This window comes from Fringilla coelebs (assembly GCF_963513975.1).
Source record: "Fringilla coelebs genome assembly, chromosome: Z".
Lineage (NCBI taxonomy): Eukaryota > Metazoa > Chordata > Aves > Passeriformes > Fringillidae > Fringilla > Fringilla coelebs.
In genome coordinates, this window is record NC_140031.1 from 43,715,698 (window position 1) to 43,859,027 (window position 143,330).

Here is a 143,330-nt window from a genome sequence, read left to right on the forward strand (position 1 = left end):
CCCTCTGGCCACACACCCCGAGCCCATTTACTGCCCCAGCGCCCCCAGGCCCTCAGCCTTCCCCCCGGGAAGCCACGCGGGTGGTTGTGTCACTTCACTGGGGGCGCGGACCCTCCCGTGCAGCAGGAGCCGGTGCGTGTTATATCCGTCAGTTCGGCTCCCTCGACCACCACCTATTTTGCAGCCGAGAGGTTATGTGTTCGCCGGACACTGTGGATACCCCGGAGTTTACTCATCCCAAACGCTGGCAAGGGGAGCGAATGTTTTCGCGGCTCGCCGAGGGTGGCTGAGAGCGGGGTTACTGCCGGTCACTGCCGCAGGGCGTGCGCCGCCTGCGCCGCTCACTTTCCGCTCCGGCAGAGCGCCTCCGATCCTTTAAAACCATACTTCTGCATTTCCTTTAAACGCTGCAAGCAAAATCGTAACGCAAGCCGTCCTCCACCACAATTACCTTGCAAAGAAATGTTCAGTAGTCCCAGTGGTAACGCTGCCTGAATGAGTCTTCTGTTGGGCGCAAAGCTTGCAGCAATACTGGATGGATTTTAGCATGAAAGGATTACTTCTACTGAGAATTTTGATCTTGGATCAACCAAAAGTGTTCAAAAGAGACTTACAAAACCTTCAGACCGACACCAAACCATTCTTTTCTGAGCTTGCATTATAAGATGGAGAAAACAGTAAAAAGAATACTTTTCTGAGGTCTTTTCTAGGGGCAAACTGGCATGTTTGCTCGCTCCGTAAGAGCTGGATATCTCTACAGTGTTAAAACCACAATGATGAGGCATGCACTGCAATTTTTAAAAGAGCTAAAAAAAGTACACTGTAATGTGTTTACTGAGACCAGACGTGAATCCTGCAGCTGGATAGAATTTTGTGCTTGAGGAGGTTTAAATACATGCTTACTCTAGGTAAAACTTACTCAGTCTCAATTTGGCTTTTTTGTATTATTTCCATAAATTTACCCTGTACTCATTAACCAGGAAAATCAGGCGAGGAGTTTGTTCTTTTGTATTATATGTAGTTACAACACACAGCCTATGTTCCTACCTATGTTTCAAGGACAATGCTATAAAGAATGGTAAAGATAATCCTAAATGGCCGGTGAACTGAAGATACAAATTATCCATGGGGAGTTCTAGATCAGTTTCAGGAGTGCTTGTAGATATTTCTGACATTGTCAGAAATATTTTTTTAACTGTCTTAATAGAAGGATAAGCTCTCAAAGAACAACACAACAATCCTCCTTTGGTCTTGAAGAGAAAAATTGAAGGAAATTTAATGCAAGCATTTTTAACATAATACACAGTCATGGTTTTTGTATACCACTCCATAAAGGAAATATAAGTACAGTTTGTCATTTACAAAAGAAATTAGGGAATATTTTATTCTTTCATGAGGTACAGATTGCTCCTATTCAGCTATTTAAGCTGTGGCATACACTTTCAGAAACTATGATATTTGGACAGAAATGTAAAGTGAAGCAGTAAAGAGGAAGAATGTCTCCTCAATCTTAGAGGCAGCTTTACAATTTGCTATAAATGCTTATGAAGTTTTCCCTCACTCTGGGTTTTTTTTTTGGTGTGTTTTTTACTGGAATCCCACCACTTGTCCCCTTACAGACTTTCTTCTCTCCACTTGTAAAGCACTGATTGGTTTCTCTTTGCCTTTCTCTCTCTCTCTCTCTCTCTATACTCTCTTCTACCAGGTTTCTGGATGAAGATGTTTACTGGTCATCCCTATGCTGCAAAAAAGTATACAAATACAATGAGGAGAAATATTTTGACTTGCTATAGGAAATGAAGGGAGGTGATAGGAATGTAACCATTATATCAGCTTTACAGTCTTTTATGTTGTTTTCTCCTCCCCTTTCCCTTGCCCACAGCTGTTGATGTAGATTTTCCACCTGCATTTGTTTTCTTTCACTTCAGGGATATTTAAGGGAAACTGCACAATTGCTGTTTATGAAGTACTGAACCGTCTGGGGGGCCATTAAACATAAAAGTGAATCTTCTGACTTCCTTATGAATAAAAAGTTTACCAAAGCTGTAATTTTTATGTCCCTACCAGGATAATGAGATTATCTGATTGACAACTATTCATACTATTTTATTTATCTGATTGATAACTATTCATACTATTTTATTGTCTCCTGAATTTTGTAGTAGCTGTGTACTTGCATGCATACCAGTGAAGAAACAGTTTTCATACTTTAAAAGAAGTGTCAGCATACTTGGGAGGACAGAATTACAAGCTAAAATAGTTGTAGATAAAATAATCTTTTGAAGAGGAGTATACCAGAGCTGGAATTGCAGTCTCTTTCAAAAGACCCTGCCTGTCAGGTATTGTCTTCTGGGTCTGTGCTTATGAGTGTTTGTAATTTTTGTGCTTCCTTTTCATCTGCCCTTACTCCTCAACCCTCCAGGTCTTTGTCCCTCCTTGTGTCACTTCAGTGTTGACTCAGACTTGTAGCTAGAAATCCCACACTGCAGCAGCGGAAAATGTTGCGCTTCAGGCAAGTGCATCTCCTAATCTGTCTCACAGTGTTGTGCTGAAAATCAGGTAGACACGCAGCACTTTCAAACATCATTCCTTTCCTACTGTATTTTAAGATGGTTTTATATTTCTAATTTGGACAGCTTAAAATGTAAGAGGGCTATTCTTGAGAAGGATATCTTATACTGGGTGATAGAAAGCTCATGCCCTTATGATGTGTCTGACCAGATTGGACATGTCTCAACAGCTTGGAAACTAAGCCAGTTGAGCTGGAATTTTATTGTAAATGGCATTGTCTTTAAAAATAGCACAGATTTCCAATTCAGTTTCCTTGCAAGCATAATTGGAACCCTGTTTAATGGAATATTCATTATCTGGCTTACAAAGGCAAGAACTCCAATTAGACCTCATGTAGAAGTCCTGTGCAGTAAACACAGCAGTTAGGATCTTTAAGTCTTCATTTTCAGCTTCCCTTTGAGAATTAGGAGTTAAGCATTAGGAATTAGAATGACAGTCTTATCTCAAATGTGGGATTTTTTTGGTCAGATTTTTTTCCCCATTAGCAGGAATATTCCCATTAGCCTCTCCAGGCTGAAATTAAGACTTTAGTCATGTAACTGAGATCTTATAAATAGATTTCTAAAATGATTTAATGAAATATATGAGACTGGGTATGGAGTTTGTGATATGTAATATAAAGTAATTCATGCTTAAGGGGGAAAATGTATAAAATAAAAATTCTAAAATGGATTTAACATCCAACAAGCCTCTGGCCACGGACAACCTGGAGACAGATTATCACACTGGAATTACAAAACTCGTGGTGGCAGCAGGAAAAGAATGCCTCATTAATTAATAAAAGAACATGGCTGGTGAGGAGATGGGCTTCCCCTGGAGCCATCAGGGAACACCCAAGGGTGATCATCACTTGGTAGATACCATCAATCAAGATAACCAAAGTCCTCCAGAAACAGAGGAACATACATCGGAATACAGGACTTCCCCTGACATGATCAGTGCCTGCCGCTACTCAGGAAACAGCAATTGTCCAGCCCTGCACAGTGAAAGAAACTTCATGCATATGTGGGGTGACAAAAGAAATCGGGGCACCTCTGCCTCAGGCAGTAAAAACTGTATAAAACAGCCCCGCCGGAGACGGCATTTGTGAACAGAGGGGATCAGGTGCGATAGAGGTTGGATCGAGGTTCACCCAGAGCCGATCCCGGGCTCAACGCTGTCTCTTTCGCTGTGGATTTCTGAGGACCATATTTTGGTCGCGAAAATAAAATTTTTCGCATTTATTAATTTGGCTTTCTCACAGATCATTTATAACAGAGCTAAAGCGATTTAATTTTTTATAAATTCACAGTCTGCAAACACAGTGCTTCAGGTATGCTTATATGCTGCAATAACTGTCTTTATATTTGGTGCTTAAACAGTACATGACTACTAACTGGAAGTCTTATGCATTACTATAGTACAAACATATAAATGTGTTGTGGCAATTATCGCATGTAATAAATGAAATTATAATAAATGCTTTTGCCTTGGTATGGAGGTAAAATAATAAAACAAAATATCATGAAGAATGTGAAGTCAAAAAGAAGATAAGTAGAAGTTGATTGTTGTAACATAAGTTTCCTCAGAAAAATTGAGTTGTCTTGTTTCTTTGTTTTCAAATGGATGTCCAACATATTGTTATGAGTAAAAAAAAAGGGTTACGCATTTTTTTTAAAAGGTTGTAGAATTACAAGTTTAACCAGCTCTGGCAGAGAAGAGTTCTTTGTTAGCTTCGTGTTGTAATCACCTGTTAAGATTTGGTCCTTAATTCCCTGTTGTTGAGAATTCCCCTTTTTGTCAGTACCACCATGCCTGCTGTCAGGAGGATGTCTCCTGACGGTGAAAGGAGGGGACATCGGAAGACATGCAAATAACTTGGGAGCCAGGAAGACCGCGTAAACCCCCCACTAAACTCAGCAAATAAACCCCCAAAAACAATGAGCCAACCCAGAATTAAGAGGTCAAAGTGATGTCTGGACGTGAGGAACAAAGTCCAGAGCCTGCAGAGACCCTTTTTTTTGCCCCTCACCATAACTTAAAAGATGTTGGCCAGACAGAGGACCTCAAATGTCAGACTGGGAAATTGCGAATTCCTGGTTGCTCTCTTGAGGACAGAACTCCCACCACTGCCCACAGACTAGTGGACAGAGCTGCACTTATCCTCCTCCTCTGTGCCATTCCTGGGAGCAGTGGTGGTGTAAGCGCAACCTGTCAGTTCTCCCCCACCTGAGCTGATCATTTTAAATAAAGGCATTAAAAAAGGAGAAAGATCTCCTGCTCTATTTATTTCACACGTGATTAAACTAAGTGATGAACATTTCTCTGTACATGCAAGAAATCTGGGTACTTTTCTCAACTGAGTTCCCTTTAAATGCTCAGACTGTCCTGCAGTGTGCACACAGATGCTACAGAATGAGAGCCTGCAAGAACACGTGCGTGCACTTGCATTTGATTTCAAGAGCAGAGCATTCAAAGAATGTCTTTTGGTCATGCCCAGCTACTGTTTGGGGGTTTTTGGCACAATCATTGGCCCTGTCTGAAATAACAGTGAACTGCAGAGGATTGGCTATGGATGTGTCTTACCTCTTAAATAATTCTTCTACTAATACTATGCAACTTTTGTTTTTTCATACACTGATGAGTACAAGAACAAGCTACAAAGAACTGTTCCTTACAGCTTACAGATCTACACTGTCTAAATAGTGGTCTTGTGGTCTGAACAACAGCCCTCCTATTGGAGAAGTAACTCTTTTTGACTTGTGCTGAACTCAATAATTTCTTCCCGTTCTGTGGCTGAGGAATTAAGAGGTTTAATACTAAAATAAAATAAAACAAAACAAACCTCTCCAGCATAGCAATTTAAAAACACATGGCTACTTCAGTAGCAAAATTAATGTGGAGACCGGCCCTGTGCCTAGGGAAGCAAGCGCATTAATTTTTATTACAGTAAGAGCAGGATTATTGCTTTCCCTTCTGAGCCTTTAGCATGCTCTGGGCACTATGTAAATAACAATTCTTTCTGTGTAAAAAATGCTGTTCTCTTATTTTTTTGTACGGCTACCAGTTAGCAGTAACTGAAAGCTGCTACCTGGGTTTGAGACCTAGCCTTACAACCACAGCTGTCTGAGAATTCTGGGTAGTAAACAGACAATATATGCATCTATCTAAGAGTTGGAAATGTGTGGGTAATTTTCTTTCTTCTGATTGCCATTAAAAAATATAAATTGGACATTTTAGAGTTGGCCTGAATAAAGTTTTGAATCATGTGGCTGAACCTCTGCTCTTCTAATTTATCCCACAGCCTACAATGCAATACAGACCTTACCAAGCATTCTCAAGCCTTCTCTTTGTTCCCCTGATTTCAGTCATCTGAAATAATTCACATAATTTTGGTGTGAAATCATCACAGCTCATCACACTTTACCAGGAATTGTATTAGTTCAGCTATTCCTAAAGGAAATATTGTGTTGACGAAATGAAGGTAGAGTGGCCATGCCACAGAAACATCATGTAGGTTTAATGTATGCTCTTCCTTTTTCTATTCAGTGGCCATTCAGGGGGGATACACATTATTCCTGCCTTTACTTTATCTCATTATATGAATCTTAAATGTGGTGCTTGATGTAGCTCAGATGCAGGACATGGGTCTTGGCTAGAATTATCCTATGTGCTGATGTCAGTGATATTAAAAGAAAGGTGAAGTATATACATTTTTATAAACCTGATATTAATACCAAATATATGAATGCAAATGGATGCAAGAAGTCTGGGGTTTGCTGCTGAACTGGATGCTGTTATCCTATTTAAAAAAAATGTAGAGGTTCTCTATTCATAAGTGATTTTTGACATTCTTCACTTGTTCCCAAAGTAGTTCTCTGAATTGGCCTCTAACATGCTAAGAAGAGTTATGGTAAAGTGCACAAGCAGCCTTTACAGCTGTGTCCCCCTTGGAGTCACATGGAACTTTGTGGAATGTAGGGCAAAATCCTCTTCCTGAAAAGAAGAGAATGGAAGGGTTTTGTGGAGATGTGCCTACTACTTGCCTCACCTGAACATGCCTGAAGGAAGAAACTGGTAAAACTTCGTGTGAGGTGAAGAGGAGAGGCAGACACTGATTTTGTGTCTCCGGTGCCCAGTGACAGGACCTGAGAGAATGGCCTGAAGTTGTGTCCAAGGAAGTTTAAGCTGGATATCAGCAAATGGTTCTTCACCCCATGGGTGCTTGGGCACTGGAACAGGCTCTCCATGGAAGTGATCACAGCACCAAGCCTGACAGATTTCCAGCAGTGTTAGGACAATGCTCTGGGGTATGAGGTGTGACTCTTGGGGATGGTTCTGTGCAGGGCCAGGAGTTGCAATGATCCTTGAGGATCTCTTCCAACTCTACTTACTCTGTTATTCTGTGAAGCTTTTTTCTCTGATTCCAGCATATAGGGAAGGATATTGACTTCTGGCTTGGAATTTGAATAATATTGATTACAAAGGTTGTCTTCAGGATGATTCTTCTCTGACAGAGGGCTATGATTTTGTTTCAGTAGTAGCCATACACTTTGTAAGAGAAGTTCTGTCCAGTTCTAGGTCATAGGGCTATCTTGAATTAAGTGATGCCCAAACCTTTGGTGACAGTGATGTTTTGCATTTAACAGCATGACATTTTTTGTTCCATACACACACCAAACAGGAAAAAATTAATTTGCTTTGCTTTGTGTGTCTTCACCCATTCTAGAAAGCATTCAACAGGCTTCTGCTCAGTCACCATGAGAATAACAACTAAAAAGGCTATTAAAAATAATCAAAAAGTCCCACCCAAGAACAGTAGCATTTTCAGCTTTGTCTGCTACAGTGGAGCCTTTGTTGCCCTCTGAGTTCTGTAGTGCATCAGTACATTAATTCTCTGTGAGAAGGGAAGAAAGACCTACAGTTTCAAACTCCACCTCTCCACCTGAACCTCCTCTGCCTTCAAAAATAGTGGTCTTGCCCAAGTGCATGAGCAGAAGGGACAAACATCCTTTCCTTTCTTCCTGTAAGTTATTTGGAACTTTCTCTGGGTGATTTTTGTTTGTTTGTTTTGTTTTGTTTTGTTTTATGTCAAGAGTATGGCTGTAGGGAACTGAGGGTCTTTGTAAAGAATAGACCTAAACCTTCTTCTTTAACACACTGTAAGGACATTGCACTATGGCTAGGGCTTACCTGTACCATGGCTTTCCCAGCAGAAGAAATCAGATTATGTTCATTGTAATTTATATCAGTTTCTTCTGTCTTTTTGCTTCTAAATGTTTATGCAGATCCCAGAATCACAGGGGCTCAGTGTGGGACTCTCCAAAAATTTGTACTAGCGACAGTTTAGTGCTGGCAAGAGAGCTCAAGCTTTATCTTTTATTACTTACAGCTCAAGCTTTATCTTTTATTACTTACAGATAACTCAGAAAGGCAGCCCCATGTGCAAAGTGTTTATGAAGTCTGAGTCTACATATTTTGAAGCTGTCAGACCATTGTCCTCATGATTCCAAACCTGTAACTATGAAGAGAGATATTTTCAGGCCATGCTTCCATGTCTTGAAATTATCCACTTTTCACTGAGTATACATCTTATTCTGTAATGTTTCAGGAAGGTTTAACTGCCTGCCTTAGTCAGTGTTAAGTCAGAAAGGATGGGAGATCAAATTGGATAGAAAAGAGAAGGGCTCATGGGTAGAACAGTTAAGCTGAATATAGAAGAGCCAGACCAGTCAGAAGAGTTTAGTTGACAAAGAAATCCTGATGTCAGGAAAGGGATTATAGAAGATGGATTTTGCAGTACAGCATGGAAAAGGAAATGAAGCACCAGGAAGGCTTCATTTTCCTTTTGAAAATGTAATGGTTCTGTTAACAGCTGCCTGACTAACAGCAGAATGCACTTCATGTGTGCCTGTGTGTCTGTGATATAGCAAGAGCCTTAGCCTAGGCTGCTTAGAAGTTAACTTCCAGGCAGTTAACCTGCTAGTTGTTTGGCAAGCTGCAAATTACTATGGATTACCATGGACTATTATAAACGTAACTTTGAGGGAATCCTATGGTTTTCTTCTAGCTTTTTCCATCAGTTTTGAAAAACTGGGTATTTCAGTGTTCAGCTGATTAGTCTTCACTAGATCTCTCACAAGTCTGATCCACATTGAACTGAATAGTCTTCAGGGGTTGAATCCTTAGCAAATATTCACTTAAAGCTTGAATGAACAGTAGTTTATTCCATGCACACTGCACGTGTCCACAGAAGAATAGTACTCAGCTGTAAATTAACTTTCTTCCTTACCAAGAAGTAGCTTCCTTGTGTTGACAAGCTCTAAGTCAGTTTGTGTTTAAACCAGCAGTATAATGGTCTATGGAAATGGAGGAATGTCTGGCAGTAATTAAGATATATCTGCAGCTTGTCCCAGCAATTTGCTGACTTCAAAAAAAGCAAGCTCCCCATGGGCATAAGCCAGACTTTCACACTGGCCTGGAATGATGTGATGTAGCTAAAAGCACCCTGGTTTGTCCTTTCACAGACTTCACCTTTGTGTGCTGCTGTTAACTTGTGAAGGATGTTTCAACAGGCTGGGCATAGGCAGAAATTAAATTCATTTTGTAGGGAAAAAGGTAGGAGGAAAGTGTAAGGGAGGGTGAGGGCTGAGCTGCCTTAAACAATGAATCCCATTAGTTATTCTCTCTCTGTTCACATGGAACCTAGTTGATATTTCCTTTGGCACTACATTTTTCCTCAAGATAAATATTGATTTGATGGCTTAAAAACCAGTTTTGTCAAAGAAAGAAGAGATAAAACAGGATGCTCCAGGTAATTTGAATAGTTGCAACAACAGCAACCAAAGATGAGGAGTCATCCATTTAAGGCTCATTAAACATGTGAATAATTAATTAAGCTTGTGAAAATTTTAAAAGCACAAACTTTACTATGAGAGATTAATTTCTAATCATAGCTAATATTGTCCTGCAGCTGTAGGCATGCAGGGCTTGGATTTTTATGTGACAGAAGGAAGCTTTTCACCTAGATTGGTTTGACAGAAAAATTTGAAAAGGTTTTCCCTTTAATACATGTATATGAGGCCCAGGTTTTCTAAGGCAAACCCATATAGTAGTGATGCAGTAGTGTTAGTTCCAATTAGAAGAAAATACTGTCATTATGATGAATGAATGTATGAAAGGCTGACATGAAGTTTACCAGTGGCTTAGCAACTGAACTTGAACTGCATTTTGTAGGAAAGATAAAGGCTGAATTTTGTCCTGTCAGTTATTTGTGTTTATACAGACCTGAGCAAAACTTGATTTTGTCTGTAGCTAGTTTCCACTGATATCACAGAATCACTTCTCTTATCCACAGCAGCAGGGAGGAACTTGACTCAGAGGTGAGTGACAGTGATTTGTCAAGTGTCTGAAGTTGGGTCACATTTGTGTTGCTTTGCAGCCTCCCTCTCCTATACTGGTTGCCCTCAGCCTCTGTTTCATGGCCAACCACAGCTCCAAGACGGTCAATGTATCTTAAAGAAGGGAGAAAAGCCTGCCATCTGCTCTGTACCACTGCTGCCAAAACTCCACAGAATACAAACAGCAAGTCAGAGCTGAGCTGCTGGCAGCTTCCATCCAGGCGCCAGGGACTGTAAGTGAAAAGATGCAAATACAAAAACTGGATGTCTGCAAATCAGTCCTAGGAACAAAAAGCTGGAAGAACCAAGGTTTTGAGATTCTCAGTAAAGTATAGGTAAAATAAGTGCTTGCAGGATTTTCACACAGTTGTGAAAACTCAGAATGTTTAAGGGAATATGTAGTTTAGTGCAATGTATGTTACTATTGATATTTGAAGGCACAGGTTACAAACTAGAGTTTGCTTCACAGAAGATTCTGAGCTGGAAGGGAAGGGACCCACAAGGATCATCAAGTCCAGCTCTTCTAAGTAAATGGCCCTTATGAGGATTGGACCCACAAATCTTTTTAATATTACCACAGCTCTAACCAAGTGAACTCAGGGTCAGTTGCTGTTTTTCATAAAAGCAGCCTTACTTTTTCTTCACCAGTTTTCCTCAGTGAACATTTTAGGCATCCAAGGTTACATGTTCTTAAATCTTAGACACATGCCAGAAAATTGGTCAGTGAGAATATTCTCTAGAATTGTTAGTAGCCAAGAACTGTGGAATTGAATTGACAAAGAGGTATGTTTAACTTTTATTACTTGCTAATACCAAATAGATTAATTCCATCCATCAAATTGGTTTTTTGTGCATGGCAGGTCAACTGCCAAAATAGAGAGGGCATCTATGTACAGCACTGGATCATTCAAGTCTCCAGAATCAGTTATAGTTGGTGGGGGAGCCTGTACTGCTGGAAAATTTTAACCTGAAACACAGTGGCTTGCATAAAGCTTTTATAACAGTGACAGTAAGCAGTAGATTTATTCTGACATTCCCAAGGTTATAGATACTGGGCAGAAGGAGGAGCTGACATAAAACTCCTGACTGCAGGTTCCCCTCCAAGCAGTTACAGCATAGTTGGATTTTTTGACTGTATATTTTCCTGTGAGAACAGGGCATCCAACCAAGATGCCATACTTGGTTTGACACCTCCTCCAGCTCCTTTGTAGCAGTGTGTGCAGCTGAGTGTGATTGTGATATAGCAGTGTGCAGGTGTATTTTATAGTTATACTCTCTTCCTTTGCAGGGATTGTAACATGGAAAGACAGGGTGGGAAGATACCTTAAGAAGTCATTTTATTCCACCTTGTTTTTCTAAAGTAGGATCAACTAAACATAAACTTTTTCTAATAGAATAGCCAAATTTCCTCAGAGCACAATGGTGAAAAATTGCCATGGGTTGACTGCAGGAATTAAAGGCACACCAAAATAAAGGTAATAGTGTAAGTCAAGAGGGATTCTTACATCTTACTGTCATTCTATGATAGGCTGCAGTCCATTTCTCACAGTGGCAGTCTGTAAGAAGGGCTATAATCCTGCTGCAACCTTTAGGGACACACCTGCACTGGGGCCAAAGCAGCTAAGCTGCCGATTGCATAGAGGATGCTCAGTTCTCCTTGAAAAATGACCCAAAGAACCCTTGGGGAAAAAAATGGGTTTTTTTCCCTCTGGAAGGAGATTTTTCTTGGGTAGGCAGGGTCACACTGCATTCACTTATCACTACTGTTTCTCCATGTCCACATACAACAAGCTCATGAAGAACAAGATAATTAGACAGAAAGGATAAAAAACATCAGCAACTATTCTCTGAAAGCTCTGAACTGCAGCTGATAAAAAATAAAGAATTTTGCTTCCTAATGTGTTTCCCATTTGCTGTCTCATGCTCCTTCTAGCTCTTCCTAGATTTTCTTGTTTGTTTTAAATTCCATTGAAACCATGGCAGCAAGGGCAGTGGAAGGAAAGAACAAAGAAGGTCGAGAAGATGGAGTCCTTTTATAGCAGAGTTTAGGGTAAGAACTTTTTTTTATTTTTCTGTAGACAGCAGATTTTCATTCTTCATTTTTTCTCACTCTTATTTTGCTGGAAAACCCATCCTCCATTTTTAGAGACTAGTTTGGGGGACAGCAAAACCTGTCCCCAGTTATTTCTACAACCTTTGTTCTTTCCATGCAGCCTGAGATTTCCCAGCCATAATACCCTACAAATCACATTGTATATAAGGTAATCATATCTGATCTTATATACAGGAGTCTATTCAGGGCACAGTATTATTGTGCAGTGTTACGAGCTTTTATGTCTAAACTGTAATTGCACAGGGAAGGATATTGCATAAACTTTCTGCTATCGCAGAGTTATTCATAATATATACTGGAACACAAATAAATGGATCATTAATATTACCTTTTAACAGCACCCTACTCATTGAGTACAGTGTGTAGAAGACAAAAGAAAGTGAGACATTGTGGCTCCAGAGCTGTAACTCTAGAGTGTCCCAAAGAAATTCTAGTGATTGTTGCTAGCTTCAAAGGTACTCATCTGTGAGAGGCTCATAAAATCTTTAATTGGAACTGAAAACAACCTAGGGAAATGAAACCCGAATGTCCAGACTCAAACGTTTCCAAAGTGATCTTGGAGATCAAAAGTGAAACTCTGAACCTGTAACTCTGAATAGATTTTTTGAAGTGGCAAAAATTTGGACAAGCACTTAATTGAGAACTAAAATCACTTGGCAGCATTTAAAATCCAGCCTTAGTTTCCTTCTCAGAGTCAATGAACTGCTTTACCTTTATGTGCTAAAGGGACTGCAAAACATGCAGGTGAACTGCATAGAATCTTTCTATCCCAAGAGAAACACATTTAACCCAATGAGTAGCAGGTTGAATCTCAAGAAGAGTCTAAATTTCTGTAGAAGAAATTTGTGGATGATAAACATTTATTGCAAATGAGAACCCTTCTGTATTTTAACAAGAATCCATATAGTTTCTTGTCTTTTATGACCACAAAAGTGGTAATGGAATGGGGAACAAAAATTAATGATAACCCCTTGGGCCTGATTGAACACGAAAGATGCTCTATGAAAAACATCTGTATCTGAAGTTAAACTACTGAAGTAACACCCATTTAATCAGAAGAGTGTATGATTAGAGGGAATAGAATCCTGCAGGAATGGAAGAGACATTAAGTCCAACTAACCACTTTCTAAAAGTGATTGCAACCATGTCTTAAATATGTGTGTGAACAATATATTTAAAGCTATACAAAGCTATATTAATTCCATATCTCACTAAGATTAGCACAACATATGACAGAAAGTTTTAAGGGCACTAATGAAAAAAGATGTTTTTGCAGAAATTAGATTGTATAGGTTTCATATACAGTTTCCTTGATCATAGATTCTTAGGAGGTAACAGTGTTAGTGGCACTTGGATTCCAAAAATTTGTCCTGATAATATGTAATTAATTTTAATAAAAAAAGTAAAATATGCCAAAACCTAGAATGCATGTTTATCTTATAACTAATCTTGGGAGAGCCTCAGATGATACCATACAAATAAAACCTGTATTGCATCTTTCTGTACAGTCTTCATCCCAGTTTTCTTATTCCTTCCATTCTTTTATATATCTCTTTTGAATACTAATAGTTTTGGGCTGATTGCTAGGAATCATTTTCACTTCAGATTTCTTCCTGGTGGGCTACACTGATTCAGTAGATTACCCACCACTAAAGAGAAGTCCTGGAAATCTTAGTCAAAAAAGGTTGTCCCTGATTATAAACACTTTTAGAAAGATATAAATGTCAATACTGCTGAACAGCTCAGGAAGCAGCCTGGACAGACATCACAGAATACAGCAATTGTAATAAAATTCTTCCCTGAATGCACAATAAGAAAGTGAACAAGTTTTACAGCTATCAAGAAAAACAGACAGGTATCTCATTGCTCTGTAATTCTGATGAGGATAATGCTGAAGACATTGCTTTTCTCAAGAAAAGAAAATATTTTAATGGCTGCCTGGGAGAGCCCTGATCTAGTAGATCCTGACTTGGGGGAAAAAAAGATCAGATTTTTTTTTTCCTTTTAAGGTAGTAGAGTCAGTAAAGATAGCTAAATCGTGTACAATTATGAGTGGTGCTCTGATACTTAAGGAATGGAGGAAACAGCTGATAGGAGAAATAAGAAACCCCAGAATTATTACTCTTTGTGGAAGGTCCATCTAGTATGCCCAGAAGCATGTGCAGCAGGAGAGAATGACTGTGTAAAGACATGAGGACAGGGAAATGGAGGTTGATTGCTTTGTCCTTCTCCAAACAGGGGCAGGTGAGAATATGCTGCAGCACAAGGACCAAAGTGAGAAGGAGGTCTTCTAAGATGGAGATAAACAGAAAGAACATCTTCCAAAGGAGAGGCAGGATCTGGATAATTAAGTCAGTGAGTTTGGATGCTGGACAATCACAAGGAAGTATTTAACTTGGGATATCATGGTACAAAGAGGGAAATTGACCAAGAATGTAAAGGACATAGCTTAGGCACTGGAGCCTCTGTGGAAAGCCATGATAGATGGTGAGTCCATTGAATCTCCTGGAAGTTTGTTAACTTGACTACTGGCTGCATAGACACTGGCCACAACACTGGCGGTAGGTTAAAGGCAGCAAGAGAATTAGTCTCTCCAGCTACCTCATGAGATGCCACAGCAATGGATGGGAGGGGTGAGGGTGCATTGGGGAAGATTAAATATGACTTTGTCCTTTTGCTGAAGACGCTAGAACGGTAGTTAACAGACACAGAGAGAGATACCTGTTCTTCATTTAATGACAAAATGACCAGAAGCAGGAACTGGCTCATCCTGAAGCCAAGAACAGGACTGTGTCTCCAGAGCAGGCTATCTATACCCAAGATCCAGCCCCAGATGCCTGCAAGGAGCTAAAAAATGTAGAGGTCAAACTGACTGCCTTAATAAAAGTGCTGAAAACATTCAGAAAGTGCAGATGCCAAAGGGTCAAAATGTAACAGCTGGCAGAATTCAAAAGCGGCCTAATTTTTTATGTACAACAACAGTGCCAAGCAAACTCCAATCTGGGCAATCAAATTGGAAAGGCAAGCAAGAGGAAAAGAAATTAGTCTCTACAGAGCAGACTGAAGGCCTCTAAGTGCGGAATTTGACTGGCTGTTCTAAGCAGCTCTGGAAAAAATTTGGTTTGAATAGAGACCCTTCATTCTGTGTTATGGGTTATTCTTGATGTTTGAGGAAACTCAAGATTTGAAGCAATACCCCTAAGGCTCTCTTTCTGACTGTGTTTCTCCAGGTGTATAAAGAGAACAGAGGCAAAACCTCAGTCCTTTCTCTGTAAAAAGAAAGTATAGAGAAGGCGTTTCTTGCCTCCTGGAAAGAAAATCCTTGCATGTAAGAATGGACTCAGAGAAGATCAATAATGCAGAGTACTCATGAGCTCAGTTAGAGGCAAGGACATGAGAGGAGAATATGGTTTTGCCAACAGCAAGAAAGGGTGACTCCTTCTTTGAAGGCACTGTAGTTTATGCTAGACAAGAGGCCTTTATCCTCCCTTCTTTTAAACACAGGTACAGGTAGTACAGAGAAGGTGCAGTGTCCTTTAGTTGAGGTATTCAGAAGTTATCTGCAGACATTTTTGAATGACAGGCTTGAGGGGACCCTGCTGGGGCAAGGAAGGTTGGACTAAATGACATCCAGTGGGGCCTTCCAACATGACTCATTCTGCAAATGTGTGATATGCTGTCAGAAGGTCTGAGGCACTCTTCCAGCCCCAAGAGCTATACAGTGTGAGCTGGGGAAGCTGCTGGAGAGCCTAAAAGACAGCTTTGCTTTTGTGGAGGTCGTCTGGCTCATTGGCCTGAGTATTGCAGCAAGACTAGGTAAAAACCTTTCAGGGCGTGAGGATGGCTTGCTCTGAGTGTAACTTTTAAGACCAGAGGTGAGGGACAGCACACTTTCTCTCATGGCCTCTGGTCATGCTGGTGCTGAAGCAAGCAATACACTTAGAGACTAGTTCCATCCTGTCTTTCCTTCTGGTTCACAGGCTGGTTTTGAACACATGATGGTGCATTTTCTTCCCTTCTGGAATGTTGTTATCTAGTGAAGGAGAAACATCACTTCCTAAAACTTATCCCCTTGCTGCTAAGATTTGCACTGAATGTTGTTGCCTGCTGCTCAAAAGCTGTGGGTGAAAGAAGTTTTGTTAATCAGGGACTAATTTCATCTCCATTTAAGTCTACAGCCAGCACATGCAGTCAAAATCTCAGGTGCATATCTCCACTGACTTAACTGGGCTACTCAAATCTATGTTATTTATATAATAGACTGAAACTTTTGTAGTAACAAACTCAGTGTGGGAGTCATTATCAGAAAAAAGTTGCATTGAGCCCCATAACAACTGATGGAGGATATTAAACAGGCAATTTTTGAGCTTTTTTTAAAAAAACAGGTTTAGGTTTAAGAAACTAAAGTAATGCAGCTGATGTGGCATTACATTTGGCTGACCTCAAGGAAGTTTTGGTAATTTACCATTTTATCTTACATCTTGGGGGCTTAATTTGATTATGTTTATATCCTGGTTGATCCATGAGGATTCACCCATCAGTACCTAAACTGAGGTTGGATAAAAACATATTACATCCTTTTATTTGCTTTCTTTTCATTTGATCAGGTTCTATATCTACTAGGCTTCATTTTTGTTTTGTTATGAATTTTTTCTTCCTTGTTACATGCACTGGTGATATTATTAGCATATAAATTTATAATGGCAGATGAAGTGCAGAATTTTTGAAGCATTTCACACTGAACTTTAACATTCTGCAAAGTTATCCAGTCCTATGGCTGGCATAGAAACCCAGGCTCACACAGGCCAGCATATCCTTGTATCCCTGTCTGGCAATGCATATGTAATGCACACTGAAATACTTCCACCGGAGTCCTATTTTGGGCTAATTTTTAGAAGATAGACATTGCACAGAGGAAGGGTGAAACATTAAAAATATTTTCATGCTTCATGCTGTTATGAAGTGTACACCTGGAGAATCTGAGAAGACCAGAAACTTCATATCGAATTAAAATTGCTACCTAATATAAACTTGCAGTATTTTAATTGGCAACTCTACATATTTTCCTTGCTCCTCAAATTATAGGCTAGGTCCACGATTGGGAAAATCAGTTTATTTCTGTCAAAGTCAAGGAATTTTTACCACCTAAGTATTTTGCTGTATGTATATTGCACATCTAAAAAGCAGTAATTTTGTTAACAGTGAGCTTCACAGCGCCCAACTTTATATAGCTAACTGCAGATGTAATTTTACTCCCATCAATGTTACGTGTTTGTGACAAATTACAAAGCAACGCTTGTGATGATGGTCTCTCTTCTTAAAACAATATCAGTCATCTGGAAACTAACCCACATGAGAAATTGCTTCTAAATCACCTTTCTTAAACACAAGACGACATTAAGAAATGTTTCTAGTAACTGCTTAAACTGTGGCTTGCTCATATCCAAGCTACAATATATTTATATTTTATTTAAAGGACTTAGAAACATCTTATTAATGAGTGCTGCCAGTTTGAAGCCTATGTTTACCTTGAAAGATGGAGAGGATGACCACTAGCTCTTTCATCCCTGTCAGCTCTTTCATGCCTGTCAGGCACTGGGACAGGCCTGCAATATTCTTTGATTGGGAGGCAGCAACTTCCCCGATTCACTTCTTCGCATGGCACAGATAAGCACTTCAAAGCTTCCCCACTGCAGGGCACAGCAAAGGATGTACTTAAACCTTCCGTTTCTTTGCAGGTGCAATAACTAAACAACAACTCTCTTACCTACTTTCTTCTGTAAATAGGAAGGAAAGAAAAGCGTATGTGGAAGGTTGCAGTAAACAGCATGTTGTAGCTGCTTGTACTCACTGGGCTGTAAACCAGGCTGGAGTGATTAACATTTCCATGCTAGGTAATATATAAATTGAAGCTAGGATGTTCAGACACAGCCTAGGTTGCTATAAAGTAATAACAATGCAATCCCTTCTTTCTAAAAGTTAGGAACCTCTTTCCAAGAAGACTTTACAAAAACTGTCACCATGCTATGACTCAGATATTTCAAATCAAGGGAAAGTAAACCAAGACAGAACAGATGCTTAAAATACAGAATAATCTTCAGTGTGTGTCCCAAGATAAGAGTGGGGAATCTTGAAGGTATGTTTCTGCAACAAGAATGGCAAGTAATAAAAAGAAGTGAGAAAAGTCCTTTGAAAATTATTTTTTTTAATGGAAGTATTGCTGATCTGCTGTCTTTTCTGCTTCTTTAATTTAGTCCAAAATAGATCATCTAGGGCTAAAAAGAACTTGGTTTTCCAGCCGAAATATCTTAAGAGCTGACAACTATTACACTGTGACTTTATTGCTGAAACCTATTATAGAAACCTTTGACGTTTCTTGCTGTGCTTGTCTAAGCCCACGGTCTTCTGTAGTATCCTGAAATTCACAAACATCAGGCTTTTAGAGTTAACAATATTGTGTTTCGCCTTGTAGAAGTTACAAGTACAAAGAAACAACTTCCTCCATACTTCCTCCTGTGAGAACACAGCATGTTTTCCTATTTTCACTTCCACCCCTTCATTCCACTACATAATGTCTTTTCCATGAACAGCAATTTACATGTCTTCTGACCTCTCAGTAACTGGTGCAGCTAACAGCCCCTTTGCCCATCTGCAGCCCTCCCTTCCACCCAGCCTTGGACCCTACTGAGGGCTGCTTGTTCGAAGCCAATGTAATGAGAGAATGGGTTGAAGGAGAGGACTAGCTTTTGGAAAAAGACTAAGGATCATGTCTGATCTGAAAGTGCATGTCATGTGAACTGCATATTGGGCATAACTGCAGGCCTTTAGTATTTGAAGCTGCAAGGGAAGAGGCCATGAACTCCTCTGTGCCAGTTACAGCAGCTGTCAGCCATTTTGAAAGGGATGAAAACAACCCATGGCATGCCAAAACCTCGTCTAGGTGAAAGCAGCACATGGCCCTTCTGCTCAAATATATTTTAAAAAAGAGTAGCCCCTAGGACAGGAGACACTGGAGAAAATGTGATGCGGATGCCATGGGAGAGAGAGAAAGAAACGGCAAGCATTTCTCACAGCAGCTTGTGAGAAGTTTCAGGGGGTTGGAAAGATGTGATAACTTGTTGAGTATAGACAATTTGCAGGTGATGTTTTTCTACTTTATTTTTCTGATCCTCTCAAGGACAGTGTGTGAGAAAGATGCTTCTGTTAGTTAGCCAATTTAATAGAACCTATCACACCACTTTATAAAAACCACGTGGTTATTTTGAATAAAGTCTTCTTTGCCTTTTCTACGATCCTGCCTCTCACCTGTTCCTGCCTCAATCTCGGCACAAGAGCAACAATGTGATATCTGTAAGATGGACTAAGTGGAAGACGCACACGGAAGGAAGAGACACAGTCTTGGACAGAGCCACACCATGCCAAAGAACGGACACCCTCTAGGGAACTGTGGCACACTGTGAAACACTGGAATAGTAAGGCAAGAAGCAGTGGAGGAAAATGAGTAAGAAGCAAACAACAGCAGAAAGAACCATTACACACTGACCCCAACTGTCCACATTGCCCAGTGCCTCACAGAAAGAACTGGGGCAAAGGGACTGATTGTAACACCTATTGAAAGCAAGGTGATGTTGAGACCAGAAAAGGGTAGGAGAGGTGCTTAACTTGAGCTTGGGAAGGAAGGAGAAAAGTCCTTCCCTAAGTGTTTGTTTATGTCTGTCTTTTTCCTCTCCGTATCTGAATCAGTTGAAATTTTGTGTTAGCCATCAATAAATTAAATTAAGCAGGAAGTCTTAAACATGAGACTACTTTATCTATAAGGGCCTATCATACCTTCCACAGGAGACAGAAGCCAGAATATTTGCTGTAGATGAAAAAGTTGGGACGTACAAATGTCTTCAAGAAATCTATAGGAGTCACATGTGCTCATCTGCCCTGAGATCTCAAACTACTCAAAGGTAAGAATAGTTATTCTTGGAAACTATTTACAGTGTAGCTATTGACTTTCTGCAGCCTATTCATTGGACCTAACTGTGCCTGTCATCCTTCCCCTGTCATCCTTCTTGTACCATTTGAGGTCAGTGGGGCCAATGCTTGCCCCCACTGACCTCACATCACTGCCATGCCACAAGGAGAAGCAAAACTGGGGAAATTGTATCCAGTGGTGCATAAGGATTTTCTACCATCCTATAGGTATTTTAACAGAACAAAATATATCAAATATTCTGTTCACTTTTCATAAACAGCTGTATATTAGCTGCTTACTGGAAAATGTTGTTCAACTGTTTTAACTGTTGGCACTAACTCCAGAATTTTGGGAATTCACATTTTGCCTAAAGGAACCTAGGCTTAAATAGACATCAGAAGCAGAGCAATTGTCAGCTCTTCAGTATTGACAGACTTGTTTCCACTGAAGTTAAATCACTAATTCTTTGAAAAATCCCATTAAATATAACCTCTCTTTCAAACTCCTTTTTATGTGGGATGAGGCATAATGCTTTGTTGATTGTAAACTAAATAAGCTCTTTCTCCCTGACTAACCATGAAGAAATTGTTTGTTTTAGAATTTAAAATTACAATCCAGCAATGTTTGGAAATGAGTAAAATGCAAAGCTCTAGCATATGGTAAAAAACACACAGCTGCATTTATACACTAAATAAAGTCCTTTATTTTATTTCAGTTTTATCACCAGATGAAGGTACAAACAGAATGAATCTATTGAAGTCAGTGACATTATGTAGTAGTTACACTGGGGAAACCATGGTCGGAATCGGGAACTTTTTTATTTTGTCCTGCCCTTAGCCAATTTGTGAGATGTTGACACACAGGTACTGGGGAAGGAGCTAGAGTCACAGTGAAAATAAATATGTCATCTTTTATTCAGGGTGGAAGCATTATTAATTTGAATATTCACTGGTATCTATGATACTCCAGTGCATTATGTCAGATTACAATCTGCCTGAGCTCTCTGGAATTTGCTTTCAGGTATTTCTGCGCCACTTGAAAAAAATACCATGGTGGTAGTGTGAGCATGGAAACAAAAGCCAGAAAACCTGAAGATACAGTTCCCTCAGTAACCATGTGTCATCCAGATTGCTCACAATAAGGCAAAGCATTAACAGCATGAACAAAAATATCAACCACTTCACTGCAGAAGAGAAATGGCAGTGCATTATGTCTGTAGAGGGAAACATAATTTAGAGTTGCCTGCCTTTTGTGCATTACTTGTTTTAATTCACAGAGCATTTTATGCCTTGAAAATGCACTGCTATACTTTCACAAATTGCACTGCATAATTTTACAGGGCTCCTGATATACAACAAGCAAAAATTTTGGAAGGGTTTGCATAATGGGTGGTTTCTATGGCAGGATTTCATGTCGGAGGACACGTTCAGCAACCAGACAATATTGCTAAGATCAGGCCATTTCTCTGGTAAACAAAACAAACAAGGATTTTGTATTTAGAGCAAGTCAGCTTGCTCACTGTGAACTGTTAAAAATAAATTGAGATTGGTTTTTTATAAAGTTCGTGAATTTCTCCATAAACTGACAGAACTAAATTCATCCTCATTTGTGCCTACCTATCCAAGTGTTACCTTTCACAGTTCCTTGCCTTTTTATTGCCATAAGTCAACTGGAGTACAGGGCGTCTGGTCCTGTTGAAGCTGTTTATCTTTGATTGATTCCTTTCAGGCCAACACTCTTGGTACACTGAGTACCTCCGCAGCTGTACAGCTGAGGACGGATCTGTGCCCAGTTTATACCGGCTCAGCTCAGGAGACGCGGGGAGCGGCGCAGGCCTGGAAACGTGGGCGGCTGGAGCACACTCACTTCACAGATAACCCCGTGCCCGGGTTTCTGCTCTTTCTTCCCACAGACCCCGGGAAGAGACGCCCGGGGGGCCGGCGCGGGAGGCAACGCGAGGGGCTGGGATGTTGGTCGACGCACCGGGGTGAGCGGAGTTTCATAAAAAGCAGCGAATGCGAGTAGCCACGGAGCGCCGTCCCGCTGTACGGCGCTGGGGTGCACATATCATCCTTGCAGTTTGTTTTTGGCTGCACTGTGCACGCCCATATGCAAATCGCCGCGCACTCCCCCACCCTCCTAACAGCAGCCACTGCCGAGGGAAAAGGAAAAAAAAAGGGTGGAGGGGGGCGTGGAGGACAGGAGAGGAGAAAAAGGAGAAAGGAAAGAGCAACCAGAAAAGAGAAAAGGCGACGGCGAGAAGACCCCGGAGGGAGGGGAAAAGCAGTGTGCTGGGCGGCCCCGGCCGTGGAAGGGGCGGGTTGGCCCGCCGGGGGCAGCTCCGCGCCGCCACTATAAAAGGCCCTGCGGGGTGGGGGAGCTGGGTAGCGGCAGCGGGGCTGGCGTCAGGGCCGGCAGCGGAGCCCGAGGGGGTTTACGGCGTGGAGCAGGAGGCGGCTCCCCTCGGGACCGACGGCGGCTGCCGGCTGGGGAGGTAGGCGGAGGGGGGGTGGACGGGAGGCATCCCACTTCTCCCTGCTCTGCCTGGAACTGGCGGCACAAAGCTAGAGGGAAAACGCAAATGGGGGGGGGGGGGGGCGTGCGCTTTGTTATTGTTTTGGGGGTTTGTCTGTTTATTTTCTTACTGCATTGGGGTTTTGTCTTCCGACGTGGTGCCACTCTCTGTGCCGAGCCTGTCGGCAGCGCGGCTCGGAGGATGGTTTACGGCGTAGCAGTGCATCGTAGAGGGGCTGATAGTGTTTGTGTGTGTGTTTGTGAGGGGCGTGGTTGTGTGTGCTTATTTTTTAAAAAAACAGTTATTTTATTTTGGCTTTTCCTGGGCGAGGTGACACTGACTTGGCAGCACTCACGGAAGGTGGCTCACCTTACCGCTGACTCTCCCGGCCCCGGTGGGTGCTGGAAGACAACGGGAGGGTTTTCATCCCCTTCACTCCTACGTGAATCCTCTAAAGTCGCGGGGGTGCGTTAAGGGGAGGGCCTTGGGATGGGGGGAGTGTAAAAATAAAAAATCGATGTGGCTGTGATGGGCAGGAGGCACAGTTGTATGCAACAAAATCGTGCTGCTGCGTGCCGGACTGTTGAGAAGTCTGGAGTGCTACAGTGCAACCTATCATCAGGCTGTTGTTACAAAAGACAAAAGACGAGCTTCACAGCAGCCCAGATGCTTAAAACATGTCTGGAAAGATACTCGGATTCTGAATTAAAAGTCCTTATTAAGCGCTACTTTTTCCTAGTTTTAACCAGAAGTGCCCCCTTTTCCCCAAGCTTTTGGCCTGGAAGATTTTAAAGGCTGTGCAAAAACATACTTAGAGGATCAAAGTTGATTTCAAGTGTGTTGGAATACACCTCGGCGAAGCCAGAGGGTGTAAACATATTCTAGATTAAAGCCTTAAATGAGTTGAATGTTTTTGAAAATTACCGCTATAGATTAATGCTTTAATATTTATTTTCACCTTTGCAGGGGAGTTGGTCCTTGTATTGCAGGGAAGAGCCATGTCTTGGGGATGTTCCATTAACAACAGATGGTCAAGCCTGCTGTCGAAAGGCTGTTGTAATGGAGCAGTCATCCTCAGTTTTGAAAGGGGGTCATGGTAGTAAACATTCAGTTCAACTCCTTTTTGTGCTTGGTGCTTGTGGCACAGCTGGATTCCCTTACAAGTGAGAATGGCAACATACGCTGACAACTTTCCTGTCACTCAAATCAGTGCTTGATTCTGTGATGACACAGTAGGATATTAAGCTACATGGGTAGTACCTGGGACTCTGCAGTGTTTTATTGATGTAACATAAAAATTATGTTGATGGGTCTTCATTGTGCACATTTGAATTTTAATTTATGCAAGAGTGAGTTGTATGACACAGTCTATATCTGGTATGGGTAGGAGCTTGATGCCTTTATTCATGATGTGAAGCACATTGTTTCTCATAATCATAATCTAGTAGGGCTGATTATGGTAAAAATTAGAAGTTAACAAAAAAGATGGGGCTAAAAGTTTGGCAGCATGGAACACAAGTGTTGCGCAGTAGAATTTAAGTTGAACCTGTTGAGAATATTTAGTGTTAAATAATAAATACCATGGTTTTTTAGCTCATTGTAGGTATTCTGAAGGGGTTACTGGCTGATCTCTGGGCTAGAAGAAATCACAATTTGCTGTAATTTGTCATTAGAGTGTGATAATCCAGCAGCTAGCCCAAAACTATTTACAGTAACTTTTCCCCAATAAGTTGTTGCTGAAGGACATGTTGCCATATGATAGTTATGCGACATAAATACCTTGGGTGCAGCTATATGTAAGATTTTAGTGTTTCTAGGAGTCATGGTAATCTTTTGGGTATTAGTTCCAAATTTCCTCTGAATAGAGCTGCATAGCCGTGCAAGCAAATATGTTGAAGGTTTCGTAGTGGTCTCTTCATGCGCAGAGGCTGAGGTACATTTATAAATCAGTGTGCCATAGGCAGCTGCTAGCGAACATTTTTTGGTAATGCTAAATTTTTTCCGCACTCAAACATCACTCAGTGCTGTATTGGTGTGATCAGAGACTTACTTGATATGGTACCAGATTTGGAATATATCATTCTGGAATAAGCCTTCATGTCTTAGACAAAGTAGCAGCAGATCTTCTATGCAGGTTCTCTGTTGAAGCATTCTCACCTGTTATGAAGTGTAATACACACATTTCAGGAAGGATGTCTTCCCTTGCTTACATTTCTCTGCAAGGCTGTTCTCTCACCATTGAGTTAATCTGGGAGAGTTAGAGTCACAAAGCAGGGCAGAAGGAGGATGGGTACTGAATTCATCCATCCAAATGCAATCAGCTCTGCTAGTGTTTATTATATGCATTGCACATTGCAGGCGCAGTATTTCTTAGGGTGTGGTTTCCCCAGAACTTTAATGCAGAGTAATTGAAGGTTGCTAGTGAGCTAGTAATGGACCTGGTTCATTTCCCCTGGTCTACCTATTCTTTTTTCTCTGGTCTACCTATTCTTTTCTCTGTCTGTTTCATCCTTTGTGCAGGCACTGGGGTTCACCAACACAGGGTGAGTAATTGAAAACAAACTCTCCTCTTTTTGCATGATGGTTTTTTTTTTTTTTTTTTCACCCCAGCATCCTGTATTCAGAGTCTTCTCATGGCTTTGTGACCAGTGGTGCCGGCACAAAGATGATGACAGAAGGGAGCAGAGAGGGACCCAAACTACCACTTTGTTTGAGTAACTTTGAAGCAGGCACCCTCAGTGTTCACATAGGTTCTCTAGGCTGGGCACCACACCAAATCCTGAAATAAGTCCAGAGGCCATGGCTGACCAAACATCATCATGCTTCTCTTTTGCTGGTTATTCTTGATGACTCCTGTGAGAGGAGCTAGAGTCAGGGTTTACTATGTTTAGTAAAACACATTTTATGTATAAGATCGATTTTCCTTGATTATCTGAGACTGCTAGGGACTCCACCTGTTTTCTTCAGGTCTGGCATGGAAGAAATTCACACTCTAAGGTTATTTCATATTTATGCCAGCTAAGGATTTGAATTCTGAATTCCAGAAACTTTTTTAGTGTAGTTGATGAGCATGCACATCTGCAGTTGCTGATACTAAGAATATAGATAAAAAATACCATGGTAAGACTCTGCTTCTAGTGTTTAAAATATGATCACCACAGAAAAACCCTAAAGTTAGTGTCTTATTCTGTAGCTGCATGTCTTGCTTGTGATTACACAAAAGTAATACAGATAATTCAGAAGAAATACCATGATTAAAACTACTGAATGGACTTCCCTTTCTTGAAAATACCTTGCAGCAAAGCTAGTCTTGGTTTTTTTTAGCATTTTTGATGGAGAGAGAAAGTATTTTTGCTTGCTTCAAGGACCAAGAGAGAGACAGAGTAGGATGGAAAACTCTTGATGCAGCTTTCCTGACACAACAGGCTAACACTGTAGGAAAAATGGGAGCATGCAGGTCTTTATTCATGGGCTACTAGCCAAAAAGCTTGATCATAGATAATAAAAATGCATGTCAGTCTGAATGCCATACAAGCTGACCTTTTTCCTCTTGTGTTATTTTTCTGGAGGGGTGTTGTTTAGCAGAGCTCTGCTTGATGCAATGGGATTAGTTTGCGTTATGCTCACTTTGTTAGAGAACAATTGGACTTGGACAGAAAAAGGAGAGCAAAGAGCTTTTCTAAGATTGTTCTGGCTTGGGCTAGCTAGCAAGGTTGTTCTTAGTGAAAGAACAAAGTTCGAGCCTTTTACCCCACAGTTCAGAGATCATTCTGGGTTTCTTTTTTAGCAAATAGCATGCAGGTTTGTGTGGAAGACAAGTGGCCAAAACCTGTTAGCACTCTACTCACTTGACTCTCTGAAACAACTTGCCGTTTAGGAGTCTGTTTCCAAATGGGTGGTTGTTCCTGGGAACAAGGAAGCCATGCAGCTAATATTCATTAGCATAGTACGTGTAAATTAATAAAGGTCAAAATTAAGCCGTGTGGAAGGTCTCAGAGCAGCAATTTTGGTGATGTATGTGACAAGAACAAGGTTAGGGACCAGGAAAACTTGAGTCCAAACACCTCTGCCCTTCTTGTGATGATTTGACTATTTTCTCTTACCTACTTTCACTATTGTTCTAGTAATGGCATGACCAAAGTTTATACTCTCTGTGGTAGATTCAAAGTGTGTTTTTAATCATATTCTGCAGGTAACACATCTTTTTTTGAAGACTTCAGGCTCTGTTGCTAGAGCCAGCAATGTTTTTAGAGATATATGCCTGTTTTACAGTTGAATTTTTGTGCCTTAAAAAGAAACAAGCAAGTTAGCTTGTTCTTTGAGAGCTGTATTAATGAGGAATGTATTGATATTCTGGGGATCTATTAGTGGCTTTTTTTCTCTTCCTGTTATTTTAATTATGTTCCTGCAGCAGGAGTTTGCCTATGACTGCTAATAAAAAGTTAGGACCAAACTTGAATAGTTAAAAAAACCCCAGAACTCTCCTCATCCAAACATTAAAGCTGCACTGGGCTTTTCTGAATGCAGGTCCATGGATATTTATTTGTGGTACTAGTACAGGAGCCAAAGTTCAAAATCTACTCTTCCTCTGAATGGGATTTTCTTATTAAATAAGCTTAATTGAATGGATCCTGCATTTGTATTTTTATTCTACCAATGGGAAAAATGCTTTTTATTAAATTTGTTTTAAAGTAATTTAGATATTTTAAGTTTTCTTTACCCTATTAAATCAGAGTAGCAGTTCTTACTGCTTTGCTTTCCATCTCTCTCAAACCTATATTTAAATATTCATGCTAAAGTAAGCAATAAGAATTTTTCTACTGTGTTTGGAGAGGTCCGGACTCTGGTCTTTCTTTTAGCAAACTAATACTATCACCTGTCCACCATCAGTTTTCATATTTCTACAGATTTTATTTTTCCCAGATAATTTTTGTCATTCTTCTGTGTGCCAGCCATGTCTCCCAGAGCTGCATTCTGTGTTCTTCTTACATACTCCTAATATTTGTCTCTACATCTATTCTCCCATATATATAAAACCAGATATAATTGCATAATGGGGTTGTCTGTTGCAGTGTGCTTCGGCTCCAGTGGAATTTTCTCAACACTATTAAAGATCTTCTAAACTTAATGTACAACATGTATGTTTTGAGTCCTATATCTGTAGAAAACTTGCAAAATTTATTTTTGCACACCTTGCTCTCTTGTAAGCTTATTGCTTTTTCCCCTTCATTCTACTTCTGCACTTACCTGCTGTTTGGAGTAATTTGGTTGAAATTTAGTCAACCAGCTCACAGCTCTTCAGCTCGCTGTTTAGTCCCTTGAAGGTTTAGGAGCAAACTAATGGAGCTCCTATAAATATTCCTGAATTGTGAGATGGAGCTTAGGACTTCCACAAATTTTGCCATCCTTTCTTCTGGATATGTCTTTGCATGATGTTGAATTAGGCATATATTAGCCTGCTTTGCATGGCTTTTACTGCCATGCTCACCTTAAAGATGGAAGCTTCAGTGGCGGGGGACACAGCTGGGGCTGAAGAATAGAAAGTGTGAGTAACAACTGTTTGCTCTGTGGATCAGGCAAATGGGAAGATTGTCACACGCTTTCTGGCTGTGCTCCGAGCTAACTGCCCTGTGCCACACCTGACTCAGCAGGTATGTGGGCTGCCTTATCATGTGTGCCAGCTATTTTCCTATTTTTCTATGAATAACTTTAGAGATAAAGGGTTATTGAAGTCTGTATGGGTTACCAAGGTTGATCATAAATTCATTCCTCTTCCTAGATTCTTCTGACACTCACTGATTTCAAAAGTACTTAGGCATCTCTTTACCACTTTAGTGGATGACCGTCTCCCATATCAGCACAGCTGGATGGTAGCTGTGTGGGAGCTGAGGTCTTCTTGTAGGCTTTACAGACTCCAACTCTGCTCAAGCTGACAATGGCTGCTAAATACTGACTTTGCTGGTTTATTGCTTTCTTTCATCAATGTCATTTCCTTTCATTGTGCTGGAGGCTTTTTCCTGGCTGATGTTTTTCTGCATATTTCAGGGGATATTTTTGTTTTGTTTGCTGTTACTTACAGCTGTGCCACAGATATCATTGCAGTTGTGTAAATATCAAGTTTAACAGACAGCTTATTCTTTTTGCCTCTGAATCTCAAAGGCACCACTGTGATGTTCTCTACACTATAAGCCGTGTTGTGTTCTGCTCTGTTGCTGAAAGCATGCACTGATTTATGGCATAATGTTCCCAAATGGCAAAGATGGAGAGGAAAATAACCCTACAGTTTCTTTTGATGTTACAGGGCAGGCATACACTCAAACTGCAGTTTAATCTTGTACTGAATACCATTGGTGTCCTTGTCTTGTCCCAAGATAAACAGCAAGTTCCAAAAGCAAGATGTAGGAGAAGTCACTCCTTTTCAGAAAAGTCATGTGATGACAAAGGCACAAGTCTTCATAACTTTGCTCAGCAGAAGACAGAAATATGCCAGATGCTTCAGTGACTCTGCAGTAGGATCATGGAGCACCTGTCAGTGTTGCACTTTCGAAAATCAGGTATCTGTCTGATACGCTGACCCCAGTGTAAGTGATTCAGTGACCAGAATGTTCTGTGGAAGGGGTGGCAGTTGAAAGTGTTTCTGTCCTAACATTGTCTGAGCATGTGGATTTCTTTTGAGAAAAGCAGCTTTCTTGGGGAGGCTGTGTCTTCCTTCTCCTTTTTGTGATTGCTGCCAAGCAGAAAGGTACCTTTTGCAATGCGGAATTCTTTACCCCTTTTTCCTAGTTGCAGTTATATTGTCCTTCAACAGGATAGGTCAAAAGCTGGAAAAAGTGTATGGGGCTGTGTAGCACAGCTTTTTGCAAACTGTGTGCTGATGATACTCACTCAGAGATCAAAGCTTAATGGCATGAATTGAGCTCAAATGTCGCAATTATTATTTTAGCAGGATGTTCTATTATTTCTACATTCCACTAGAAAAGAGCCATACTATGAGAGCCAAAAAAAAAAAAAATCTGCTAATATGGACTATGGAGTTTTGGACATTGGCCGTGATAAAGCAAATCACATTTTGTGTTTGTTTTTGCCAAAGAATGGACTAGAGTCTTGCCTTTTTTTCTTCCACTGGCAAAGTAGGGGACACTCAATGTAATGTTGGAAGTTGAAATGCTTCAAGTATTTCACAACCTTCTAGTGGAAGCTGGTTTTTTTTTTTTTTTTTTGTAAAATAGATGACTGCATTTCATCTTGCATATTATATTTGACACTTAAGCAATCCTCTTGCCTAAGTGCATACCACAGTCACTTGCGTGTGCATTCCTTAGGGTAAGTCCAGCTATGGTGCACGCTAACTTGACATCTTCCATTGCATTGGAATTGTGCTTGTTTTCATCAATGAGCCCTCTATAGCAGAACTAATGAGAACCAGTTGTTGTGGTCATTCTGGAAGGTAGATATTGCTGACCTGTGACAGGTTTTTCAAAACTACTTGGCATGTTGTGTCACAAGGGAAGGTTGTAAAGCAACAGCCATTTTTGAAAATGTGCATGTGTGTAAGTCTTTTAAGGAGGCACTGAGGACTCTGAAAAATGTAGTCCAGTCTTTATTATGGAGCAATGTGTAAGCTAGTGTTTTCCTCTGTGATGAAGTGTCCCATGTGATTTTTTTTTTTTTTTTTTTCTGATTGGTAAGGATAGGCCCACCATTATCTCAGAAATCTATCTGAGGAGTTTGGCTTTGACAGGAGAGGCAAGTTAGATACTCTGAACAGTTTGGGACCACGAATGTCAGTGTTCATTGTATTAATTTTGGGCCAGGTCTTTCAAAATTATCATCTGCTCATCTGTTCATAGTGGAGCATTCAGAAGAACTCAGCACATAATATGCTAACTTATGAAATACTGATTTGTTCAGTTCTTGTGCCAAGACTAAATAACTTTAGAAGCCCCTTGCAATTTTGGCTTAAGAGTTGGGAAGTCAGATTTCTGCTTGTGACATGACATTGTGTTGACCTTGAGTCATTTCAGAGCAAGATCCAGGCTTGCTTTTCTGTGTAGTATCTAGTGCAGCAAGTAGAACCTAATACTGGGCTTGGATTCTGTCACTAGTTGTTTTCTTAGCAGCAGTTCAAGCAAGTTGTGAATAAGTATTTTATTGTTGGCCTGAGCTGAAAGGAGTCCTTTTCCATTGATTGTCTCCAATATTCTGTGAGGTTGGAGTCCCCTTAAGTAACAACGTGAAATGATTTATTTGGTGTTTTGTGGCTGTGTGCATGCTGCCACAAGGTTCTGTAGATAAGTGGGGGGCTCTGTGTCTTTGACCAGAGGTGGAAGGTTGCTAGAGGTAGTCCATGAACCTGCTTCATCAGCTTTCTGATGTTTTGGCATTGCCTTTAAATGTTGGTTTTACCAAATTTAACATGCTTCTCAAGGAGGGAAAATGAATTCAACTGGATTACTGTGTTGAAAGTCATTTACCAGTTGCCTTCAGTATTAGTAAGCACTGGAGAACAAGACTGGAATCTGTTTACTACCTAACCCAAGGCCAGGTAGTCAATGTGGCAAGTAAACCAGTAGTGGATCTTGCCAAAAGCTGCCACTAAAATGCTGTTTTTTGTCACCCTAATCAAATTCTTGTCTGCTGACCCAGAAGCTCTCCAATCACATTGCTAGGAACAAGGAGTTGGTGTAAACTCTGATGTGACCTGGGTGATTTTGAAGAGGAAAACTCTTCTCACTGAAGAACTCTTTAGATGGAGTAGAAAACTTTGTGTCCCTTATGCATTTGGCAAAAGTGAGAGAAATGTCCTCTATGGGGAGATTATGAAAGACCAGCTTTTAGTGTCTGTGTGCCTCTAGTGATAACGATCCTGTGTCCCAGGCAAGAGCCTGTAGGTCCAAAGCTCACACCTCCACAGCGGATCCTGCACTGGTTGTGTCTGCTACAGACTCCAGCAGTGCTTAAGCCAGGAGACAGACGTGTGGGATCTGATGGTTTCATTCTAATCTCGGCTGTTGCTTGTTTGTGGCCTTAGGTGAGTTGATTGAACTCTGTACTGCTAATGCTTTTTATGGCACCTTTGTGCAACCTATTTCAGGCTCTTTGGGTTAAAAGAACACTTTAAAAGATTGGCACTGTTATTTGTATAAAATTGTCATTGTTCAGGTGGCAGTTTCCCCTCTTTCCTAGAGCTCCAGTAGATGTCATAAGTTTTTTGACTGCTTGGAAATTTTAGTGATGGGAATGCTAGCTTTGTTCCTTTGTTTTTTGTGAGCTTAGTGTGACTTTAGGTCACACAATGGACGTTACTTTTGGTTCTTTATTCAATGCCGGTTTCCACTGCCTGCTGAGGATTTAATGTCCAATTAGATCTCTAGCAGCAGGACAAAAATTGCTTGCACTTGTCCACAGCTGCTTTTTGTCTAGCCTAATCTTAACATAGTTGGGATCAATAGTGTTTTTCTCCTTCTAGTTATAGCGGCTGTGCTGGAAGAAGGGAAATCCTGGTGGTTGGCAGCGAGGTGGCCAAGGTGCTAGACCTTGATTTGGGAGATTTGGGGATTTAGTTCTGGACTCTAGACTTAATTGCACCTCTGCTACACTAATGCCCATCTGGGACACTAGTCCTCTGGTGGTTTGTCTAGTGTAGATCAGTGTAGTGGTTTTGGTTCACAAATTTAAGATTTCCTGGCCAATGTACCAGTTAATGTGGTGGGTTCAGTGCTGGCCAAATGTTAGTGCACTCACTAGAATATACTTACTAATTTCTTGCTGTGAGGTAGGATTAGGAGGGCAAAACAGGCTCAAAACTTTAAAGGGGTATAAAGAAAACTTTATGAGCAATAACTAAAAGAAAGAATAATAAGAATCAGAATAAAATCTTTAGAACATTTCTCCCCACGCCACCCCCACCCTTCCACACACCCTCTTTTCTTTCTCACTGACAATGTAAAGAGACAAAAGTTGGGACTTTTTAATTCAGTTCCGTTCTAGAACTACTTCTAGAATAGTCTTTCTTCAGTTCACTTAGGGAGAGGAGTTTCTCTTGACGTGCCATGGAATGGAGTGCCATGCCACTTCTCTACAAAAACAGTTCTCTTGTAGCTTTTAATTTCCACAAATATCAGCCACTCAGTAATCTGCACTTGTGAAATCCCTCCAGTCTTCCACAGCTTTCCCACAGCTACATTTATGGGTCATGCCAACTTATGGGGTACTATTTTAAAGATAAGCTGTTCAAGAGCCAAGGTTCTCTTTGTCTCTGAGATCATCATCATCATCTCTGTGAACAGAGGTCTTCTTTTTCCCTGGCAGCAGAGGGTCTTCATCACTCTTCTCTCTCTCTGTTCAAACTTCTCATGGGGTCACAGCTACTTCAACATCTGCTTGCGTTTGTATAGACGCCTTTGCTCATATCTTTGTACGTTTCATCTCCCCATGCTTTTCAATGAGTTATAGGGAAAAAGAGTCTGATGTATCAATTGCATTCTTCTCCATGGCCTTAAAAGAGGATTTCAGCCTGAACTTATGGCATCTCTTAATTCTCCTTCCATCTGGGACTTGACCCCTTCTTTACAGACCTTGGTGTCTTCATGTTGTTCCTCTACGTGTCTTGACTCTATCCTTTTCTCTCACTCGAGGGAGGATTGAAGGTTTGTAAGTCTCATTTATGCATTGAAAGAGTTAGTATCTCGCCCGGGGCCTGCTGATGGTCACGTAATCCCTGCAGGGCTGTGGCAGAAGCAGTCATGGTGATGGATTTTCAGGCCACACTGGGCTGTGTCAGAGTCGCCCGCATGGCTGGTCCCTGGCCCTTGCTGTGTTCAATTCCAGCCGCAGGGCCACTCCCTGCTCGGGCTGCGGGCTGCCTCTGGCCTCAGCCACATGATCTCGTGTGGCGGCCGCACTGGAGGACAGGGTGTTAACAGCAGCCACACTGGGGGACAGGATGTTAACAGCATGGCCCGGCCCTGCCTTGGCTGGGGTCCCACGGCCTCCCCTCCCCAACCCGGCCTGAGGGCTGGGAGGGGGGAAGCTCTTCTCTCTCCAGAAGCTGGAAGAGAGCTTTTTCCTGAGCTTTATTAGTCTTTGACATGTGTTCAAGGAGGCTGTTCAGCTTGCTAGTGCTTTAACAAAGTGTGAGTATTCAAAACTAGCGACTGATTGGTTTTGTTGGGCACAGGGGAAACTGTTAGCAGCTTCTCTTAGAAAACCACTCCCGTGACTGGCTTCTTCCCTCCTCACCAAATATCAATTAATGCAAAACCAGCACAATCAGAATGTCAGTTCATGAGTGAGGCCCTTCTGTCCTGCCTTCATATCCACAGTCCTGAGAGGGATCTGCTCTCCACTGATGGCATACAGATCACTGCGGGACTCTAGATCTAGGATTTGCAGAATTCATATGGCTCCTGATATTGTTTCCTTCACAAAATGCAGCTTGACACTACCTAAAAGAAATTAAATGTGAAGACATTTATCAGGGTTCAGAAAGAGGGTTGTATTTCTCCAGAAATCCAATGTTTGTTTTAGTTGCTTTTCTTCCAAAATGAGTCCCATTTGACTTGATACTTTTGTAGACAAGACCTGTTGGACTTAAGCAGATGTACAAATTTTTTGTCTGGGACAGGAAGCAGAAGTGCTAGATCATGTCTGCTTGTGAGAAAGAAAAATGCTGGCTCCTGTAGCTTATGAGGGCATCATGTGTAGCTGTTAGATTTGTACTCTCTATGGCCGCTTCATCTGTGGAAAGTTGCCGATGGTGGTAGCTTCTGTGATAAGGAAAATGTGACTTAAAGGATGAGGGCAGCTTGCTTATTTCATGGAGTCCACTGAAAAAGCTTTCATCAGCTGGTGAAAACTTTTTAGACTGGCTGACAAGGACTTAGTTTAAATAGTTTAAATTGTCTATAGTGTCTTGCCAGAGCCCTGAAATGTTCCTGTCTTATAAGGTTTTGTAAGTTCACTTTGTTCCCTCTTGAAATAGTGATTTTTTTTTTCTCTAGGGGAAAGGTTTTTTTTGCCTCCCTAAAGAAAGCAAACAGCTGCCTTGTTTGCAGAAAGCTGCTTTTGAAGGCTGTTTTATGTTTACTTAGTACAGATACCAGGCAAGGGGGTGGAGAAATGATTTTCTGCCACTTGAGCTTTTTACTTTCTAAATCTACAGCTGTAAAAATACATTTATTTAAGAGGGATTAGGTTTGGAGACTGTTGTTATACCAGCTAATGGACTTTTCAACAGCCATTCTACTTTGAAATAGCAGCTAGCACCCTTTCTGGAAGGAATGGCCTGACCAAAGGAGGTATTTCATTGTCATAATTTTCAGAGGTTGCCCTGTAACCTAACTTTCTCTTGAGTAATTTTCTGAATTGCAGAAAATGAGATGAAATTGCAGCTGTGTAGGTCTGGAGGCTGTTCAGGATTTCTGCAGCAGGGCAAAATGTCATGTGGAGGAAGCCTTCTGCAAAGGCAGACCATGGAACAAGTGCATGTAATCTGTGCTTTAATTGTGTGAGTGAGTATTGTGCTGTGGTACTTCATATCACAGGAAAACTAATGCTAAGGGGGTGGATCTCTGCAGCTTTTTATACTCTAGGCAGAAAGCAGTATTTCTGCTTCAGCGAATTCTGGGTATCAGGAGTGATCACTGAAAGCTGCTCTTGGCTCAAAATTTTACACAGGTGAGACATAAAAGCAATCATTGGAAACTAACAGAATTTTGGCACTGCAGCACTACTTGGCAAGTTGTATTTCCCAGCTGTGTTGAACTTACCAGACTGGTCGGAAGTGAAGATAAAGTGGGACTTCACTTTTAACCAAGTTGAAAGTATTGAGTTGACGAGTTCTCTGCATCTCTACAGTTCTTGCCTATTGTGAGCAGGAAGAACATCTGAAAGGATGCTCAGCCATTTTCCTCTGGTATTAGTTTGCTGAGTGCTTTCTGATGGATTAGTTATTCAAGTGAACCTTGTGTCAGTAGTGTACCAGGTATGTCAGCATCTCTGGATGAAAATCAGAGGTGACTACTAACATACCTGTTCCTTGGTGTGTAACAGATGACTGGGGCATACAGTGTCATTGCAGTTGTCACCTGGCATGGCTGGAAGAACTGGATATGCTTCAGGCTCAGGTGTTGTGCTCTTGGTGATTAATCCACTGTTAGGCTCCATGCCCTACTTTAATGCAGGGATTTAGCTGGTATGCCTACATCTGGACAGTCCTTAAAAGTCAATCTTTTTATGTAATTTAAAACTTTTGTCCAGGATGAATGGGCCAGATCATTTGCTTTGTTCCCAGTAAAGTTCCGCTTAGCTCCAGCGAGCCAAAGTTCAAGCAGGTGGCACGGCTGAGTTTTCCTGGCTGTGCAGACTTCTGGCTGGTCAGCTGAGATGAGGTAAATGATAAAATACATGCCCTTAGCTCACTACAGTTTGATAATGTGAAGGTGAATGTTACAGCCTCTATTAAGCAGTATTTCCATGTTCTGGATCCTGTGGACTGACTGCAGTTGCAAGGGATCAGTATCTGAATTTTCACTGATGTGCATTAAATCAGCTTCTCTTTGATTTGCTCATTCCACAGACTGGTTGAACTTCTGTTCTGCCTCTGTGTGAGATATTAAGGTGCAGGAGTAGGGTCTAATTGATGAGAACTCCAAAAGTCCCTTTGACTCTCCATGGGATACTTTTTGTACTCTTCCTGTGGCACTTCATTCTTTCGGGTTTTGGTGTTTCACTTTTATTTCTGGAAAACATTGGAAATTAGGTTTTTTTGCAAAGATTTAACAGTATTGGGGGCCTGAGAATGAAGTATAGAGTGGGTACTCTGAACACCCTTCTGAAGATAAAAAACAGCTGTCGCATAACTACCCATGACTGTTAAAAGGCTGTATAGTCCCTTCCAGTCCTCTACTTCTGTAAAAAGCCAAGCTTTTGCAGTGGCTTCAGGATTAGACTCGGGCAGCAAAGACTGTTTTGTGGCATGGTGGAGAGCGCAAAAAAATCAAATGGAGGTCTTTGACCCACAGACCAGTACTGGTATCCTTGTGGAAAAATGCATGAAAAGAGCAGTTATCTTAGTGTTCTTAGATTTTTGTACTACATTATTGGTCACTAACTCCCTGTGTACTATGTGAGAAGTAATCCAGGTTTCTCTATAGAGTGAATAAAAGTGTTGCCAAATCCACCAAATACTATTCAGAAACTTAAGAGTGGAGGTAGTACAATGGAGAGGTAACAATTTTCCTTACTTAGTTGGGTTGCTAGGTTGATTGCAGCTTTAGATACGTAATATTGACATCAAGAAGAGGCGCTTCAAAGACCCCTCTCCCCATCCAAGGCCATGAGCAGAGGGGTGGTTTTGGTCTATGAGTATGGATGTAGTCATCAGCTAGGATTTGTCCTCTGAGACTCCTCTCAAAGGGCAGGCTTTTTCCCTGCTGTGGATGTGCCAGTAGCCTGTGCCAAGTGCCTTTCTCTAAGTATGTGGGGGAATTCATGGTCTACCAACCAGATGTGCATGCATCTGCAATGTGTTAGTGTCAGGGTAATCCAGCCAGCAGGATGCACTGGGCAGGGGAGTATGGCTTCCCTGCCTGATGAGTTGGGCTCCTCTGTGGAGGAGCATCTGTGGAGATCCAGTCAGTGAGTTAGAGCAGCATCTGGCAGAGGTTCACAAGCCCACGCTCCACTGCTCGTGTGCTGGTATGAGGTTCAGTTTGTAAGGTTTTGTAGTCATCTCTTATTGCTCTTTGGTTCTCTGTACTTGTGTAAGAAGCACTGTTGATCTGTTGTGATACTACAGTGTAATCGTCTATGGAACTCAGTGTAACAGGTTTATTTTTGTTAGTCATGTTAGAGAATTTTTTTTTTGTAACACAGACCTACAATGATAGGTGACAAGTTTTTAATCTTCAAGTCATTGTAGTAATGGAATTTACTCTTGGATAAGATATGGATAAAGATGACAATTGTTCATCATCTCAAAGCTCACATCCTTAATTTTTCGTCTAATCTTACTCCAATGTAGGTCTGGCCAGAGAATTTCCTGAAGAGGTCTTATGTTCCTAGTACATTTATGGATTTTTTGGTAATCTTTTCAATGCAATTTGCAATCAGACATGCAACTCTGAATCTTAGGGCTAGGATACTGTTGTGTGGAACACCAGAATCAAAAGCGTGTGTGTTCCCTATTTAACAGGTGTTGGAAAGAGTGGTTCTCTTGGTGTGTGTTTGAAACAACTGCTAGTTGTTCTCTTAATTCTGATTCTGTCAACAGAGTGTATTTAGGTAGATAAATCAGAATTAATTTAATGTGGATTAACTAAGTTCCTGTGCAGACACTTGCTCAGGATTCAACTGCTCTTAATTTGAAATAGCCTTAAAATTCAGAAGTAAATTAAGATGTGCTGAATTAATTCCGGAAAAAAGGTGTAATGACATTTAACTAATATAGTGAAAGCTCACCTTAGAGCTTTAAGATTGAGCCTTGCTGGAAGGGTATGTGTACCAAGCCCTATACTGTGCTCTTATTAATTGCCACCATAGAGAATAATTTTTAAAAAATAATTAATATTTTTTAATCCTATGTGTTCTTGTACTGTAGCAAGACAGACACTTAATGCACAACAATTTTTCATTTACTTAATCTAAATTTTAACAACCCTAGCATCCTTTTTAGTCATTTATCTTCAAGGGAATCGGCATTTCTCCCTTGCCCGTTAAATGCACAACAGTTTTTTGCCTACAAGCAGTGTTGACTGGACTTCAAAACAAAGGTTTTCCTAATTTGGCAGACAGCTTTTCACCGTTTTAAAAGTGTATATGGAAAGCGGCTTTAAGGAAAAGTATTGAATTGGATGGTTCAGTGTTATTTGGAGGAACCTTTAAATAAGTAAGAGGCTTTTCAAAGCCTCTTACTTATTCTCATTCTGGGCTGTCCTAGCTCTTGGAATTTCTGGGGCAGAAAATAAGAGAATCATATTGCAAACCTCTTTTTGTGCTTTGGAGATCTGAGATAAGAAACAGTGAGTCTAAATCTGAACTTACTGAGACCCATGAGACTTGGCTGGAGAGCATGGGGTAAGAAAGAAGGCATTGGGGTGTTCCATGAAGGGGCTGCAAGGTCACAGAGTGCAGCCTCTTGTCTTTCCCTATCTTGTTGCCTTTTCTGTTTTGAGTGACAGAACTTTCCCCTTCCAATTTTTTTCCTGTTTTTCTTTTCTTTCACTAGTTAATGCCTGGCCACAATATCTGTACTGTGTACTGCTGCTGCTACACAAAGGGAACTTCTAGGCTTTGCTAAAGGAAGATGGCTTTCTGGACGCAGCTGGGATTGCTGCTATGGAAGAACTTCACCTACAGAAGAAGACAGACTGTAAGTATTAGCCCAAGGGTGTTTTGAGATCTTAACTTACAGTCTTGCAGCTTGCATGACTATACAGCTTTTCAAGAAAAACAGGGAAACATCCTGTATCTTAATGTTCATCCTCTAGTGATCCCTGGCTGAACAACTAGTCTGGCTTTGGAAAGATCCTATTCAAACTGGAGGGAGTGGTGGGTGGACAGAAACCAGAAGGCTTGAAGGTGCTCAAGACTTCTGTCCTGGATTCCAGTGTGAGAGAGTGTTGGAGTACTGAAACACTGGTGTCAGATCAGGCAAAGAGGATGCATGACTGCTGTGTGCAGCAAAATAGATGTGAAATGAAACCCGTGCTGAGACCTGCTCCGCTCTGTGGGTGAGGCATTGCCAGGCTGCAGGGATGTGCCTGTGAGTCTAAAACCTTTTGAATGCTGCAAGCTGCAACAATGGCAACAAAATCCTGCCACTTCCTAGTGGCAGGAGTGACAGAGGCAATAGCAGACATCTCCAGTCACTTGAATCATTGAGAATATCCCGAATCTGCTATGTAACTTTACAACAGAAGATATAGATTAGGTGGATGGCATGAAGCATGCTCTTGTATTGGCATGAGGATAAAGCCAGACAACTGATGTTCTTCTGCCAAGTTGTGTTCTGAGCGGCTGAAATGCTGTCCTCACCATCTGTTAGCGGTGTGGAAATGTATCTGTTAAGAATAGACAATACATAAGAATAATTTCTCCTTGTGATAAAAATGGCACAGGAGTGTGGATCCAGTATGGTGTTCTTAAAATTCTTTTGCCTTATAATTGAGACCTCATAGGATGCTATACCTCTTGCAGGCAGCTAAAAGTCTGAGAAAGCATGGGGGTTTACCTGTGTTGGACAAAGGGAATGATTAGTGCAACAGGCTTGTTCAGAGGATCTGGCCTGTTAGATCTGACCTTGAGGAGGTATCAGTAAGGAATGTGAAAGGAACATGAGTTACTGAAGTGGTGAGTGGAAAGTGGTCTCTGATAAGCTTTCTGAGCCCTTCAAATGTCAGGATGCTTGCCAGCTGGTTGGGTTGGATTGTTTTAGAAACTCCATGTCACAGGGGAGGAAAGGCTATCATATTTACCAGTGGTAATGGTCACAGTCTCTGAAGTCTTCACTCAGGTGTCTTAGGCTTGTTTTTACAGGACTTGGGTTCAGTGAATTCAGAGCTGGAATTGGTCCACTGTTAAATAAAACAGACAAAAAGAGCTCACTGTCTCTTTGTCTTTTCTTGTATATAAACAGAACAGCCAGAGATGACAAAGTTTTTGTTTTGTGTGTTTTTGCCTTTCATGGAGCTTGATCTCACAGGACAGCAGTGCCCACCAGAGAGGTCATGGACTGTGTCAACTACAAGGAGTGAACCTGTCAGCTCTCTGAATATGGGTCACATCCTGGCCTTGTGAACAGTCTCATAGTTTAGAAAAATGTTACAAATGAAGCTGGGGGAGTAGTCTCAAAACTGGCTGTGGCTCCTTAAGGTTGGCTTTTCTCAGCAATTGCCCATGTAACCTAGGCCCTAAGAGCTGAAAATACTCTTCCTATCTTGCTACTGGAGGTCTAAATTTTGCCTGTTACTAGACCGCCTTTAGAAAGTAGGGGAATTCTAGAATGTTGTGGGATTTTCTGGAGTGATGTTTAAACTAGGTAAACCAGGAGGCTATTTCAAAAGAGCTGAATTTTACAGTGGGAATAATGGCTTGGTATATTTTTGCCAGGATCTTCTGAAAATAATAGAATCATAGAGACATTACATTTCTTGGAGGAAAAGACCTCCAAGGTCATCAAATACAGCCTTTGTCTGAGGAAAAGCCCATTTAACAGGAAATGACAGAGAAGGAGCAGAACGTCTCCTCTTGCCATGCTGTTATCACAGCTGCACAGTTCTTTCTCTTTGCTTTCCTGTTAGGAGACCGTTGTCCTTGAGTTGTGTTGATGAAGGCTCTCTCCCATTTGTACTTACTGAAGGTGTAGCTTAGAAATAGTTTGACCCTTACCCTTCTCATGAAAAATGTGGGCTAGCCTTGGCTTCCCACTGAGCCCCCTTGTTGGCTGCTGTGAATTTGGGCTGTGTTGCGAAACCTGGGTTCAAAGCTCACCCTAATGTGTGCAGTTCAAGTGTTACTTTGTACTGGATAGCTTCCAACAACACTGAAGTGGGGGAAGGAACTCACACCAGAGAGAGAGGAAAGAAAAATCATGTTCAGGGGTCACTGTGTAAAAAACCTTTCTCTCCTTGCATTTTTGCAAATGGGGAGACACCTCAAACTTGCATGGAGAGACTGATCAACTTATGGTAGCTGCCTGCATTGAAACTGGAAAAAAGTGGAAAGGGGAGTTGACAGTGGGAGGGGGTGATAGTCTACTTAGTTCTTGCTCAACAAATTTCCTGTTGACACAATGTAGAGCTCAGTGTTTAATGGCATCCTGAATCTGGATATAAACTGGTATAAATTTGGCATGCTTTAGGATAAACATTGGTAAAATTAGGACAAATTTGTTCCTAGCTGAATTAACCTGCTGTGTGCAAGTGGGATGTTCCTTCTTCAACTCCAGATGGAGCCACGGTAGGTGAGGTGTTGGGTTCTTGAAGATTCATTTCATTATTTACCAGGCTGGTCATTGCAGCACAGAAGTGGCAGAGGAGACTTGATTTTTCGATATCTACTTAGAGTGAATCTCAGTGAGACATGTTCCCTTTTAGTATCTTTGTGTCCTTGTCTGGAAAGGCCAGAGTGGATGAAAAGTGCTGTTGCAGCAGGGTCAGGAAGCAGTAGGGGAGGGAACCTACTGACCTTTAAGAGCAAAGGAAGATAACTCGGTTTTTGTTGAGCAGCACAAGAGACTTGCTGAGAAGTCTCTACTGACACGCTCTTGACACTCTGATCTTGTACCTGTGTTAGCCTCTGGTGCAGCATTTGCTAGCTGTCTCTCACAATGTAGCATTTTGGTGCCTCCTGTGATGCTTTCCTTCAGCTGTAAAGGTGCAACTTGTTCAGTTTGAGCTGCTCCTTCCTCTATCCTCCTCAAGCCTGTTGATGTGCCAAGTGAGGTGTTTCACATGTGGTTTTCTTTGTGACTGTGTAACCAGATGTGCAGGAGAGGAGCTGTGTGTGCAGGTTCCCCCTGCACCTACAGGGCCTCTTGGGCGCTGCTGTCCACCCCAGTGTAGTGTGGCTGGGGCTGATATTCTCTGAGCAAGCCAGGGCTTGAGCTCAAGGGCAGCATTTCTCATTGGCTCTCTAGCAGTTGCAGGGCCGTGAGAGGCTATCTGTCCACACTGGTCACTGCAGGAGGTCTCCACAGCTGACACTGTTCTTACCCAAACAGTAGTTGCTGGGGCGCATGCTACTTGCCAACAGCCAGGATGGCAGAGGGCTGTGACATGTGCTAAAGCATGACCATTGATGCCGGAAGACAGAATGGAGTTGTCCTGGTTTCGTAGCCACTTTTCTCTCAAGTGGAGGAAAAGTCCGGCTGTGCCGTCATGGCAGCCACTATGAATATCTTGAAAACAGGAGTAGAGAAGTTGTCAGTGTCCTAAGTCTAAACATTGATTTCTGGAAGCCAGAGCAGTATTTGGAAGCAGGCTGTCAATGTTAATGGCTGACCGTGTGCTGCCACTACATCATTTTTTACAATGAGACCAGAGATACTGAGGGGTCTTTCTGGCACCTCTGTTAGTGTGATCTCAGTGGGGTTTCTTACCCAGTGGTTGTACAGTGTGTGCATGACAGTAATAGATGACAGAATATTCTGGGAAGGCACCCACAAGCATTATCAAGACCAGCTTCTAAATGAATGGCCCGTGTGGGGATTAAAACTCCAAGGTCAGCAACCTTGGAGTTTTAATCACCATGCTCTAACGAGTTGAACTAATCTCAGGATCCAATGGGTAACAGTATCCCAGAATTATCTTGCAGAGACTGGCACTGTTACCAGGATTGGCTGGAAGACTGATGCTCAATTTTTATACCTTTTAGATAGGGGTGCTATTTGCTGTTTGATGTCAGCTGTGAAGGGTATCTGTGAAAAGCCATCCTACATAATTTCCTCTGCTGGATCCAGTGACCTTTGTTTTAATGCCCTGTTTTTACAGTGTGTGCTTATTTTGGGGTACAGTAGTTTCCCAGAAGTCTCTCACCTCAAAGCTTGCATGAAGTGCCTCGTCCTGAGTGTTAAGAGTCCAGTTTTAGCTGTTAATGATGAACATGGAAAAATGTGTTTGTGGGTGGGGATACTGTCTCCCACTAGGTTGCAGGTCTTAACACTCTGGCTTTTAAGGAGAATGTTGTAGACCTCTTATTAGAAAAGACTTGAGTTTTTCAGGAAAAAAGTAATACATGAGGAACATACAGAATATTAACATAAAAAGCTTTCAGATTTTCCTTGTCTCATAGCTTACTGAAAATGCATGTTTATGCAGTCTTTCTGGAGTGGGAAGGTAGGGATGTGGCCACTGAAGCTCAAGTCTGGGAAACTTCAGCTTCCGTCTCAGAAGTTCTAGGCTGGAGGCTTGCTTTTGTCCACGTGCTTCTGGGATGTGATACATCTCAGTGAATTTTTCTGCACTTCAATGCTTTGTCTAAGAAATGTTATATATTTTATAGCAGGCTTTTTCTTCTTGTTGTCTTGTCCCTCTAAATAACTGAGTTCTTTATGTACCTGATATTCACTGCCTTTCTGTAGATTACCTGCACTAGTGGGTGCTGCATAAACTAAAACAAAACAGACTAGATATGAGCCTAATCTTAGTAGCTCTGCTTTCTAGATACCAATACATTTCTGCAGTACTGAAAGAGTTGGCGTAGCATTCATCAGCACAGCTTCCATGCCTGATCTGTTAGGGTAGAAGCTTAATGGTCTGCTGTGAGAATGGGATAGAAGTATCCCACTGCCTCAAAATATGGGATTAAAAATTCAGCTCATTTCTAGAAAGATTATTTGGGAGGTTTCTTTCAGTTAGTGGACAGAAAAATATAAAAATAAGCAAAAAATAACCCTTAGGCACATGAATTTTAGTTATTCAACTGGCACATATCAATGAGAAAAAAATTGTAATTCTTTGCAGATTATCCTCTGAAGCTGGAGGAACAAACTTCTTGATCCTGGCATGCATAGACAAAGCAAAGTGAGATGGTGCTTACAAAATTGTTTTGGCTTACAAGTGGATTGTGCTAGAACTTCTGCTCTGACCTTTTTTTTGAGTATGGTATCTTAATACTTTGCCTTTATTGTTTCCAGTTCCAGCTGCTGATTGAAGTTGCCTGGCCTCTGTTCATCTTCTTCATCCTGATCTCTGTAAGACTTTCATATCCGCCCTATGAGCAGCATGAATGTAAGTAACAAACACAGCAGCTGCCCCCAGAATGCTTGTTGTTTCATGGTTAGAATGCAGTAATGCAGCTGGCAAGATGGAAAGAGCACTGGTTCCTCACTTCAGTCAGAAATATGCAAGAGGGCTTAACTCCTTGGCTTCCACCTTGGAAACTGTAGTTAACTGATGATGTTGCTCCAGGACTCTAGGTTGCTGCTCTTTTTCTTGCTGTTTCTCATTTTGTATTTATATGACCTGAGAATTTGCTGTACAACTCTGCAATATCTGTAAAAACTGCACAGAACCTCAGTGTTATTTTTCTTTTTTCATCTGTGTGTGACTTAGCATAAAAGAATGCAGCATAAAAGAATGCAGTGTTTTGATCTCTAAGAAGGCAATCTTGTTTCTAGGTAGTAAAGTGCATTAACATATTACATTAAAGGGTGCAAGGGTGATTCCATTCCTTTGAACCATTACAGTGTCAGCTCTGCATTTAGTAGATTCAGCAGTCATACATTGATGACAAAATAACAATTCTACTTTTCTTTTTGCACCCTAAATGGGTGCACTACTGCTTTTCTGTCAAAGGAAGCTTGTTCTTTATAAAGGACTATCTATAGGCCTCTTTGGTTACCATTTGATTTAGGAAGCATGACTTGTTTATTAGGAACATGGTGTTGTTTTACTCTGTTTGGTGACAGGTTCATACTGCAATTAAGTGATTGTGGAATAGCTCTTTGTTTACCTTTCCTTAGCCTGATTACTGCATGGTAAGGTTTAAGGGTCAGCAAAACATGCTTCTGAAGTGCTCTCTGATGTGTTTCTTTCTTGAAATAAGGAAAGAACTCCCTTTTACAGCACTTATCCTGTCTAGGCAGTATCTGGGGCATTTTGTGCTGTTTGCTGAGTGTTCAAGCTGGTATCTTTTAAAGCTGAGGTGTTAGTGTTTGCAGTTTTCCATTACACTTTGGACTCTGCTGATCCCATGTACTGCCTAACTGGCTTTTTTCAGCCCTCAACAGCATAGTTAAAACTTCCCTAAGTTAAATCTCATATTTTACATGGAATTTGAACTGCTTTTTTCTGACTGAATGTTATGGTGACATTAGGAAAGATACCTGTAATACAGATATGAAGCTGAAGAGAAGCAATTAGCACTCTACTCAGCTTCTATAAATAACTAGCAACCTCAGTGGTAATTCATTTCAGGTATGGCAGGACTGTGTATAAAGTGAAACCTAGCAAGAGCTGTGATTTTGTAGAACTACTTGGCTTGGTCTTGCTAGTCAGTGGCCTTCATGTAGAACATTTGCTCTGGCACCATGGTGTTATAAGCATAGTTTTGAGCCTTTTACCTGCAATCCTTTTCCCTTCCCATTTATGTTGACCATTATTACTTCGTCTGTCTTCTTACATTGTTCTGAGCAGTTATAGAGTAATAGGCATCTGGTAACTTTGAATTCACTTCTGTGGTAATTTTTATTCATTTTTTGAAGAGCGTCTTTGAATAGGTTTCTAAATTGTGTTGTCTGGATTGGTTTCACTGAACATTCACTTACACTGACAGATGTGGATGTGTTGTGCTTTTGCTGGACTGTGAATAGATATAGAAAGAAAGAAGGCTTTTGGGTTGATGGCGAACTCGTTGGCAACCCTGTGGATGCCTTAAGGGAAGTAGGATTGTTATCTATAGTGGTAGTGTTGTATGCTGTTATGAAACTACTTATAGGGGATAGCAGTAACAGAGCCATATGCAAATGCTTTGTAGCCTCCACATAGCCTCAGTATTTTAATGGTAGTCTTTTTCAACTAACAAGTAAAACTTTCAGGTTTTTTTCCCTGGTTGAGAAGAATCAAGGATTGGACTGTTGTCAGGGTTTCTTGTTTCTAATGATCTGGCTTAGTGTGAGGAAGTTTTCTCTTAAAATGTGAAGGAACAATTAACTTTGGAGTGATAGCTATGTGGCTTTCACCAGACCAGTGAGACAAGACCTATTAGATTGCTATTGGGCCAGAGTGCTAGTGTTGTCTTGTGTCATGTAGAGCTTCATTTTCTGTTCCTGAAACCCATCAAAGTATTCAAAATGCACTTTTTTGGCAGTGGGAGGGAGAGAAGTGGGCAAGATGTGACTAGCCTCTTCTGAAAAGTTAGATGTTTGCAGCAATGTAATTGAAAATTATGTGCTGTTGCACTGTTTTCTCTGTATCTTATCTGATTTAAAACCAACAGATTCCTGCTACACTCTTGGAGAAACTGGTGTTACATGCATCCCTGTGTCTAAATTGTTACCATAAAATCTTGTGTGCCATTCTTTTTTCGACATTGCTCTGAAGATTTTCTTGGAGTTACTAACAGTGTGAAATGAAAGGCATGGAGGACAGAGAAGATGATTCTCTGGGAAGTTTTACAAGACAAATCTGAAAGTCTTAGCATTTTTCTTCTTTTTCCCTCCCCCTACTTCACCACAAGCCCCTCTGCCAAGAACAAAAAGGCAAAATGAAACAAAAGTCAGGTCAGGTAAATAGCTCTTCTATTTTAAACAGAGCTAGGAGTAAGGGTTCCCTGGGTACTGGAAACAACAAACTTCACTTTCTTAACCCTTCTCCTGTGCAGAGTCCTTTCTCCAGGGAGGGCTGATAAGATTCCCATCTTCCTTCTGCCACCCACATTAATCAGCCTTGCTGTAATTTAACGGCTTTGATACTACTTCTTTCTTAGGCTTTGATACTTCCATTGGGGCTGTGGAGGTAGGGAGCCTGTGTGATTGCAGGCATGCTGGGAGGATGAGGCACCAGAGAGATGTGGTGGGCATCTGATCCTCAAAGTCTTGAGCTTTGAGATACTGAGGAAGGGGCATAATCTTCGTCCAGGATCCTGTCCCTGGTGTGGAGGTGAGGAAGCAAGCTTGTTGCAAAAAGCAGCCCAACAGCTGAAGTAAGGTCCAGGATTATACAAGGGAGGCCTTTTTTCCCTACTCATTTGGGGGGGTATGGGATTCACAAGTATACAAGTGGCATACTGGTGGAGATCTGCCGTGAGTAGTTTGTTGCTGCTTTGTTCTTATATGGGATGTTAATGCTAGTCTATGACTGCACTAGTTCTTTAGTGGAAGGGTTTAGACTTCAGCAAGAAGATTTAAAAGAGCAGTGTGGAGAGTCTAATAGAAGCTCAGTCCTTCTTAGTGTTGGCTGGTGTGCTCTTTCATAAGCACTTTGGGGCAATAAGTAGTGCACTGCTCTTCGACTACAATGCCATGTAGTAGAGGATTGTATCATGTGTTTGTCTCCTAACTCCTGTCTTTCTATTCTAGGTCACTTTCCAAATAAAGCTATGCCTTCGGCAGGCACCTTGCCATGGATACAGGGGATCATCTGCAATGCCAACAACCCATGTTTCCGCTACCCAACTCCTGGGGAATCCCCTGGTATTGTTGGAAACTTCAATGCCTCCATGTGAGTCTGTCTGCTTTTGCCTCATCTCTGTTCTTGGGGAAACATAGGGGAAAGGGGTATTTGAAAGTCATCTGTCAGTTATGAAATGTTACACTGTGTGAGGGCTTTGCAGTTTCTACCACCTCTGAAGTACCGGATTCTTCAGTTACCAAGTTCATAGGGACTAGCAAACAGCTGGTAGGCATGCAGAATTCCCAAGTTCAAGTACCTGAAGCTCTTGGTGAATGAAAAACATTGCGTGGATAAGGACTGAGCCCATTCTCTTACCTGGGCTAAGAATTTGACCTCAAAAAAGTAAGGCTTTTTAAGATGCTCCTTTTTTCAGAGCTTTTTTTTTCCTGTTTAATGAACCTCTGAACAGTGTAGAGCGAGAGGTAGTTGAACAGCTTTAGGAAATACTCCCTGATATTTTTTACTTATTACTGGCCAACATGATGCAGGAAGCACATTTTATGGCCGGCTTTCTTATACCTCGCCTTACTTGCTACGTTCATGGTCTCTGGAAAGATAGACTTAATGTAGAGCATAATGCACCTAGAGAAGCATTTAAAAGGAGCAAGGATATTGTTAAATTATTGTGCTTCTAAGAAGCAGCAGGTTTTAGCCAGCAGGAACCCCTCCCCATCTCTGTCATAAAACTGCTTTCAAATGCATGATGTTCAGTGTAACTTAGATGGATCTTGCATTAGCAGACATCTTTTATTAGGCTCCTTGGATTGTCACAGGGTAGTCATTGAGGAAAGTTTTTTGTGCTGGAGTTACATAATTAGAGGGGATTAAAGTTTGGAATTGGTATGTAAAACTGTGTCTGTGGATGGTGGCTCATGGAACTGATGACTGCTGGTTGTTTTTCTGTTTTCCTGCAGTGTTTCCCGCCTGTTCTCAGATGCCAGGAGGTTACTGTTGTACAGCCAACAGGACACGAGTATAAAGGATGTCCAGAAAGTCCTGGGGAAACTACGCAAGTTGGGGAATTCTTCTGGCTTAGGTAACAGCCTGATAGAAAGAGTCAATATCTGATATTTCTGGCCTGATTAATTCTGTGTGCACGTCAATTTCAGGAATGTGCACTATTATAACTTACAGCTTATTGAACCTTTTCCAATCCTGCAGAAGTCCTTTAAGCCTCTCCTGTGTCAGAGCTTTGTGTGCTCTTTCATTTGTTTGGTGGAAGAAGAAAGGCTTGGTGTGTAATGCCAAGAACAGCAGCTGGTTTGGATGTGAAACTATTATCCTGGGTGCACTGAAGTTAGTCAAAGTGCTTGTTTTCTCAAAGGAGCTGAAGTAGTGTGTCTTTTTGGGAAAAGCACTAGTTATTTTGATATTTTGTGAAGCAGTGAACACAATGTAGCTACAATTTAGTGTTTTACCCTCTGAGCTCCAGAGGGAAGTGTGCTGGAAGAACACAGATGGGGAAAAATTGATATTGGCCTCCCAATTTACAAACTCAAAGCTGGTTATTATCTGACAATGAAATACGCATTTCCCTTCTTGTGTTTGGTTTTGGAGGGGGATTTTTTGTCCCTATATGACTTTGGTGTTGTATACTCTCTGATATTGTCTGGCAGGATTTTGAATGGCAGGGTACAAAAGAAAACTGTCTGGTTTCACTGCCCTATTTCCTATGAAAATTAGAATCCTCCCATTTTTAGCTTGTGTGTGGAGATGGTGTGCCTTCCTGTCCTGTGCAGATGAATGAGTGACTAGTGTGAGATCACATAGGAAGCTTGCAGCAGGGCTGGGATGTGAAAGAGCTCTGTCCAGTCTCAGGAAATGTGGTGGATCCTTGCTATTGCCAGGTCTCTCTGTTGTGGCGCCTAAAAGTTTTTCGGCATAGTCTTCCCTGAAAGATTATCTGTCTTGGCTGCTGTGTTAGTGTGGCATGTGGCTAGTGGAAGTGATGGAAAGTAACAGTTTAGAAAGACATACAATAGGGAAATAGAAAAGGGAGCACAGCCAGTCTTTATGCAGCATGTAGAGCTCTTTGAACATAGGTGTCCTTTGAACATAAGTTGTCCTTGGTTTCACAGCAATAGTTCATTTTAGCATTTTTAGCATTTTTAGCATTTTTAGCTCTTATCAGGGCAGGCTGCAGGGAGAAAAATATCTGACCTGGTATGGTATGAATAATGTCACATAGTCTGATGTATACTGAGCACACTTAAAGCAGAGATGGTGCTTTTTCATTCTTTTCTGTGTTGCTCAGTACATTGTAGGTCACCTTGGAATAACCTGTACTGTTAGTGACAGGTTGGGAGGTATGTGCTGAATGTATGTACAGACATGGACTGTGCAAGGTATTTGTCTTGGGTATTTAACCCCCTTCTTCTCTTCAGAGTTGTGCAAAATTCTGATGTAATCACATCTGCATATAATACTGTAGTCTACTGAGTACAGTACTGACTACTCTGATCATTAGCTGATACTGATGTATAAAGGACATGCCTCCTTACTAAGGACCTCAGTATCCATGCCACCAGACCTTCTCTTTTTTTACTCAGAGAACTGCTGAGGGGCATCCTCACACTCTTACCTAAATCTGGAGTAGCTTCAGAAGGGAGAGGATACAGAGTGAACCCTTTGGGCAGGGATGGACACATAATGAATACTGCCAAAATGAGTTAAGATGACTATTTCCCAAGGAGAAGTTTGTTGTTTTCATGGATATCTTCAATTGTTTGGTTTGGTTTGCTGGGAACAAGCGCTCCCCGTCAGAATGACAGGTATTGTTGTTACTGGTAAAATACTTCTAGCAGTAATATTTTACTCCTTAGCAGTACTATACACTTGCATTGACAAGTTAACTCTTCCAAAGAGAGTAGGTCCTGATGTGGTGTTTCCTATTGAGTCATGCAGTGAATGTCGGACGTGGATGTGTATACGAACACTATCAAAGCCATAACTGAAGCTCTTGCTGCTGGGAAAGTCTGAGGGGGGAGGAGTGATTCCAAGAAGAGTTTTGCTTATGGAGTGCTATACAAGTTTAAAGTCGAAGGCCCATGTTTCTCTCTACCGTAAAGACTAGTGGACTGACTGTAAAAACAAGCCTCAGACCCAGTCATCACAGACTATATTTCTAAAATAAAATATTTCAAATGTGTACTCAAAAAATCAAGTCTCTGTGTCATTAGAATGACAGAATGTCCATTGTTGGTAAGGCCTTTGGAGAGCAAAGCCTGTTTGTCTTTCTCATGCTAATTTACAAAGCTGTGCAGCTTAATGGATCCTGCTGTCCACTCCTTGGTTGTGTGATTCATTCTTTGACAGCAGGCATGAAACAGAATCCTCTAATCTGAGAAGCATTCATGTATTTATACTTAGCAGTGCTTAGATTCCTGTTCAAGGAAGGTCAGCTCTCAGTTGCTGTTGATGATGAGGTGTGAGAGATGCAAATCCTCTTCACTCTAGGGCATTTCTTCCAGTGACTCTGGGAACCTAAGGAGACAGTAGGAGTGGGTGTCAGATGTAAGTGCACCACCCAGCCTGAAAGCGCTGTCTCTATACATGTGTTTCCCTCAGTAGCAGGAGGGCTCATTATCAATAAGCTAATAATTGAAAATGTAATATCCTGTACGTTTTAACTCTGGCCTGGACCTAAAGCCGTGTGAATTGGTGGTACAGACAGGTAGAACTTTGCACCTTCCCCAGAGGGATGGATTGTGTGCTCCTTGGTGTGTGACATGGACTCTTGTTGGAGTTTCTGCAGTTCCTTTCTCCCCTCACACCCTCTTCCCACTACTGCCTGATGATTTTGGAACAGGCTTCCAGGAGTTGATCTCTCATTGCTCGCATGCAAATTGGAGCTAATGCTAGTCATGCAGAGCATTCATGTCTATATCTGGCTTCTGATGTCTGAATCTGTTCAGAGGGCATTTGCCTGAGTCCTTTCACTGGAACCTTCTTCAAAACAACCCACACAAACTAATGTTCAAGGTGTGACTCTTAGTCATCTGATCTGAAGTTAGGCATGAGCTAAACCTTGGGGATGAGAGACCTACTTAAGATGGCTCATGTTGCTTGCACAGGTATGAGCACGTTAGTGTCTTTGTTAAACACAAGGTAGGGCATGAAGGTTTTGTTCAGAACACACTATCCACTCGTTCCAACAGGCTTTGTATCTTAGGCACTTCTTGATAAGGTGGGAGATAATTCCTCATAACAGGGCTGTTTGTGCAGGAGTTGGAGGAGGAACAGCAGAGAAGATCTCTCTCTTGGAAAGGAAGATGTTATTAGTAGGGAACAGTCCAGTATTGCTTTATGTAGCACCTTTTTTGGCCAGGATGCCAGGATAAAGTGCTAAGTGGTGGCGTGAGGGAGTTCAGCACATGCGGCTGTCATGCTCTATGGGCACTGCTCTTGTGTGGCTGCCTCCAGCAAGCCCCGAGCAGTGAAATCTACGTGCAGGCACACACATACCATAACATAATCAATTTTGTGGGCAGGTGCCAGGTGCCCTCTCTGTTCCACTTGTTACATATCTGTCCAGCAATGTCACCAAGGTCTTTAACACTCCTGATAAGGCAGAGTGCAAATCAGTACAGAGAGTCAAAGACCTTGGTGGCAGCACTTTGAAAGAGCATGACAAGGCTGCTGGGATTGCCAACTGCAGTAGGTTTGGATTGCTGGTTGCAGGCACTGAATCTGCAGCTGGCCTCAGTGCCATTTTATCAGGTTAAGTTTTTGCAAGAAATAAGCTTTTCTTCTGTTTTGAAAGGTGGAGATACTGCTTGCTATTGACTCGGAGGCACACTTTATTTCTCCTTCTATCTACAAGACTCCAAAATACTTTGTTCTGCAGTGCCACAGGATAATAAATAAACACATATAATTAAGGCCATTTTCTTTGATTGCTGCTAAAAGTTGCAGATATAAGCCAGCCTGGCTAGTATTTACTGCATTGCTTTTAGTTTTCAGTGATCCCAAAGGGCATGTTTCTATTTTTCTTGAAGCCAACCCAACTAAACAAAAATGGAGCAATGAAATAGGCATAGGGAAACAAACATCGCCTAAGAAATTGCATCAGATCTCAGGCTATTATTCCACATGTGCCCTGCCTGTCCCAGTTGTTTGCTGGGTTAGTATTGCTTGTGGCAGAAGAGACAAACATCAGCTGGCTGGCATTCTTTGCTGATGTTGCACTCTGCTACACACAGAGATGTTGACACTGAAGGAGTTTGCAGCCTGTCTGGTCAATGCTTTTTTTATTTAACAGGTAAGGGATGGTAGAGGGGTTGTGCTGATGAAGAGCCTTTGGAGAGGCTTTCTGGTGGATTGTCTATTACTGCATGATTACAGGGTGCTCAGGGAAACAGGATGTCATACATTATCTGCTGGGTGACATTAAGGTGGTGGCTAACTCCCTCTGAAGTGTCTTGTCCCTAACAAAATTGAACCCACGCCCTCAAGCTAAACATTCAGATTGATTCTTATACCTGCCTATGCCTGTCTAATTAACTGGTTTCCTCCCTGACTTCCTTTGGGAAGAATCCTAGCAAAAACCAGCTAGGCTAGAATTTAGACTAGCAAACCATATGCCCAGGTGACCTTCATGCCCAGAAACACCTGCAAACACCAACTGTGGCAGGGTAGCATTCCTGTTGCTGCACATAAATAGACACCTGAGTTCTCTGATAGTGTGCTCCACAGTAACATTCAGGTCATTGCTTTTCCTTTAGGCCGAGGAAAAAGTGCTGCCAGAAATGCTGCCCTGTGGTTTCAGTAGAGAGGTCTTGATTTATTGGGGTAGGTAGGAAGGCTACTTTACCTTTGTGTATTCAGCAGCAGTTACCTTGCACTAGCCCTCAGCAGAACTCCCTAGGGCATTCCTGGCTGCTACTGCCTCCCAGCCCAAAGCATGCCTCCAGGAAGGGGAGTCTGGGACTGTGTGGGAACCGCTGCGATTTCTGCTGTGGTCAGATGCAGCCTGTCACAATGAGCAAGTGGAAGAAGCAGACAGTACTGGATGTTTGGGTTGTACAAAGATTGTAGTTGTTGATTGAGTAGGAAATTCAGGTACACGTGGCAGTTTTCCCACATTTGCTTAATTAATTTTTTCTTCAAATCTCTGTGCTGCTGAACAGACATAGAAATGAATGTTCTTAGAGTTTTCTTTAAGTAAATGGAAATTGTTTAGGCAACTGAAGATTTTCTGGAAAAACATTTCCAAAACATTATTGGAAAGGCACTTTAAGTTCCTTACTGTGGGCAAAGTCTCTCTGTGAATCCAATTCCTGTGTTATTTTTCCTGTCTTCAACTGAAACCGGGAGGTTGACAGTCAAGTGATAGGCAAAAGTGGCAAAGACTTCTTATGGCAGCATTGGTCCCAGGTTTTTTATTGGGCAGTTAAGTATATAGCTGTAATTAGTTAGGTGACATGATATTTGCATAATTCAGAAAATAGCATCCTGTAACTACAATATAACTAGATACAGAATTATCATTTTCAATAGAGTCTGCTTTCCTTATTATTTGGAAGGCAAGGATGTGATTAAACTAATAAAATTATCTTGATAGAGGTCAAGGTACAAAGGTCTACTGTACTTTAAAATCTGTTTCCGGGAGAATCATACTTGATTTCTGTGGGGTTGTTCATGAGCAGTTGTTACTATGTGACTTTGCTTAGAGGTTGAGGTGAGTAAACACATATAGCATAATGTGCTGTAGTCTGATTCTGTAGAACTGGGCTTTAATGCTTCCTTTTGGTCTGAACTTCCTTTGTACAGAGATACTTCTAAAGACAGAAGTTCAGAATTATGCCAGCTTGGATTCTAGGTAGATATGTATGGATGTGATAGAGCAAAACTGAAATCTCTTTGAACAGGGAATTGAAAAAACATATGCAGTGTTACTTTAAATCTGGCCTTCCTGTTGTGTCTGACCTATACTAGGTGACAGGAGCTTGCGAAAAATGTTTCTGAGAATCCTGTCACAGGAGATTGTGTGAAACCAGTTAAAATAACACAAGGAAAACTGCAAGCTTGCTGGCATAAGGCTGCGCTGGTGGTATGATTACTTTAGAACCAGCTAACCTGGTGCCAGTTAATAGTCTCACTGCGTGGAGGGCAGTCAACAGCACCCTTAGCAACAATTATCAACAGAGCTGTTCCAGTAGATACCAAATTGCAATGTCTTAATTTCATTCCTGTTTATCTTAACTTGTCTAGATAAAGATACAATGATAAGGAAAACAAGAATTGCTTACTGTGCTTATCAGTAATTAGTATTAGTATGTGCTGTGGAGGTAGGACCATCTTTAAAAGTTCTGGGTGTTTTCTTTAGTCTTTAGCCTTGTCTGTCAATGCTGACTTTTATTTTAAGCCAGCAAATAAAGTGGAAAATGTTAAGTGAACCGCTAAACTTCTCACACTTTGCTATTATTTCCCTCTTTGCATGTAGCCTTGTCAGTATAGCTTGTTAATGTCAAGACTATGTTGCCAAAACTTACGCTGTTTTAGCTTCAATTTGCATTTATTTTCTGTTTTCCACTCTGGCAAATTCTGTGTTTCTTTTCACTGACTTCTAATCTCAGAATCTTAAGAAATGCCTGATTTGTAGAAGATTGCATTGGGTTTATTTAAGCTGCATTCTGAGGTTGGTTGAGACAGCAGGACAGAGACATTGAGCTTAGTGTTAGTACTCCCCTAGGAAATATGTAACACTGTTATCTGATGAAAAGTTCAGCTTTCTCAGGGGATTTCCATGGGCCTGAGCTCTCATGAGAGTGGAGATTATGAAATTGCCCCATTTGGAAAAAGCCCTGTACGCTTCTGTGTTTGGTTGGTACTGAGGCCAGAGTGCCTAATTTGGGTCTGACCTCCCATGTCTCTCAAGTTAATATTCAGCTTTGGAGCAGTCTCTAGTAATTTTTTAAATTTATTTTATCTTCAGCATGTATTACAGACACTTACTACCTAATTTTTACAGCATTCCTGTGAGCTAAATAAATAAACAGCTGCCATCATTCTCAAACACAGTAGGATGTGGCAGTTTTCAATGCAGTCAGCATGCAGTAAAAGCTAATGGCTTTTAAAAAATGTTGATGGTAAATAGAGTTCTTTTTTATGCAGGCAAGAGGGCAGGGCACTGCTTGCCCGATTTTTTTGAAAATCCACAACAGTTCAATTTTTGGGTAGTCCTTCATGTTCTATTTAAATATTTTGGATCGTAAAATAAGTGATTTTTAATAGCAGGATCCTGACTAAAATGAAGCAAAATATTCTGCCTCCTGTTACTGAATATATTTGCAGCTTTATTAAAATGTGACATTCTCCACTTTCAACCCTAGAGATTTTTGCTGTTGCTGTGTTTTATTGAGTAGTAGTTGTGAATTCTTTGAAACACATTTTAAATTCATTTTATGGGTTTTATGTTTATATTTTCCTATGTTTTGTTTTCAAAATTCTGAAGAAATCCATTTAATTAAATGCAACAGCTGCAGAATTAAAAAGATAGGTATACTCTTATGTATTTACTGAGCGTCAATAATTAACAGAGCTTGTTAAAACCTGGTATTGCTTAGGCCTGTGTATCAGGAATATTCAGCTAATAAAAAATTGGTGTACCTTTGAAAATTTAGTGGAATGTCACTCATCTATTAGCTGAAGATCTTGCCCTAGGTTTTTTTTATGCTGACCTGGCAGCACTCTGTGTGCTGTATGTGGGCTGTTCTGTGACACACATCCTCTGTAAACAGCCAGTTTCCTTCCCTTTCCAATTTAGCTTTAGTTTTAAGAATGGTGCAATAAAAGACCCTTTAAAAGGATTTAAAATAAGACCCTTTCCTGTGAGTTTTGGTGTTTTGTGGTGTTTTTTCCTCCTTCTTGAACCTTCCTGTTCTTCTAAATATATTTTTAGAGGAACATACTACCTGAGATAGTATTTAGATGTGTTTTTTTGACATTGTCAGAAAGTTTATGCAACCACAGACGGTCAGAACTTAATAAGCATAAACTATTATGTCTTTGGAGGTCTTTTCCTTATAGTTCTCCATGTATTCTAACAAGTGCAGCTGAAACATAATTGGACCATATCTGAAGCTGACTGAGCATAGATATATGCCAGAAGGAGATTTGCTGATGCGGCAAAGACAGCTCACTGCAAAGATAGCAATATCTGAAGTCTGAGTGCTTGTTCTGGATTGTGCCAAACACCTCCTTAGGAAAGCAGCACTGCTGCCTATCCAGCAAAAAACTGCTTCAGAACAGTAGGGAGAAAAAAAAAAAGTGGATTTGATACTTGGGACCTGACATGGACTTGGAAGTCCACTGTCCCAACAATTTTCATTGTAGCAACATTATTATCATGTGACAACATGGTCAGCAGCCATCACCTGTGGTTTTACCCTGCTCTGTTCACATGCTTCCTCCTTAGGAGGTAGGGAAGTGTGCTGTAAAGCCAGAGAACACAAATCAAGACAATGAAGTAGCCCTTTAAGTCCACAAGTGTCTTCACCTACCTGGTCTTTATCCTTCTTTTTCGTGTTATCTCTGCTGCTACCTTAAAGTGCAAGGAATTTTAGTAGTGTATACATAGAAATAATGTGTAAGACCTCTCCAGCAGTACATAATCCATTTTCTTCAGGTAATTGCTGTGCTTTCTGACTCTGGTACACAGAATCAGGTTCCTAAAGTACCAAGAGGCACCGCTCCTGCCTGCACCTAGAAGTAATCCAGTCCTCTGTGCAAAGCAGAATGGTGCGAATACTCCATGGTGTATTTTCAGCCAGCAAGTTATATCAGTACCAAAGGGAAGGACTGGTTAGTGTATTGACAGGTCAATAGAAAACCAGCTGGAAGAATGAGCTCCTGAAACTACCAAGGCAGGGTCTGTTTGGGACCATCCTGATGTAATGTAATATAGTGTCACACTTATAAGGTGAGATAAATGATTTCCAGTTAAAACTTTGTGTGAATTTGGGCAGTCATTATTTACTAAGCATCTGTTTTTTAGTCTTTCACAAAGATCGAGAAAGTTTTTCAATTATTTTGAAATGCTGTTGTTCAATAGTCTGATTTCTAGTAGTGAAGGGCTTGAATAGCTGCAAAGGTTGCCCTAAACTAGGTGCAGAAAACATCTTTTCTTTAGTGCCGAAGTTTGAGGGTTTGATTCCTTTCCGTTGGACTTGAGACTCGAAAGCAAACCCAAACAACTATCTGTAAGGGTAACTTTGCAGTGACCAACTAAATTTAAATGTAGGGAGCAATCATGGCAAGCTGAAATAATTTAGATGTAGTTGTATTTTCAGTTGAAGTAGACAATGTTTATGGTTAAACTAAGTGCAGTGTCATGATTGGCTTATTGTTGTTAATCTTCAGCATTTTTTTATTGGTTTTACTCTTTGTTCTGAAGGTGGCTTATGCTGCAGTGTGCTGGATAAGGAGCATTAGGACTTGGCACTAAATTCAGAAGTGTCAGATCTTCCTTAACATAGAAAAAGTAAGAGCTATTATGATCTACTGATTGCAGACTTGGTATCTTGGTAAACTTTAGAATCAGTCAGATGTCAGTCAAGTTCCCCGCATTTGTGACAAGTAAGAGGAACAGATATCTGGCAGGATGAGCCTTCACACCCACTCTTCAGCCTTTCTGTTTAAGGAGGAACAAATACAAGTGCAGGACAGTCAGGGTGCTTTGATCCTGGAAAGCTCTGCCTGCTGTTTTGCTTAAGGTTCATCATTACACATGCCAGTTTAATGGGAGAAACTCTTCAAAATGGATAGGTGGTGCTGTGATAATTTTCAAGTAGGAAAATACTGCTGCTTACATTCTGCCTGCTTGTTTTGGGGAGAAAATGATTCTCATATAAATATCTTCTGATTGCCTTTGAACAAGCAGTCTCACTGATACAGGCTTACATAGCCAACTTTTGAAAACACTTCTGCTATTAGTAATGGTAATTTGATGTCTGGCCCTGCCCTTTCCTGTGATTTGAATTTCTACTAAATTTACAGTCACTTGCTCAAGTAGAAGGAATTCTGGACAGGGTCCTCCTTGGTCACAGCTTACTCTTTCAACTTCTCCTTAGCTCCATGCATTTTTAATATCATGGTGCTGTTGCCATTCCTTGTGTGCTTATGTTTGCCATTAGAATTGTGGTGGCATGTGTTGTGTGACTGGATGTGACCAAGACATTTGGTTTTCAGTCTCTCTATTGCTTGGGATTTTTTTAATAGATTTTACTTTATAAGTTGATATTTTGAAACATCTAAAACCTGTATATTATCCAGGGCAGAATAATCCCAGTGCAGTGAAAACCCAGTCTTAACATCAAAGAATTACTTCCTGTCTCTGTAGAAGAACCTATCTTGCTCTGAGCTGGATTTGACCTTTGGAGGGCCTTCTCTGTAGTTCATACCATCCCTGACTTTATTTGGTTTACCACTCCTGAAAATAATTCTGTTGTAAAAATGAAGTATTTTACATCATCACATCTGTGCTCCATCATCTCTGTGACTGACAAGCCAGTTCAGAGACTAAGAAATTTGCAGTTTGTCCTTATTTTTTGCACATTAGCAGGAGAATTTTCAACCAGTTATAATGCCATGCAATTTGAAGTTCTGGTCAGAATTTACTTCTTAAAGCAATACAATGACTATTCTTAGGGTGTTTCCTTTAAGCCTGCTTAATTTTTTGCACTGTTGGATGTGTGCATAATTTCTTTCTGCTTTCTTCATAGGCAAACTCTCTTTCATGGCTGTCTGTGCAGATAACAGAATTTGCCTTGCAACAGGGAAAGTCTCAAGAATATCTGTTCTGAGGCACAATGTGGAGCTTAGGGAGGTGGTTGGGTGTGCCCCTCCTTAGGCAGGAGCTCTGCAGGCTGTGTTTGCTGGCAGGGCTGTGGCAACCAGCCTGAGGATTTTGCCTCTGTGACTTGTGTCTTGGCTTTCTGATGCAGTCTTTCTTTTGTCATGTGTATCATACAGGAAGAGGGCCTGATGACTTCTGCACAAAACAACTGCAGAAAGGGATGTATTAGCCTTGTGTTTGATGCTGGCTTCCCATGCAGGGTAGAGGTAGGATCTTGGCTCTGCATGCCTGAAGTCAGTGTACCCCAGTGAAGGCTAGCTGAGGACTGGTTTGTGTATGTGTGTTAGTACATGCTGAGAGCCATGCTTTCTGCCAGAGTAATTGTTCTGGTCTATATTTAAAGCTCTTCCAAGCAAAAATCATGACTTAGAGAGGAATGGAGGTGGTCCTGATGTCACAGTACCAAGATAAGAGGGAAGACCTGGGCCTTTGCACAGCATTCTCTCAGGAGAGATGCTAGCTGGTGGAGATGGATGGCAGGCTGCCTCCTGTTTACTCACATTACCATTTGGCATGGCAGATATATGAAGATGATGGACCCTGGCTAATGGGGCGTTCACTTTGGTATTATCTAGTGTCTGCAGAGGCAGCACTGTTTGATGTGTGATGGCTTTCAGGGCAGAGAGCTGTAGCCTGCTGTAAAACAGGTCAGGCCATGGCTGCAGAAGGAAAAGCACTTTGCCTGTGTGCAAATTAGGCTTGTATTTTCACACTAGTTGATCCTGCACAACAGGCCTGCTGAGCTGCTTGATTTTTGTAAGCCAATCAGACTATGGCTGTCCAACTTTTTCAGAAGACAGTTTAGCTCTTGCCAGCATTAAGAGGTACGCAGGCAGCTCTGAGAGCTATTCTTACCTCGCAGGGGGAAAGCTGCCCCAGAGGAAGAGAATAATTAAAACATAATAAGTGCTAAAAAAACCAAGACCAAAAACCTTAAAAAATATTCCTTTATCATGCTTTTTGGATGTGTTGTCCAAGGTAAGGAGTATTATGAAGGCAGGTCAAAACTTGTTGCCCTGCCCAGCACTGCGAAAAGTTTTGCTTTTCACATTGTCAGTCAGGGTTATTGGCCTGGTAGGGTACAGTGTAGTAGCATGGTTCATCATTAGGAGATTTCTGTTTCCTCTGGATGGTTGTCAGTTTATTCTGGATGGTCATATAATTACAAGTCATTCAGTCTTTGGTTCTGCTGTTGAAATTACTTGAGAGCCCATTTTTATTTTTGTGGAAAGTAGCTTCAGACATCTTTTCTCAATAAATCACAGTGATAGGTAATGAGTGTGAGAAGGAGTCCAGGTGTCCAAGTGCACCTGTCACTTATTCAAGAGAAATACTTCACAGATAAATGAAAAATTAATACAGACGTTGAGTGTACAAGGTCATTTTGTGGCAGCATTTGATTGCCCACCCTGGTTGTCTCACCATGTGAGGGTTTCTTGAAAGCCAGGTGTCTAGCTAGAATTTTTGCAGTGGTCATGTGTGCTACCAGTAAATGCTCTCAGCTGCTGGAGCTTCTTCTTGTTGTCTCAGCTTCACCATCTCCATGGGCTTGCGTTGTCCAAATCTCCTGTTGCTGGAGGTATGATCAGTGAAGAAGCAGTGCCCTGGGTGAAGTGGGCCTGTTTGACTAGGGTGCCTTGTGACCTTGTTCTCCAGTCACACCTTGGCACAGTTTTGCACAGACCTGTGAAATCAGACTGGCCCTTCCCTTCCTGTAGAAGTGCAGTTTTACCTGAATGGGGAACTATGAATCTGAAGTCTTTGAACAGGGATAAGAAAGTATGTTCTTTGCTTGCTTGACATTCTTCCTTGTTTTGCTCTGTCTGTTAATTGGTGGAGACAGATGCTGAGCTGGGAACCCAATTCTTTTTTTTTTTTTGTCTCCTTTGGGCACTTGTGGAACCTTGCTGATTCTAAAGAATGAAGCTTAAGAGTCTAGTGCCTCATCTTATCTTACTTTTTCATCTTGCTGTGACACTTTAGTTGCTGTTACAAAAATGATTGGGTTGCCCTATGAACAGTCTCTGTGGTAAGAAATAAGGGTCAGAATTTCATACCAGCTTCTGTGTTGCATTGATATTTGGCTGTGATGAATACAGGCTTAGCCAAAGGCTAGCAAGTCTCCACAACTGCAATGGATGTAAATAAAATAACATAATTGTTTTCAGTCTTGCATGTCTAATCAGTAGAGAGGAGTCTCCTGATGACAAAAAGCCATGTCTATAGATCAGACATACTGCCCTGCTTTCCTCCTAGCTGCTGAATTAACTTAAGGCGTGAAGCTGCTTCTCCCCTTCCCTTCATTAGTTTTTTATAGGGAGTTAAGGTATGTGAAACTGGGAAGTAGATCTGACTGTCACAGGGTTTTCATTGACCTTGTTAGCTTTGAAGTGTCTGAAAACCTGGCTGACAACCCATATTTTAGATTATGGGCACAAACCCTTTGGGCAGAAACCCCAGAAATTAACATGAGACCTGGTGAGCTTTCTACTCTACAGTGGGTTGAGATAACATTGAATTCCATTTGCATGCCTTTTATTTTTAGAACACAGTGTTCAGGATATGAAAAACATAGCCACAATTTCTGTGGGGTTCTGTTTTCCCACCCCGCTGTTTTAATTTTAGAAGACACTGCACCATTAAGTTTCTGGAGGAAGTGACTGGCTTCTCAGTGAAAGAAGAAAGAATGGGAGAGAAGTGTGATAGAAGAGTCTTGTCCTGAAACTTGCCCCTAAGAGCTTTTCTTCTTTTCAACTTGTCTGTGGATCTTCCCAGTACTGTTGGAAATTCAAAACCTGTTATGATCATACTTTTAGTAGGATCAGCAAATTAAAACTGATACCCAGACATGGCTTTTCTTGCCCTTTGACCCACCTTTTGAGCTTGGGAAAGTAACTGGGTATGTGTTTCTTGAATGAGGAAAATAAAACCCTGGGGCTTTTGGACCACAGATACTTCCTTTACTGCACAATCAGTGATTTCTGGTCTGTATGGAACCAGAGACCCCCACATAGCACTGATTTGCTATTCTTTTATAATGCATACTTTTATTTTGATGTTCATTTTAATCAGTAATATAGCCAGCATAGAGATTGTTGTTCTTCACTAATTCATGAGATTGTCTTGAGCTCTTGGAATACATTTTGGGATTTGAGTTTGGTTTTTTTGGTTTTATTTTTGGTCATAAAGATTTGATTCTTAAGCAAGGACTGACTGGCCTACCACTGTGCCTGGGCATAAAGGTTCTGGAAAAGGTTAGGTTGTCAGTAAAATGTAAATCTTAGGATGTAATAAAGTGTTGCAGTAGAAGATGCTCTGCAGTATGGAAATCCGAGAGTTTCTGGTTTTGATGCCCAGAAGGCAGCCCCCAAGGTTTGTTTGAACTGTGTGCAAATGAAGGACAGCTGTGCCTTTTGTGAAAACAATATCTGTGAAATACTGCCATGTGTAATTGTTTAATCCTGACTGGTGACTTCTGAGAGGAAAGGACATTCTGTGATTAAGGCGCAAGACCTCCAGGTCTGGGAGTTCTCAGTTGTGCTGTATGATCCTTCCTTATGTGACCATACAAAGGATCTTTCTCCCTCCCATATGCAGTATGGACGTCTCTTCTGCTTGTTTCATGTGCATGGGGATGGTGTTCTGTTGCACTGCCATACTGTGTCCAAACTGGAGCTAATTACAACAAAGGTATTTCAGCCCTGCCAGACCTGTTGATTTTGGCAGTTATTTGCATGGTTTATAAGCAAAAGTCGCTGTTCTTTGTTATTGCTCCCTCTATGTCAGGATTGAAACTGCAGAAGTAGTCTGCCATGGGGGTAAGCTGTCTCAGTATTATTTCTGCTGACAATGCCACCACTGAATCAGCAAGATGGTTCACATCAGTTTTGACAGTCTTCTGAGTGTGTTTGCTCAGTCTGACCTCAAGTTTATCTCCCCATTTATGCCTAGGGCTTGGCTTGCTTGCTTGGGCTTATGGTTTCAGTCAGGAGGGTGAGGGAGCCTGCAGGGCTGCAGCTCCATTGGTTTTCTATTGAAAATAAAGATGAGGGGCAAGAAAAGGCTGCATGTCCATGTCAAAGTATGTGGAGAGATTGGTCTCCAGTGCGTTGTTCTGTGCCTGCAGCTTGCAGTGGCTGACTGTAATGATGATGATTGGCCACTCTCAAGTAAGAGAGGAGACACACAGATTATATCATGTTTGAGCTGACATTTTGTCTCGTGTATTTGAGTAACTTGATAGTGTGTCTAAATTTTTATGGCAGAAAACTATTGCAGTAGTAGGCCCACGGTGGTAAAATGTTCTCTTGCATCCACTCCAGGTATTTGCATTGTTAAGTAACCTTGGTATTAGCCTTCAGAAGACTTAACTGTTTCTTTAGCTTTCTATTTTGCGGGGTGTTTTCTAAGTAATGCTCTTTTGTTTCCTTAGGCCCTAGTGGGCAAGCAGTTATGTTAGATGGGAGTGGCTGTTTTCAAGAGGAAACCTCTGTTAAACCTTGACTTTTTAAGGTATCCAGAGGGAGAATTTAGATGCATTGCAGTGTTCGGTGCTTTCTGTTGTTTCATGTGCAAGCTGTTATTCATGCCTCCATAACTGAGAGGGTTTGCATAAGACGCTGACCCACAAGTCCTGGAAGTAGGACCAGATGGGGTGTGGGAGAAAATGCATGGTACAAAAGGCTGGCTGTGTGCTTAGGGCACTGCAGCCAGGACTGTGGTGTTGGGATTTGGTCCCTTGGTCTCACAGAGCTTTCATGTGTGGTCTTGGGTAATCATGGCTTCATGATCAGCTGTCTGGAAGCCAAACACTGGGTCACAGTTCTGGTAACCTTGTTCTGTTTTCTTCATGGTTTACTCCAAATGATGATGAAAACTTGTTCAGGTGTTTGTAGGAGTTCCTTGGAGGGCAGCATTAATTTTCAGCAAATTGTAGTGCTAAGTGAGTCTGAAAATGCTTGGCATAACACAAGAGGCAGGGGATGGATGCTCTGCTAATGCTGGACTGGTTAATTACAGCTGTGAAAGATGGCGACTCTTTTACTCCCCCTCATGATTACAGGCAGGTCAGCAGGAATCTGTGTAGTTCAGGTTGTATTCCTGCAATTGCCTATAGAATATGTCCCTGACCAAGAAAATCATGCCTTCACGTGGCAAAAAACCTCCAAGCCAAACACAGATAAAACAGACTAGGCAAACCAAAAAGCAACACATTACTGAGGAAACAGAAAAGTGGAAGAATTATTGCTTGGCTGCTTTTTTTTTGTTTTCCATAAGGCATGCGGACCTTTAAGAGAAGCTTGAAAAAATATCTTAAGTAGGGGCAGATTCAATGAAAAAGCTTGCAAACATCTGATCTCTGCATGTCAGTATGCCTTTAGTCAGCCCCCCCCCTCCCCCGCCCCTTTGTCCATCTGACTTTCTGAACAGTTGATGATCTCACCAAAAAATAAACAAGCTGCAGAAGTGTTTAGAGATTTTGGCACATTCCTTGGAAGTAACCAAGGAATCGGGGTGGGGGAAGTTTTTCCGCTGCTTGCAGTGAAGCAGGGTGCTTTAGCCTCTGCTGGAAAGAGAAGGACAGTTTTATGTTATTACAGGACCCAGATCTTGTCCCAGCCTTTTCCCGGGCACGGAGTGGAGGTGATGGTGGATTTTGCTAGCGGGGTTCAAGTGGGGCGTTTGCATGGCATGCTCAAAACCAGCATATTCACAAGTGGTCCTGCTGCGTGGGAGAGAGGAAGGCGAGGGAGACACTTTTGCCCCAGAGTAACCTCCGCCTTGCCTCAGCTGAGGCGGGTGATTTACTTTTTCGTGTGGAACAAAAAGGCAACGGGGAATTTGTAACTGGATATGTAGATGAAGGAGCAATGACCGTCAGTAACCCTGTGTACTTCGTGCTGCAGGAGCAGAGTGTGTGGTTCCTCCCCTTGCCGGCTCCTCTGGCAGGATCAGCCTGGGAGGCAGAAGTGGCAACCGAACCACTGGGTCTCCTCTGGTGGCACCCCAGTGCACTCCGTACTTCTTCCTGATGGGGCCCATTAGTGGCAGTGTCACCTGTCCAGGCTTAACCAAAGCCAACCAACAAAAAAAACGCAAAAAAGAAAAAATAAACAGACAAAAAAAACCCCCGCAAAAAACCCCAACAAAGAAACAAAAACAGGAAAAACAACCAATCCCAAAACCAACCCCAAAAACAAACAAACAAAAAAACCCCCAACCAAAACTCAAAAAAAAAAACCAAGCCAAATCATAAAACCCCTCCTGCATAGGAGCTGGGGGAAAAGGTTCTTACAGCTGTCCCCTATAGGAGGGTAAAGGTACATGCCTCTAATTCTTTGATATCATTACTTTCTCTTTAGAGCTCGTTGTTTTCCATTGTTTGCTCTAGGTTGCCGCATTCTGTTTTCCTAAAGTGGAAAATACAGCATGACACCTAGCTAGTTGTCGTACCTCAGTCTGGAATTCTTCACTCTGGTAAATCCTATAGGACTTGGTCTCTTACCTCCTCCTGGCATAGGTGCTTTCCTCATCGCTTCTGGTTTGAGCATTATGGAGATAGAATTGTCCTCTCTCTCTCTTAAAGAAAGCAGCAACAACAAAAACCAAACCAAAACTACTAAACACTGCTCCCTGCCCTCCTCCCAACCCCCCAACCAAACCACAAAACAAAGAAACCAAAAACAAAAAACCAAAACAACTGCAAAAAAACCCCCCCAAAAAACCATAAAAAACCAAACCCACTCACAAAACCCAAGAAAACAACCCAAAACAGTGTCAGCTCTGAGCATCAGCTTCTAAAGTTCCACTTTTGTGGACTTTAGTAGTGTGCTTGGATTATAATTTCCATATGGTTCCAGATGGTTTGCTGTGATGTAGGTACAAATTTGTTTTAAAATCAAGAGCTGAAACACTGATGGCTTTAGAAGGTGAAGCACTTGGGAAAGAAAATGGAAATAGTGCTGCAAGTTCCAAGTAGCTAAGATTGTTTCTTAGATCTGTGATTCTGTATCATCTGTGTGTCTGCATATGTCAGACTTTGAAATTAGTGGTAGAGTACATCAGCTGTTAACATAATTAACTAAAGGCTAGTAAATCCCTTAGTGGTCCATGCACCAGTTCAGTCCCATGTTCAGTAACAACACAGGGATTAAGTGCTAATGCTGTAGTGGGTTTCAGATCAAGGAGGCAACTTGGTGTGCCTTGCTTCTGTGTATGTATGAGCAAATTGACCTGAAGTAATGATGTTAGTGGGAGTTGGTTTTGAAAGTTGATTGCTTTTTTTTTGTTAGTGGTTTGGGGTTTTATTTGAGACCAAGACATCATGGATTGACATTTTTGAAGCCTGCCAAGTTTCAGAGCCCTTTACCAGTAGCTCCTCTTCCTTTTGCACTGTGGTTTGTGTAATTCCCTCTCCCCTATTTATCAGCTTGACTTTTCCTGTTCAGTGCTCTCATGTGAGTTTCCTTTTGGCTTTGCTGTGACCAGAATTTTGCTTGTTTTGTCATTTTCCAGACTTGAAACTTCGGGATTTCCTGATTGACAATGAGACATTCTCTGACTTCCTCCGTCATAATGTGTCCATGCCATCATCTGCTATAGAGGAGCTACTGGATGCAGGGGTCAACCTCCAGCAGGTAAAGAGTACTTTCAACTCCTAACATAATGCTTATCTATTGTTTGTTTAGCTGTAATGCCAAGATCCACAGTGCTGGACCCCTCTGTGCTAGGTGCTGTAGAAACACAGAGGAAAATGTTTTCCCTGCTTCTGTCTTCCCTCTTGCCCTCAATTTACTGTCTTATTTGATTTTAAGTTGTAAAAGGATACTGGGAATATAAGTAAATATTTTGACCTGCATAAGAGAATAGTACCCTCAGGCTAAACTGAATTTCTTCCTTCCTCTCTCTCTCTCTTTTTTTTTTAATGGAAGTAAAACATTAAGCTACTAGCACTGTTCTGACTGTTTTCAGCCACTCAGCTTGGACTGGAGCAGGGGGTCTAGGTCTTGCTCTGCCTTACATTCCTGTGCAGCAGAAGGAGCTCTACTTTTAGGTTTGTGGCCAACACATTAAGACAGACACATTGTAAATTACATAGTACAAGAGTCTTGCTCTCCGGAGTGCTCCATGATTGCAGTCATAAACATAGCAAGTGGTGACAGTGGGCTAGACATCCATGCGATGGCTGTCTGTCTTTGTCGAGCTTATAACATGTTTTTTGCTAGGCTTGATGAATTAGTCCACTAGCATCCTTTCTAATGCAGAAGTCAGAACAGACTTCAAAAGGAAGACCCAGGCATCCTCTTGAAAGAATGCAGAAGATGGTATACAAAAGGAGGAGGAAATCCATTTTGATCTTCAACTCCATATCAGACTTCTTCATTGAAGCGGAATGGATTAATTGTCTTTTTAGTCTTTGCGTCTTTGTTTTCCTGTAGTTACAGATGCTGTCCCTCTTTGCACACATTGTCTTGTTCTTCAGTGAATTTTTTCAAGCCATCTGTTTTAGTGCAGTTTAATAAGTTATCCTACAAATTAAGGATACATTCTACTAAAAAAATGTAAAGCAGAGAAAAAATTCTTACCCATTTTAGGCTGCAAGCTTTGTTTTACTTGAAAATAATTAGATTAAGACAGAATCACGTTACAGAGGGTAACTGGAAGACTGCAGCAACAGCATTCTTTATCATTCTCTCTAAGTTAGGGGAGAGGCAGAAAGATTTTCAAACAGGCAGAAACCGCAAAAAAACTCACTGCACTGTGTGACTGCCAGGCTGTATTGCTTGTATATGGAAATGGAAGGAGGAAAAAAACTTAGCTTTTATATACATAATGTGTCTCACAGGTGGTGAAAGACTGGTCAGGCACCTTATTCTTCCTTGGATGCTTCAGGCTGTGCTCTTGTGTAATTCTTGAGCTGATTCTGCTAAAGCGCGGGGAGTGGTGCTGCTAAGTCATAACAGCATTTTGTGCTTAGGGATGACAAGAAGAGCTAATCTGAGCACCAGGACGTTAAGCTGAGGAGCAGAGCAGTAGCCCACCAAATTTTCTGTGAGCAGTTTTCTAATACAGATGGTAACTAGAGATGCAGACCTCTCACTTTCTGCAGAATGACTTTATCTGACTCACAAAATGGACATCTTTGATTTTACTGGAGATCTGGTTTGGAGATCTGACCTCACTGCTGGACTGCCTAGTGACTTCAGGATTAATAGGCAGTACTTGTTAGGTCTCTGAATGAGTGGGTCACAGCTTCATTCAGAAGTCATGTAGTAAAAGGGCCTATCCAGAGTATGCCAACCTTTCACAGCAAATGCAGCCTGCTTCTGCTGTCTGTTGGTGTCCTGGGGTTGTTCAGTGAGGCCAGAAGTTATGCTACACCATCAATTAAGGAACTGAAGTCTCCAAGGAGATGGGACTATTTACTGGTGTTACTGTAATGACAGCACTCCAGCATGTCCAGCAGGGTTGTGTATTTAGCATACTGAAATTAGTGTGAACAGATCAAAGTAACTGAAGCCTTGTCTTGATGGGCATGTAGCTTCCTGGAGCTGAGTGGCTCAGCCTTGTGTTTTTCCAGTCATGGCAGGTGTGCTCAGAAGGGTTTGGGATTTGGAAGGTGCCTGGGTCAGCAGTGGGCAGGCAGCTGTGTAATCAAGCCTGGTATGCTGCTGTTGTCCAGGTGTGGCCAGACAGCTCTTGTGTTGCAATACAACATTGTGTGGCTTGGAGGTGGGAATAGGTCCTGTCCCTCTGAAAAGCTGAAGGCACAGTGAGATCCTGGGCCAGTACTGCAGCATGATGCATTGACTGTCAGCGAAGAGTAAATAGTAATGGCTGGTGCATATTCTGCTTGGAACAAGTCTCTGTTTCACGAAGCAGGAAGAGTCCCAAGGAGAGAATTATATGACATGTAAGGACAGAACAGTTACCTATGACTACTTTCAGGCATGATCTGGCATTTTGAGAGTCCTTAGGGGTCTAAAACTGTAATTTAAGATGTATTTTTGCCTGCTGAAGATCCCATGGGTTCAGATGACTGCGAATGGGTAGAGAACTTGCTGACTTGGTGAGACTGGGTACGTCAGGATGGATAGGTAGAATGTTTTTTCTAAGGTCTCATGCTATGGACCTCAGTGCTTGAAAAGGGCAGCTTCTTACCAAAAGAGCCTAAAATCTGGGTGAAAATGGTGGACATTTTCAGAATGGTGGAAGGTTGATCACCTTCACTTTTTGTGGGTGAACACTGAGGCACTGGGAGACTGGTTTTTCTGCATGTCCACCCAGGGAAGCTTGTTCTGGGAGTGTTATTTCAGTGCCCCATGATTATCTCCTTCTTAGCATGGCTATAACACTGCTAGTAGTATCTCTGCTGGCAAGAAATAAAGCACCCCAAATTTTCAAAAGGTAAATCTTTCTGATGTGAAAGCTGTGTAGCATTGAAAGATCTGATTTTTGGCATATGGATACAGACCAAAGTTAAAGGTTTGCATGAGTATTGCATTAAAACTCCCTTCTCTCTCCTGTCAGTTCCATTTGGTTGTTTCCTGAATGTTTTTCCCCCAAATTGTGCCATACCCCTTTGGTTTTGACAGACGAAAAATTTCAGACTTACCAGCCTGGTTCAGGAGCTGCTAACTCTTCTGGAATGTACATCAATCCTCTTTAGTTGTTGTAAGTTGGGCAGTGCACACTGGGTCTTATGAAACCACAGAAAGAAGAAATTAAGTATACAGCTGTTGTTACCTGTGCATTTACAGTAAAATGGTTCCATCTGTCTAGCCCCAAGGCAAACAAAAGTTTCTTTCCGATAGTAGTAGACTCTGGATTTTTCCTTGTTTATCACCTTTGAGAGCTTTTTGGCATGGACTTTGTTGTTCAGCAAACATGAAGCTGGTAACTGACCTTATTAAAAGAATTTGTTTATCAGGTCTGAAACAGTCTGGTGATAACTCAGAGGGATTTTATCAGTTTTGTTAATTAGGTGATTACATGTGGATTAGGAAGCGTTATTGACAAGGAAACCATTACCTTAAGAAAAATATGCCTGCGAAGGAAGACTCTAGGATCTTATCTCATTTGTGGCAGCCAGTAAGATAACTTTTTTTTGCTGATACATTATCTGCTCAAAAACACTGCAAAACGTTTGTCTCAGCAGTTAGTGAGTAGATATTTCAGAGTTAAGGGAGATGATTCTGAATCATTACTGTGTAGAAAATGTGGCTGGAAGATATGTCTAAGTAGTTTGGGGCATAGGTCTTTTGCCCTTCACATAGATTTGCCAGACTTATGTCTGGTCACAAGTCTTGTTTTTTAATCTGTGGCTCATTTCCCAGAAGACTGAATGTTAGGCAATACATGTACCCTTGGTTGGAGGAAACGGTTGCTGTGGAGGACAGGATCACGGCTGCTTTGTGCATATTTGCGGGAGAGTGAAGAGGGACCTGCCTCTCCCAGGACTTCTCTCCCATGTTCTCAGCAGGGAAGGGTTTTTCTTGGAACTGAGTTGCATATGAATCAGGGCTGCTCAACCTGTAGAGAAGAATGCCCCCTCACCTCTATCTGGAAATGTTATGAATGGCTTGCTTTGTCTGAGCAATAACCCAGTTTTATGTTGAAGTCTTAGATGAAGACAGGCTTACATGCTTTTCCCACTTTCATAGGTCATTGTGTCTGGCTATCGAATGCAACTGAGAGATCTCTGCAGTAGCTCAACATCGTCTGAATTTCTAATGATCCAAAATCAGACAGCAGTCATGGACTCTGAAGCCTTCATTTGCACCTTGTCAAAGGAAAAACTCCATGCAGCCGAGCAAGCCTTCCGTGCTAACCTGAATCCTTTGAAGCCTCTTCAGGTGAGTTCACTGGCCGCACCAGTGAGAGTCATTGACACAGTGACATTTTCCATGTCTTTCAGTCTAGGAACTCATTCCTGCATTTCCAGAACTGCTTAGAGGCAGTTAGAAAGGAGAAGGATGGTTGCTCTTTGTCATGGGAGCATGAACAACATGCTTCTTCCTGTCATTTTTACCCTTCCTGTTCAGTCTGGTATTTGCACAGCGTAAGTGTGTGTGGTCTGCATTTCAGTTTGTCAAGAGGAAGGTCTTTATGCTGCACAGTAACAAACAGGCTCTTGGTTGTCCCTGTGTTCTAGTCAAATGTTGTGTCGTGGCTGGAATGAGTCCAAATATAACCCTGGTTTGTGCTGAGTGGTAAAACTACTGCCCTCTGCCCTCAGCATGGGGCCACTGAGTACAGAAGCTTCTAGCCACTGACAGGCCACAACCTTTAAGCAGGTTTAAATAATATGAAGCAGAGTAAAGTTTTAAAGTCCTATTTCAACAATCAACCAATGGAGTGGGTATTGGGGGGGAGGAATTGATTGAACTTCACGAAAACACATTATTTATGGGGTAACTGGAGACTAGAGTTGACTTGGATGTAGGAAAATCCAATAATGTTTTGCTACAGATCTTCAATATCTGTTAAAATATGGAAGTTTGAGGAATTTAGTGCTGGAAATGACAGTAGAGTGAAGAAAGGACCACAGACCAACTCTGTTACCCATGAAAACAGATATTCTTTTGTCTGCTGTGTGAGATTTCAGATTTGGTGAGCCTTTCAGTACTCAAAGTCATGGACCACTTGCTTGGCTTTGTTCCCAGTCAAAGAGAGTCATTATCAAGCACTGCAATTATAGTTCTCTCCTGCACACTATGTAGCAGTCAGTGACGACTTCTCTCCACAGCTCATCCTGTGTTTTCCACGTGTCCTCCTTCTGCACTTTGTCTTTGCTGCTGTAAGAGCAAGACAACCCATAGGCAACAATAGATGGGGTGACAGCACTAGAATTGTGACAGAGATGAGCAGTTTGGAGAGGACTCGCTATAACTTGTTACTTGTCTTAAGTTGTATATGTGTATGCACATATATGCATATAATTTACTTTAAACCATTCAAAGAATTCTGGGGTCTGCAGGGGCTGAAAATAGGCAGCTATTGTACTACTCAGAACTGGTTTTCTGTGCCTTGTGGAGACTGTCTTGCTTTTCTTATTTATGGAAGCTTCTGCAGCTCTTCTGACAGAAGCAGGTACTGAGTGTCTGTGTTCTTAGGTCTATATTGTTTGTTGGTGAAAGGAAGCACTCATATGCCACTTTGTGCTTCTTTGCAACAGCAGTATAGATTTAAGACATTATGTGCAGTTTTGGGGGGCTTCTGAGAAGCTGGCTCATGATCTTGTCTTTAAGGAGAAAAAAGCTGGAGTCCAGAAGTCAGCAGTTCTAAACCAGCTGTGCATTGTTGTCTGGTAAGGGTCCACCGTTTTCCTCAGAAAATGTCACAGTGTATCTGGTAGTTAAGCTGCTGTAGTGCATCAGTGAGTGAAACAAAAACTAACTGGTTTCGATGTGGCCAGACAAAATGGATAAATTAACTGTAGGATCACAGCCAACACATTTGAAACTTAGTGTCTTTAGAGGCTAAAATGTGCCCTGACCTGCAGTAACATCCTTGAACAAAGAGGGAACTTTCTGCTCATGAACAAAGGAGGCTTTTGACACAGCTTATTGAAGGCATTGTGTGTCAAATCTTGGACATGCACACTGAAGATAGCATGCTCTGTATCTACTACAGAGTCTGTAAACCAATGCCAGCAATTTGTCAAGATGCTAATTTTTTTTTTCCTGAATCCCTTTGAGGTACTTCACAGCAAGGCATTTCAGTAAGCAAAGTAAGGGCCAAGTGAAATGCAGGTGCAACAGCAATTTGGAGACAGGTTTTTAGCTTGTGTAATTGGACATGGGCTTCACTGATTGCCCTATTTTGTGTTTTATGGAGAGGCGGTATCTTAGTACAAGAAGGTTAATACAAGGGCTTGCAACTGTGTGTGAGAGCTCTGTAAATTCAACACCAAGGGCCTGAATTGTAAACTGGAAATTTATGCCTCTCTGATATCTGGGTAGTTAAGTGACTACAGTTTCTTGAAATGTCTTAGTACATATGACTTAGCCTGACATCCACCTGCTTGTTTTTTGCCCCTCTTCATTCCTGTTTGTTATTCCCTCTGCAAGATGATGCAGTAAATTTCATAATGGAATTGATCTGGATTAAAAGTGGTTGACCTGATTGTATGTTAACATAGGTATTCATGCTAAAACATGAAGGGGAGAGTGCAAGATTTCGCGCCCTATGATTAGGGAGTGATTGTGTGGGCTGAGACCCTGATGATAACATTCAGTTCTGCTGGCTTAAAATGTGTGCGCATTTGCAGCCTCAGGGAAATGCTAAGTATTCTAAGTAGCTCTCAAAAATGCAGTAATTACTAGCAAATTATGGACAGATCACTAGATTTTAAAAAACATAAATTTAAGTGCATGCATGATAAAATGTGTGACCTCTAAATGTTGCAGCGCTGTTTGTATAAAAAGAAAGGCAAGGAATAAACATTTTACATACCTGCTCCTCATTTCTATACAGAACACCTTTGAGTGTTGCCCGAAGGGCAGTGATACAGTTAAAACAAATAAAATTAAATTTCGCACTAGGATTCTAGCTCTGTCGCTGATCTTTTGTATTGCATGAATTTCGCCTGTTCTGTAGGATGCAAAATTGGAGCCAAGCACATGGAGGTATGGTAGGGAGGTTAAAGTCTGTGTCCTTACTCTTTTTCTTGTAAGAAGCTACTTGAGGCAGGCTGTTCAGGCTGTTCACACCCAGCAGAAAATCTGGGTGTGATCATGGGGCACCAGGGTGGAGAATCAACTTTCCTTCTTCTGAGTGTTCACTCCACTAGATGAAAAAAGTGTTTTAAAAAAGTCCCTGTTACATGGCCCGTGTCTTAAATGGCATCCGTTTTCTGAAGCCTTTTGACCAACAATACTATAGGACGTAGGACATAGCTTGTTGTATGAGCTCCTTGTAGACACATCATCTCTTCTTGAGGCTTGCCTTGCACTGGCTGAGTGAAACTGCGGCAGGAGAAGCTGGTTTGAGAACAGTAGTGAAGCATATGACTGTATATTACATATGATTGCATGCACGCAAATTTCCTTCCCGGCTTTCTCCACGTGGTAGGCCAGCACTTGTCCCATAGAGGAACTATACAGTTTGGGAAAGGCTAACAACAGCAATGGCAGTAAGTTCCCGGACATTACCACACAGTCCACTAGGACATTTCTGACTGTCTTATATCACAGAGGTACCTGTTTGTATATCCCTCTGCAATCTCCCAGTTTTGAATGTGATTTGGTGGGGGAAGGTTAAATGATAATTCAGATGGAAATCCTGTGGGATTTCATCTCTTAGACAGCACTGCCTAATAAGGGCGTTGCCCTACTCACTTCCAGTAGTATGGATTTGTAATAAGCCATAAATACACTGTGGCTTGTCTACAACAGCGGTCCTTGAAAGACTGTGGATGAGCACATGAAAATCCAATTGTTTCTTTCTCCCTCTGTAATATGAGTGATATTTTGTCAGATGGTTAGCATGAACTAAGCATTAGATAATAAATGCATTACAGTAGAAAAATGGATTTTAGAAAAGGTCTCCTAATGTAAATATGTGCTGCAACTGAATTCATAGCTTTCCTTGGTCTTTTGAGAGTGTTTTCAGTCAAGCATAATGACATCATCCTTTTAAGCAGCAGAGGTTTGACACTTCCACTCTCAGGAAACAAGAGCAGAAGCTTAAAGCACATGATTTTTCTGCAGAGGCCAGTGGAAAGTTTCTGGTAAGACTAGTGTAAAGTTGTAGTAAGTATTTCAAAGCAAATGTGGCAGAGTTATCTTCATTAAAGAGAAGCAGTCAGCTGTATGATGCAGACTGAATTTTGGCTGAATGTTTTGACTTCCCAACACTTTAAACCCATTCATTCTCATGTATGTTAAATCGTGTTTGTCCATCCCCTGTAAGTCTCATGTGAATTTATTCAAGGCTTGTCCTTCAACTCTAGCCATCTCAAGTTTTTGTCACTAGAGTAAATCTTGTAGCATGCCCATACAAGCACACAGAGTCCCCCCGCAGTGCACACAAATTTAGTGACTTGCTATCCACTACCACAGTAATTGTAGAGGGCAGTTGTGCTCAAAACCTGCTAGACATTTGTCTTTCCACACTGTGCCTAGAACAGACAGGTGATGTTTTTGCAGCACATTGCCAGTAAATGAGGCATTGCCCTCCCCAGCCCCTAGATGTAGTAGGGTATCTGCTAAAGACAGTCCCACAGTAGGAACAGTCTGCCCGGATATACCCTGGATCTAGAGGTTTCTTATTAGTGTAATTAACTACTTAGTGAGTCACTACAAAGATGTATATTACAGGGAAATTAATGACATGTTCAGCTGTTCAAAGAAGACCAGCCCTTGTGACTGATCTTTTGTTATATTTTCTCTGGTCATGACTTATGAGAGGCTTCCTGAATGGGCTTTGAGGTTCAAGAAGTGGGAGAGCAAGTAAAATTTCCTCTACATAAATGGTACTATTGCAAGTTCTGGTGAGAAATGATCTTGAAGTGATATTAATTTGTTAGGAAAGAAAGGTCAGAGTGATGTGATAGGGAAGGATAGATCAGTATTCCTCACATTTTAGAGTAAGGTTTGCAAGCTACTTGAATCACCTAAGATGTACGAGGTCAGGCAAAAGTCCTGTTAGGCTCAGTGTCCTTGACTGATAATCCAGCAGTGGCCCTTAATGGAGGAGGCCTGTGAAAGGATGCAACTGCTGGGCAAGCACGTAACATTTCTTCAGTGTAATGTCCTGTTCTTCAGTAGCTTGCAACCCAGACTTTCTCATGTGCTGCTGGGATCTTGTTGTTTAATAGCATTTGGTAAGATTTTTATGTTCACTTAGTTCTTTTAATCTTTCTCAAACTCACAATGCTTTCAGCATTGTGTAGACTCTGCTGGGTTTTTTTTTCTGTTTTGACTAAGTTGCATATGCAGAAGCTCCTTTGGTTTTGTTTTAAACTGATCATTTCACTGGAAGTTTTCTCTGTATGATGAGGCACAGAAGGCAATCATCCCACTTCCATTCCCCATCCAACTTGTAAGTCTTCAGACCTTTGTCATAACCTCTGTTTGTCCTTCCACATCCTATTGGAAGAACTGGAGTCTATTGTTCTTCCTTCAAATACCATCATTACCTTGAATCATGGCCTTTGTCTGTACCTGAGCTCTTTCAGAGATGGAGAACCCAAAATTGCACATAGTACTTGAGAACCAGGATTGCATTGTGGATTTATGTTGATGCTGGTCTGTTTTATCACTGTATTTCTAAGATCTCTCTTTTTGACTGGCATTAGCTAAATCAGGGCCATACAAGGGTTATCTTAAGGTAGAACTGTCTTTTCCCTATGTACTTTACTTTGCAGTGCTGAATTTTCTCTGGCACTTTGTAACAGTGTGTCAGTAGGAAGATGTTCACTAATCCTTTGCAATTGGATTTTGACTTTTTACTGTTCTGAACCAATTAGTATCTTTAGAAAACTTTTCCTCATCCTCCCTGTCCCTGAATCACCTCTGAATGCAGTAAACACAAATCTGTGTGGAGATTCATTAATATATATATATATGGAGCTGAACAAACACATCTCTTATTATGCATGAACCTGGAACTTTCTACCTCATCTTACTGCTAAAGCTGTAGTCTGAGCAGATAAGTAGCTTTGATATTTGCTTGCTAAATTTCTTTAAATATATTTTGAAGGTCTAAGCCTGTGGGATATTTGCTTTTCTCATAAATGTTATGTTTTTATTTATCCAAACTTTAAGGACTGCATTTAATACAGATCCATAGAGGTTAGAGAATCCTCCATGAATTTGCAACTGGCTTTGGAGCAAAAACTAACAGTGCATTCAGAAAATTAGTTTTAAACATCCCAGTACATCAGCAGAACAGTGCCCATTTACAATAGCTGGCACTGACCAGGTCTTACCTATCTCCAGCAGATCAAGCAGAACAAATTAAAGCCTCCAGGCTTTGTTTCCAGAAATTGCCCTGGGAAAGATATGAAAAGGAAGAGATTCAGATCAAAAGATATGTGCTAAAATCAAGGGCCTTAGCTGTTCATCTGTGTGTTGCAGTAACTTTATTATGCTTTCAAATGCTGCAATGAGTTACTAATATGAAATCTTAGGAGTTTTTTTTAATCTTCATTCCCTTGAAACAAGGATTGTGCCTAAATGTTTTCCATGCAAGATAATCCAGATATGTGAATGAAAGGGAAAAAGAACCCCACAGACCGAATTCCAGACCACCAGTTACATGTAGAGCAATTGGAAACAAGGAGTTGTCTTCAATGTAACTTCCTGCTAGAGCAAATAGTTTCCTGAAAGCTATGCCTTCCACTTCTGGAAGCCTATCAGTCTTGCACTTTGGTGACAGTGCATGCCAACTATTTCCTGGAAGCCGTTTGTTTTAAAATACACCCTTGGTTTGGATAAAGTGTATCAAGGCCTGAATAGGAGGACTTTAGTGATCATGTACATTGCAGTAGGGAGTCCTTTATATCTGAGTATCTTTGTGTAGACTCACTGAAAACTTGTACCCACCAAATTGTCTTTTTCTCTGCTGTACTGACTTTGCATCCCCTTCTTAGCACTGGCTTGCAGGATTTCCTGTGCTGTCCTGTAGACTGTTGTCTTGGCTTATTTTGTGGTGTTTGTTTTGCTGGAATGCAAGTCATCCTTTGCATTGTAAGTGTATGTGCATTCATTTAACATTTTGTTGGTATGGTTCTGATTATGGCATCTGTGTAGAAGAGAAAGGGGTGATCCTGTCACATTGAAGGGTGCAGAAGCCCATGGTATTTTAAGTTCAACATTACCCAGAAAATCAGCTCCATCTTCCCCACCAATGTAAACAGTCCTAACTGCTCTATTCAAGAATGTTTATGAGAGTTTAATTTCTTTGTTTGTTCATTGCAGTAACTTCTGGTTTCATTTTCTCTCTTCCTGCAGAGACAACTTTCTTTCAATTCCTCCTTGTGGGATCTGTCAGAAACTGTGGAAACTTTGAGAGAGAGCATTGGGAAGCTTGTTAAAGAGGTAAGAAGAACCTTTGTGTCAGGAGAACACATCACTGTGGTTGCTATCTTAGCCTGTGATCAAGTACAAGAAGCAACTTATAGTCAAATCTCTGCCTTGTTTTGAAACTTTTCCCCATCCTACAGCTGTTTTCCCTGTGTGCAGGCAGCATGCATTCACAACCTCTTGGCACTTCAAGTTACAAATACCATAATGGGAATTAGGACATTTTCTGTAGTGTTTTGTCTTCTCAGCAGTGGCACAATGATTGGGCTTGCAGTACATCTGCTGCCAGGTAGTGCCTTGCAAGCTACATATTGAGGCTTCCCTTTCTGTTTTTTCCCATCTAGTTGCCAACCCATATCAGGGTTATTAATTGGTTGCATCTACTGGGTTTCCTGTGCAGTGAGGGTATGGCATGTGGAAAAGGTGCTGTGGCTGTTATAATTTAAATTAATAGCAGTAAGTTACTGTTTCCTCTTTATCTATCTTGTTTTTTGGGACAGAGATTGTTTTCCAGTCTTGTGGGGCACTTAGCACAATGACATCACAACACTAAAAAAACCCAGTGATTTGCACAGTCAAATTGACATTCTAAAAGACTGCAAGTATTTGTTTTTGCAGGTGAAATGATGGATTAAGAAAAAAAGCCCTGCATACCTAAGTTTGAGTCAGAAGTCCAAATCTGGGGGGGTAGGGGGTGGCTGTTGAGCCAGAAACTTATCCTAGTTTTTTTGTCTGGCTCTGACTTTGAAGTGCTGCTATTAGTCAAAAACATTCTCTCCCTGGAGCAGAAATCACAATCATCTAAGCTAAACAATGCCACCGCCTCCTCCTCCCTTTGCTAGTCTTCCGTCTTTGCATCAGAGCGAGTGCTCTGCGCTGTGAACGGCAGTAACCTCTTGGAGCATGCACAAGAGCGGGTCACTCCAGGTTAGCCTGTCTCACTCCCACAGAGGGGCAGCTGCCGGGAGCCTGCGCTGTGCCAGCCAACAATTCCTGGCACGCACCCCTCCCCAAGTCCTACAACCTGCTGTGCAGTTCCCTTCACATTGAAATTGATACGATTCCAGGATCAGCTTCAGTTAGGACCATGGAAGAGCTTTTGCTGCTAGCAGGGAGGCTACCCTTCAGAGTTTGACTACAGCTGTTTCCTGTTACGTCATTTAAGCTTGGCTTTTCTTCTTGTCTGGGATAAAAATAATTGAAACCACGTGATACTCAGTTTGCTGATGTGGCCGAAAATGTCCTAGGGTAACGTGCCTTTTGCTTGGCAGCTGTTTTGGGCATGACTACCTTTTATTCTGCCCTGCTGTGCAAACAAAGGCAGCATTTTTCTCTGTGTACAGCATGAGCTGCTCCAGATGGCTTGACCAAAAGTTACTTCTTACTGTCTGTCAGGCGGATTTCTGTGTGAAAAGGAGGGACTTGCTCCCTTGTTTCAAAGGGCAGCAGCTTGAGGGGGTGGAGAGAACTATTGTTTGTGCCATGTCTAGGAGCCTTTCTGGCAGGGAATTTTAATTAGAAAATAAGTCTGAACAAAATATTTGTCTTGGAGTATAGGGATTGATTGGATCTGTGACTCTTTAAATCAACTTCTAGGAGGGCAGATTAAACACCCAGAGCAAGGACAACTATTTAGATACACTTATGGAGCCAGGTCTGATGGTCTGGAAGAAGAAATAGCTTAGTAACCCTTCGCATTTGGCATATTTACTTCCAGAGGTGGAAAAAGATCCGCTCTTCATGTAAATTGCGAAGATGCTGGTGCCAAAGATGAAACAAAGTTCCTCACTCAAGCTGTTTCAAAATAATTTGTAGAAATATGTTTGCAAATGCAGTCCCTCTTTAAGATGGTTAGTACTTCATATGTTCATGGGAATTATCTGCACTTCCTATTTAAGTACTTTTGTTTATCATGTTAGGGAGTTCATGGTACTTTAGCTGAAGCAGCTGCCTTTTTGCTGACCAAAAATTAGCTATTTTAGCTAAGACACCAAAAACTCCCTGCAGCATCCCTGTGAATTGCACAGTCAAATTGTCACACCTGAAATGCTGCCTTGGCCTTTTGGGTGAGGAATCATCAAATCCAAACATCTGCATGAACATATGTAACAAACAAAACCGGTTGTGTGACAGTTTTCATTCATGTTGCTGGTGTCCTGTAGGTCACCCTAAACCTAGAGCCAGGTTGAGTGGCGCCAGGCTGCAGGCATCAGTGAGTAGCAAGGAAATGAAAGTACACTCGGATCAGTCAATCGGACATTTGTACTCAGACTGTTGCTGTTCTCATAGCTGTCTTGCATTATATCAGTGTGTCATGTGCTCTTAGGCATCTGAAAATAGAAGCTCCTTGTGTAGGTGACATTTGATTCAATACCAATTTGATTAATTAAATTAATTAATTAAATAAATTAATTCAAAGTAGCTGTTGTTTAGCATCAAGAATTTTTCTCCAGATGCTGGCACATCTAAAACATGCACAGATGGGTCATAAGAAGGGTCAGGTTTACTTCCTGCTGTAAGACCAAAGAGTCTTAAGTGTGCTTTCCTTTGGTGAACTTGGATTGGTTGTTCCAGCACACTGCTGCTTTCAGCATTGTTGCTGGCTGACTTTACTGGCTGTCTTTACCAGCTGTCTTAGACTTTGATTATCTGCAGTTATTTAAACAGAGGTGATAGATCAATGCACTGTGAACAAAAGTGGCAGTCTTTGACTCTCTTATTGTCTCTGAAAGCAGGGCAGTTGGAGCACAGCATTTGAAGTTGTTTCTGAGATGCAGTTGACGAGCAGTTACAAATAGGGTCTCAGCAGCTCTGCTAACCCTTTTAAGTGCACGTGCCTGTTCTGGACAACGCAGTAAGAACATCCACGTTAATGTCACCTGATATTTCAGCAGGAGTCAAGAAATCAGATAAAATTCTAGAAAACACTTAAAAAGTGATAGAGAACCAGCTGTAGAATTTTATCATGATACTATAAAAAACCCTTTGATAAGGAACACAGATCTAGGTTTGTGTTCTCTGAAAAGGGATAGCAAAACTGGAATAAAGTTCAGAGAAGGCCAGTTAGGACATGTAGAAGTATAATGGCTTTCACAAAAGGAGCAAGGGAATAGGCTGAGGCTGTTCAGCTTGCAAAAGAGATGAGTTGGGGATATGACAAAGACCTGTATAGTTAGTGGCACATGAAGAAGAGATAGGGATTGAATGCTCACTGTCTCTTGCAGTAAAAACAAAAAACAAAACCACATGACACCAAATGGAGCTAACCACAGCCAGATAAGGAGAGAGAAGAGGCTCTTTCCTGTGACATTGGATGTTAAACACTTGCAGATGTTCTAAATTCTAGGAGTTTACCATGGAAGAAAGTAATTGATGGCTAGGAAATAAAGTTCTCTGAGCTGCAAATAAATAGAAGCTGGAAGGTTACTTAGAGGAAGTATCCTAGATTCTTGCCTTTGTCTTATTTTCTTCTTAGCATCCACTTATTGTCACCATCAAAGAGGTGATGTTCTGACATCTCAAGATAGCAGGTCTGAATACAACACTGCAGTGTAGCATGAAACTAGTGCTCATGCCCAGGTGGGCTACTTTTCCTGTTGTGGTGAGCTTGGCCATGCCCGAGTATGGCAGCATTAATGCAGAGAGTATCTCAGGCTGAGAGCAGGGCAGGGTGCTTTTGTTCATGACACATTGCAGGCATATTGTCTGGCTTATGCCACTCAAATAAGGCTGGAGGTACTAATTGTTCTGGCTGGTTGAATGTTGTCACCTCAGGCCTGGTGTCAGGTCAGCTGGCCAGCAGAATGCTCCTTGAAGTGATTGACTGTGTGGAAAGCTTGTGCTGTGGTTCAGGCTCCTGGCTGCAATGGGGCTTGTTTTCAAAGATATTCTGGAATGCTGTTGACAATGGGGCAAGGAGTTTCTGGGGCAGGAATAAGTGATGCCAGTCTGGGAAGTCAGACTGGCTGCCTAGTGTAAATCAGTAGAGGTTGGGTGGAGTTGTGCCAGGTGACACTGTCGTGGCCTGTGGTTCATCCAGTTTGTGACCCACAAGCTGCAGTCACTTGGTGTTGTTCCTTTAATTCCTATTCTGACTTGATGTACCCCACCCCACCTGTCCTTGTGAGGGTACTCCACTGGAATGTAAGCCATTGTGCAACCAGGAGGACAAGCAGCTTCCATGCTAGAGGGCAGGGAGGCCAGGAACCACCCACAGTACTGGAGTAGAAAACTCAGTAGTAAAGAACTTGGCAAGGATATATTCCAAGTACTTGCTCAGAAGAGGCTTACATTGGGGTGGTGGGGAATTGTTTTCCCTGTTTTTCCCCTTGGGTGTTGTGCTCAAGGGGATTCTCATCTGTTCTGTGTTTTGAAGGTGCATGGAGACAACTTCTGCTTTTACTAATCCTGTTTGCTACTTGCTTCCCTTCTTTTCTCTACCCTTCCCTGCCAGCTGCTGAGCATGAAGAGTTGGAGTGACATGAGGCAAGAGGTGATGTTCCTGACCAATGTGAATGCCTCAAACTCCTCTACGCAGATCTATCAGGCTGTGTCACGCATCGTGTGTGGCCATCCTGAAGGTGGAGGGCTAAAAATTAAATCCCTCAACTGGTATGAGGATAACAATTACAAAGCACTGTTTGGTGGCAACAGCACTGAGGATGATGTGATTAACTTCTATGATAACTCCACAAGTAAGTGTAACAATGGCACGGTCTGAGGTCCCATCTACTTCATGGTTGTCGTTGCTAATGTTTTCCAAACTTCCACAGATGAAAGTAGGTGGTCCTGAGGGACATATTCACTGAGAAAGGCATATTGTCCTGCATATGCCCTTAAGGCCAATAAGTTATCAACTTGCAGAGTCTCCCAAGGACCTGCTACCTACCTGCCTACTGTATAGAGTACACAGAAAGCTGTGTAGTGGATCTACTTTAGGGGGAGAGGGAGCGCAGTCGCATGCAGCCTCTGGAAATGTGACCTTTTCCAGACAAATTTGTTTGTGCCATGCCATTGGGGTTGTGGGAGTGTTGCAGAACTAGTACTGTGGCTCTTAGAGTTGGAGGCTACCTGGTTGCTCCTTTTTCACTGGGCAGACTGTGCAGGCTTGGGCTAAAAGAGGCTTTTTGTGGAGCTTTGCAGTAAAGGCGGGGGTTTGTGTCTGAAAAATGCTTTACTTTCAGCTTTGATTGTTCTTGAAGCTCTATGCCTTCTGCAGTTATCACTGTGCTGTTCAGCCACTCACCTTTGTGCTCTTCTTCAGCACCCTACTGCAATGAGCTAATGAAGAATCTGGAGTCCAGCCCACTTTCCAGGATTATCTGGAGGGCTTTGAAACCCTTGCTGATTGGGAAGATCTTGTACACTCCAGATACACCAGCCATAAGGAAGGTCATGTCTGAGGTAATTCTAGCCGTGTCCTCTGATAATGTAGCATTAGATGCGTCCTCTGGCTGTGCAGCTGATCCTCTCTAGTTAAATTGGACCCAAACACAAGCCTAGGAAGCATTTCCTGCAAAAGTACAGCCTCCCTAATCTCTCACCTCCCATGCACTTACTGTTGAAGGCTCAATACACCCTCTCAGCTCATGATGGTCTCTGCCAGCTTTTGGAAATAACCTTCCTCTCCTCTTTCTGACAGGTGAACAGGACATTCCAAGAGCTGGGTGTGTTTCGTGACCTCGGGGGAATGTGGGAGGAGATAAGCCCAAAGATTTGGACATTTATGGAAAGTAGTCAGGAAATGGATCTCATTCGGGTCAGTATGCTGTCCTTGCCAGAACCACTGCCATTGTTTTTTGCAATAAGTGATGAAATATTTATTTTAATGGTGCTTCAGTGCTGAATTGGGCAGAAAATACTATGGATGGGACCCCTTCTTGAAAGAGACCTTGATTGTACTGAGCTTGCATTATGCTTGGCATTCCTTCCTTCACCTAACAGTCTCCTGCAAACAGGAGCAGTGCACATTTAACACCCAGTTCTAATCTGCCTCTGTTGGAAAACGTACTGTTTTGTCTGCAGTGTTGCCCTAATGCGTCATGAGCATATCACCATGGTTCCTTGGGTGCAGCTCTGAGGGGTGTATCTTTGCACCCTGTTCCGATGTCTTTGGAAGTACAGTGATATAAAACTAACATCAAGAAACAGAGGGACCACTGTAGAGTAGTTTATCCAGCTGTCTTTGCAACGTGGTTGGGTATCACAGTGCACCATCTTGTGTACAGAGACCTCCCCAGGTCATAAAAACCTTCAGTTTCATTCCTTTTTTACTCCAGTGTCATGTTCTGCTGAATAATCACGTGACCTGGCCTGTTGTGCTTCTCCATCAACATGACATGCTAGGGTGGCAGAGACAGTTGAACAGATCGTTACAAAGCTCAGGCAGAAAGTTGAGATCCAAAACATTGATTTGCAGTGATGTCCTCTGGAAAGTGAATGCTGCTTCTATTTTTTTTTTTTTTATTATTATTTTACTGAGCCCTGGGCTTTTATGGTTTTATATTTTATGTTGTTTGTTAATGCTGTTGCCTCTGGTAGTTAATTATTGATCTTCCCAGCAATCTGGTCTTTTCTGTACCAGTGTAGTAACAGCAGTCTGTTTGTTGTCATCTGTTGACATTCACTCAAGCAGGAGTACTTCATTGTCAGTGCCTCGGCATCTCCAAGGCAGCTTCTTCCAAGGCAGCATCTCCTGCCATGGTTCTGGGTTGACTGGCCATCACCTCTCAACTTTTTGGGTCGTACAATCTGTGTGGCATATTTCTTCCTGCTGAGGGAGAGGAAAGTGCTTTGCTTTCCCATCTGTGCCACTTCTAGCGTGATGCTAATGTGCCTGTGAACTTCAGGAAGAGCAGCATGTGCCCCTAGGATTAAGGAGCTTTAATGTTAGACTTAAACAAGATGAGGTTGGAACCATTTCCCTGCACACATGGTAGCAGAAGTTAACCATGGAGACCAAATGAGAAGAGAGTACAGCACATCTGATTCCTGTGTGCATGGATTTCCTTTTTGAATGTTTTCCTTTGGTAGCTTGGTTTGTTCTGTTTTTCCAGTTTGCAGGGTTTTTTGTAACTGTGTGACCCACTACTTTCTGGTTTGCTGGTAACAGCAGAGTATGGGGAAGCTCTTTACCTCTCTTCTATTTTTGTTGTGGCAAAAAAATCCACTTCCTGTTCTTAATCATGAGGATTTTTGCAGTTTTCTCTCTTGTGCAGGTTTTTCTTTTTATCTCCCTGACTTCAGTTCAACCTTGTAATTTACAATTATTGCTCCTTTCCTGCCTGGCCTTAAATTGTCTGCCCAGTGGACTGGTTTCTGCTTCAGTGCGTTTGTGCGAGGCATTGTGCATTCAGTAGCCTGTCCTCGGAAAGCTAGCAGTTAAACCAGGTGAAGAAAGCTCTCTCTCAGACAGGAGGACAAAGGCAGGACATCTTGGCTGTAGAGGGCTGCTTCAGCCAGCCCTGGTGGTGCAAAAGCAAAATACAAAAATCACCTGGCCTCTGGTGCTGGTATTTTTGCTCAGCACAGTGACTGTTGAGCCTTCAGCCGTGCCTCAATTACTCTCCATCCCAGCCAGGAGGTGAGATTTTTCTGTGAGAAGTGAGCAAAGCTAGGCATCAAGTATTGGGCAAATGCATTTCTGCTGAGCTAGTATCTCCCTCTTCCCTGGTTTGCCTGTGTGGGGTGCAGAGCTGTACATGGCTCTCTGCTGCCCTCTCCTTGGGAGAGGGGTTGGCAGGACATGGAGGCAGGCAGGCATCCTGCAAAGCACACCAGTATGGTGTAGCTGTACCGAGGGAGGCATATCCCTCTGAAAGGGAAGGTGAGGGGAAGGACACCACTGTACTGATCCTCTCAGTATGACAGAGGGCCTCTACCTGCACCTTCTTAACAGCTGTTTTTGTTTTAGTGCTTGACTTCGTTATGAGAGAGAAATCTAACATTACTTCTCACAACTATTTCTTCTTTGAAAACAACACCTGCAGACACTGCTGAAAGGCAAAGCTCTCTGGGACGTGCACTTGCCAGCTTCCAACTGGACAGTGGAGGATGTTGCCCGTTTCCTGTCAAACAGTCCAGAGGACTTTGAGACAGAAAATGGCTCTGTGTACACCTGGGTGGATGCCTTCAATGAGACAGACCGGGCTATCCAGACCATCTCCCACTTCATGGAGGTGAGATACTGCTAGTGTGGGCAAGGCTCTGGGGGAGGGCAGCAGCTTGATCTCAACTCCTGCAGTTGGGTGTTCTGAAAAGGGAAGATAGATGTTCCTCCATCCATTTTTTGGATACAACCAGGATGTAGGAATCTAACTGTAGGCCTTCTTGAAGTTTTTGCTTTCGTCACTGCATGTGGTTTCCTGCCCTTCTGTTACTGACTGAAAGCTGCTGCTGTCTCCAGCAGTGTAGCAGTTCATACTTCAGTCTGGGGTTTAGCTGGGGGCTGGTGTAAAGCTAGCAGCTGCTTCAAACTGAGGGAACAAAATTAGTTCTACTTTTTGCCTCATCAGCTTGGGAGACGAGTGCAAACAGAAACAGGCCATGGCCTGTTAGGGGCCTGATCCAAAACCTTCAGATCTCTCCACTGATGTTTAGAGGCTTTGAATCAGATTTGATTTATTGGTAACAGACAAAATAAAACTATTTATGGAAGTTGATACTTGGATGAGATTCTGTAGGTAATACTGCAGTGCTAGCTAACCTCTTTTACAGAAAATGCCTTTGCTGGGGTATTTCTCAGTGATATGTGTTTTACTGGTAGGTAACTGTCAAGCAGGAAGCAATGACAACTCTTGCAACTTGCTGGGCTACAACAAACCATTGTAAAATAGTCTGATGCTGTTGTCTTTTTTCTTGGGCATGACATTATCATTGGAGTGTTCTTCTTTCCCTCCACCCCACAACTAAACAAAATACATTATAATTGGGCAGTGTATCCCATAAATGCTTCCAATTCTGTCCCTGTCTAGTGTGTCAACCTGGACAAACTGGAGCCTGTGCCCACAGAAGTCCGGCTCATTAACAAGTCCTTGGAACTTCTGGATGAAAGGAGGTTCTGGGCTGGCATAGTCTTCACTGAAATAGCTCCTGACAGCACAGACCTCCCTCAACATGTGAAATACAAGATACGCATGGACATTGATAATGTGGAAAGGACCAACAAGATCAAGGATGGGTGAGCCCTGACATCCTGCCTTATGATCAATTTCTTACAAAGGATGGGATGAGGAGGATTTCTAATGGAAAGCTCTTGTTCCCTTGGTGCAGGTACTGGGATCCTGGTCCCCGTGCTGACCCCTTTGAGGACATGCGCTATGTCTGGGGAGGCTTTGTCTACCTGCAGGATGTGGTAGAACAGGCCATCATCAGGGTTCAGACAGGCATGGAGAAGAAGACAGGTGTTTATGTGCAGCAGATGCCCTACCCATGTTACGTGGATGACATGTATGTATACAGGTTGCTTCAGAAGCTCCCAGGAGGAGGAGAAGCTTGGGAGGCATGAGCTTTTGGCATTCCTCAGGCATGGTTTTTGTCCCTATTATCAGTGAGGAGGCAATCTCCATAGTGTTCCTAATCTCTAGAATTAGGGCATCCACATGGAGAATTTAGAATATGTAATGACTTGCAGAGTCCTGCCTGGGAGAGGACTGGAGTTGAACATACACAGTACCTTCCTGAGGTGTGACCGTTATCTCCACACCTGATGCAAGTGAAAATAGCACTGGGGAAAAAAGACAGGCACAGGGAGGGGAAAGAGGGCAATTGAGAGCAGTCCCAGGCAAGGCAGCTCTTTGCATCCACTGTTCCATTGAGTGGCAATTGCAGCTCTAGCTCCCACTCCTAACTGGTGATATGCTCAAAACGCATCCACCTCACCTCATGGTGAGACAAGTATCCTGTGTCAGGCTTTGCACATCAGCTGCTTTGTGCAGTGAAGCCTTAGCTGTCACCAAGCTCTGATAGCCCTTGAAGTGGTATCTGAAGTTGCAGTAATGTTTCTCATTCGGATCTCCTGACCCCTTTCTTTCATTTTCTCAGATTTCTACGTGTCATGAGCCGCTCCATGCCTCTCTTCATGACACTAGCTTGGATCTACTCAGTGGCTGTGATAATTAAGGGCATTGTGTATGAGAAGGAAGCCCGGCTGAAAGAAACAATGAGGATCATGGGACTTGACAATGGCATCCTTTGGTTAAGCTGGTTCATTAGCAGCCTTGTTCCTCTCTTGATGAGTGCAGGACTGCTGGTGCTGATCCTGAAGGTGAGTTGCCTGGTTTCGCCTGTGGCAGCAGACTCTAGAGCCTTTAAGTCTGCTAAGCAGTGGTATGCGCTGACACACTGGGGAGGAGGGTGTGTGTTGACCAGTCACTTTTTGGGAACAGAATTTTGGAACAAGTGTGGCTGAAAACAGAAGGAGGGAATGTTGTAGATTCAGTTCTGTTGAAAAGATGCCTCTGGTACTCCCTCACTTCTGGGAAGGCTGTTGTGCAAATTGCAGGAAACCCTGCATCCGCTGACCAGCAGCTCTGCAGAGCTGCTTTTAACAGAGGTACCTTGGAGAGCCCTTTTAAAACCTCATGCACTTAATTGTTCTCTTGCCAGATGGGGAATCTGCTGCCTTACAGTGATCCTAGTGTGGTGTTCATTTTCCTCTCAATCTTCGCTGTTGTGACCATCCTCCAGTGCTTCCTCATCAGCACTGTGTTCTCCAGGGCCAACCTTGCAGCTGCCTGTGGGGGCATTGTCTACTTCACCCTGTACCTGCCTTATGTGCTGTGTGTTGCCTGGCAGGACCACATCAGCTTCTCACTCAAGATTTTTGCGGTGAGTCTTGATGAAACTTTCCTGGGCACTGTGGTGCTACCAGTATGGCACTCAGCAGCTTGACACTATTACAGGGGGGGAAATGGCAATGGGAGGTTAATTTTCAGTGTAAAAGTCTTCAGGGTTGGGCTTGATAAAGCAGTTTACTGAACCTGGCAGCTGGAGTAAGCTGCCTTGATCTCTGTATGTTGTCGTACTGTACAACCAGACACGCAGGCTGAAGGAACCACCTGCCTTTCCTCTACATGGCACTTCTTACCTGTCTGAAGAGGGTGACTGTTAGCAACCTCTTCCCTTGCAGGATAATCCAAAGAGTAAGGAAAAGAAGATAGGGAAACAAACAATTCTTGATGGAGGTCCAGTAGATATTTCAGGCCTCTTGGAACCTAGACCAAATATGCCACTCTGTATCTGGAAATGCAGTGATGGTCGCTGGAACTTAGACTTTTGATATGGACAATGTCCCTTATTCTTGTGCTACAACTGAGATAACTAGTTGAGAGTAGGTGTAAAAAAACTCAGTGTGTGTTCATGCCTCCCATTTTCAGAGCCTGCTGTCTCCAGTAGCCTTTGGTTTCGGTTGTGAGTACTTTGCACTGTTTGAGGAGCAGGGAGTTGGTGTTCAGTGGGACAACTTCTTTGAGAGCCCATTGGAAGAAGATGGCTTTAGCATCACCACATCAGCTGTCATGATGCTGTTTGATACCTTCCTGTATGGAGTCATGACCTGGTACATTGAATCTGTCTTCCCAGGTGAGGTCTATTTCTGAGAGATAATAATGTCTTAAGGCTTTTAAATAAATCCTTTCACCCTTTTTACTTGCTAAGGCGCAAATTTGGCTCATTTTTGAGCAGAGCTATGTAAAGATCATGGAGCAAAACCAGCATCAGAGCAAGGTTGTTGCTTGCTGCTACTAGTGAGTGTTGCCCAGCACAGAAGCATGACCCCATTGTGGCCATGGCTGATCTAGCCCCAGAAGCTTTGCTGTACTTTGCTTGTTCCCTCCTCTAAAGTTCACATACTGTGCTGCAAGAGTGAAGTTGAGTGTCAGTACCACATGTGCTACTTAGTACCTTTCAGCATAGGGATTTTAACCCTAAAGTGAAGTTAGATGTCTCTTACCCAGAGTCTGTCAGTGTCTTCATATAGAAAGATTTCTCCTTAGTGCCTCATCTGGAGGCTTACTATGGGTGGAGTACATCCCTTCTTGTCTTGAAAGCCAATTAAAGAAAAGGGACAGATACACTCAGACTCATGTAATGCTTTTGTTTTTAGGCCAGTATGGGATTCCCAGACCCTGGTACTTTCCTTTCACAAAGTCATATTGGTTTGGGGAGGAGCCACAGGACAGGCAGCAACCCCATCCCGACCAGAAGGGGTCTTCAGAAGGTAAGTGCTGGACACAGAGCCTCTCTGAAGTGAAGTGTTAAGGTCTGCCTTTTTCTGAAATGAGAGTCCAAGGACAGCAGGAGCAGTACTGGCATGGATAGGTCACCCTTTTTTTATTACTCTTTGGGTATGCTGATCAGGTGTGTGCATCCAGATAGGCCCAAGGTACTTTGCCCACCTGACTGCAGCTGGGTACTCCAGCCTTATAGAGTTGAAGGCGTATTTTTGCTGACCCTGATAAAACTGGAGATCTCCAACTCCCAGATTAGTCCAGGAGAGAGATAATAGCTAAATGACAACTTCTGTGGAAGATTCCTATCTCTGAGGAAGAATGTGGTCAGTTCTTCATATAGCTCATTCCTTCACATGCTTGGGGGAGTGTGATGTCTATTAAAACTCCCATGCAATTTCTGTTAAAACCTATCAGATCTCTCTACTTTTTGTTTTCTTCCAGTCTGCAAGGAAGAAGAGCCGGTGCATCTGAGTCTTGGTGTTTCCATCCAGAACCTGGTCAAGGTTTACCGTGATGGCAAAAAAGTTGCTGTAGATGGTCTCACACTTAACTTCTATGAGGGACAAATCACCTCTTTTCTGGGACATAATGGAGCAGGGAAAACCACTACCATGTAAGAGCAAAATAATGGTTTCAGACAGAAGGGAAGTGACTGAATACTGCAACTCCTATCCATATAGTAGAGGTAGCTATAGAACTGCTGTGTGCAAGCTGGTGCAGACTAGAATGCCTCTGCTGATTTTAGTCTAGTTGTGCTGCTGTCTCACAGATACAGGGGACTGGAACCACAGGAGGTTCAGGTTGAGGCTGGGTCAAATGAATCTGTAGGTGGCATTTTGTAGTAATGCCATTTGTTATTGTGACTTACCAGTGAAAGAAAGCAAGTTGGTACTGAAAGAACAAAAGGTTTTAGAAGAAAAAAAATCTTTCCTTCAAGCAGCCGTGTGGGTGTTCTTTGATCACCACTGGAGCTGATTTGTGGTTTAGTTTACTTAAAATCCATTAGTGAGATGTTTTTCAGGCTACTTTCTTGATATAGGATTCCTCAGGGTTTCCACCCACTCTTAATTCAGCCTTCCATTGTTTCCTAGTGGCAGAACCTCCTGATCTGTTTTAATTTTCTTTCAGGTCTATTTTGACTGGCTTGTTTCCCCCAACTTCGGGTACAGCCTTCATCCTGGGTAAAGATATCCGCTCTGAGCTTAGCACCATCAGGCAGAACCTAGGTGTATGTCCACAACACAATGTGCTGTTTGACTTGTGAGTATCATCTGGGATTTGTAGGACTGATGCTATCCATTAGGTTCTCTAGGATACAGCAGTGTGCGCTCAGCTTTGACAGTCCTTTTTCTGTGTTTGCATGGTGTGAGACAGTGGGGTGGTGTGGGATTGGTACAGGAACATTTTGTTTATTAGCACAGTTTATTCCTGAGTGCCTGGGAATGACCAGCAAGAGCTTACACTTTAATCTTTCATGTCTGTTAATGTACTCCACTCTGCTAGGCAAAGTGTTTCCCTGGTGCCTAGTGATTTAGATGGTTTGTGGTACTGTCAAGCCACCCTTTAAAAAGGATTCTTTACATGGGTGCTGAATAGAGCCATACCCTGAAGTCAGGCCCAAACTGAGTGCACCCTGTCTGTAGCTCCTTCCTGAAACCTCAGCCTTAAAAGATGTTTTCCTGAGGAAACAGGAATGCCTGCAGTAATGCTAATAAAAGTGATGAATCCCAGTATGGTGCTTTCAACTCTGCCCTGAGGCTGCATTTGTTCCCTAGACTGACTGTGGAGGAGCACATCTGGTTCTATGCTCGGCTCAAAGGGCTGCCAGAAAAGAAGGTGAAAGAGGAGATGGAGCAGATGGCAACAGATGTTGGTTTGCCTCACAAACTGAAAGCTAGGACAAGCAAGCTCTCTGGTAGGTTCTGATCTTTTACATTTCTCAGCTTCAGAAACACTCCACTGGCTTTTGCAGAGGCTGTGTTATGGACCTTGATGGGATCCTGCAATTATATATAGACCACTATAAAATTAAGCATTTAAGGAATTCAGTTATTAAGTACCTAATCAGTGTATCTTAGTACACATCACAATCTCGCACGGTCTTAACCTATCTAATGGCCATAACAAGTCTCTCACTTTCTCTAAGCATTTTATATTTTTTTTCCATCGTGACATAGTTGAGCTGTATTTGCTGCGTGTTGTCCAAAGCTTAGTAATATATTTGGGGTTTATGAGTTTAGGTCGGGGTGACTTGGACCATGTCTCTTGCTGTTTGTGAATCATACATGCACTCCTTATGTTGACTTCTACCCCTTCAGTTGGTGACCTGGAGTGACCTTCTCTTTTGTTGAGTAGGGGCAGAATTCCTCTGTTAGTCTGTACCAGATACTAGAGGGACTGACATGCCTTTGTCTTACTCAAGTATCAGTACAGGCTGCACATTTGACTTTGGGGAGGGAGAGCAGATGACCACAGTTGACTTTAATACTAAAGAATGCAATATAATTCCTTGTTTTTGCCTTGGAACACTTCTGTGGAAGGGGAGTCTCATGGGGACTTATTTCTGCAGCTCAGGCTCTGGAGACCTGTGTTCCAGATCTCCAAATATGCTTAGGCCTCCAAGCTGGCGATTTGCTACCCCTGGTGCTGAGACAGTATAGTTCACTGTGGGCATGCAAGGTGTGGTTCCCTGCAGTAGGAGGAGAGTTAGACTCCACTGAGGAAACACTATCCAGATGAATTATCCACTGTCCAGAAAGTGGTGAGACCCTGAAGGCCTGAAACAGCAGCAGTACTTGTTTTCCTCAGTCTGCTTTCTTTCAGAGAGCTCATTATCCATCATACTGCAAGTATTGCTGTTCAACTCATCTCTGCATCAGCCTGAACATATCTTTCTTCTTATGCCTGACAGGTGGCATGCAGAGGAAGCTCTCTGTTGCCTTGGCTTTTGTCGGTGGCTCCAAGGTTGTCATTCTGGATGAGCCTACAGCTGGAGTGGATCCTTATTCTCGCAGAGGAATATGGGAGCTGCTTCTGAAGTATCGGCAAGGTATGTCATCTTTACTCCTAATAAATGTATTGTGGAAGGCAAAAGAAAATCAATCTGATTCTTCAAAATAGCAATGTGTCTTTGAAAATTTATTGTTGCCTGCACCAAGGAATGAGCAAAGACCATGCAAGACAAGGATGCTCCGATCTCTCATCTATATATATATCTTTCTCCTCCTATTCATGTCAGAATTCATGAACAAACTCTTTTACTGGGTTATGATGGAGGACGGGTAAAATGAGAAAATCACCCTTGGTGTGCAGCAATGTCCTGTTCTGCTCCATGCAACCAGCCTTGCAGGCATGAAATTCAACCTGCCTTTGCTGAGCATGACAAGAGCCAGAAGACAGTGGGAAGAATAAACCCATTGCAGCAGTTGTGAACCTTCTCCATACTTATGGTCTTGTTCAAAGGACCCAAAATTGTGGTATCAACCTCCCATCCAACTTGATGCCAAGATGTAGGTGATTGTGGCTCTGGTATGGCAGCACAGGTTTGTTTGACTTAGCAGCCACATCTTCCTTGCTCTCTTCCAGGTCGCACTATCATTCTCTCCACACACCACATGGATGAGGCAGACATTCTGGGGGACCGGATTGCTATCATTTCTCATGGCAAGCTTTGCTGTGTTGGCTCTTCTCTCTTCCTGAAGAACCAGCTGGGAACGGGTTATTATTTGACCCTCGTCAAAAAGGATGTAGATTCCTCTCTGAGCTCCTGCCGAAACAGCAGCAGCACCGTTTCCTATCTGAAAAAGGTACAGCTGGCCTTTTCTGCTCATGTTTATTCTTTCTTCATGAAATCTTAGACATTTTGGAAGCAGCAGCTAAGATTTTCTATGGTAGAATGTCTCAAAGGAAAATCCCTGGTTCTTTAAAGAAGTCCTGTGGGTACTGTGCCAGACCATATCTAATTAAACTGTTGTGTGGGACATACATCCCCATTATAGTTTCTTTCAGTGACAGTGGTCTCAAGCTGATCAGAGAGATACAAAATAAGTGAAGTATACTTTTGTAACACTCACTTCTATATCCATCATCTTACTTCTGTTTTAGCCCTTTGCAGTGCTATGTCACCATGTGCAGCATCTGATTGGACTTACTTAGTATGTAGCATCTGGTAGGCCCCATTTTGAATAAACAGCAGGAAATAATGTTTGTCTTCTCTTTTGTGACCAGGATGACAGTGTCTCCCAGAGCAGCTCTGATGCTGGCCTTGGCAGTGACCATGAAAGTGACACGTTGACAATAGGTGAGGCTTGGAAAAAAATTTAAGATTGAATTCCAGTTGACATTGCCCTGTAGCTCGCCTTGGACAGCTACCTTAACCTTGTTGCTCCAGGGTAGCTACAGTCTTGGGAAAATTAATAAATTCACAGTGATGGTATTTTAAATTTGGAATGCATTTCTTGAGTGAGCCATTTTGAATTCAAGCAGTCCTGAGATATAGTAAGCAAATATTATGTAGTTGTGTGGCCCGTTAGCAGTATATAATGTTGGTGGGCTGTACATCAGTGATTTATTTGCAGGTCTTCCAGTAGCATGTACAAGCTCTCCCAAGTTCTGCACATAAGAAGTATAGCCAGGCTTTGGTCCAGGCTTTTGTCCAGTCTTGTGTTAAATTAAAAAGAAATGACACTTCATGGAAATGAGCTTCTTTCCAGAGATGTCCTATTTGTCCTCCTTTTCCTCTAGCAGGGTTTTAAGACTGAGCTCTTTTTTCCACATAATGAGTGGCAACCAGAACAGAACTATCTTTTACTTTTTTTTTCCCTAGATGTGTCTGCAATTTCAAATCTCATTACAAAACATGTTCCTGAGGCAAGACTGGTGGAGGACATAGGTCATGAATTAACCTATGTCTTGCCATACAAAGCTGCTAAGGAGGGAGCTTTTGTGGAGCTGTTCCATGAAATTGATGACCGTCTTTCTGATCTTGGCATTTCCAGCTATGGCATCTCAGAAACTACTCTGGAGGAGGTTAGTGAGCTGCTGATTCCCATTTGTCTTAAACTAGGCAGAAGGAATCATGGCAGAGTTAAGAATGAGATGAAGCCTTATTGCTTCCTGTAAAAATTGACATAACAGGCAGCTTTGTGTTCCTCTCCAAACTGGATTGTCTTCTGCCCTGTGTAAGAGTGTGCTCACAGAGGTGTGCATTAAAAACTGAAACGTGTTACAGGCAAGCAAGGACAGGTCCTGTTTGCTCATCTGCACTTTGCTGAGATATCATGTGTAGGTTGGCCCCTGATTTGGCTTCACATATCTGTATTATTTTTAGGGATGCTTTGTGTTGCATTTAACTGAAAACATACATTTCAGTACTGTATGCATACATTATGTAAACAATTTAGAGATGTGCCCTTGTCAGGGATTTTTTATTCTTTCAGGGTTTGTTCCATGTGACTGTGTTCCAGGTGCCAAGTCTCTCTTTTTATCACAGAAGCATCATGCACATTATCTCTGTGTAGAATCTTGTATTTGTTTATTTTTAAAGAATTATAAGGGAAACTGAAACAGTGCTTTTGTCACTTACTGAGGTTGCCCTCTAGGTCCTTCACAGCTGTGAAGACCTTGGTTGTTATCTACAGTTTGAAAATGGGTTATTTCTGATTTAGGAGAATCCCTGGGTCAAGGTCCATGAAGGTACCTATTCAAGCAAGAGCTGTTAGAGATGGGGAAATATGAGATTCGCCAAGTTTAGTTACTAGGTCTGTTTATGAGACACAGGAAAGAGCTCATGTTTGAGATGGCCTGCGAACTCATATTGGAAAGGGAGAACAGCTGGTAGCAGTCTGGCTCCCAGAAAGTGGACAGAGGCCACAAAGTCCATATTGCCATCATGCAGAGGATTAACTCAGTATCCTCAGTTCTCAGTTGTTGAACCTGCTAGTCTCACGTGGCATCTTCTGAAGCAGTACCCACAATATCTCTCCTGTTTTGATTTTCACTGACAGTTATCTATCATTTCTTTTCAGATCTTCCTGAAAGTGGCTGATGATAACGGTGTGGATGCAGAAACCTCAGGTGGGTGTAGTAGTCCCCTACAGAAGTGACATATACCAAGGTGTGACAGAGCCTGATTGAGACTGAAGCTCTTCTGTCCTAGTATTTTTAATGATCTGAAGTAGCTGGGTTTAATGTATTTAATGCATGCTTTTATGTGCTGTAAAGGTTAATTGACTCAGTTGGTAGCATATTTATTTTGTGATAGTCAAGAGTTTCTGTTGTTTGAGTATATCGCAAATTTACTTGACTGACACTGTCTGCTCTGAAGAGCTCCTGATGCATTAGACCAGAGTAGGGTCCAAATTACTTTTTCTCTTTCTAAGAGCAGATCACTGCACTGAGTGCTCCTAACAGCAACTTGCACTTGTAGTCACATGACTACATATGACTCTCATGTGGAAAGTGATAGTTTTCTTACAACCTGCTCTCCTGGGAGAAAAAAGAAAAAAGGTGCCAAGTGCACTAGAAGAAGTTTCTGGGACATCACAAAAAGTATGGAGCATAAAACATGACCCATTGCAGAATGACAGTCTTGTTTTTGTTTTTACCTGCACTGAAGTCACTCCACATCAACTTTTCAGTTTGCAAATGGAAGACATGTAAAATGAAAATTATATTGCTTTGTTTTTTCTTGAGCTAGCTGGAGATTGACTGAAGCAGTTCAGGTAACCATAACTGCATTATTTTCAGATGGTACCTTGCCAGCCAGAAGGAACAGACGTGTGTTTGGAGACAGACAGAGCTGCCTTCGTCCATTTACAGAAGATGATGCATTTGATCCTAATGACTCAGACATAGATCCAGGTATTGCTAGAGTTCAAGCCTGTTTTCTTTCTGTGGATGCTCTTTCATAATATAGATACTGTGGATCTGAAGGCTGAGTCTGCCAAAGGAGTGGTGATGTATTTGCCTTTAGAAATAGTGGACAGTACAGGATGCACAGCCTGCTCAATCCTCCCATTCAAAGCTCAGAGATAAGGGAGAAAACACATTCATGTAAATTTCTGTTATTGCTGCTGACTCTGCTTTTTTTTGGTGAGTGAGAGTGGCTGCTCCAGCCATCACCTTGTGTCTTCAGCACAGAGAGCATCTCTGAACTTTTGAATAAGGGTCATTTCTTCTTGCTAGCAGAATCCAGAGAGACAGACCTTCTCAGTGGCATGGATGGGAAAGGCTCCTACCAAATGAAGGGCTGGAAGCTCACCCAGCAGCAGTTCATGGCTCTGTTGTGGAAGAGGATGCTCATTGCCAGGAGAAGCCGGAAGGGCTTTTTTGCCCAGGTGAGAGCCTCCAACATGAGCAAAGTCCCTCATCAGGGTCAGCCCTGGACAGTTTGTTGTAGTCTGAGTTGATGGCTGTCTAAAAATCTCAAGGGAATGCAGATAACCAAAATTAGCCTTCACTGCACGAGGGGAAAGGAGTTGCATGATAAACCATGTGATTACAGTATTCTTGCATAGCAGAATGTAATTTTGCCTTTGAAAACAGCATTTGCAAGCTAAATCCTCTGCAGCTGAAGTGAATTCCCTGATTAAATGCCAAGACAGATCTTGCATTGGTATCTAGCACTGCTGTGGTGTAAATAGCAAAGGTATTCCTGGGAAACTTTTAAAAAGTTTTGATCCAATAAATGAATCATATGTAACTCCTGATGCCTCTGGAAATATTTGTTTATAAAAAGGATCTTGTTTTTCCTTACAATTTCAGATTGTGCTGCCAGCTGTCTTTGTGTGTATTGCTCTCATGTTCAGCCTGATTGTTCCTCCTTTTGGGAAGTATCCCAGCCTGGAATTACAACCCTGGATGTATGATGAGCAGTACACTTTCATTAGGTATGTTTTGTGTGGCCTATACTTTGTGAACTTGGGTCACTGAGTTCCTTAACAGATTCTTTTGAGTTTTGTGTTTATCTCAGAAGCACATTTTAAAGGAGAGTTATGGTATTTTCTTCTTCAACCTTTAAATGCCAGTTCTAAGTACAGGCAAGGCCATATCCCTTTCTACATGGTGCTGTGACTCTCCTAATAATACTGTGTACAAAGACTTGGAATGTGTGTGCTCTTAGGCCAAGCATTCTTCAAGGGCAAATCCCAGCCCACATCCTTTCACTGTGCTCTTGGCCTTGCTCTATCGCTTCTTTTCTGTGTGCTTGTTACCACACTGACTGATAGTGTTTTTCTGCTGTTCCCATAGCAACGATGCTCCAGAAGATGCAAGCACTCACAAGCTTTTGGATGCCCTTCTTGATAAGCCGGGGTTTGGGACACGCTGTATGCAGGGACATTCCATCCCGTAAGTAGAACTCTGGTCTGGAAACAGGGAGCATATCCCTGGTAGCTCTAGCTGACTTTAGGAAATTACAGTAACGCATGGCCAGAGCAGAATTTAAGCCAAAAGAGTTGTAATTACATTCAGTTTTTCTGCTCAGAACCTTTTAAAAAGTTGCCAGCCCTCAGTCTGGCGAGGAAGTTGAGGTTTGAGTGCAAGTCCTTGCTGATAGAGGTGGAAAGGAGAGAGCAAATGACTCAAGCTACTGTTTGGTCCCGAACATGGTAAAGGACCTGTTTATGTTGGTGTATGTTGTTGACTGTAACTATTCCCACTACACAATCCTTTGTTTCCAGCTGCGTTAGAAACCTGAGTTAGCGCCCCATAAACACCAGCAGAAGCAGTGGAGAGCCAGACAGCATTTGTTGTTTCCTAACTCTGCCACCTGATTTGATGCACAGCCTTGGGCAAGTCACTGAGGATCTAGTCTGTGAACGTAGAAGAGGTACACTCTCCAAGAGTCCAAGATGGTGTGTCCAGAAGACCTGCAGCTCATGTTTACAGGATGATGGGGAGGGAGGCAAGGTGTCTGATATAATGGCCAGTGGTGGAAAGTAAGCTGCATCCTTCTTAATAGGCATGAAAGCTGAGCTATTCCACCAATGGGGAAAAAGCTGCCCACTGCTACCTTGGGAAAAAGCAGTGTTTTGATGTCCCAAAGGCAGAAATACATCCAAGGAGTCATCCAAGAAGATTGTCTGCTGTGATCCTAAAATCACAGGATATCTGAAGTTAGAAGAGACCCATGAGAATCATTGAGTGTCACTATAGGACATGAAAGAACACAAGCACACACCGCTGTTCTCAAGGTGAAGAGAAAAAGGGGAAGTTTATTTTCTGACTCCAACTTTTATAGTTTTCCAAAAGTGACAGTGGATTGGAGGGTGACAGTGTCACCTCTCCAATGACACTGGACAAACCAACAGTCCATCAAATTCCTCCTCCTCCATAAAAGAATGCAAAACAATGAGTTATTTACAGAAAGTGTGTGAGAAAGTTTGCTACAAAAATGTCAACATCAGAAGGCTTAGAAAATCTTTAAAAATCAGGGCAACATCTCCCCCTTTTCTGTTTTAAAAGAGAAAAAGAGAGAAGATAAACAATGTTCAGTGTCTATTTGTGGAGGAATCATCAGAGTGATCAGTCGCATTGTCTGCATCTGAGTCATCACTCAATGATTCACCCGCTTGATGCCTTTCAGGTTGGTCACGGTTTCCATTTTGCCCATCGGCTGGATTCTGTGTCTGCGGTCGCAGGTCAGGGCGAACACACTTCGAAGGTACCCAGCGTAACCCAGTATCTGTGGATACACAAGCATACCCGCACCCCGAAGCGATAAGGTCATACGGACCTTCCCAATGTTTGGTGACTAAATTCCGCACCTGAACCTTTGCTCGAGGCTGATGTGCCTCGTCTGCAGCCTACAACGAGAGATGGTGATTGAAAATGACAGGGTTATTTGAGTTCTGCTGCACAGTGAGATGATTGATTCTGCACAAAGCTTTTGCCAACCGACTGTGCGGGGTTTCACCCTGCATTCCCCATTTCTGTTTTTGAAGAACCTGCTTCAGAGTACCATGAGTGCATTCTACAATAACTTAACCAGTCAGAGAATGAGGGATACCAAACTTGTATGAGACACCCCACAACTGCAGGAACTGCCTCACCTTTTGTGATGTGTAAGCAGGACCATTGTCGGTTTTCACAGCAGAAGGTATGCCCAGAACAGCAAAGGCCTGCCTCCAGTGGGCAAGGACATCACGGGCCTTCTCCCCAGCATGAGCCAAAGCCCACATCGTAGAGGAGAATGTGTCCACCGTGACATGCACATACTTGAGCCAGCCAAACTCGGCAATCTGGGTGACATCAGTCTGCCAAAGCTACAAGGCCCGAAGGCCTCTGGGGTTTACCCCTGCTGGCAAAGGCGGAGCAAGTGCGTGGCAGTCATTACATGACTCAACAATGTCATGAGCCTCAGTTGGCATCAGCTGAAACTGCTTCTGCAGGGTATGTGTGTTTTGGTGGAAGAACCCATGTGATGCCTTGGCCTGTGCAAGTGTATCAGGCTGAGGTGCTACCCAGGCTGGGTTAGCCAACTTGTCAGCCCTCACGTTACCTTCCACTATAAAGCCTGGCAAATCGGTGTGACTCCTCACATGCAGAACATAGATGGATGAACCTGGGCCTGCATAGCGCACCACAAGGTCTTCACTAAATGGAACAAGGCAGGATTACTGACCTCCTTCAAAACCGAATGACCCAACCACTGCACAATGTCAGCCACATAGGTGGAATCTGTGACCAAGTTGAAAGCTTCCTGGGAGAATTTCTCAAATGCCATGACAGCAGCCCTCAACCAATTGGGCTGACCCATCCTCATGACCTTCCAGAACCTGCCTCTCACATCCATTCCTCCAAGTAACAATGGCCTTTCCTGTTTTCCCTGAACTGTCAGTGAAGACAGTGGGTCCTTGCACAGGTTCCTGACTATTTTTGAGCCACAGAAAGATTTGTGTGGATTTTGCCACATGCAGTAGCCTACAGCTGAGCAGATGAGTGATCTGCCCTGAAAAGTTTTCCAGAGCACTCTGCAGGGACACACTGTTTGCAAAGCTCCAGTCAAAATCCTCCCATTGCACCAGGGGTATGATCTTTGCAGGAGCCGCACCCATCAATTGCAAACACCATTGCCGGCATTTAATTATCAAGCAAGCAGTTCGCTCAAATAATGCAGTTGCCATCTTCTGCGGCTGATGGGACAGGAAGACCCATTCCAAAATGTGCAAGGGATCGGACCATTCGTCACTTCATTGGCCAATGATGCCTGTGGGATGCAAATCTGGAGTGGTGATGAACACAGTGACATCAACGGAGGGATCAATGTGATGAACTTGGCAAGCCGAAACAGCTTGCTGAACCACCTGGAGCACCTCATGCATCTCAGGGCTCCATGTGTGAGGCAACTTTAGATCAGTGTCCTTTCAACAAATCATACAGAGGAGACAGCTGTGTGTCGGTTAGTCCCAGGTACGGACATAACCAAGTGATGACACCTACCAATTTCTGAGCATCATTCAGCGTCTTCACGGAATGCACAAATTGCACCTCCTGGTGACGGATTGTCCGTTCCAGAATTTTGACCCCCAAATAATTCCTAAGTGGCTGTTGTTGAACCTTTTCTGGAGCCACCTGCAATCCATGAGCATGCAAAGCATCGAGCAACCGAGGCTGAATCCTCAGCAGCTCATCTTTGGTGGACGCAGCCACCAAAATGTCGTCATATAATGATACAGACGTGCATCGGAAAACTGCTTGCAAACCAGACAAGGCAGGGGCCACATACCACTGGCCTACGGCCAGAGAATTCTGCGTGCCCTGGGGCAAAGTCCTTCTTTGATATCTCTGTGCTGGCTCAGCGTTGTTAATCGCAGGCACTGTGGAGGCAAACTTCGGCCTGTCATTGGGATGCAAAGGAATAGTAAAGAAACAATCCTTCAGATCCACAGTGAGGACCAGCCAGTCTGCGGGAAGCATGGTAGGCGATGGCATGCCCACCTGCAATGTTCCCATGCTTTCCATCACGGTATTGACCTTTCGGAGGTCTTGCAACAACCTCCATTTCCCAGATTTCTTTTTGATGCAGAAGACAGGAGTGTTCCAGAGACTGGTAAAAGGTTCCAGATGACCCTGCTCCAACTGCTTCTGCACCAGATTCCTAAGGGCGACCAGTTTATCTTGAGGGAGGGGCCACTGGTTCTCCCAGACAGGCTTGTTCACCAGCCACCGCATAGGAGGTGAAGACACTCTGTGCCCTTCATTGCAGTGGCCCCCATCAAAAACCCGTCCCAATGCGCACCCCCCAGGTGGACAGAACATCACTTCCCTAGAGGTTGGCAGGAGTAGAAGTAACATGAGGCCTAACCCAGGCCGTCTGTCCCTCCGGGTTCGTGACCAGCACAGGCCGCTGGCTCACATAGCATTGTGCTGTCCCTCCCAGGCCCCAACAGACCTCTCCACTGGACTCAGGGGCCACTCCGGGGGCCAGGCATCAAGGGAGAGAACCGTGATGTCAGCACTACTGTCAAGAAGCCCACGGAGGCTGATCTCTGACGGCGTCGCACCCGGGATGGACAGGGTACACAGCATCTCGGGATGGTCCTTGGTCAGGACAGCGGTCCAGTGAACTTGAGGCGGCCCAGTGGATCCAAAGCCGCCAGCTCCACGCGACCAGTCAGCTGTCCTGTGAACAGAGGACTTATAAGGCACAAGTTGAGCAAGTTGCATCCCTTTTGGGATCATGACGAGAGGGGTGGGTGTGAAGACCATGGCACAAATCTGCCCTGTGAAGTCAGCATCAATGAGCCCCAGGTGCACAATGATGCCCTGGAGAGTGGCACTAGACCTCCCCATCAGGAGAGCACTCACGCCCCTTCCCAAGAGACCAAAGGCATCCGGGGGAACCTTGTATATTTTACAAGATTCTAAGACAACTCTTGCTGCAGTACAGACATCCACACCTGTGGATCTGTGGGTGCTGGCAGCAAGCCAGCAAAGCAGACCTCCATCAGCTCCGTGGTTTGGAGAGAAGCTTGTGTTTGGGTGTGTTCCCGCTCCACTTCATGTTTCCTGAGCCCAGTAAAGCCTGGCCATTAACAGGAATAGTCGCCTTGCAGACACTGGACATATGATTCGGCCCACCACACCGACCACACAAGAATGTGGGAAATTTGACCTTCTGTGCTTTCTTCCCCCACTTCTTGCCAGCCTGCACATTCCCCTGTTGTGGCTGCCTGCCCTGTGGTGCTGCCCAGACTGGCTGCACAGCGGTAGCCATGGCAGCCAACTTCCAGCCCACGGGGGTGATGTCCGCACAGGCCTCTGCCATCTGGGAGACAGTAGGAACACTAGGCAGAGTCACTGTGACCCTTCTACACTCATCATTGCAGTTACACCTCACAAGGTTTGCAATCACAATCCTCCTTGCCACAGGATCAGGCACCTGCCTCTCCAAAGATGTGGTCAGCCTTGCTGAAAATGCTATGAAAGGCTCATCATCCCCCTGGACAACGGTCACAAACGGCTGCCTTGGAGCAGCCATTTCCAGGGTCTGAACAATCACCACAACACCCAGCATGTGGCTGGTCAAGCACAAGGGTATTGAATCCAGCCTGCCCCTGAGGATTGCCATAAGGCCCCGTGCCCAACAGCATTTCAGCAACAACCACACGCCTGGGCTCCTGTGGCCCCAACACAACATTCTGCAGCCCCATGTCAGCCACCAAACAAGCCCACTTGGTCTCAAAAACATCATACTGCACAATGTCAAAAAGAGAATGCGCCACACCACATGAGGTTGTGAGGCGTCAGCACGTCGTGAGCAACCCTCTGGAGAGTCTGCATGACCTCAGCAGAGCCCACACCATGCTGAGCAACTACATCACAGACTTCCTTCTCCAGCTTATGTGAAAGAGGTTGATGGGTGTTATGAGTAACACTCCTGAGCACAGGGAAAGCCTGGGGACCCCCTTGCAAAGCCGCAGCACCTGCCGTGTCCCATCCCCTGGGCCGCACAGGGACAAGAGCAGATGCCTGACTGGAAGCAAGCCCAACACCACTCGTCCCTGCGCTACCTGCAGAGCCAGAGGAACCCCCTCCGCGATCCGGCAGATGCCGTGAGAAGGCAGACTCACACATGTTGTCGGACTTAGTTTTGGCTTCTCGCTAGAAACGCCCGGGGTCCCTCGGAAGCACGGTCACCTGGCACGGGGGGAGCGTCCACAAATTCGACAGGGAGGGGCCACGGCCCCGAGAATTCACCGGCCTCCCGCCAGCCGTGTCAGCAGTCACACTAAAGGTAAATACCTCAGCGCCCTGCCGCGCCACAGTCCTGGCGAGGGGCGCCACGGTGGACGCAGGTGCCGGCATGGCCCACAAACCCGATGAGCGTCCGACCTGAGATGCAAGACTACACAGCGGGCGCCGCCCCCGCCAAGAGGAGCGGGGCGGGCTGCCCGGTCCCTGGAGCGGGGTCTGATGGAGCACCGACTGACTCCCCGCCCCCGGCTGCTTCTACCGACCGTGCATGCCGAGCAGGTGCGCAGGGCCAGAGAACGGGCAAAGCCACTCCCCCGCCGATGATCCCGACTCGGAGGCGGGCGAACCTGCCCCCGCTGCGCTCAGGGGGAGGAACGTCGTGGAAAAACCGCAATTTGGACAAAGAGTCGTCGCCGAACCAGACTCAATTGGAGGCAGAGGCTGATCCAGAGACTCCCCGCTGCCCCCAAGGGCCGGGAGGGCGAGGACGTCCTGCCAGCTCTACAGAGCCTCCAGGCGCCAAATCCACCACGGAGGAACAATCGCCATCCCCCGAGTCGACGCCATTCCCCAGCACACCGTCTCGGGGCGGGGGGGAGGGGTCCTCATCGCACAGAAACCCAAACTCCCCCTCATCCACGACCGAGACAGAATGGCCCCCCTGCGGGGCAGGGTTACCAGACCCTTGCCAAATCTCACACTTTTTCCACTGCAGCAGCAGCGATCCCACGTCTACGGTGCAATCATCTAAGAGGGCCTCCATGACGCAGACCCCCACGAGAGACCACGTGTCCCTGGAGAATGCCTTCGCAGGGGTCCGAAAAGGACCATGCTCTCTGACCCGCAGAAACAGCCTCTCAAAATCGCTCCAGGAAACAGAAACCTGTTTCCACTCCGGGACCTCCCTCCAGAGGTCCAAAACGAGAAAATCCTCCTCGAAACCCACAGAGGCTGCCATCACCACAGGAACAGCAGGCAAAGCGCCGAACGTGGCGGAGACGGCGGGGGGAGGACACGGCCTCACTGCAATCCAGACTCTGTGTCTCAGCCTAGGCTGCAGTACACTTTGGCGGTTGGCGGTCACCAGATGTCGCTATGGAACACGAAAGAACACAAGCGCACACCGCTGTTCTCAAGGTGAAGAGAAAAAGGGGAAGTTTATTTTCTGACTCCAAAAGTGACAGTGGATTGGAGGGTGACAGTGCCACCTCTCCAATGACACTGGACAAACCAACAGTCCATCAAATTTCTCTTCCTCCATAAAAGAATGGAGAAAAATGAGTTATTTACAGAAAGTGTGTGAGAAAGTTTGCTACAAAAATGTCAACATCAGAAGGCTTAGAAAATCTTTAAAAATCAGGGTGATATCTCTGTGAGGTCAAGCTCCTTTGAGAAACACACTGCCTCTTCTGGGGACTGTGGAGTTTGATCTTTAAGTCTCTTGTAACAAAAGGCCATATATTTATCTTAAAAAGTGCTTTTTTCTTGCTTCTTTCCATACACAGGGACACTCCTTGCGCTGTGGGGCAGAAGAAATGGACCACTGCTTCAGTCCCAGAGTCAGTGCTGGACATCTTCCTGAAAGGCAACTGGAGCATGGAGAATCCTTCCCCATCTTGCGAATGTAGCAGTGAGAAGATCAAGAAGATGCTGCCTGTGTGCCCCCCTGGTGCAGGTGGCCTGCCTCCCCCACAGGTAGGAGGGAGCTCAGTGGTATGGAATGGTCATGAAGAGCAGAGTGGCTAGGTGTGATTCTTGCATGCAGCATTGTATTAGATTTATTTCACTGGGCACCTGTGTTTTCTGATGAGCATTTATCTTGTGTTTTCACTGGTGACACCAGCGTGAGCAAGACACAGCTGACATCCTCCAGAATCTGACAGGCCGCAATATATCAGATTACCTAGTGAAGACCTATGCGCAGATCATTGGGAAAAGGTAGCTGTTGAACACTCCCCCTTCCCTCCCCAACAAGCACTGCTTGCTCTATGGGCGATGCACAGATCAGGCAAATCAGCCTGGGCAGCCCAAACTCTTCAGTAGAGAGCCAAATCCACTCAGATCCTCAGAGAGCCCTGATTCTCAGCTCAAGTGATATTTCTGCTTTGTGAGTGATTCTATGTGCTGACAGTCATAGATTATGGGGGAAGCCTAGGGATTACACTGCAGAGGAATGGTGGGAGCTGTATCAGATGTGAGAGGCTATTGCATTCTTTTCTATGGCCATATGCCTGCAGCTTTGTTAGGTCTGTCTCTGTTCTGGTTCCATGTATTACATATCAGCTCTTTTTTCTCTCTGCAGCTTAAAGAATAAAATCTGGGTGAATGAGTTCAGGTGAGTTACTGCATCTTCCTTAGCTTGTATATGTCCATTAAAGCTTGACCATAGTATTTAGCAGGACGCATCCACCCTGCTTTGCAGTTTGTGTTACAGGACTCTTAACTGCCAGATATTGGAGGACGATGTTTAAGGATAAACTGGGACAACCCCAGAGCACTGGATAGCATGTCTGCCTTATGCAGAGAGCAGTCTTGAAAAGATTTGCATGACTAGCATGCTGATACTCTATTCCGTGAGGTACTATTCTTCCAAGCAAGGGCAGCAAGGAGACATCCTGCTTTGTCTGCAGCAGACAATAGCTGCTTTTGGACGGCATGCTGAGCGCTCGTGATACAAGTGTTTAACCCCAGAAACAAAGAGCAGAAGACTTCATGGCTAAGCAACCATGTAGGAGAATAAAAGTCATCCCTTTGTGTTAGAGTGGAGATACTAGCCTTGGGTGTACTGCAGGAAGAGGAGGCACGGACATGGAGGGGGATAGGGAGTAGCGTTTTGTGGAGGTCCATGAGTAGTCGTATCTTAGCATCACTTTCTGTCTGAACTTTCAGGTATGGTGGTTTTTCCTTGGGAGCCAGCAGTTCCCTCGTGCTTCCTCCAAGTCATGAAGTCACTGATGCCATTAAACAGGTGAAGAAGATTTTGGAGCTGGCACAGGTGAGCAGTTGTCCCCATAAGTCCAGGATGCGCTAAATACTGAGTCTTGCTACTTGGGAGATGACTTGGAAGCTGTAAAATCAGGAGCCATGTGTGTGTTAGTTGTGTTCACTGACTTCTCCCCACTATATCTTAGCTGGGATCTCCCAGGCTCTTGTCTGGAAGTAGCAGAAGTCTTGAAGACACACTCAGCTGAAGCTTGCCCAGCCCATGTTGCTGATTTGGATTCTGCCCAGCACCAGTTGCAAGCAAGTGGGGAGTGCAGACATCTGAATGTTTTGTGGCAGGACAGGGTGGGCTGTCTTGTGGTATTAAGAAGAGGTTGCTGCCATCTTTAAAACCTCAGTTGAACCTTCTTGTGCTGAGTCTGCCCTGGCTCAGAAGAGAATTTAGGCCACTGTTTTCCTCTGAAACTGTCAGGCTGCAGGGTGCAATGTCTCTGAAGGTTGCATGCAACTTTGGTTAATACATTTTGCTGGGGAAAAAAACAGGCATAAGATTGACCCTTCTTACCACTGAGACTATGGAAAGGAGAGGGTGAAGGGAAACCACAGTTACTCAGCCTTCTTACCACATCCAGTTTGGCGGGTAGAGGCTGTTGAATTGACAGAAAGCTGTCAGAGCTGTGAAAAACATTGTGTAGTCTCTGCTAGACCCCAGGGCATAATAAAGATATTCTTAGAGGGGAAGTAACTGTCCCTTTGCTGTTTGCAGGGGAGTTCTGGGGATCGATTTCTCAACAGTTTATCAAGTTTCCTGAAAGGCCTGGATACAAAGAACAATGTGAAGGTAAATTAACCAATCCTCATTTCTGTGCCTGCTGTTTGAAGCTCTTGGAGCTATGACTTGGAGTCGTAGCAGTTTCTCTTGGAAAACTTTGTAGACCAGAGTTCTCTGTATTTGCTAGTGGAGTAAATGTAGCTTGGAGTTTTATGTGGACTTCCTCAAAATCTGTTTCTCTGTGGAGTCTAGGCCTAAATGCCAAAAAGAGTTCAATGCAGAATCAGTGGTAGCTTCCAGGAGCCTCTTGTGTTTATTGATTAAACTGTGTGTTCTGCCCCTGAGCAAGCTATCTGGAGTGTTATGGAAAGAAATATGTCCTCTACAGAGGAAGGGATGTTCTGAAGGGCTTAGGAAGCTTTTGGGTAGCTGATGTACCTGGTGTCTTTCTGATGCTGATGTGGTGTCTTGTAGGTGTGGTTTAACAACAAGGGCTGGCATGCCATTGCATCCTTCCTGAATGTGATCAACAATGCCATCCTTCGGGCCAACCTCCAGCAGGGTGAAAATCCCAGTGCTTATGGGATCACTGCCTTCAATCACCCACTTAATCTCACCAAGCAGCAGCTCTCTGAAGTAGCTCTGTAAGTTGTGACATGACTATGAATGGGTTTGGGCTCATTGCTGTTGACTGAAAACAGGCAACATGGGAGGTTTTGGACCTACTGGTGGACAGTCAGTGGCCTCTGCCATTTATGCTCTTAACACACAGGCCTTATTTTCTCTGGTCTGGGGAGGTGGCAGCCTGTGCTGCTGAGATCTTGCTGTTGAACATCACTTTTTTCTCTGTCCTTGAGTCCCTGGAAGCTGCAATTTTAAGAATCAGTCCTTTTCAGGAATCACATCTTCTTCAACTCTAGGAAATCCCTCTCAGCCACCTTTAGAAAGGTGTCTCACCATAAATATGGTCATTGTTTTGTCCTCATCATTTGACTAGGGACCTCTGATAGGTCCTGGCCCACTGTCTTAAGCTGGGGGGCACACAGTAATGCACAGGATTAACTTCACTGATGCATTGACTACTCCACTCTCACTACAATCAGAGTCAGAACTCATAATCTGTGTGAGTATATATCCTTCAATCCATAAAACAGTAGCAGATAATGGGCAGATACTTCTCAGCTTTGAAACAACACCAAAAAAAGACAAACCCCAACAACCCCAGGAAATGGATTATGTGGGAAATAAAATGGTGGTAATAAGGTAAGCAGAAAGCAGTCTCTTATGCTGAAGTTATTAACCAGTCTGCAGGTTGTGATGCTGTGCTTGAGATGTCAACAGACTGTATATGTTCCCTTTGTTATATGGCTGGAGGAGAACTGTGCAGTTAGGTGAATCTTGCATGGTAATTCATTACTCAGGATTCTCAGTATAAGGACAGACTAATGACGGCAGAAGAAGAAATAGTTTCTGCCCTGCCCTGCATGAGCTGTCTCATTTCATCTCAAAGGAGCCAGTACCACCATACAAACAATTTGCTTTCTTCCTTTTTTTATCCAGGATGACCACCTCTGTGGATGTCCTTGTGTCCATCTGTGTGATCTTTGCCATGTCCTTTGTTCCTGCCAGCTTTGTGGTTTTTCTTATTCAGGAACGTGTCAGTAAGGCTAAACACTTGCAGTTCATCAGCGGTGTGAAGCCTGTTATCTACTGGCTGGCCAACTTTGTGTGGGATATGGTAAGGACTTAGGCTGGGCTAAACTATCCTCCGTTCTGTTTTTCCAGGGTGTCTTGAAGTGCACAGTGCAGTTTGTTCCAGCGGGCACTGCATTATTTCAGTGAATAACAACTGTGATTATGACTTTTGTGTTTTCTCTCATGAGGCTGTGCTTCAGCTCAGTGGGTCAAGGGTTACAACAGAGGATGGAAGGATAACCATAAGCTGAATCATTAGCATTTATTATGTCACTGTAAAATAATTGCCAAAAATGTTTCTTTATGTAGCCCCTTATTCTGCTCTGTCCAAAGCAGGTTTTCTCAACCTGTGATGCCTGAAACCTCTGAGAGTCTACTGACTACCTCTAGAGGGACCAAGAAATGTAAATTAATGTGTGGTCTATTATGGTTCACACCTATGACACTTTTAAACAGATTTGGGAACACTGAAGAGTTTTGAAAACTATTGGATTAGAGCAGAAAAAAAATCTGTCCCTTTTTTTGTGTAATCTGGAAAGAAATCTAAAGTAATGTTTTTCACCTTCTAGTGCAACTACATTGTTCCGGCCACACTAGTTGTCATCATCTTCATCTGTTTTCAACAGAAGTCTTATGTATCCTCCTCGAACTTGCCTGTGCTGGCTCTCCTCCTATTTCTCTATGGGTAAGGGATTTCTTATCAGAAGATGACTGGGAAGGCTCTTGGACATGGAAGGTTCTTACCTGATGTTGCTGCCTTTTCTCTTGCCAGGTGGTCCATCACCCCTCTCATGTATCCGGCCTCCTTTGTGTTCAAAATCCCTAGCACGGCATATGTTGTGCTGACCAGTGTGAATCTCTTCATTGGCATCAATGGGAGTGTGGCCACCTTTGTCCTGGAGCTCTTCACCAACGATGTATGTTTTTCCAGAGTCTCCTCAATTGTCTTGTTACAGTTGCTACAGTCTGGTTCCATGTTGGTACAGGTTCCTCATCTGGTGCCTTTAGCAGTCAGATCTCCAGAAAAGCTAAACACTGTACACATTAGCTTCAGCAACAGTTTAAACAAGGTTCTGGTGGAATTGGGTTAAAGCCCCCTTTAGAAAAGCTCACAGAGTATTTAAGTTGGGGAAGGAGCTCCTGAGATTTTCTAGTCCAACCTCTGAGCAGGATCCAGCAGTGTATTGGGTTTGTATGGCCTGGTTTTTTGTAGTGGGGGGCAAGGTCAAACTGTTAAGAGCAGGTTGCTCAGGGCCATGGGACTTTAAAATTTCCAGGGAGAGATGCCACAGTCTTTCTGGACAACTTTTTTCCACTTTTCAGTCATTCTTAGGGTGAAAAAAGAAATAGAATTTTCTTATGTTCAGATGGAATTTCTTCTGTGTTCTTAATGAAGGGCCATTTCCATCTATGAAGGCCATTTAATCACCCAACTATTTAGTTGCCCTAAATTTTGCCTTCTATTGTAGATACCTCTCTAGGTATGGGAGCTTGGGCACTTCAGTTTTTCAGCACCAGATGCCTCCTGGGGAAGGTACAAGTTCCTCTCATGCTTGTAGACAACACAAGATGTCTTAGCAGGCGCTGTTTGACCCACAGTGGTGTGAAGTGTTACTTGTGGGAGGAGGCTCAGGAGACACCCTGTTGATTGTACCTCTTTGTGTGGGCATAAGGGCGCAGTTCTTGATGATGGTTCCTTTTGTTACAAAGCCTGTTCTAGCTCAGTAAAAATGAGTATACACTCAGAGATGTGTACCAGGAACTCAGGGCACTATCAGTTCAATCTATAGAATCAATCTAAGCCAGCTGTGAGACAACAAAGGAAGAGTATTAGAGCTTCCAGTATGGGACAGGGAGGACCTCCCTGCAGCCACTGACATAACCAGTTTGTTCAAGTTAAACTTCCCTGTGTCCTCAGCCAGTAGCCTTTTTATGTATCGTTGTTTGCAGACACGTAAACAAGACTGTGAGTGTTTGGAAAAACCTTTTATTGCAGTTTGCTTGTGTTAATAGCATTGTGAGCAACACAACAACACTGACTGTCCAGAGGAGCAATGGCCATGGCTCTTGGGAGAACATTTCTAATCCTTGGATTTTTGTGGGGCTGCAGTGCTGGGAAAGGGAAGGAAGGGTCAGTGACAACATGGGTCGCTCTTGGGAGGTGATGGCTGTTTTGCTCAGCTGGCTCACTAGCACTTGAATTTTTTCATAACAGAAGCTGAAGGACATCAATGACATCCTGAAGTCTGTCTTCCTCATCTTCCCTCACTTCTGCCTGGGACGGGGACTCATTGACATGGTGAAAAACCAGGCTATGGCTGATGCTCTGGAGAGATTTGGTAAGTGAAATTGTGTTTCACACAGACAATGGCCTGAAAGGAATGGACAAATCTAGAGTCTGCTCCAGACAAGCTCCTCTAACTTTTCAGGAACTGAAAGTGTGCTATTTGCAGCACAGACCTGGTCAAACTTGGCAAGTCATCATAGCCATCCACTCTTAACTTGTTAAGAGAAACCGGTAGATAGATCCAAAGACTTTTGAGTTAAGAGCATTAAATAAAAATGTGTAAAGACAATTGTATGAATCTCATTAGGCCTAGTGTAAGGAGCGGCTGAGGTTCTGGAAAGCTGGATGGATTTTTTTCTGGCATGCAGATGTCAGGTCCAAGTCATAGTCTTTCTGTGCTTCACTAACCTTTTGGACTGGTGGCCTAGCTCTTTGGCAGACTGAATTCTCTGGACCTGAGTCCCAGCTTTGCTACAATAAAAATGTGCTTGCAGCTACAGTGGGCCTGCTCCTGTTGCTCTGGAAAAGTGATTGTGCTTTTAATCTATTTTGGCAGGAGAGAATCGGTTTGTGTCCCCTTTGTCATGGGACCTGGTGGGAAGGAACCTCTTTGCCATGGCAGTAGAAGGTGTGGTGTTTTTTCTCATCACAGTGCTTATCCAGTACAGGTTCTTCATCAAACCCAGGTAAGTTGTCCTCTCTGCTGTGCTGCTACAGGCAGGTGAAGTTTTCATTGGTGTCATCTATGAAATGGGGAGGATACTACCTATGAAGGCCATGTCATTTTCTGCTAAGGTTTTATCATGTTTCTTTCTTCAGGCCTGTTTATGCCAAGCTACCTCCTGTGAATGATGAAGACGAGGATGTAACCAGAGAGAGGCAGAGGATAATTAGTGGAGGAGGACAGAGTGACATTTTGGAAATCAAGGAGCTAACCAAGGTGACAGAACTTCTGAATTCATACTCATTGACACAAAACTATGCAGTTCACTGTGCCTTATCAGAGGAATTTAGTGGGACCAAAACTGGATTGAGTTTGGAGTACTGCATATGTACAGCTCTGATTAGAATTCTTTGACATTGTCCTTCTCTTTCTTTTTTCTTACGGTTTTAGATTTACAGAATGAAGAGAAAGCCAGCAGTTGATAGGATCTGTGTTGGAATCCCCCCTGGAGAGGTAAGCGCATTTGTTAAATGGATTGTGTTGCTATTACTGCAGTATTTAGGAGCCACATGACAGCACAGGGTGAAGATCAAAACCAGATGAATGTTCAAATTGCACAAAAGGAAAGTAGAAGCTGAAGCAGTTTCAGAGGTAATAACCTCTGCGTCTGGGACCAGAAGCCAAACTCCAGAATGCAAGGTTTGGCACAGATCAACTGCAGTGACAGGGCATCAAGGTGACATCATAGCTTATTCATCTTCCCAACCTAAAGGCTTATACTTAAAATAAAAACCCTGAAGTTTGGGGTTTTTTTCCTGAAAATTGACTTCAGAGTCCATCTAGCTGTACTCAGGGTCAAGTTTGCTTCTTCCCATCTTGTCAGTGCTGAAAATGATGCAGTTGGATTCTGTTCTCAAATACCCTGTACTCATTTATTTCCCTAGTGCTTTGGACTCCTGGGAGTAAATGGTGCTGGCAAGTCATCCACCTTTAAGATGCTAACTGGTGATACAGATGTGACGGGAGGAGAAGCTTTCCTCAAAGGAAACAGGTGAAAGACAGTGCATATTTTCTCTGCTTTCCCCTGTAGTTTTAACTGCTTTTTTTCAAAACTCTGAAAACATCAAAACACTATTCTACTTTTCCTGTTTACAGCTCCTGGCATCTCTTTCAGCCCTTGTTTGAGTCTGGTAAAGTACATCAGTGGCTTAGGAAAGTTGATTTAGTCTGGTAGTCATTTCTGTGTAACAGCTCTTCCAAGTTTAAATGTTTTTTTTTAAAAAAAGGAGGAGAAAAGGGAGAGAGATAAAAAGTAACTCGATCAAAATGGACTTCTATGATTCTGTATTTTTGTTAGTTCAGTAATTCCAGGAACACTGTTTCATACTGTTTTAACATCTAAATTAGCAGCGCATGCTCATGAAATCCTAACAAAGGCTTTTTTTTCTTTTACAGTATTTTGTCCAACATCCAAGAAGTCCATCAGAACATGGGCTACTGCCCACAGTTTGATGCTGTTAATGAACTGCTGACAGGGCGAGAGCACTTGGAGTTCTTTGCACTCCTGAGAGGTGTTCCAGAGAAAGAAGTCTGCAAGGTAAATGAAACACCACAGGACCCACCCCAGTGACCAACTTGAAAGTTCTTGCTTGCGTGCACCCTCCCTGCAACTCATGTAATGTCATGATGTGAAGCTGTTGGTGATACTGTATGGTGAAATCTGCCCCCCTTCAGGAAAACCCAAGAGTTCCCCTGTTTTTTCAGTGTTGCCTGGAAAACTGTACTAAATGGAAGGGCAGATAATTTGGGTCCTGTGCCCTCACAGTGAATGCTCTTTTCCACTGAGCAACTTTCTTCCTTTAAGAATTTAAGAGCTATGGAGCTGCAGGTCATGCAGGACCTCAGTCACTGTCAAGTGTTAATTCTTTTAAGTTACTGAAAACAAACACACTATAGCTTAGCGGAAGCCTTGTGCTGAGTTTTAAAAGCTTTCCAGTTGATCATGGTGCATCATTAAAGTGCTACTATTTCAGCATTCAGAGATGAGGTTACAGGAACAGTCTTTAGGCAGTTGATGACAGCTGCCAGTACCATGCAGCACCCTTCTCAGTTCTGTTTCCTGGAATTAAGTTTTTACTGTAGGAGACCTGAGTGCTCTAGGTAGATGATATTAAGGGTAATGTCCAAGTAGCTTGAATCCTTCTGTGAAGGTAGACATGATGAGTGGAAACTGCAATCTCCTTCTAAGATTGCTGCCAAGTTCTTCCATGTGATGTTCTTACTAGCCCCATATAACAAGGGACCCAGTTCGGGCTGTGATTTGAGTAGCAACTGAATCTCTTCCCCATAACGCACTGCAGGGCAGCAATGCCTGCCTGTTGGCACCATTAGGGATACTGCTGAACAAACCAAATTCCATCTATTCAAAGGGCTAAGATGCACCGTGGTGTGGCAGCTGTGGGTCAGTAGTGTCCATGTCCCTGCTGTAAGCCTACAGTAATAGGAAAGCTCACTGAAGTTGGTGCTGTTGTTGGTTAAGGTGGCTCAGCTGATGCTGAACTCGTGCCCAGCAGCTGATAAGCCATTTGATTTTTCAGCCTCCTGGGGACAGGGTTACATATATCCTGATCCAGAGGTGCACAAGGGTGTTTCAAAATCCGTATCCATGCCACATTAGATCCTCAGATGAATGGCCCTTCTGAAAGCTGCTTTTGAAGACAAAGCTTGTAAGAAAAATCTCTTTGTGCAGATGTTGCTGTGCTTTATTGAAGTTGGTGTTGTGCTGTGTGTCATAGGTTGGTGAGTGGGCAATTCGGAAACTGGGCCTTGTGAAATATGGAGAAAAATATGCTGGGAATTACAGTGGAGGGAACAGGCGCAAGCTTTCCACAGCCATTGCCCTCATTGGAGGGCCACCTGTGGTGTTCCTGGTGAGTTCACAACCTTTGCTCATCAATATTTTTCTTGAAAAACAGAAAAACATGTTGAAATGAAGACTAATTAAAAATCCAGTGCATAAATTACTTTGTCATTTTATAAAATAAATCAAATTTGCTTATTTTCAATGTTTCCATAATCAGGAATGGACAGGTCATTTCAAAGATGAAGTATTTTTCATCAGAATGTAGCAGCATAATCTGGTTTTTGTATGCCTTTTGCAGGATGAGCCAACAACAGGGATGGATCCCAAAGCACGTCGCTTCTTGTGGAACTGCGCTCTGAGTGTAATCAAGGAGGGGAGATCAGTGGTGCTCACATCTCACAGGTAAGTAGCAGCCCACTTGTGTCATACCTTGGCTTTTACATTTGCCGGGGCTGGTTGCTAAGCTCAGCCTTTCTGCTCTGCCCTTCAATACTGTTTGCAGTACTAATGAATTTATTTCTGCCTGCAGCATGGAAGAATGTGAAGCCCTGTGCACTCGAATGGCAATAATGGTCAATGGGCGATTCAGGTGTCTGGGTAGTGTCCAGCACCTAAAAAACAGGTAGGTGGGGTGGGTTTTTGCTTACACCACAGAGTTTGCATTTTTAGGAAGATACAGTTAGGGTTAGTTCCTCATGCAGCATTTCCATTGCTATTTTCACTGTAGGAAATGCTACTGGATTTTTAGCATCACTTATATTTCAGAAGCGCTTAACTCTTGTACTGACATTTTTGTTTGCAGGTTTGGAGATGGTTACACCATAGTGGTGAGAATTGCAGGGGCAAACCCAGACCTGAAGCCTGTTGAGGAGTTCTTTGGGCATGCCTTCCCTGGAAGTGTCCTAAAGGAAAAACATCGAAATATGCTGCAGTACCAACTTCCCTCCTCACCGTCCTCCCTGGCCAAAATATTCAGTATTCTCTCCCAGAATAAGAAGAGACTCCACATAGAAGACTACTCCGTTTCTCAGACCACACTTGACCAAGTAAGTTTTTAGTAGCCTGGATGCCAAAAGCTTCTTTTGCAAAGGTAGGAGTACATCTTCCAATTTAATTGACCTATCTTATAAGGGCATTTAAATGAAGTAGAGTACTGAATCTCAGGACTGTTTCAGGATATCCAGTGCTTAAAATGCCATGAAATCATGAAACACTATGGTGATGTTTGACATGGCCTTTTTTTCTTGTAGGTTTTTGTAAATTTTGCTAAGGACCAAAGTGATGATGACCATACTAAGGACCTGTCATTGCACAAAAACCAGACTGTGGTAGACATTGCAATCCTTAACTCCTTCCTGCAAGATGAGAAGGTAAAAGAAAGTTGTGTGTGAGCCAGTTTCATCAAAGAGATGATGAGCAGAATGCAAACTTCCTTTTCCTGGGATAGGATACTCCCAAAGAAGCTAGAGGAAAAGCAACTGGACACTCTACTGAAAACCATTCAATGCAATGCAATTCAATGCAATGAAAACAATTCCTTAACAGAGGCAGTGCCTCATGGAGTCATCTTGTACTGTTCTCCAGTGAAAGACTTGAACTTAGCTCAATACAGTATAACTCTGAAGCTGTGGTAAAGCACCCACGAGATGCTGTGGGCTTTCAACTGTGCTGTATCTTGTTCTGTACAGTATGTTTTTATTAGGGTTGCTAAATAATTCATTGAGAAATCATGGCCAGTGGTTATTTACAGATATTCAGGACATGCATGTTTTAGTCCTTAGAACATTCATGACAGGAGTGGAAATGTGCTGGTACTATATCCATTGCTGGCAATGAATGCACCAAAACAGTCCATGGCAAGAAAAGTCACCACCAGTGTTGTAGCCTTAGGTTGTAAAAACTTACCTGTAAAACTTACAAGCTGGCTTTCTCTAGGCTGGTGTAGGTCAGTGGTGACAAAGCTGAGGCCACAAAGCAGTACTGTACAGGTGGGATAGCAAGAGACAGGCCATCATAACCTCACATCTTCATCAGCAAGTGGCGATAGGCAGAACTGTGAACCCTCCACATGCATGATTGTCCCACCAGCATCACAATCAACAACATACTCTGACTTGGTGTTTGTGCAGTTAAGTACTTTCCTGCTCCTCTGAGGTACTGTTGCAGCTGCATGAACATCTAGTAGAAAGAAGTGGGTGAGAAGCAGACATAGGGTTTGGACCACAGCAGCAAACTCAGTAGTTGTACAAGCTGCTAATGCCAAGAGCAAATTCTAAATCGTGAGCTGTCACTCAGATTTGTAATATCTGCTCTTTAACCCTTGCTTTGCACCAGAAAGGTACCCAACATCTGGAATTACTGCTTAGCACAAGCATGTTGCTGTTTCTGGCTTTGCCAGATAAAACTAGAAATGAGATGTAGATTTTTTTTTTAAACAGTATTATTTATGACTTTAAATAGGTAGGTAGCATAATTAGGGATTGGAAATGCTTTCACTTGATCTTTGTAGCCACGGTATTTCTTTACATTATGACTGTAATGCTATGCTCTGTTTCTGTCCATGTAGTGGATAGCTGCTTTCATGATCTGACCATGTTCCAGATTCTAGCAATCAGCTGCTATCTGCAAACAACTGCAAGTTGTTCACCTAAAATTTTCCTGTTTGGAAACTGGTATAACATTAATATGTAAGTTTCTGCTTCTGTTGTGCAGTGTTTCATTTATTAGGTGATCCCTAACTGGAGTATACACCCTTATTGTATGTGTGACAAACAACTGTTTTAGTAAAAAATCCCCCTGAAAAACTAAAGATAAACTAAAAGATAATAGTGGTACAGTTCATCAGTCAAGTTTTTCAAGTTTTACAAATCCAGAGTAATATTAGAGGGGAAATTATATAGTAAGAACAACCAGTTCTTGTTCACATTGTACAACGGTCATGGGAGAGTATGCTTTTACGGACCCTCTGTGTTGCTTTTACATTTGAAAATTGGTTCAGTAATGTGGTTTGAACACAAGTGCAGTTCCTGAGCTGTTCCTGTATGCCATTTCTCTGCCTTAAATACCCACAGAGGTTCTGCACTAGTTTTGATGCTACTCCATCAATCAGTCATGGACCATTTTCTTCTCTGAATGACTATAGCAGCCCAGCAAATACTGAAAAGGCTGGCATGAGCCTTTTCATGAAGATCAATTACATATTTCCAAATATACTTGGTAACACTGACCAACTCAACATTTTTAAAACACAGTTAAACTAAGTTCCTTGTCCCTCTGTGTCCTGCCTTGAGATAAAGTAAGAGCTTAGTACAGGCTCTGCTGAAGTGCCTTTTTCATACTTTTTTTTTTTTTTTAATCTGTATAATTCATTGCTAAGGGGATTGAGAAAAGGAGTGTAAAGGGGATTGGTATACCTCACTGAAAACATACTTTTGTTATTACCTTTATGACATCGTCACTCTATGGGGATGAGTTACAGGGTGATGAAAACACCAGACTTCCAGGTGCAGAAACAGAGAGCTACAGCCATGACTACTCTGGAACAGGCTGCAAGTATGTTGCAGTATCATTTAAACAAGTAGCATGTCCTGGAGGCTTCCCTCTGCTAAAAGTCACTTTTACAAATCAACATTACTGAAGTGAAGGGCTAACATTTTGCATTGCACCAAACTAGTGCATGTAGAACTAGAAGGAGTTCTAGGAGGATTCAGATTTGGTCCTGAAAGGGCTGTGGTTTGCTCTTGGTAACTGCTCAGTTAAATTATTCATGTATCAGGAAACAACAGTTAACATGGTAATAGACTTTCCTTAGGCCACCAAAAAGATTCTTGATTTCTATTGCCCCATGACTGTCATGCTTACAGGGTCTGCTATCTGTGACAAAAATATTGCAGTAGATGTGGATATTAACCAAATTACTTCACAGCTCCGATCGGCATTGTTTGTACTGAACAGACAGCATAATGCAACGCTGGCATGAAGATTGGTCATGGAATATGATCAGACAGCCACTAATTTTTACTTAAGTATGTGTTGGGGAAAAAAATCACTCTAGAGTCATACACATTATGTTGAACCACTTTTGATAATGAAACTACACTGAGGTTTTAACTTATTTTAAACTTCAGTACTATTGACATGTTGCATCCCTCTCTGTAGTACATTTGTATTTCAGTCAGTAAGGAGTTGTTGTATTTTCCCCATGGTTAAACAACCACTGTTGTGCTTATCTTTCCCTCCTGAATTATAGTTGGTCCTTTGTTCCAAGCACTTTATGCTATCTGTAATGGGATCTATTTTTGCACTGGAATATCTGTTAACTTTGCAAAAATCTAGAGAGATTTCACAACTGAAATTTCTAAGTTAAATCCTTAAATGGACGTTTTCATTAAAAACAAAAAAAAAGTATATATATATTTGTATTTGCTAATATCTGTTATGTGAGGTATTAAAAGGCACTCTAATTGCCTTGTATTAAGTAAAAAATAAAGCTGTTATAGCACCATTGGTCTTCACAAGTGTAATTTTTGTATTTGCTATTTCATTCAGCACTGCTAGAAGCTTTTAGTTTTGCCTGGTTTTATTTTGTTCTTAATTTTGATGCATGAGATTTCAATAGCTCTAAAAACAAGTACAGAGTAGATATACTATTTTCAGGTAAATGAGGAGATGCAAGATATAAAGGCAAGTGCTACATTAAGTTTAAAGTTACTAAATGAAGAGGTCTCTAGCAAGTGATTGGTTAACTGTCTAATCTAACTACAAAATATAACAAACTTCTCTGGATGTTTAAATCGCAACTCAAGTACCTGCCTCTGAATCTTTATTACAAATATGCGAGTTGTTGATTGCTCCTTCTTGCTAAAAACATGCTATACACTCGTTTGATTTTGAACAGCAGTTTACAAATGAAAGCAGAATAATGGTGTGATTGCTCAAGGATAAACTGATACAAAAATGTTGTCTGCTACTACCTATAGTATCACCATCAACCAAGTTCCAGTATGTAACCAATTCCTGAAGTTACACTCATCAGGAAAATTCTTCCTGATATAAGCAAATTAGAATTTCACAGAATCAGAATATGCTGAGTTGGAAGAGACCCTAAAGGATCACCAGGTCCCATTCCTGACCCTGCACAACATCATCCCCAAGAATCGCACCATGTGCTTAAGAGCATTGTCCAAACACTTCTTGATCTCTCTCAGGCTTGGTGCTGTGATCACTTCCATGGAGAGCCTGTTACAGTGCCCAGCCACCCTCTGGGTTAAGAATCCCTTTCTAATATCCAGCCTGAACCTCCCCTGACACAACTTCACGCCATTCCCTGAGGTCCTGTCACTGGGTGACAGAGAGACAAGATCAATGTCTGCCCCTCCTCTTCCCCTCAGGAGGAAGTTGTAACTGCAGTGAAGTCTCCCCTCAGTCTCCTCCAGGCTGAGCAAACACAGGGACCTCAGATGCTCCTCATTCTGCTTCCCCTCAGGGTCCTTCACCATCTTTGTTGCCCCTCTCTAATGGCTTCATATCTTTTTTACATTGTAATGATGCCTTACGATTTTAGCTTTTTTATTTTTCATATATTTTTAATCCTGCAATTCTTTAGTGTATAAACTCCATATGAGTATTAGCTACTGTTTTCCCATTTTGGTCAGACAAAACAATTCCTCTCCAGGCCTAGGAATCAAGGACACCTTACTTTCTCAGCCCCTAAGAAATATAAACAAAAGTGAGTTGGGGGAGCAAACTTGGGGTAAATTACTTCGTTACGTAGAGCTGTAATTGGAAGATTAACTCCCAATCTGCAAACGGACCAAACTTACAAAAGTATGAAAGCCCATGACCCATAGTCAATTTTTGGGTGTAGCCAAAATCTGCCTGAAATGTACCTTGAAAGCCCTTCAATAAATATAACTGCTTTTTATTCATCTTAATTTTGTCTGGCCCCTCTTTTTAGGTGGTCCCAAAAGGCACCAGTGGCACCCAAACCTGCCCCCAGCACTCACAGTGATGCTGTCCCAGTGCAGAGCAGGACAATCCCCTCTTGCCTGGCTGTGATGCTATGCCTGTTGCACCACAGGACAGAGCTGATCCTTCTGGCTGCCAGGGTTCTGCTCACTCATGTTCAACTTGCCACAGACCAGGACCCCCCAGGGCCCATTCCTGTCTTGTTCCCCAGCCTGTCTGTACAGCCAGGGTTGCTCTACCCCAAGTGCAGAATCTGGCACTTTGAACTTCATATGGTTGATGATTGCCTAGGCCTCTTAATTTCCTGGGTTTTCTGTTTTGACCTAGTGTCCAGCTGGCACCTCAGGATAAAGCACACCTCTAACAGATTGAATGTTCTTCACTCACAGTGCTGGTGGTACAGAAAATAGTTTTAATTAAAAAAAAGAAAAACAACCAAACAAACAAAAAAACCCAGTGAAACAATTCTTGCATTCAAATTAAGAAAAAGTCTTTTTTACTCTCCCCACTTTTCAGCCCATATTTTTTTAGTTAAAAAAAATCTTCCTTTGAAAGAACTGTTCTAAGGCAATTTTCTGAGCAATATACTGGTTAATCAGCTCTTGGTACCTTCAAGGTTGATTAATAAAATTAAGACAGGGTCTCTGAAGTTGTGTTTGTTCCACCCTGAGAATGGCTTTGTTGGAGGGAGCAGTGTATGAAGACATGGATGTAGCAGCTGGGACCTGTTACACTGCCTTAACTGCAGCAGCCACATCCCATGCACCCACCTGGGACACAAGCATAATGGCCCAGAGTTCGTTCTAGTGCTTTCTGTGAGATCTTAATGCGCTTTAAAGAAGCAATAATCATTACGCAAAGTGCACTAAGATACTTCAGTACTCAATTGCTCATTGCAGATCCAGGATTAAAATGCAGAAAGTCCTCCCAAGTGCTCTGCAATTTATACTCAATACCTATAAATTACAGAAGAAGGTGCTCTGTACCACTGTATACAAAATAGAAGTTTGACTTCTCAGCCCATGTGCCTTCTGTCCTACTGCTATTCACTCTAGCTTACTGGTTCTAAAGCAATTTGCTGTTGACCAAAAGACAAGACCTGCAAAATGAATACTTTACTTGGAGAATGAGATTTATCATTTCATAGTTAAAAAGAGTAAGAGCTTGAGCACTAAGAAATTAATTAGACACTTAAATGCTACGAATTAATGCTTTATGCTCATTTATTTAGCTTTCAACAGTCTGACAAAAAGTATTTCAAAGAATGACAGCACATGTAAATCAGTTGAGTCTGGCACCCTAAACAAATATTAAAGTACCCAAGCCAAAGCTTGTGTGGATAGCGCACAGTTTTGAGGCAGTGTTTAACGAACAAAAAAAGAAAAGGCTGAAATGAGCCATAACAAGTTATGTAAAAAGTCTCATGGCAGAGCTTATTAGGATACGCTACCTAACTAGCCCCACTGTTGCATTTAAGTGCAATTCCAGCAACACTGCTGTTGTACATTGCTCAGAATATAAAGTATGCCTGTGAGAAGTCTGATTAAGACATAATTGGGTAAGATACATGTGGGAGCTTTCCTTCTTAAAACTGTATGGAATAACTAAGATGTGATAATTATAAGAGGCATCAAAGTATGTTATAAAAATGATATCATCCCTGGCTGGAATGCTGGACAAGGGCACTTAACTTTCTCAGTTTGGTAAGTGATCTAGCTATGCAAAAAATTATGAAGAACTTAGGGATTAAAATAGATGTTGGTGATGCATGGTTTGTGTCATGATATGGCTCAAGTTCTTGTACTGGAGATGTAGGAACATCACCCTAAGCTTCTGTTTAACAACTGGTGTGAGAGTGCTGATTTACACTGCCAGTGGATCAGCATTTTGCATCCATTTTTTGTCAACTGAAGAACAGCTCAGGTCATGAGGGTATGGGGGTCCATGTCACTTGGTGATAGCACTTCCACCTTGTCTCTTCTGCCATCAGTTACATTCTTTAGAAGAATGTTACTTCAGCAGTGAGCATTGCAGAGGAATCAGAAGCATATTTTGCCAGGACTCCAAGAATCTGACACTGTCACGCACTAAAATTAAATACACATTTAATTAAGACAGTATTCCAATGAAAAGTAATACTTTTCTCAGCACGCATGCAGGTAACACTAATGAGTTCTCTAGATTCATCATGTCTTACCAGCTGCTACAACTCTGGCATCTTCATGGGCGCTGTGTCTTCCTGCTGCCCGCTGATCTGGGCTCTTGCTCCACCATAACACACGGACTGAGAAAGTATAAATAAAGTCAGCTGAACACCATTATGCTGCAATACAACACGTACTCTAAGTCCTAGTGTCCTGGTTTGGAAGGACAGGTGCCTGCTAAAGCAGACAGGAGCCTCCCCTGAAATGGAGAATGCAAACCCTCCCCACCCCTCCGAATTGCTATGAATAAGGGGCTCTCAGGCAAAAAAATATGGGAGCAGGAAATAACAGTTCTTTAATAGGGAAAGGGAAAATAAAATTATAAAATACAACAATGCAATACACTAGAACAACACTGTCAGAGTCAGAACTCAACCTGACACCCTGTGGGTCAGGGTGTTGGTAGCAGTCCAGTTGGAAAAGGGGCTGCAGTCCTCCTGGAGTGTCAGGCGTGGTTCTGTTGGAGCAGGGGAGTCCTATAGAAAAGGGGTGTATTCTTCCTCTGCAGATCCGTGGAAGTAGAAGCAGCTGCTGTTCCTCTGGGTAATCCAGTGGAGCAAAGGCTGTCTTGGTGTCAGAACCTTGCAGGTTATATCTGCATGGCACTGCTTGGCTCCTCCCTCTGGGCGGAGCATCTCACAATCGGACATTATAGTTCTTATCAGTCATGTGGTGACATTCAATAGCCCCTTATCAACAGATGTCCCCCTGTTGATTATGATCACTCAGGAAGAGAGATAAGGAGCATTGCCCACTTGACACCAGACAACTGCCGTACAGATGGCAATAGAATACATCTTGCCTTGCAATCTGGAACACCTAGCAATCTGCCTTTTTCTGTTACGTGCCTTGCAGCTATGGGAAACAAATTCTCCAAGCATGCCTGTAGTGGGAAAATCTTTCACTGAGCCATTGCATGGTCTGATTTTAATATGAGATCTTAGAGTCTTTTAAGATTGGGGCAACTAGCTTAAGTCTATAACCCAATACATAAAGCTGGGTTCAAGGACTGTTTGCAGGTCTTCAGTGATCCACACCAACATCTTCAGCGAGCTGGCCAATCCTGATCCAGGACGGTGGCTTGCCCCTCTGTCTCTGCCCCTTCCTATGCCAAAGTCTGTATCAGAAATTGATGAGTACCTGTGTTAAGTAATCCATATTCTGTGTCGAAAACATTAATCAGCTTGGTATATCCTCTGTTGACGTGAGCATTGATTGCAGCTCAAAATGCTTCACCCCACAATGCTAGTCCACCAGGCTTCATCTGGAAAGTAACCCATTCATACACACCTAGAAGGAGAGGCAAACACTAACACAAGGAAGGAAATACAAATGAATACAGCAGATCTTGAACCATGTCTCATGGCCACAGTGTATTTGTTTCCCTAGAATCGACAAGAGTTTTTTGAACAATGACTTGTAATTATTGTCAGATGTGACTTCTGTGTTTTTCACTGACTGGGCCTTCACAGCATTAAGTTGCTGTGCTGTAATATAGCAATGCTTACTGCCAGCAAAAACAGCAGATTATAAGCAAAACTATTATAGTAGAGCGATAGAACGCAAGTAGTTAACGACACCATTATGAAGGTTTCTTTTTGTGTGAACAGAGAGGGAGAATTTTGGGAATCCATAAAATCAGAGAGTTTTAGGAAGGTGGTAAAAAGACAGGCCTCAGATACAGCAGAATTGTGAAGTGCTAAAACAACAGAAAGAATATCTAAGCAGTAGTGAAGACATGGGAGATAGAACAAGAGAGCTGTGTAGTTCGGCTTTTTAAGTTGCAAAAAGTTTATTTTAAGTAAATATTTAGAAGGTTAAATATGAATAGTGCTCTGTGCTTTGTCTCTTATAAACGAGCCATTGTCTTCAAAAATAGGCCACCATTGTTTTAACCAAAGCTACATGTGCTTAAGGTGATTGGATAGAACTACTGTCAGTATGCTTTTGCTCTATGTAATTAGCTAAGACTGCTTTATGGTATGTTGTAACATTTCTTTGGCCTGCTGCCTGAACAGTGAGCTGTTAGCATCTCTCTATTATCATAATCATGTAATGAGACTGATGCTGAAAAATAAATAGCTCAAGACGCTTGTCCCATTCGTGTCTGTATATAAACTGCCGGCGATATATTTGCTGTGAGACCAGTATAACGTTTCCCTGCATTTGAGGACAGCAGGAAACTGCCCTTTCCTCCCAAAATACACAAGAACTCACATCTTCCAGAGGCTCACAAAAGTACAAGCTCACAAACAGCAGTTAGTTCAAGTAGTTCAAGTGTCAATCTAAGTACCAGGGCCCTGAAGAACAGAAGGCTTCCCACAAAGCCCAACTTTGCAATTTTCAATGCTGCATGGAGACTTTAGGCTATTCAGACTACTTTGCAGATACCACAAGTGCTCATACTTGTTTGAGGGATTTGGGGGTCTGCTTGAGCGATGCTGGGTGTCTTTTCTAAGACTGGAGATATTTTCTGGCATTTGTTTATGATATTACAAACTCCTTTGACTCCTGGCAGTTGGTCACAGTAAGATCTGACAGCGTAACCAAAAGAGCAGACTAGTTTAGCCCCTCTGCTGTGCCAAGCAATCTCCCTTATTTGTAGAGAAATGGCATAATTTGCCAAAAAACCTCCAGTCCTGCTTAAAGTTACTTGTCTTCTTTCTGTTCAGGTAGTTACTTCAGATCACAATTGTTGACACAGTAATAGAAAGCCAGACACTTGCTACTTGGGAGTGTCTGGTGTCACTCTCCAACAATAGGCTGGAGATAAACTACAACAGTGTTTGAAGTCATCTCTCCAGACTTTAGAGAAAACTGGACTGCTTTCAAATTCAACAGCAGCAGCATAAAATTCCAAATCCTGAATAAAGGAAATAAAGAACAAAGATGTAGTTATACATGTGCTGAGGGCTGAAACAAGGTCTGCTCCCTGTCACTTCATGCAAGAAAGCCTGCCAATGTTCATAAACTGGGGAACAGTCAATATTACTAACATCAAATTTGCTACAGAGAGAATGAAAATACAAAGAGACATGACTTCTACCCCTAACCTATGATTGTTACAAAAAGGGGCACAAGGAAGAGCTGCAGAACTACAGCTTGGTCAGTCTCACCTCTGTACCTGGCAAGATCAAGGAGCAGATCCTTATGTTTGATTTTCATGTATTTTTTAAAAAAGTAGGGAATCTTTTAAACTTTATGTGAAAGAAGCAGTAACATCAAAGAAAATTGGTAAGAGGCAAGTCTCTGTGAAAGAGAACGATGATGATCCAGGAAATGCCCTCTCACTGATGGACAGACAAAGGAAGTCCAGGATGACTGCTCTGACCACACTATGGCACTGCCATTTTGCTTATTCATTTAGCAAGTCACAATCCTGATCATCGACAACCTTGATGATCAGCGCTCTAGCTCTAGTCAGTTATTGATGTATGTTAGTGTAAAATCCTTCCAAAAAACTCTGTCCTTCATTGTGTTATGTCACCTTTTCCACATGGATGCACATACATGCATTTGTTACGTAAAGTGTCATAAAACTGTGCAATACCTGGTTTAAACTTTAAGCCATTTTTTGCTAATGTCAGTAGCCTTAATCAGAAAAACAAAAGATTAGCTCACCCCCTTCCTTTGAAGGCTTCCCAAGCTGACACCAGGGTACCAGATAAGCAATCTCATTGTGCTGCTTCTCTATCAAGGGGAGAGCCGCAGAGATGAATTTTCCCTGTCAGTCTCTGTCATTTGCTAGTGCATGCCGTACTGCTGTTCTGTGGGCAAAATAATCTGTAAGAAATGGAAAAAAAACATGAAAAAATGCATACAATGTCACGTCAGACAATCAAAATGTATAACTCCAAGAAGGCAAACGACACTTATCTATTTTTGAAACTGGTATTTTGAGACATCATATTAGCTCAAAGCAGATGTGGTAAGTTTCCTTTAAATTCTGCAAAACTTCCTTTAAAATCTGCTTTAGCTCTCAGATTAAAATGGATTCAAGTCAAATGGAATTTTCCAAGAAAGTTTACAAAAGAGTTAAAGTAAGTTAAGCAATTTTACTGTTTAAAAAGATTTGCACATAGCAATGGCAGGGATTACTGGATGAGGCAACAATTACCAAGGATAAGATTTGGAGAAAGCACAGTGGATATGGAAATGAAGTGGAAAAAAATCAGGAGAAGCAATAGTCTACCAAGAAAAAAATTAATAAATGTGCTTTAGCTTATATAAAGTGACATTAAAAGTGTAGAATTAATGTTTGTGTGTTCAGTTACATAAAAAGATGTTAAAGGCCCAAAAGCTAAACCTTTTTTTTTTTTTCCCTTGATGGAAAACAAATCCACTTAACTAAGAGTGTGAATTTCAACTGCTTAGGCTGCAGCAGCATCTTAAGCAATATATTTCTGCAGACAGCCCCCAATATTACAAAAGAAAATCCAGCATCTGAGGATGGGAAGAACTTTGAGAAATATCAGTATCTTGGTACTAAGAGGTAAATATAGAAATTATGTAAGCAGGGATCTGATGAATCAAGGAGGAAGGATGTAAAGTTTGCTCATTTCTCAGATCATAGTGTGGTCTCGGGGTGGGGGGAGGAGCTACCACAATTAGGCTGTGAAACACTGTTAGGAAACAAAAGGTATAGGTTTTCTCCTAGGTTTGCATTTTAAAGGTTTCCCAAAGACTTTTTTAAATTTAGAGATAGTCACTATAGCCAAGAATAAAATGTTCTGAGAAGCAGGACAATATATAAACGCAAGTGAACTCAAAATATTCACAAATGAATGGTCCTCCCTTGAAGGAATAGAAAGACGTGGCTGCCCAGGTCATGAAAAATGTTGAGGTAGTCAATGTCCTTTTTTGCCTTGGTCTGCACTGGCAAGTGGTCCAGCCCGACCATGCAAGTCACAGAAGGCAAAGACGGGGACCGTGAGAATGAAGAACCACCTGCTGTAGGAAAAGTCCAGGTCTGAGACCATCTAAGGGATGTGAAGGTGTACAAATCAATCAACAGGACTTAATGGGATACATTCATGGGTCCTGAGGAAACTGTCAGAGGAAGTGGCTAAGCCACAATTCATTGTATATGACAAGTTATGGCAGCCCATTTTTTAAAAGGAACATAAAAAGAACTGCAGAACTACAGCTTGGTCAGTCTCACCTCTGTTCCTGGCAAGATCCTTATGGAAGCTATGCCAAGGCTCATGGAAGGCCATGAGGTGATTGGTGACAGCCAACATGGCTTTACTAAAGGCAAATTGTGCCTGACTAATTTTGGCCTTCTGTGATGGAGTTACAGCTTTGGTGGATGAGGGAAGAATGACTGACATCAGAGGAGGTGACAAAGATGATCCAAGCACTCAAGCAGCTCTCCTGTGAAGAAAAGCTGAAAGAGGTTGGGCTATTCAGCCTGAAGAAGAGAAGGCTCCAGGGAGACCTTACAGCAGCATTCCAGTACCTAAAGGGAGCCTATGGGAGAGCTGGAGAGGCACTTTTTAGTAGGGCATGTAGTGACAGGACAAGAGAGAATGACTTTAAACCGACAAAGGGTAGACTTAGAATCACAGGATGGTTTGGATTGGTAGGAACCTCTAAACATCACCCCGTTTCAACCCCCCGGCCATGTGAGAGGACACCAGCCACACAGAGCTTCATTCAGCCTGGCCTTAAATACCTTCTGGGATGGAGTAAGATTTAAACTAGGTATCATGAATAAATTTTTCATTGTGAGAATGCTGAAGCACTGGAGCAGATTATTTGGAGAAGCTGTGGATGCCCTATCCCTGGATGTGTTAGAGGCCAGGCTGGATGCCGCCCTGAGCAACAACCAAACAATTCTCTGATTCCATGATTCATCCCTCCAAAACAAAAGGGGTGATCCTTTAATCTAAACAGGTACTGTGACCACACTGGACTTCAATGAGCACGCTGTCTCAACATGCAGGTACACCTGGACTGCAGCAGGTGCTCAAGTATCACTTGTGTATTTGGGGAATTAACATAAGTATCACTTCCCTTGGCCTCCACAAAAAGCACAGCTAGCACACCTAGTTTTTAACATAAAAGTAGCTTTTTTGGCTTACCTGCACCTTCCATGTCAGCATCAACTCCAACAAGATAAAAAGTGGATCATACTGCAAAAACCGTATTGCTAGCAAGATTAACGTTGCAACAAAAACACTCTGCATGCCTGAAAAGTCAAACCTTTTAGCAAAAGAGTCAATGAAGTGTGTCATATCAGGCAAGAGGCAGCCAGAAAATACAGTCTTTAATAAGGCAGAAAATTTAATAATAAGGCCTATCTAGAGAATACACCAAAACATAGACATACTGCATAAAATGGGTTTTAAGGAGGTAAACCAGCAAGATTGCCTTACACATTTGCATTGTTTTCCTTCTCTAGATGGTCATATTATAGCAGAAAAGAGAACCTATGTTGTATACAAGCAGAGATATTATCAAAGAAAAGCCTTATAAAACATGGTTTAGGCGCTGCTACTCTATCTAAGCTGGCAGTTAGCTTGCAGCTTCCCATGTGAAAAATCATAAGAATGAAAGCCGTTAGCACAACAAAACATTCTGATAAGAGAATCATCTGTAATAAACAAGATATCTGTCACATGAGAATCAGTAAACAAAACAAGTAAATTAACCAAAAATAGAGAGATTTGACAGATGTACACCCTGGCCATTTACTGACTGTGGGAACCCACAAAACAGAGAGTTTTGGGAAAGCTGCAAAAGGCAGGCCTCAGAGACAACAGAATTGTGATTAGAGCTAAGCAGTAGCCATGAAGTAAGTCAGCAGAAAAATTATTTTAAAAGTAGAAAAGCAAGGACAAATAGAACAATGGTCTGTGTATTAACGCTTGTCTAAAATAACTCCCTAAGCTGTAGAAAAGTTTATCTAACAAGATATAAGAAGTTTTAAGCTTAATAATGGAGCTCTGTGCATTGTGTTTTAAGGCTTACAAGGAGGTACTGTATTCGAAATAAGCAAGCATTGTTTTAACCAAAGGTACGTGTGCTTATAGCGGTTGGATGGTACTACTGTCAATATACTTCTGCTTTGTGTGATTGGCCAAAAAACTTATAAAGTAAGTTGTAACATTAAGTTCTTCATCTGCTGCCTGGGATGTGAGCTACTGGCATCTTCCCATTGTCGTAACCATGTAATGAGACTGATGCTGAAAAATAAAACAGCTCAAGGTGCGTCCACAGCAGTCCCGTCCCGTTTGTGATTTGTACATAGACCCCCGGCTGGCAATAACTGACCAGTAAGCTGAGTGTCAGTGTATCATTAGCCAGTTAGGTCTAACACATTGCCTTCTGATATTTCATAAAAATACAAGCTTTGTGAATAAAGAATGGGCTTTTCCTGCGTGAAGAAACTGAGTCCTGGCTGATTATTGCTGCCATAACTAATTACAACCAAAATTTAATCCTTAAATTGTGTGATTAAATGCTGTAATCCTTACAGTAATTTGGTATGGGAAGTAATTTGCTATGGTGAGTTTCCTCCTCTGTGTCTACCCTTCTTATCATTAACAGCCTTTCCAATAGGAAAGATTCAAGAGTGGCTTTGCCAGTTTTTCTCACTCATTTATGTACAAGTTCCCTATAGACAAATATAAAGTGAAGCTGTCAACATTGCTAAATTAGATTCTTATGAGTCATAGCACCTATCTTTTCCATCTAAAGTAGATTAGATGAGTATTTAGAAAAAGGGAGGAGGGGAATGAACACATTTAAAATATAGTCTCTTATGTGGAATTTTATTTTAAAAATGTGCCTCTCAGAAAGCTTGAAAGTACCTTTAAAATTTTAACGTCCTTATAGTCTCCTAGTATCAGGGAAAGATACTGATTTATGTATTTGAATCTGATACTTTATGATAGAAAATTGAGCTTGCAACCCTTTAACAATTATCTCCCACATTTCAATGAATATTGCAGTGCCAAAATTTTCCTATGTAAGAAAGCACGTCGTATCAGAAAGATCCAGGAAAAAAGTTAGAGAATGCTTTCTCTGTTGGTGGAGGTAATGCAGAAGTATGTTGACAGTAAGGCATGCTTGTAGTAGAACTGTTTTTCAGAACATACTTCAAACTCAGTCAGAATTTTACATGCTCATTTTAATGCCTCACTCACTCACTCACTCACTCACTCACTCACTCACTCACTCACTCACTCACTCTCACTTGCTCACTCACTCACTCACTCACTCTCACTTGCTCACTCACTCACTCACTCACTCACTCTCACTTGCTCACTCACTCACTCACTCAAGTGTGTGCCTCTGAGAAACTTGTGACAGTTTATAGATATTTATATAAATCATCATACAAATTTCAAAATGTGATTTTGAAACATAATCAGAAGTATTTTTAAATGAAGTCTTTAACAAAAAAGCCCCCAGTATTCTAAAATGTAACTGAGTACTTCAGTAAGCTGAACCCTACAAGAAGCTGATATCGTGCACCATCAACACTTGTGACATCTAGACTTCAAAAGTCTTTTGTGTTGGTATGAGAGGCAAATCCCCACTGCTGTTGCCTCTATTCTTTGCAGAAAAACTGAATCGATGGTGTTGATTCATGTAGCTTTGCTCCTCCCTTCACCTTCATGCATCATTCGCCCTACCTTTCTCAACATGGTGTGCATATTACACCCCTCGTTTATCAGCTCTGTCACTTCCCTTTCCTGATTGCATTAGAGGGCTGCAAGTAGGTTCCTTGTGTTGTCTCTGGCAGAAACCATAGAGGTTAATAAAGAGCAACTTGCTTATGAACTCTGAGAGGCTCTGATGAGGAGAAGAGTGGTGATAGTATAGGTAGAGATGGTGATAGTATAGATAGAGAAGGGCCCTGAGGAGGGGAAGGGAGCAGGAGCTCAATGCAACTCAGTCCTTCTCACAGACAGGCTATCAGTCACTCCTTTTCTTTCTGTAAAGTAAGCAATTCAGAGTCTGTGTTGAATATAATCCTTTCAGACTGAGTCAGTAACTTCAATTCGAAATAATAGGTATTAAAGGTGATGCAAGGAAAGTAACATGTGACCTCCTCTCTACCAGATAGTCTCTGGAGGTGTGTTCAGCAGTCTGAGGACATCCTGTACTCCTTCTTGCGTGCACTTATCATCTGCTCTCCAAGCACAGCCACCTTTAGAATGAGAATAAAGGAGAAGAAAGAGGATTTTGAAATTTCTGAGGAGTGTGTGTTTCTGTATGCATTCCTGTCTTCCACAGAGTACAGGAGTTGTGAATTCCCAGGGGCAAGAAATCAGGCAAGGAAGACAAGATACCAGCATGGCTGAGCTGGGGTCTGCTCATCAGACTAAACCAAAAGAAGAAAATTCACAGGAAGTTGAAGCAAGTACAGGTTTCCTGAGAAGACTATAGAGATGTAGGATTGTTTAGGTGAAACTGGAACTGAACCTGGCAAGAAACACAACAGCAGGAAGGGCTTTCTGCACGGGTAGAAAAGGAAGGTCAAAGAAGATGTATCTTCCGCAATACACAATGCTGGAAAACTGGTAACAACTGGTGAGAAGTCTGAGGCACTCAACAATTTTTTACCTCAGTCTTCAATGACCCTCTTTGTTCCCTCACCTCTCAAGTCAGTAAACAGCAGGATGGGGGCTGGAAGAGCAAACTCCCTCCCACTGTAAGTAAAGATCAGGTTTGTGACTGCCTGAGAATCCTGAATACACTTAAGTCTGTTGCAACGCGATGAGATGCATCCTGAAGGAGAGGATGAGATGGGAGTCCTGAGGGAGCTCATTCATGTAGTTGTGAAGGCACTATTTGAAAAGTCATGGCACTCAATGAAGTTCCAGGCGACTAGAAAAGGAAAACATTGTTTTCATCTTTAAGAAAGGTAAAAAGAAGCACCCTGGGAACTATCAGACTGCCAATCTCATTTCTGTGCCTGGGAAGATCTTGAAATAAATCCTTGCCAGAACCTCTACTAAGGCACATAGAGGACAGGGAAGCACAGCTCCACCAAGAGCAAGTCCTGCCTGATCAACCTCTGATGTTTTATGATGGAGTGACTACATCAAAGGACAAAAGAAGCGTACTAGATTGAATTTATCTGAACTTCTGTAGAGATTTTGGCACAGTCTCCTATGGTTTCCTTCCCTCGAAATCATATTTGAAGAGGACAGTTAGATGGATAGGAAAGTGATTGAATAACTTCCAGAGGGTAGTTGTCACTGGATGGATGGAAAAGTGACAAGTGGTTTCCCTCAGGGGTCAATATTTAGACTAGTGTCATTTCATATCTTCATTAATGACATTTAGTGCACCCTCAGCAAGTTTGCAGAGGCACCAATTTGAGGGGTATGGTTGACAAACCTGACGGACTAGAAAACATCCAGAAGGACTGGACAAGCTCAAGAAGTAGACCACGGGAATCTCATGAGAGCTATGAAGATGATGAAGGATCTCAAGGTCAAGGCTCCAGGGGGTTTAAAGAGAGCATCCTGCCAGCCGCGGTGCGCACCGGGGCGGGGCTTGTGCCGAAAGACGCCAAGAACAGGCGTTTACCTTCGGACAGCTCCGGGTGCCCGTCTAATGCGTCTCTTGTCGCCTACATGGCAGGGAAAAGCTTTTCCACTCTGTCTAGGAAGGAGAAAGTGTGCCAGCACAGCAAATGCCTCCCGGACTTTCCCTGCAATTCAGCAAGTGCTTTGCAGCTTGAAATTGGAAGGAAAGCCTCCGATTTAGCAGCCAGAGCTTCAGGAGGAGCAGCAGCGAGCACAGCATCGCTTTTGCAGCAGCTTCTTCCACATGCATGTTTTTGGGAGTGGAAAGGCTTGCAGAGTGTTCAAGTAGCTTTTTCTCTCCGCTGGAAAGCTGCACGCTCAGTGCCAGTGTTCTGCAGCTTCTTTCTTCACGTTTCAGCAGCTAGCACGCTCTCCGTGTGCAGGAGAAGCGGCTGAGGCTTCCTTGCCGGAGAAGCGGCACCTTCGCCGGCAGAGAGCATCCTGCCGGCCGCGGTGCGCTCCGGAGCGGGGGTGTGCCGAAAGAGGCCGGGAACAGGTGCTTACCTTCGGACAGCTCCGGATGCCCGTCTAATGCGTCTCTTGTCGCCTACACGGCAGGGAAAAGCTTTTCCACTCTGTCTAGGAAGGAGAAAGTGTGCCAGCACAGCAAATGCCTCCCGGACTTTCCCTGCAATTCAGCAAGTGCTTTGCAGCTTGAAATTGGAAGGAAAGCCTCCGATTTAGCAGCCAGAGCTTCAGGAGGAGCAGCAGCGAGCACAGCATCGCTTTTGCAGCAGCTCCTTCCATGTGCATGTTTTTGGGAGTGGAAAGGCTTGCAGAGTGTTCAAGTAGCTTTTTCTCTCCGCTGGAAAGCTGCACGCTCAGTGCCAGTGTTCTGCAGCTTCTTTCTTCACGTTTCAGCAGCTAGCACGCTCTCCGTGTGCAGGAGAAGCGGCTGAGGCTTCCTTGCCGGAGAAGCGGCACCTTCGCCGGCAGAGAGCATCCTGCCGGCCGCGGTGCGCTCCGGAGCGGGGGCTTGTGCCGAAAGAGGCCGGCAACAGGTGCTTACCTTCGGACAGCTCCGGATGCCCGTCTAATGCGTCTCTTGTCGCCTACACGGCAGGGAAAAGCTTTTCCACTCTGTCTAGGAAGGAGAAAGTGTGCCAGCACAGCAAATGCCTCCCGGACTTTCCCTGCAATTCAGCAAGTGCTTTGCAGCTTGAAATTGGAAGGAAAGCCTCCGATTTAGCAGCCAGAGCTTCAAGAGGAGCAGCAGCGAACACAGCATCGCTTTTGCAGCAGCTCCTTCCATGTGCATGTTTTTGGGAGTGGAAAGGCTTGCAGAGTGTTCAAGTAGCTTTTTCTCTCCGCTGGAAAGCTGCACGCTCAGTGCCAGTGTTCTGCAGCTTCTTTCTTCACGTTTCAGAAGCTAGCACGCTCTCCGTGTGCTGGAAAAGCGGCTGAGGCTTCCTTGCCGGAGAAGCGGCACCTTCGCCGGCAGAGAGCATCCTGCCGGCCGCGGTGCGCTCCGGAGCGGGGGCTTGTGCCGAAAGAGGCCGGCAACAGGCGCTTACCTTCGGACAGCTCCGGATGCCCGTCTAATGCGTCTCCTGTCGCCTACACGGCAGGGAAAAGCTTTTCCACTCTGTCTAGGAAGGAGAAAGTGTGCCAGCACAGCAAATGCCTCCCGGACTTTCCCTGCAATTCAGCAAGTGCTTTGCAGCTTGAAATTGGAAGGAAAGCCTCCGATTTAGCAGCCAGAGCTTCAGGAGGAGCAGCAGCGAGCACAGCATCGCTTTTGCAGCAGCTCCTTCCATGTGCATGTTTTTGGGAGTGGAAAGGCTTGCAGAGTGTTCAAGTAGCTTTTTCTCTCCGCTGGAAAGCTGCACGCTCAGTGCCAGTCTTCTGCAGCTTCTTTCTTCACGTTTCAGAAGCTAGCACGCTCTCCGTGTGCAGGAGAAGCGGCTGAGGCTTCCTTGCCGGAGAAGCGGCACCTTCGCCGGCAGAGAGCATCCTGCCGGCCGCGGTGCGCTCCGGAGCGGGGGCTTGTGCCGAAAGAGGCCGGCAACAGGCGCTTACCTTCGGACAGCTCCGGATGCCCGTCTAATGCGTCTCTTGTCGCCTACACGGCAGGGAAAAGCTTTTCCACTCTGTCTAGGAAGGAGAAAGTGTGCCAGCACAGCAAATGCCTCCCGGACTTTCCCTGCAATTCAGCAAGTGCTTTGCAGCTTGAAATTGGAAGGAAAGCCTCCGATTTAGCAGCCAGAGCTTCAGGAGGAGCAGCAGCGAGCACAGCATCGCTTTTGCAGCAGCTCCTTCCATGTGCATGTTTTTGGGAGTGGAAAGGCTTGCAGAGTGTTCAAGTAGCTTTTTCTCTCCGCTGGAAAGCTGCACGCTCAGTGCCAGTGTTCTGCAGCTTCTTTCTTCACGTTTCAGCAGCTAGCACGCTCTCCGTGTGCAGGAGAAGCGGCTGAGGCTTCCTTGCCGGAGAAGCGGCACCTTCGCCGGCAGAGAGCATCCTGCCGGCCGCGGTGCGCTCCGGAGCGGGGGCTTGTGCCGAAAGAGGCCGGCAACAGGCGCTTACCTTCGGACAGCTCCGGATGCCCGTCTAATGCGTCTCTTGTCGCCTACACGGCAGGGAAAAGCTTTTCCACTCTGTCTAGGAAGGAGAAAGTGTGCCAGCACAGCAAATGCCTCCCGGACTTTCCCTGCAATTCAGCAAGTGCTTTGCAGCTTGAAATTGGAAGGAAAGCCTCCGATTTAGCAGCCAGAGCTTCAGGAGGAGCAGCAGCGAGCACAGCATCGCTTTTGCAGCAGCTCCTTCCATGTGCATGTTTTTGGGAGTGGAAAGGCTTGCAGAGTGTTCAAGTAGCTTTTTCTCTCCGCTGGAAAGCTGCACGCTCAGTGCCAGTGTTCTGCAGCTTCTTTCTTCACGTTTCAGCAGCTAGCACGCTCTCCGTGTGCAGGAGAAGCGGCTGAGGCTCCTTGCCGGAGAAGCGGCACCTTCGCCGGCAGAGAGCATCCTGCCGGCCGCGGTGCGCTCCGGAGCGGGGGCTTGTGCCGAAAGAGGCCGGCAACAGGCGCTTACCTTCGGACAGCTCCGGATGCCCGTCTAATGCGTCTCTTGTCGCCTACACGGCAGGGAAAAGCTTTTCCACTCTGTCTAGGAAGGAGAAAGTGTGCCAGCACAGCAAATGCCTCCCGGACTTTCCCTGCAATTCAGCAAGTGCTTTGCAGCTTGAAATTGGAAGGAAAGCCTCCGATTTAGCAGCCAGAGCTTCAGGAGGAGCAGCAGCGAGCACAGCATCGCTTTTGCAGCAGCTCCTTCCATGTGCATGTTTTTGGGAGTGGAAAGGCTTGCAGAGTGTTCAAGTAGCTTTTTCTCTCCGCTGGAAAGCTGCACGCTCAGTGCCAGTCTTCTGCAGCTTCTTTCTTCACGTTTCAGCAGCTAGCACGCTCTCCGTGTGCAGGAGAAGCGGCTGAGGCTCCTTGCCGGAGAAGCGGCACCTTCGCCGGCAGAGAGCATCCTGCCGGCCGCGGTGCGCTCCGGAGCGGGGGCTTGTGCCGAAAGAGGCCGGCAACAGGCGCTTACCTTCGGACAGCTCCGGATGCCCGTCTAATGCGTCTCTTGTCGCCTACACGGCAGGGAAAAGCTTTTCCACTCTGTCTAGGAAGGAGAAAGTGTGCCAGCACAGCAAATGCCTCCCGGACTTTCCCTGCAATTCAGCAAGTGCTTTGCAGCTTGAAATTGGAAGGAAAGCCTCCGATTTAGCAGCCAGAGCTTCAGGAGGAGCAGCAGCGAGCACAGCATCGCTTTTGCAGCAGCTCCTTCCATGTGCATGTTTTTGGGAGTGGAAAGGCTTGCAGAGTGTTCAAGTAGCTTTTTCTCTCCGCTGGAAAGCTGCACGCTCAGTGCCAGTGTTCTGCAGCTTCTTTCTTCACGTTTCAGCAGCTAGCACGCTCTCCGTGTGCAGGAGAAGCGGCTGAGGCTTCCTTGCCGGAGAAGCGGCACCTTCGCCGGCAGAGAGCATCCTGCCGGCCGCGGTGCGCTCCGGAGCGGGGGCTTGTGCCGAAAGAGGCCGGCAACAGGCGCTTACCTTCGGACAGCTCCGGATGCCCGTCTAATGCGTCTCTTGTCGCCTACACGGCAGGGAAAAGCTTTTCCACTCTGTCTAGGAAGGAGAAAGTGTGCCAGCACAGCAAATGCCTCCCGGACTTTCCCTGCAATTCAGCAAGTGCTTTGCAGCTTGAAATTGGAAGGAAAGCCTCCGATTTAGCAGCCAGAGCTTCAGGAGGAGCAGCAGCGAGCACAGCATCGCTTTTGCAGCAGCTCCTTCCATGTGCATGTTTTTGGGAGTGGAAAGGCTTGCAGAGTGTTCAAGTAGCTTTTTCTCTCCGCTGGAAAGCTGCACGCTCAGTGCCAGTCTTCTGCAGCTTCTTTCTTCACGTTTCAGCAGCTAGCACGCTCTCCGTGTGCAGGAGAAGCGGCTGAGGCTCCTTGCCGGAGAAGCGGCACCTTCGCCGGCAGAGAGCATCCTGCCGGCCGCGGTGCGCTCCGGAGCGGGGGCTTGTGCCGAAAGAGGCCGGCAACAGGCGCTTACCTTCGGACAGCTCCGGATGCCCGTCTAATGCGTCTCTTGTCGCCTACACGGCAGGGAAAAGCTTTTCCACTCTGTCTAGGAAGGAGAAAGTGTGCCAGCACAGCAAATGCCTCCCGGACTTTCCCTGCAATTCAGCAAGTGCTTTGCAGCTTGAAATTGGAAGGAAAGCCTCCGATTTAGCAGCCAGAGCTTCAGGAGGAGCAGCAGCGAGCACAGCATCGCTTTTGCAGCAGCTCCTTCCATGTGCATGTTTTTGGGAGTGGAAAGGCTTGCAGAGTGTTCAAGTAGCTTTTTCTCTCCGCTGGAAAGCTGCACGCTCAGTGCCAGTGTTCTGCAGCTTCTTTCTTCACGTTTCAGCAGCTAGCACGCTCTCCGTGTGCAGGAGAAGCGGCTGAGGCTCCTTGCCGGAGAAGCGGCACCTTCGCCGGCAGAGAGCATCCTGCCGGCCGCGGTGCGCTCCGGAGCGGGGGCTTGTGCCGAAAGAGGCCGGCAACAGGCGCTTACCTTCGGACAGCTCCGGATGCCCGTCTAATGCGTCTCTTGTCGCCTACACGGCAGGGAAAAGCTTTTCCACTCTGTCTAGGAAGGAGAAAGTGTGCCAGCACAGCAAATGCCTCCCGGACTTTCCCTGCAATTCAGCAAGTGCTTTGCAGCTTGAAATTGGAAGGAAAGCCTCCGATTTAGCAGCCAGAGCTTCAGGAGGAGCAGCAGCGAGCACAGCATCGCTTTTGCAGCAGCTCCTTCCATGTGCATGTTTTTGGGAGTGGAAAGGCTTGCAGAGTGTTCAAGTTGCTTTTTCTCTCCGCTGGAAAGCTGCACGCTCAGTGCCAGTGTTCTGCAGCTTCTTTCTTCACGTTTCAGCAGCTAGCACGCTCTCCGTGTGCAGGAGAAGCGGCTGAGGCTCCTTGCCGGAGAAGCGGCACCTTCGCCGGCAGAGAGCATCCTGCCGGCCGCGGTGCGCTCCGGAGCGGGGGCTTGTGCCGAAAGAGGCCGGCAACAGGCGCTTACCTTCGGACAGCTCCGGATGCCCGTCTAATGCGTCTCTTGTCGCCTACACGGCAGGGAAAAGCTTTTCCACTCTGTCTAGGAAGGAGAAAGTGTGCCAGCACAGCAAATGCCTCCCGGACTTTCCCTGCAATTCAGCAAGTGCTTTGCAGCTTGAAATTGGAAGGAAAGCCTCCGATTTAGCAGCCAGAGCTTCAGGAGGAGCAGCAGCGAGCACAGCATCGCTTTTGCAGCAGCTCCTTCCATGTGCATGTTTTTGGGAGTGGAAAGGCTTGCAGAGTGTTCAAGTAGCTTTTTCTCTCCGCTGGAAAGCTGCACGCTCAGTGCCAGTGTTCTGCAGCTTCTTTCTTCACGTTTCAGCAGCTAGCACGCTCTCCGTGTGCAGGAGAAGCGGCTGAGGCTCCTTGCCGGAGAAGCGGCACCTTCGCCGGCAGAGAGCATCCTGCCGGCCGCGGTGCGCTCCGGAGCGGGGGCTTGTGCCGAAAGAGGCCGGCAACAGGCGCTTACCTTCGGACAGCTCCGGATGCCCGTCTAATGCGTCTCTTGTCGCCTACACGGCAGGGAAAAGCTTTTCCACTCTGTCTAGGAAGGAGAAAGTGTGCCAGCACAGCAAATGCCTCCCGGACTTTCCCTGCAATTCAGCAAGTGCTTTGCAGCTTGAAATTGGAAGGAAAGCCTCCGATTTAGCAGCCAGAGCTTCAGGAGGAGCAGCAGCGAGCACAGCATCGCTTTTGCAGCAGCTCCTTCCATGTGCATGTTTTTGGGAGTGGAAAGGCTTGCAGAGTGTTCAAGTAGCTTTTTCTCTCCGCTGGAAAGCTGCACGCTCAGTGCCAGTGTTCTGCAGCTTCTTTCTTCACGTTTCAGCAGCTAGCACGCTCTCCGTGTGCAGGAGAAGCGGCTGAGGCTTCCTTGCCGGAGAAGCGGCACCTTCGCCGGCAGAGAGCATCCTGCCGGCCGCGGTGCGCTCCGGAGCGGGGGCTTGTGCCGAAAGAGGCCGGCAACAGGCGCTTACCTTCGGACAGCTCCGGATGCCCGTCTAATGCGTCTCTTGTCGCCTACACGGCAGGGAAAAGCTTTTCCACTCTGTCTAGGAAGGAGAAAGTGTGCCAGCACAGCAAATGCCTCCCGGACTTTCCCTGCAATTCAGCAAGTGCTTTGCAGCTTGAAATTGGAAGGAAAGCCTCCGATTTAGCAGCCAGAGCTTCAGGAGGAGCAGCAGCGAGCACAGCATCGCTTTTGCAGCAGCTCCTTCCATGTGCATGTTTTTGGGAGTGGAAAGGCTTGCAGAGTGTTCAAGTAGCTTTTTCTCTCCGCTGGAAAGCTGCACGCTCAGTGCCAGTGTTCTGCAGCTTCTTTCTTCACGTTTCAGCAGCTAGCACGCTCTCCGTGTGCAGGAGAAGCGGCTGAGGCTCCTTGCCGGAGAAGCGGCACCTTCGCCGGCAGAGAGCATCCTGCCGGCCGCGGTGCGCTCCGGAGCGGGGGCTTGTGCCGAAAGAGGCCGGCAACAGGCGCTTACCTTCGGACAGCTCCGGATGCCCGTCTAATGCGTCTCTTGTCGCCTACACGGCAGGGAAAAGCTTTTCCACTCTGTCTAGGAAGGAGAAAGTGTGCCAGCACAGCAAATGCCTCCCGGACTTTCCCTGCAATTCAGCAAGTGCTTTGCAGCTTGAAATTGGAAGGAAAGCCTCCGATTTAGCAGCCAGAGCTTCAGGAGGAGCAGCAGCGAGCACAGCATCGCTTTTGCAGCAGCTCCTTCCATGTGCATGTTTTTGGGAGTGGAAAGGCTTGCAGAGTGTTCAAGTAGCTTTTTCTCTCCGCTGGAAAGCTGCACGCTCAGTGCCAGTGTTCTGCAGCTTCTTTCTTCACGTTTCAGCAGCTAGCACGCTCTCCGTGTGCAGGAGAAGCGGCTGAGGCTCCTTGCCGGAGAAGCGGCACCTTCGCCGGCAGAGAGCATCCTGCCGGCCGCGGTGCGCTCCGGAGCGGGGGCTTGTGCCGAAAGAGGCCGGCAACAGGCGCTTACCTTCGGACAGCTCCGGATGCCCGTCTAATGCGTCTCTTGTCGCCTACACGGCAGGGAAAAGCTTTTCCACTCTGTCTAGGAAGGAGAAAGTGTGCCAGCACAGCAAATGCCTCCCGGACTTTCCCTGCAATTCAGCAAGTGCTTTGCAGCTTGAAATTGGAAGGAAAGCCTCCGATTTAGCAGCCAGAGCTTCAGGAGGAGCAGCAGCGAGCACAGCATCGCTTTTGCAGCAGCTCCTTCCATGTGCATGTTTTTGGGAGTGGAAAGGCTTGCAGAGTGTTCAAGTTGCTTTTTCTCTCCGCTGGAAAGCTGCACGCACAGTGCCAGTCTTCTGCAGCTTCTTTCTTCACGTTTCAGCAGCTAGCACGCTCTCCGTGTGCAGGAGAAGCGGCAGAGGCTTCCTTGCCAGAGAAGCGGCACCTTCGCCGGCAGAGAGCATCCTGCCGGCCGCGGTGCGCTCCGGAGCGGGGGCTTGTGCCGAAAGAGGCCGGCAACAGGTGCTTACCTTCGGACAGCTCCGGATGCCCGTCTAATGCGTCTCTTGTCGCCTACACGGTAGGGAAAAGCTTTTCCACTCTGTCTAGGAAGGAGAAAGTGTGCCAGCACAGCAAATGCCTCCCGGACTTTCCCTGCAATTCAGCAAGTGCTTTGCAGCTTGAAATTGGAAGGAAAGCCTCCGATTTAGCAGCCAGAGCTTCAGGAGGAGCAGCAGCGAGCACAGCATCGCTTTTGCAGCAGCTCCTTCCATGTGCATGTTTTTGGGAGTGGAAAGGCTTGCAGAGTGTTCAAGTAGCTTTTTCTCTCCGCTGGAAAGCTGCACGCTCAGTGCCAGTCTTCTGCAGCTTCTTT

General features: G+C 43.4%; 2 protein-coding genes across 4 annotated transcripts; one reads left to right on the forward strand and one right to left on the reverse strand.

Moving 5' to 3' along the window:
• Window positions 1-21,918: 21,918 nt before the first annotated feature.
• On the forward strand, window positions 21,919-120,720 carry ABCA1 (ATP binding cassette subfamily A member 1). Of its 3 annotated transcripts, none has more exons than XM_084224864.1 (50): window positions 21,919-22,013; window positions 38,770-38,913; window positions 44,179-44,272; window positions 47,563-47,704; window positions 48,571-48,692; window positions 67,029-67,150; window positions 71,177-71,368; window positions 78,473-78,559; window positions 82,998-83,238; window positions 83,808-83,947; window positions 84,186-84,302; window positions 86,533-86,721; window positions 87,517-87,722; window positions 87,815-87,991; window positions 88,586-88,808; window positions 89,150-89,371; window positions 89,920-90,124; window positions 90,648-90,761; window positions 91,216-91,387; window positions 91,903-92,034; window positions 92,550-92,689; window positions 93,686-93,823; window positions 94,360-94,580; window positions 95,002-95,074; window positions 95,600-95,802; window positions 96,801-96,849; window positions 97,522-97,635; window positions 97,960-98,111; window positions 98,539-98,663; window positions 99,025-99,123; window positions 106,479-106,668; window positions 106,817-106,911; window positions 107,276-107,308; window positions 107,863-107,968; window positions 108,683-108,757; window positions 109,163-109,332; window positions 110,249-110,426; window positions 110,953-111,068; window positions 111,156-111,300; window positions 112,599-112,722; window positions 113,227-113,356; window positions 113,490-113,610; window positions 113,785-113,847; window positions 114,279-114,385; window positions 114,790-114,931; window positions 116,130-116,264; window positions 116,496-116,599; window positions 116,727-116,819; window positions 117,000-117,243; window positions 117,448-120,720. In XM_084224864.1, exons 2-50 carry the CDS (start codon window positions 38,848-38,850, stop codon window positions 117,586-117,588), a joined length of 6,789 nt encoding a protein of 2,262 aa, XP_084080990.1. In that variant the 5' UTR covers window positions 21,919-22,013; window positions 38,770-38,847; the 3' UTR covers window positions 117,589-120,720. The 3 variants fall into 3 exon arrangements, with proteins under 3 accessions (XP_084080990.1, XP_084080989.1, XP_084080991.1); XM_084224863.1 differs by lacking the exon at window positions 21,919-22,013 and adding an exon at window positions 22,341-22,520; XM_084224865.1 differs by lacking the exon at window positions 21,919-22,013 and adding an exon at window positions 22,342-22,520 and having other exon boundaries at window positions 97,963-98,111.
• A 3,276-nt stretch (window positions 120,721-123,996) lies between these two features.
• NIPSNAP3A (nipsnap homolog 3A) lies at window positions 123,997-130,556 on the reverse strand (the record flags this gene model as incomplete). The annotated part of the gene is given in 8 exon segments (XM_084224716.1): window positions 123,997-124,251; window positions 124,362-124,448; window positions 125,509-125,590; window positions 125,594-125,658; window positions 127,990-128,095; window positions 128,099-128,151; window positions 129,233-129,347; window positions 130,452-130,556. Coding segments are annotated over 8 exon segments (690 nt in total). The 3' UTR covers window positions 123,997-124,174.
• Between the last annotated feature and the right edge of the window lie 12,774 nt (window positions 130,557-143,330).

What these genes read in the sequence shown, in the direction of transcription:
- ABCA1 (XM_084224864.1), top strand. Translation starts at nt 38,848, where the DNA reads ATGGCTTTCTGGACGCAGCTGGGATTGCTGCTATGGAAGAACTTCACC. An exon ending in GGGGAATTCTTCTGGCTTAG is followed by an intron (nt 48,693 to 67,028) that starts GTAACAGCCTGA and finishes GTCATTTTCCAG; the next exon opens with ACTTGAAACTTCGGGATTTC. An exon ending in CACAATGTGCTGTTTGACTT is followed by an intron (nt 92,035 to 92,549) that starts GTGAGTATCATC and finishes TTTGTTCCCTAG; the next exon opens with ACTGACTGTGGAGGAGCACA.